The following is a 113,420-nucleotide window of genomic DNA, read 5'->3' as shown; positions in this document are numbered from 1 at the left end:
TATAGTAATAGAATGCTAAATATCTATTAGACCTACCAGAGGCAGCGAAAAATTGAGAGATTAATAAAATGAAAAGGCATCACTTTAGTATTATTTAGAGCAAATGCAGGTGGTGTTCTATAACATTTTCAGCTGTAGTACCTAGATACTTCCCATCTCTTAATTAGTACGTTTCCCTAGACATTAACACTGCATTGTTAATGCACTACTAAAAGAATTGCAAGTTTAAAAGCCAATTTCATTAATGTTTTATCTTTTTTTTATTTGAACCACTTATCACAGGTCACTACTCTTCAGGTGTTTCTTTTTTCATTGTCAATGTGCTACTGGCCAGTATTTACTGTGCAAGCTTGCACATCGAACGTTTTCATAAAATTTAAATTTCAAAATCGAATACAATTTATTTTTAATTACATAGTCATCATCATAATAGAATGTTAAAAATATTTTTATCAGTCACTTGCTTATTTAACGCCATATTTTGTTTTGACGATAAAATAAATGTCACCCACACAAACGTACTCGCACTTAAAACCAACGTGACACTGAGAGCTGAAAATAAATGCAGTAGTTTTAAATGTTTTAGCAAATGTTGTTCTACTGGTATGATTTACAAAAAAGTTTTTAACAAAAAGGGTGTGTGTGTACAAAGTGATGGTGATTTACTGATGGGACAAAAACATGATGTGCACTATGATTCAAGGGTGATCAAGAGTGTGAACATTAGCGAAGACTTCGAGCTGGTAATAGGAATAACATGCCGCCGGAGATATGCCTGGAGTGGGACGAAGAACAATTTTTATTTGCAGGAGGTTAGTTTGTTTTTATTTTTAATTAATTAATTTATTATAGAAAATAAACAGCAGCATCCATAAAATACATACCAAAACAAAATAATTAACACATTTGCCTTAAATTATTTCCACTGCTAGTTATTAACACAGGTTATGTCGATTTAGACAAATAATACAGACGATAGCATAACAAGGTAATCAATTTATAAGGTAATAATTTTTTTATCATCGGGCCATTTCGTCTCCACTACAAGAGCACGACCTCTTTAAATTTTATCAGAGACAAATGGAAGACAGTCTACACTCACCACGCGATAGCCAGATGAGACGGGGATTATTTAATCTTTACCCGATATGGGTAAAGATTGAAACATCAACATTTTCCTCAATAAAATATTCTAAACAAGACTCTCTTTCAGGGACCATTTTCTTATATCCCGGAGTCCATTTTCTCTGATGAAGATGTTTAATTTACGTACCTACTGGTTTTAAATAGAGTATCCTAGAAAAGTAGAGTTAATTGAACATCAACAGTTTTATTACATTTACCACTTACGAAAATAGAGCAGCTAATCTAACAGTTTGTTCGTTTTTATGTATTGTTGCTAAAATAGTTCAAATGCGGTGTTGAAAATAGCACTAGGGATCTTGATGGATCAATCGATCGGATGAACATTTCTAGTACATAATTCATCGGTTGAATATGAAGAAGTAAAAAATTATAACATGGCACCTTATGAAGTTGCAATAATAAATTGTATTCTAATTTGTCGACTTATTTAATGCACGTTATACTGAAATGTGTAGGTACTTACAAATACGTTTTTAAATAGGTAGCATAGTACCTATAGCCCAATCGTGGTTTTCAGTCAATCGAAATGTATTTCAAGTGCTTATGGATAGTAGGTATCCTTCCTTATACCTATATTCCTATACCTTCTTTTCATTTATTTTTATCTTTAAAAGCTTCGCGGGTCGATCATTGCTAATGCATATTTGATGGCGAGCACTTGATGAAAACAATGAATAAATTTGAACGTTCACACTCTTGACTTTCACAAAAAAATTTTTTTTTTCTCAAAATTTTGTATGTCATAAAAAAGAATAATTACCTGTTTTACTCAGGAATAATGCATCTTTTTACTGGTGAAATAATTTTCAAAATCAGTTCTGTGGTTCCAAAGATAGCTCTACCCCAAAGTTTCGAGTAATTTTTATTTTGCCTACTAGTATAAATTTGGTTTATGTTACATATAACAAACAATACAGAGTAAAAGGCAGGTTGATTAGATACTCTCTTTACTTTTCGTTAATTAGTAAGATTGAGCTACATTTTATTGCGGCTTTCAATTAAAGTGAGCCAAATAAATACACTCTACATACAGGCGCGGATCCACCGTTGTGGGCACTGTGGGCATGCCCACCACAACCCTAATTTGCTTGTTTTAATTATGATCTATTGATAAGATCGATAGGCATGTATGTATGTCCGGGCATGTAATGATCCAACTCTCACTTTGCTAATTTTTGGTGGCTGTGCCCACAACCTTTTTCGAGGGCTGGATCCGCGCCTGTCTACATAGTAATTAGGTAAATTTCGGCCAATATACTACTTAGGACATAGTCCCTTAGCAACAGTAATGTGGCATAATGTTGTCCTTGACTATTTTTTTTTTAATTCATAATTATGTACCTACCTAATTGACTAATAATTATGGTGTTATGTTGTTGAATAAAAACTACATATTATTATTACAATTGAAATAATATAGTGGAATATAGCGTAAACAATATTTTCAATATTTTTATGCAAATCAGTGATGATAATCAGCAATACTAGTCTCTTTCTAATTTTCATGTTTTCAGAAATATTTAAACTCTCGACGTAAATACGATTTTTTGGTAAAAAAGACCTAACGCACATCACTAACAAGTGTTAGATATCGAAGGCTAGGTGTGTAGCAGGATAACGTATGTGAACCAGCTAATTAAAATATAGTATCTGCCATGACACAATATTTTTCCGGAATCGAGTAGGCAGCCCTTTCAGACTATTCTAATTAAAACGGGTTCTAGACACATTTATTTAAAAAAAATATTCGTTAAGTTTATTGATGCAAAAACAACTGATAGATTAATGTGAAAAGTAAAAAAAAAGAAATATTGCTTAATGCTTTAAAAACTTCATAAAAATATTTAAAAGGGAGAGATAACAATTAATAGGCCTTCGTCATCAAAACGTAAATTAAGTATTTTATGTTATTACCTATATATACAGTGTGAGTCACGTTAAAGTGTACATATGAAAATAGATGAAACTAGACCTATTTTTATCGACAAAAAAGAGGTCAAATTTTTTTTGAGATTTTTTTTTATTTTTTTATAGAATTTTTTTTCTTCCAGTTACTTATTGTAAAGAAAACGTAATAACTTTTAAACTAAGCGGTATATCCTGATAAAATAAAAACAGTAATAATGTTAAATAACAGGCAATACTAAAAAAATACATAAAATACACAAAAAATGCCAACAAATAATAAAAAATTATACTTTTTGAAAAAAATCTGCTTAAAAATTCGTGTTTTTTTTGGTTATTTGATAAATTTCTCCAAAAAATGCCCCTATAACCGGTGGTTTTTATTACTTTGTATTATTCTCTATCGTATTATCTTTGTAAAACCAAAAATCGCATGTCTCTATCCCTATCACAACATTTGCTATGATCGTTTGAACAAAGGCCTGCCACAACATTATTCTCCGCTACAGGTAGAGACAATTTTAATTTTAACTAAAATGCTTATTTTACTTCGAAATCTTTTGTTTTTATTTGAAATCTAACTTGTCTTTATCAAAATTACAAATCTAGAGCCATTTTCAGTTTTGTTGTTAACGAAGCGTTGAATGGCGCGCCCGGAGAGGCTTAGTTCAAACGATCATTGCAAACGTTGTGATAGGGATAGAGATATGCGATTTTTGGTTTTACAAAGGTAATACGATAGAGAATGATACAAAGTAATAAAAATTACCAGTTATAGGGGCATTTTTTGGAGAAATTTATCAAATAACCAAAAAACACGAATTTTTAAGCGGATTTTTTTCAAAAAGTATCATTTTTTTATTATTTGTTGGCCTTTTTTGTCTATTTTATGTATTTTTTTAGTATTGCCTGTTATTTAGCATTATTACTGTTTTTATTTTATCAAGATATACCGCTTAGTTTAAAAGTTATTACGTTTTCTTTACAATAAGTAATTGGAAGAAAAAAAATTCTATAAAAAATTAAAAAAAAATCTCAAAAAATTTTTGACCTCTTTTTTGTCGATAAAAATAGGTCTAGTTTCATTTATTTTCATATGTACACTTTAACGTGACTCACACTGTATACTACCTATTATAATGAAATATGAGTGTTTTAACTAGTCTTAACATTTCTGAGAATAAAATATGACGTATTTAAGAAGAGCACATAGCTAGTTACCGGCAGGCAGGCAGGTATCAGGAAGTAGCTTGCGTATATGCAAAACTGGTTTAGAGTATAATGGTCTACAAAGACGTCAATACACTCTTAATAAAGAATAACCAACCTTCTAAACGCCAAGTCAAAAGTAGGACAATATTCTGGAGCAGTACTTCACACTTGCGTTGAGAGATTTATTTAATGACTTATCACATCAATAATGTAAAGTGGGTACCGCTTATTAAATTTTTTGAGAAGTTTCTTCTCTTTTATGAAAAACTGAAAAGCTTTACCCACTAATTTAAGGATCCCTAACAAGCTGTCACTAGGGACAACCGCTTTATTACGTCCGTAACAATATAAACAGAGCAGACTCGGTGTGTCCTGCACTCACGCCTGTCGCCGCGCTGTGTGATTTCAAAAACCAGTTGTTCGCGGTCGGCTCGCGCATAGCCCGCCTTTGCACGATATTGGCACTCGATCAAATTCTAAATTCAAAAATGATTATTTTTATTTTAATCGCGTTAACCGCGTTTGGTATTAACTGCCAGCCTTGTGAAGACAATATGAGCATCGACTTGACCGGCGGGAAAACTTTCAGAGACAAAACCATAGTCAAAGATGGAGTTACGTTCCCGCCGAAATACGTGTACGAGAAAACCGTTAGTGGTGAGATAAAAACTTTTGGATGTCCGTGTCAAATGAAGAAGTGTTTTAGGAAGTGTTGCGGCATGAATTCTGTTTTAAATGTGAGGAATAAGACCTGCGTGGAGATGCCTGAAGAAGACACCGTAGGGAATGGTTTGCTAAACTTGTCGTACGCTTATTCCTATCGGAGGAGACTTGATGTGAAATCTGGTGAATTCAACTTTGTTTACGGAAGACCATGCGTTGGTATGTTCGTGGAAGCCTACAAATGGCATGTACAAGAGGTAAGCTATGTTAATTTACTGACGATACTTTAGTTTAACTTTTGTCTGGTGTTATAGACAGTTTAAGAAAAGAAAACCAGAACAACGCTCTCAGAGAGCTGTTTATGATTCTGTTAGCTATTTTAGAACCAAAACACGAGACAGCGTGCATTTTTAAGAACGTTCAGGAAATATTAATGAAGCTACTCGTACGCCGCCAATTTCTTGGTATTGTTAGGGGAAAGCCAGGGTGACGCTCGGTAATAAGAACTGGATTACTTTAAAAACCTACAATAATACTACAAATTAATACGAGAAATAAGAATAAATACAGGCAGTTGTCTGTTTGTGTCATCATCTCGTTCAAACTTCTAAACACTTTGATTTATTTTAGCATAGAGATAGATTGGGTTCTTTTAAAGGCTGAAAGTTTCTTAATGATTTGATTTCATAAGCCTCTGATGAAAATATTTAAGTACAAATCTCCATCGTAAATAAGAATCTTACAGCTCTATTCTTCCTTCCATGACATACTACAGATACACACTACATCATGCATCATGTAAATAGAATTTAACTAAATTAATACATTAAAAGACGCCTAAGTACTACGGTATGGTATTTTTAACGTTGTAGTTGTAAACATAATAAAAGTCCAAATATATTATCCCAACTAATATTATAAATGCGAAAGTAACTCTGTCTGTCTGTCTGTCTGTCTGTCTGTTACGCTTTCCCGCTTAAACCTCGCAACCAATTTTGATGAAATTTGGCATAGAGATAGTTTGAGTCCCGGGAAAGAACATAGGATAGTTTTTATCCCGGTTTTTGAAACAGGGACGCGCGCGATAAAGTTTTTCTGTGACAGACAAAATTCCACGCGGGCGAAGCCGCGGGCGGAAAGCTAGTTAATCTATATGCGCTTGATCACGTACATGTTTACTGCTCATCCCACATTTTGAGCACTATATTGTTATGCACAATTTTATGTTTTCCTTATTTTCAATTGGTTATGCACGTCCTTAACTCAATTTAGTCATTTTTATGTAGGTACCTACAAGTTACTAAAGCAATGTAACATCATGATAAAAATATAATTTTATGCTGTTTTGCTGGGCTGAACATCGAAATGATTTCGGGAATTCCCGAGGTGGCCAAAACATAATTAATTAGGTACGAAAAATTGTATCGAGTTTGCCAATGACAAATTACCCTCGGTCTGAATCGATGGAAATAGTAGTACATTTGCTCTATTAATGACTACGCGTGTTGTCACGCCCTTTCATGTTCTTCATATTATTGAGATTACGTACTTACAGGATTCCCACCTGAAAAAAGTATAGAGTATAAGATTCTGTTTAAAAACTTACGAAAATGTTTTCAGTCGATCCGTTGTCGAATGGTGCTGAATCGTATGCGTACCAAAGGAATCCTATTGAGTATTATCAATATCATCATCACTTTTATCGCATATATATAGACTTTTATATCTTAGGTTGGTATTTGATTTTTACTTAAAGTAGATTAAAACAAAATTTCTCCCACTGTCTCTGCGCTTAGATCTTTTAAGCGAATTTAGTGCGGTTTGCAGCATAGACAGAAAGAAATTTCATGGATAGAGTGATCCAAGAATAGGGTTTAATCTATATAATAAATCTGTAGAGAGGTCAATTCTGTACATGAAATATATTTCCAAAATAACTATCAGGGGGTGATTAGTGATCGATACTGATGCCAAAAATGCAATCAGTAAAATTTTTGTCTGTCTGTCTGTCTGTCTGTTTGTTCCTTATAGAAACAAAAACTACTCGGCGGATTTTAACGAAACTTGGTACAATTATTCTTCATACTCCTGGTCAGGTTATAGGATACTTAGGAATTCCCACGGGAACGGGAATCAGCGGGAAAATCCTTTTGTATGAAAAATCTAAACCGCTTAAGTTAGACGCTTGAAATTTGGCATGCAGGTACCTTAGTAAACTTAAAGCTTAGTTACTACAGGATATTTCAAAATTCCCACGGGAACGGGAGTTAGCGGGAAAAAACATTTGTATGAAAAATCTAAACCGCTTAAGTTAGACGCTTGAAATTTGGCATGCAGGTACCTTAGTAAACTTAAAGCTTATTTACAACAGGATATTGCAAAATTCCCACGGGAACGGGAGTTAGCGGGAAAAAACATTTGTATGAAAAAATCTAAACCGCGTAAGATAGACGCTTGAAATTTGGCATGCAGGTACCTTAGTAAACTTAAAGCTTATATTTACAACAGGATATTGCAAAATTCCCACGGGAACGGGAGTTAGCGGGAAAAAACATTTGTATGAAAAAATCTGAACCGCGTAAGATAGATGAAGGGGGGGTAAAACGAGATCCACGCGTACGAAGTCGCGGGCGGCCGCTAGTGTAAAATAATAGCATTCTTGCCAAGCCGATCAACACATTCGATCATGATTCACATTATTGCTCTACAATTATTAATTTAGAATAAAATTTAATATAAATAGTTGTATTTCGAGTCAGGAAAACTCGTGAAATGTTTGGGGAAATAATAATGAGTTTAATAATAAACATTCTCGTCATAAGTAGGCCTTGTTAGTAATGCGAGCTAAAATGTTGCTAAAACAAAGTTTATATTATGTTCTTATGAGAGTGATTCACGCGAAATCTCAATGCCCATGACCTACTAATTCAACGCTTAAAGATGTATTCGCACAATGGGAAATTCAGTTTAATCCATAACTAATTTTATAAATGCCAAAATTATTTATCACATTTTTATGCTTAAAATCAATGAACCAATTTACTATGAGTTTTGATATTATTTTTATCTTGGATTTAGGTATTATCTGATTTAAGTTATAGGCATAGCTGGGCACCGTTAATCAAATAGTTAACTTCGTTAATCGTTAAACCGTTACTAAAAAAATTAACTTCGTTAAACGTTAAAACGTTACATTTCGGAAGATTTAACGCAAGTTAACGTTAATCGTTAATCCGTTAACACGTGATAATAAAACGAAAAAAAAATAAAATATTTAGCACCAAAGTGCTCGAAAAGACAAATCCAACAAACCCAAACTCGATAAGTTTCCACCGTTTCGTTTAGGAATTCCTATGGTCACCTCTTGACTCCATCATCAGCAGGACCCTGAACATCATCTAGTACAAAAGTGCATCAGATCAGCTCAATGGTACCATAACATTGCATTGTCATCGTACTTACATAAGTATACCTTTCAGCTCAATCGGTTGAGGAAAACTGGTCTTAAATTCAGTTGTAAATAAATAAAAAAAAATGGATTTTTTTATTTTGTTGCGTTGGTGATCTGGTTACAAAAACTATTGTTTTGGGTTCTGGAAGTTCTGGAAGCCTGAACGTACTGTAAACAGTAGGTACTGGATTAACGATTAACGGACTTAGGATAATTTAACGGAAGTTAACGAGTCCGTTAACATTTTTTTAAGTTAACTTAAAAGTTAATCCGTTAATAGAAATTTTAACTTCGTTAATTAACGATTAACGGATTAACGAGTTAATGCCCAGCTATGGTTATAGGCAGGTACTAATATGGCATCTCATATGTAGTGTTGTTGACAAAAACAAATCATATTACATAGTAGGTATAGTAACTTTTTAGCTATATTTGACTTCTAGCATTATTTTTAGTGAATTATCGCGAACAAAACGGAAATGATAAAGTTTAAAGGACATATTATTTCCTAAGCGTTTGACCCTTAGATAGTCAGAGTAATATTTTTTAATAAAAATATATAAAACGTAGGCACCTAAAACTTTTAAAGTTATTTATCATGGATACGATCATAATAATAATTATAATAATGAATCGCAAATGAATGCGCCTTGCTACTCACAATAGCAACAAAGATCGTGTGTGGGAATTTACTGCTATGAATGTAAAAGGCGCACTATCAAAAACATTTGATTTTATTTTTATCTCCTGTGTTATGCTAGAAGCCGTAGGTCTTCTGTTGATTGGGTAACTAGTTGCCAGAATTAAAAATATTTTAGCATTTTTAGACTGCAAAACCTTTTTCAATCTGAGTAAAATATAATGCGGCATATAATGTAGCTGGCGTCAGGTGGCTTTCAACCAAAACAAAACTATCATGAGTGACTACCTTTTATGTTCATATTAATTTCTGTAGGATAATTGAAACATTATAGTGATTAACACTCGATATGATTACACTAGTAATTGTTTGCCTTTGATAGAGCCTACGAATAGGTGCTTCTTAGGTACAGTCAACAGCACATCAGACATTTTTGTTGTAAAGTTACTCCTATTGCATCGTAATAAGTGTGATTGTATTTAGCTTGATGTGCTGTCATCCGTACCTAACTACCTACCAAGTACCTACTTAGACAACTGCTACCTGCTACTAGCAAAAAGGCATAATTTGAATGATTCACTGTATTTTCCTGCATGTTCTGCTTATTAATGTAGGTAATATTCTCTTAAAGGTAAATAAAATATGAATAATTATTTTACAAGTTAGTTAACACCTTGTGAACAAAAGTCGATGAGAATGTCTGCACTTTGCAACTATATGTGAAGTTTTTTAGTAAAATAGAGCAGTCTTAGCTTAAAAAATTTCAAATATAGGGACAACTTGGCTCACACCAAGTTTACACTTTTTAATTGCTCCGTGATCACTTTATACCTGTTGGTTGATGAGGAAAAAATAAAAGCAACAACAACAGTGAATATCTTTGTCGATCTTTCTTAGTTTTTGGTTTTTGGCTGACTCATATTACGAGGGCTGCACTAAAAGTATCGGGAATGGAATATTTCCACTGCTCCTATCATATTAAAATCTTTTTAATTGCAAACTCCTTGATTTTATAAATCAAATACCATTTATTTAATTAAAAAAAGATTCTCGGTCTTATCACAAGGTCTTGTGAAACTTGTTCAGTCGTTGAGAAAATGGAATTGACTCGAGAAAATTCAAGAGCGATGATTTATTATGACTTTCAGAGTGATTTAACACAAAAACAGTGTGTTGACCGGATGATTTCTGCATTTGGTAATGAAGCCCCATCCAAAACCACAATTTATCGCTGGTTTGCTGAATTTCAATGTGGACGTGTCAAGCTCAGTGATGATCCCCGTCAAGGTCGTCCAAAAACTGCAGTCACCCAAGAAAACGTTGATGCTGTGCGTAAGCTGATTGAAGAAGATCGACATGTGATATACCGCGAAATTCAGGCAACCTTAGACATTAGCATGAGTCAAATACAAATAATCTTGCATGAACAATTAGGTGTAAAAAAGTTGTTTTCCCGATGGATACCGCATTCGCTCTGTGAAGAGCAAAAAGCGGCTCGCGTTACTTGGTGCGTCAGAACTCTCGAAAGATTACATGCAGGATCCTCAAATGCTGTATACAACATCGTATCAGGTGACGAATCCTGGATATACGCGAACGAACCCGAAACAAAAAACCAGTCACGAGTTTGGGTGTTCGAAAATGAGTTAAAGGCAACAAAAATTGTTCGTTCACGGAGTGTTGCAAAAAATATGGTGGCCACGTTTGTCTCCAAAACCGGCCATATTGCGACTATTCCTCTTGGGGGACAAAGAACGGTTAATGCAGAATGGTATGCTAGCATTTGTTTGCCACAGGTCGTTTCTGAACTCCGTAAAGAGAACTGCAACCGCCACATCGTCCTCCATCACGACAATGCGAGTTCTAACACCGCGCACAGAACAAGAGTTTTTAGAGCAAGAAAACATAGAATTATTAGACCATCCGCCGTACAGACCCGACCTAAGCCCTAATGATTTCTATACTTTCCCTAAAATAAAGAATACATTGCGTGGTCAGAGATTTTTATCACCTGAAGAAGCTGTGGACGCCTACAAAACGGCCATTTTGAAAACCCAAACTTCCGAATGGAATGGTTGCTTCAATGATTGGTTTCGTGTATGGAAAAATGTGTCAAATTTCGCGGAGAATACTTTAAAAAGCAATAAATACATTTTTAAATAGTAATGTTGTTTCACTTCCTTGATTCCCGAAATTTTCAGTGCCGCCCTCGTATGTTAGATGGCACCGTGTAATGGGACTATTCCCACCTCTCGTTTCCACCACTGCAACTCCTGTGTAGCCAAGATCTACAGTTACACCGCCACAAAAACCCAACCAATGAAGGCCAAGTTTGTCCCGGGGGAAAGTTAAACTGTCATTGGACCCGCAACGAAATTAATCAGAAGAACATAGGAGTTCGAAATTAAGGTTCGACTTCCCTCCTTTGCAAAGTGGATGACAGGTGACAAACAAAGGTTTAAAACCTTTAAGAAAAGATTATGCACCACGGACAATAAATATCAATTAAGGGGCCTATCTTATGAGCAATTAGCAACTACCTGCCACTGTGTAAGTAAAAGTTCAAGAATGTATCCTACATGCAAATGAAATTAAATTCAAGCCAAGCTTTGCGTATAATTATGCCTAGAAGTAGCTCTACCAGACAGTAATATGCGTGTCATGTCAAACCTAGCATTTTTCTCGAGACATAATCTCGCCCGCTGGCGATGTCCAGACATAATCTCATGTCATCAGGAAACTGCTGTAATAAATTACTGTAATTATTTACCAACATCATGCTGATATTATTTTCCTTTTGAAAAACAAACCAGCGTAGCTATTTGAGTAAGGCCCGATTCGACAAAACTTTTATCCGAGAATAACTCCTGGTATAAATGGCATTTTGACAGTTTCATTATGGGAAATATGTGAAAATGTCGAATAACTGACGATTTATTCTGAGATTAATATTTACTCTTGTTTGTTCGAATCCACCCTAAAGTGTAGAGTTTTTACCCGACTGCGCCAGAAGGAGGCTTATGTTTTTGAAGTAAGAGATTGGCGTGGAAAAGTTAGCAGTTTAATTGGCTCTACATGAGACCTGATAACTTTTTGTCAGTGCGTGGCTTATGGTCTTGTCTTGGTAACAATTACATGACTTTCAGATTCTCAGTTAGTAAGGATGATATCGCAAACTACCTTGAAATAGGGTTAAGTAATTTTATTGTGTCCTAGCATACCTAATACATAGTAACGGTAGGAATATGTAGGATTATTTGCGTAAAAACAAAGTCGGATTGGGGGTCTAACTTTTTTTTTACAGATAACGTTGCTAGAAGTTACCTAACTTGGTTTAGAACTTCGAGTGCAAGTGTGGTTGTGTTATACAGTCAATGAAGCACATGATGTCGTGATGCATGCTCAAGCAACTGCATGCAGGAATACTTAGTGAATGCTACTGACAACGCCTCTCTTGAAGCAGAGTTTTGGGCTGACACTGTATAGGTTTGTTATCGACGCAACAAAAAGAAGAATTGTGCATTTTTTTTTAGATATTAACAAGCGGTTCTAAAATACAGGAAATAAGGTGTGTACCAGTCTAGAGAACTTATAAAACATTATATTGTTACCTTATAACAATGGAACGATACTTGATCATTTCAGCTCATTATTTTGAGAGCAAAAAACTTAACATGTTTTTAAGCTCAAGGTTTGTAATTTAATTTAGCTACCTATTAGTTGAGAATATTTAGTTCAAAGGTTCAATTCAACTTTCTGTGACATACATTACTTTACGAGAACACACTTTAATGCTTTGAATTTGAATTAAATTTAGTGCCATTTTAAATACGTATACTTATCCAAACATATGTATTAGCAGACTATGCAAATAGCAGATCCCCACCACACTTTGTCCGGGTGATTCCGAGGGGCCCTTGATTCATCATTCGGGAATCGTAGCAGTTAAGACAGCAACGTTTATAAACTGCATTTTGCGAGTGGCCAACCTTGCGGTGACGGATAGTCGAGTTGCTGGTGTTTAAACACCTGTCGGTCCTTTCATTGGATGGATAACCCACCACATAACTAAGGATAAGACAACGACATAATATTACGACATTTAAATATTGTTTTCGATTATTGCGTACTTTCCATCAATACATTGAACGAAAATACTAATGCAATCTATAGTTTTGTGTTCCATCTAGTTTATTGATATTGGTTTTGTAAACAATCATAACTACTTTACTGGACTGCACATAAAACTATAGTGTTAAAATTGTAAGGAATTCATACAAAAGCAATAGCAATTCTACAATCGCTGTACATAGGCATATCGTTCAGTATGTTTTGCTTTAAGTAACAATTAGCCATTCATCCGAAGCTAAAAGGTAACAAAAACAAAAAGGAACAGATGTAATTCAGAATACGTGTTAAAAAGAGCAACTGCTCATTACAAACTAAATAAGTCTCAAAATGATTCCAGTGTTACTCATTTTAAGTGTCCTAGGCGGTGTGATTGAAGCCGCACTGCGGATCTTTGGCGGCAGAGATGCAGACCCAATGGAATACCCATACGTTGTCAGACTAGGAATAAAATATTCTTTAAACCAACTTGACGCATATTTCGAACATTTCCAATTCCTTTGCACTGCATCAGTGCTAACTCCTGTTTGGACGCTCACAGCGGGACACTGCGTTGATGATGCTGTTTTAACCTTTTTGCAATCTTCATATCCCACAGCATCTTTGAAATACGTCATAATGTATGGATCAGCAACAGCACACCGTTCGACAACCGACAATTTCAGTGACATCGTTGCGACTGTTAAGCACCCGTCTTATAATTCAATGGCCTTACAGCTTGGTGCATCAGGATCTAACGACGTTGCACTAGCAAAGACTACATCGACAAAATTGACCAAGTACGCAAAGCTGAGTGCGGTTGAGTACCCTTCTCTGGTGGGGCAAGCGGCCATCGCAGTTGGATATGGGATCACATTTGAGGGAGACCAAGTGGACCACACTTTACAACTTGGTAAAACGTTGCAAGTATTGCACGTAATGATAGGGATATGTGCCAAAGATTTTCGCAAAAATTCTTTATCTCCCATCATATGCTTGAGCAGACTTTGCAGTCAACCCGCTACAATACTCTGTCGTGGTGACTCCGGGGGACCCCTGCTGCATGACTCAGGAGTTGTTGGAATCAATCATATGGTTGAATCGGACGAATGTACACTGCGATCAGCAAATTCAGGACTCGTGAAAAGTAGTACTGTTGGGATCAACGTACCGATCAGTCCCTATGTGGGATGGATATCTAATCAAATACGAGAAAAGGAAGAAGCCCACTAGATATGGTGGAGTAAAACCCTTCCACATACCTTCTGAGGATCGCGGCTTCATTCCTTACGACTGGGAGACTCCGTCAACATCTAGTGAATTCTATTGCGTTGAACTGAAAATCGTCGGGATCGAACACTACTGGACCGATTTTCATGGTTTTTGATTTGCTGTATTTATCCCCGTCCCGAATAGCAAAAATACGAAAACATAGGAAATTTAAAAAAAAAATTAACGGCTTTTATTGTGAAATCCTCACTTTTAGCAGACTGTGGATTCACAGTTACAGTAGCGAGACTGTCCTTGTGTCGTCACCGACGAGTGACCACTTAATCACTAATTAAGCCTACAGTTAAGTTTAACTTGGCTATTATTGTAGTGTATTCCTTAGAGTTAAGGCTTAAGTAATTTGTCGAAATGAAAATGCTGAATTGCAACTTAATGTATTATTAATATGTCCCTTTGAAATAAATTGAAAAGTAAATTATATTTAGTATGCTGCACCCTGATTATACAGGGTGTTTGGTAAATGGGTATATGAGCCGACACTAGCCCATGTTAACATAGGCATATAAATGGTATGGTGAAGTCAGAAATTTGATATCATGATTTTAATTTTTTTAATTTTCATACAAAATAAATTTTACAAAATCCGATTTGTATGAAAATTAAAATAGTTAAAATGAAGATATCAATTTTCTGACTTCACCATACCTTTTATATGACCATGTTAACATGGGCTAGTGTCGGCTCATATACCCATTTACCTAACACCCTGTATGCATGTAAAATTAAGGTTTGTAAACAAAGTCACAGGCAACAGTTAGCTATGTCTTTTATAAATATAAACTGAAAACAAACAAAATAAACAAAAAATATGTTATTATTAGAAATTAGTAAGTAAGTGTTGTTCTTGAATATTTGATAAACAATCTGATGTTTATTATGATCTAACATGTTATAAAATGCATGAAAACTGAATGTGTTTATGGACTTTTGAATGACAAGACACTGTTTGTAGATCCGACATCACTATTTTTTCTCAATTCCACGCAAGATGTGTAGATGGAGCGAGGTAATGTAAACAAACACTGGCAAACAAAAATATTGCAAAAAAAAAGATTTTCAAATTCAAAAAAGGAATCCTAAAAACCGGTTCGGTCATTTGACTCAGCTGTCTCAGGTCTTGACCAAAAGCACGTTCCGCGCCAGTCTACCAACCGGTCCGCCGATCGGCGCACGCGGGCTGCGATCTATGCACGGTCTTCGGTTACGTGAATTAAAAAAGTTTGTTCAACGAAATAATACTCCTTGCAGACTGCCAAAGAATCTCGTTCTTTGATGTTCATGTGTTTTTTCCTTTGTTGTTTGATGTTTTTGTCCGAATCTAAGTTGTTTATGTCGCGCTGTGAAGAATTTAGTGCTTTTAAAAAGATATGCAAACTTTTTGCGGCTGTCATTTTTGATAGTTTGTGTTTTCCTCCAAAAAAGCGTTAAATTTTAATTAAATTGGCCAAAAAATTCGTTTGGTACCTAACTAAAATTACCACTTTGTAGATAAGTTTTCTTGGTTTCCAATTGAGGAAGTTTGTGAAACTTTCTTGTTTTTTTTTGTAAAGAATGACGCATTCAAACTTAATTTTTGGTTCTTATGGGTACCTATTTAAAATTCCGTTTGAAGATGAAATTGATCAGTTCACCGAGCAAATGCACCCAAATATAACATACACCCGGCTAGAAAATAAAAAAGTTTGTTTATAGCCCACGGCTTATCAAGCTTAACACTATAGCATCCTATTAGTTATAGGTAATATTTTGCAAAAAAAAATTCAATATGATAAGAATTAAAATACTCAAGAGTACCTTTGTAATTATCGTGTTGAGATACATAATTTATTATTAATTATAGCAAAAACTAAGAAAACCACACGGAAATCACAATACCATACGTGGAACTGTTCTAGAATCTGCATACTGATGTTGGATCTCGCTGCAATACTGAATTGTTTAATATTAAGTAGGTATCCAAAGTTGGTCACAAAACAAACTGGCTTCAACCCACTGCTTTGATATTGGTCTCGATAATATTTTGATCTCGATCACAGGTGCGAGTACTTAAGTTACTAAAGAGTCAAATGCTAAAAAGAAAAAGGCTCACAAAAATAATGTTATGTACGAGTATGTAGTTGTACGTCATTTTTACCCGACTGCGCCAGAGGGAGGGTTATTGTAAAATATTCTGCATTACAACGAGATAAGACACCACTGTGTTTAGCTTGAGTTCGTCTGTGCATAGTGCTTTAGTTTAATCTACTAAATTTTAGTTTGGAATAAATTAAAAGCTCTGTATAGATAGAAAAAGAAAAGTACTTTAAAAGCAACCGTAAAATTTTCATTTCTTAGGCTGGATTACATTATGTTACTTTAACTTAAACAAATGTCAAAAGTCTGTCAAACTCCATACAAAAAACACCGGTTATCGTTGCAACGGGGCGTCTTAGCTAGCTCAGTCTGACACCCCGCTGTTTAGTACTAAGTCCCAGTTCGCCTTCTGCGATGAGGGATGTGTACCTATCCAGGATGCCTACAGGGATATTTGACCAAGGAAACGCACAATCAATAACACAATGGCACTTTATAATCTAGGTTCCACAATAGTTTACTTATTCTAGTTTCACTGACTCTAAATCGCTATCGTTTAATAATGAGCAAGTTTACAAGTACTTTACAAGTTATATCACAATTTACTAATTACAACAAGAGGAATAACGACGCGCCCGGTTCGCGTCCCGTTAGCTAGCTTTCGTATCCGCGAGAGGGGCGGCACCCTGTGCGAGGTTTATCGAGTGTTAGTCTGGATACTTATAACTAGGGGGGTAGGATGTGGTCCGATTAGCTCGAGCCAGAGACCGAAGCCTCAATAGTGAGCGCGACCACTGGGGAAAGGCGTTGGACCTACGGGGCGAGGGGGTGTGAAGTTCAGGAAGGGTGGCAGCAGGATTGCTACCGCAGGTTCGGGATGAGTATCTCATGCACTACTCGGTAAGGACGAGAACCGGTTGGCTATCAACGATAGAACGTCTCGACACGACGCTTTATGGCAAGCCGCGGATTAATGACGAGGTATCGGATCAAGCCAAAGTCGAACAATTAGGGTTAGTAAGGAACAATGTGGATAGCTATTCGCTAGGGACTCTTTTGCAATGCAGCCGAGGGAATGATAGACGCGCGCGCGAACGTCTGGCTGTTACAATGGCTCCCGAGCGAATGCTAGGCGCCCGCGGTCGCCGCCGTCTCTTATATTAGCTCGGTCCGTGCGGCGTGCGGCCGCGCAGCCGTAGGGTTGTCAAAATCTCCGTGCACGGTGCTAGGGCTGTCGATGCGTCGCGGGGCGCGTCACATCCTCCCTTGTTTTGGAGATTTTTACCTGGAAAAATCACAAGTCTGGTACATAAAGGTTCTACATGAACAACTATAATTCATGTTAATAATAAGTTATTTTTGGGTAACTTCATAACGAGTATAAATTAAAATGTAAAACATGACTGAACTTGTGCTTGATCATTAGCCCAATAATAACTCCTTATTTAAAACATGACAGTACATTTATTTACTTATAACCATATTAGCTAACTTGGTCTTGGAACAATGTTATTAAGATACCCTTAATTTTTTTTTGCTTACAATGAACTAATTAACCGCTGATTTTAGTTAACTTAGTTTTGAAACAATGTTATTAAAATACCTTCAATTTTTTTTGCTTACAATGAACTAATTAAACGCTAATTTTAGTTAACTTAGTTTTGAAACAATGTTATAAGATAATTGTTATTAAGACCTTTGACCTTTTGTTTACAATTTACCAATGAACTAATTAAACGAGTCTGTTGTTTACTTTGTTATTACGAGTATTCAATTATTACTTGAAATATTTATTTAATACAGTAATAGTATGCATGGTACTTGTTATTATTATTTCTAGTTTAAATTATTTAAATTAGTACGCTCAGAATAGGCATCTGATTAATGTTAATAATTTCTATAATAATTATTAAAAGTTATACAAGACAATGGCAGTTAAGGGGTTAAGTTTTAGTTACAATAAACAATATTTCCTAATGTAAATGGAATGCAGCCTGGCGCGGCGCGCAAACATTAGGCAGGTAAAATCTAGTTATGAATCATCTAGCGAGCGAGTTGTGGAGCGAGTGCCGGCCGTGGCGAATAGAAAAAATGCGTCTCACTGATAAATATGCAAATGAGTTCGCTCGGTGAATCGTTCTTACAATGTTTGTTTACTACGAGTATTTAAAAGTTATCGAGAAACTGGTAGTACTATTGACGCGTAGCAAACCGGTTTGTTATTTATGTGAGTTTAGGTTGTGAGTTACGAGTAATTAACAATGAGGTTTGCGTCAATAGTTATTTAACGAGATTAAATAGAACACTTTAACTATTTAAATTATACAGGGTTATTATCTAATGATAAATTAATACTTATAGGTTATTGATATGTGATATTTAGCGAGATTAAATTCAAGAACTGAATGATCTAGATTATACAGGGTTACTATGTAATGTTATTTAATACTTATGGGTTATTGATATGTGGTATTTAACGGGATTAAATTCAAGAACTGAATGATCTAGATTATACAGGGTTGCTATGTAATGTTAATTAATATTTTTACATTATTGACTTGTTTTTAATATTGATTAATTTACTTTAACGAGAACTGACTAGGCAATTACTAAGTACTTTGTACATCTATTAGAAACCTAACTTAGGTATAAAGTTAAGCTACGAGTAAATAACGTTACTGGCCTTGTTCAGCTGGTTCTGGATTTGGCCGCGCCTCTTCTTTCTCCCCGGCCGCCTCCTGGTCTGGTCCTCAGCTCGGGTCGGCTCCTCTCCAGGGCCGGACTCGCGCCAGTCCAGGTCTTGTGGGTGGTCGACGGTGTTGACATTGAGGATTTCGGTCCAGTCTGTGGACCGGTTTGATGATCTGGATAGTGGTCTATCCGGGTCTGTAGACACTGCGCTCCAGGGTTTGCGTGCGTTGTTAACTTGGCAGGTTTTGCAGTTCTTGACGTACGTTGACACATCTCTGTACATACCGGGCCAATAATATCTTTGTGATATTTTGTTCAGTGTTTTTGCTGTTCCTAGATGGCCTGCGGTTGGTGTATCGTGGTTTTCTTTCAGAATCTGGTTTTTTTCATTGTTGTTTATGCATAATTTCCAGTCTGATGATGTTTCTGTTCTTGGTCCGTATGCGTGATTTATTATTTTCGTGTATAATTTGCTGTTTGACATTTTATAGCCCTTGTTTCCGGTTTTTTGTATTTCCTGAATTTTCTTTTGGATCCAGTCTTCTTTTGTTTCTTGTTTTAAGCATGTTACGTGTTTATTTATTACTTCTTGACTTTTAGGGTTCCGTGAATAGTCTTTTTTCTTGATTGGTTTTTCGTGTGCGAGTTTGATCTTGTGTTTTTTCTTACTTGTCGGTGTTTCGGCCATTTCGTATGTAGGTACGATGTTGGCTTCTGTAGTTTTTCTTGACGTTGTTCCCACTTGTTCCACTTGCTTGGTGCTCTCTTTGGGCCATTCTATTTTGGCTCCTATTCTGTTCAATATGTCCATGCCGATCAGTATACTCGTGATTTGTGGATGATATAACACTTGGTGGTTAATTGTTTTTCCTTTTATATTTATTTGCAAGTCTAGTGCTTCTTTAATTCGAGTTGTGTGCCCATCTGTCATGCTAGCTGTTATGCTTACTGTTTTCGGTTTCAGGTTTCTTTTTACGATTTTCTTGTACACTTGGTCGTTGATGTATGATCTTGTGGCGCCGGTGTCTACGAGTGCTTGATATTTTTCGCCTAGTATCGATACATCTACGAAGGGACGGTTATCTTTAATTTGCGGACTTGTGTTCATTGTCATGGCCTGTGTGTACTCACTTGTTTTCTTACAACACTGTTTACTCATTTTGCCGATCTTGCCACAACCGTTACAAAATAGTATTTTCTTACTTCTGCAATCTTTCATCGAGTGTCCTTGTTTTCCACAGCTCCAGCAGCAAGTATTTGTGTTGTAATTGTGTATGTATGATGCCGTCTCCTTGTGTTCTTGATTTATGCTTGTTTCGTGGTGATCATTTCGTGGTATTCTTTCTGTGAAGCTAGTTTGACGTTCTGCTGTGACGTTCTCGTAGTCGTTTGCCAGTTGTATCAATTTGCTTACCGAGTCTGCTTCTGATTTCTTGATATAAAACTTGTATTTTGCGTTCATGTTTTCGTAGATTCTAGTTATTTCTTCCTCTTTTGACATTTTCGCGTATCTGCGCATGAGTGTTTGTATTTCAATGAGGTAGTCTGTGAATTTTTGGCGGTGATGTTGCCTATAATTCACTATTTTAGCTAACAGGTCACTGTCACGGCTCACAAATGTCAACGTGAAGAGTTCTATGAATTCGTTCCATGTAGTGAACGAGTTTTTGTTATTTCTATACCACAGTACGGCCTTTCCTTTCAGGAATCTGGGGAGCACTTTGAGCACTTTATCTGGCTTGACCTCGCCCGATGACATGAGTTCGTCCAGTTGCTCTAAAAACTCCACCGGGTCGTTGTATGTATCGAAACTTAGGTTCCATCTGGCCGTTATGCTTTCAGTCTGATCTACGGTGTACGACATGTTTGGTTCTTGCTGCATCTCTGTGTCTTCAAAATCGGTTTCTGACTCACTGTTAGACTGTTCTTCGGAGGATTTACTGGCGGACTGGACGGGTTGACGGGGCTGCTTGGTTCTGAGTACTTCTGTGAGGTTCTGTCTCAGTTCTTGTACGGTTCTGTTCTCCGTTTTTATGTTTCTTCTTTTGCACTCGTTCTCAAGTTCTGTCTTCTTCAGTTTGTATATCCAAGATATCGGTTCTGACATGTGTGATTATCAATTTGGTGCGAAGTTTTGCGTTCCTTGTGGTCTTTCGCTTCTCTAGCGATCTGGTGATCCCTGTAGGTTCCGTGGGTTATTTAGTTGGGCGCCATTGCAACGGGGCGTCTTAGCTAGCTCAGTCTGACACCCCGCTGTTTAGTACTAAGTCCCAGTTCGCCTTCTACGATGAGGGATGTGTACCTATCCAGGATGCCTACAGGGATATTTGACCAAGGAAACGCACAATCAATAACACAATGGCACTTTATAATCTAGGTTCCACAATAGTTTACTTATTCTAGTTTCACTGACTCTAAATCGCTATCGTTTAATAATGAGCAAGTTTACAAGTACTTTACAAGTTATATCACAATTTACTAATTACAACAAGAGGAATAACGACGCGCCCGGTTCGCGTCCCGTTAGCTAGCTTTCGTATCCGCGAGAGGGGCGGCACCCTGTGCGAGGTTTATCGAGTGTTAGTCTGGATACTTATAACTAGGGGGGTAGGATGTGGTCCGATTAGCTCGAGCCAGAGACCGAAGCCTCAATAGTGAGCGCGACCACTGGGGAAAGGCGTTGGACCTACGGGGCGAGGGGGTGTGAAGTTCAGGAAGGGTGGCAGCAGGATTGCTACCGCAGGTTCGGGATGAGTATCTCATGCACTACTCGGTAAGGACGAGAACCGGTTGGCTATCAACGATAGAACGTCTCGACACGACGCTTTATGGCAAGCCGCGGATTAATGACGAGGTATCGGATCAAGCCAAAGTCGAACAATTAGGGTTAGTAAGGAACAATGTGGATAGCTATTCGCTAGGGACTCTTTTGCAATGCAGCCGAGGGAATGATAGACGCGCGCGCGAACGTCTGGCTGTTACAATGGCTCCCGAGCGAATGCTAGGCGCCCGCGGTCGCCGCCGTCTCTTATATTAGCTCGGTCCGTGCGGCGTGCGGCCGCGCAGCCGTAGGGTTGTCAAAATCTCCGTGCACGGTGCTAGGGCTGTCGATGCGTCGCGGGGCGCGTCACATCGTTATAGTTACGGGTAAAGTTAGGCGGTACAACTCAGCCTTAAAGATTAAACTTCTTGTAGTTAATCTATAAGCTACACGAGTCAAAACGAGACATCGATAGACGTAAATACGTAATGAATAAAATAACAGTTAGATAACATCTGGCAAAACCATAGTGCACAAAAGAGCACTCAGATAGGTAGAGACCTGTCTTTTGTATGGTTATTGGTCAGCAATGTTCATTCTTCTGGTAAAGAAGAATGCCTTCCACTATACCTCTTGTATGTACTGTGGTAGTATACGAGCTTTTAATTCCAGCTTCTTTAGTAGATTTCGATAAAAAGCCTCCCGTGTGTGATAGGTAAGGATGTTGAAGATATCATTGAAAATTTTCATGAAAATACTACATAAAGCATAAGAAAAAACCCTTGGATAACTTATTAACTGTAAGCCATATACGCTTCTATTCAAAAGCGTACAGTGCATAAGTATGGGCAAATGACTTGTCAGCAAACGGTGTTTATTGATTGTAAAATTTACGAAATTAGTAAATGCAAAAATAAATTAAAGCCAACCTTATGACTTGTTGCACAAAATCCAAAGTACACAAGTAAACAAAGGAAAACGTTTTTGGGGTTAATACCGTGAAGTATAAACAAACACATGACTGACATTAAGCAGGTGCTAAAGTGCACTTCGAAAGCTCTCACCTAATTTTAGTCCAGTCGATTTCCGTCAATTGATTCCAGTAAGGAAGCAATAAATGGGTTATATTATAAGGGAAGAAATATAGAATCAATATTTGTGCCACATCTGAAGAAGCGAAATATTCCGGTCCCAAGACAGATGCTGCTAGCTAGAGCATTCCCGACAACCAAAACTCGGGGGTCTCTATTTAATAGCAATAACAGATGCATGTGAAAATGCTTTGGAAGAAAAAACTTGTAAATGTCACGCCTAACATTCGCTATGATTTCGATTTTTTATTTTTCGATCATTTATTTTTAGAATAAAACAGAACAGTCTGTATTCTCCATTACCTCTAGACAATTTAAAATCCTTTATCGAATTCGATTCGATAAATTGATTAGACCAGTGTGTTTACTATAATAACGTCTTATAAAGTTAATTATCTTCTAATATTAAAACGCCCAAAACAAGTTTCATTGATGTGGAACAAACGTCACAAAAAACCATATAAATAATGTGTGACGCGGTTTAAATCGTTTTGGTTTGATTTGGTTTGAATACGCGTTTAAAAGGTTTATCAAATGATGGACCTAAGGAAATGATGTTAAAGGAAAGACGTAATTTTGTGTTACGTCGACACGCCTCTCATAAATTCGTTAGAAGTTTGTAAAGTTATTTCTTAGATAAAAATAACAAATGATTTTTCAATGTTTATAATCACAGGTAAAATCTGTACCAATCTTGATGAATAAAAACCAAAAATGTAGAGGTGGTATTTTGAAAAAGAAAATATTAGACTACCCTTAGACACAAAATAAGTATACTATGTATTATGGAATAAAATGGAGAATAAAGGTTAGCTTACACAATAATGGGAACTCACCATTTTGCTAGATACCTGTAAACTTACCACTTTAAGGCTGGGTTGCACAATCTTACTTTAACTTTGACAATCGTCAAAAATCTGTCAAACTCCATACTAAAAACACCGGTTATCGTCATAGTTACGGTCAAAGATAGGTGGTGCAACTCAGCCTAAGTTTCTTGATGTTGTTTTGTGTCGCTGAATAAAACATTTCATTTTTATTTTTTATTTTCAACTTAAAAATTCCTTATTTTCTCGGAACGCTCTACATAGACACTAATAGACCGAATCGTATGCGAAGAAGATAAACAGGCTACTCCATGTTATTCTTATGCGTGGTGCAACAGGTTGTGAAGACCCGCATCAAACAGGATTCTTTGCACTGCGAGTAATTTAAATGTCAAAACACCTCGACAAGTATTGCTTACTAAGCCGTATAATTAATTTATTTAGCCTCTAGGATTCGATCCCGCAAACCATTCCAATCCCGAATGCGAACCACCTCGTGGCAGTCTTTAACAATAACAATAGTTCGCTTTAGCAAATTAAAAACAACATAATATCCAGCACACCAAATGCCACCTCTGGGATTATATTCGAGCCCAAAACTGCTAGTGTAAGGTCAACAGTCTTTGTAACACTGATGAGCTCAAACTATGCCAATTTCCACGTAATATGCCAATTTCCATTCTCATACATTAAAATTTCATACACTTTATTTAAACTATCGTACTATTATGTAGAGTCAATTACGTCACTTCTAATAAACAGAATACGTTATGTTTACGTTGAAGTCTGACCTATCCATCTTAGTGTCGTGCCATAGGGCAGTTAGTGTTACTACAAGTCTCAAAACTGACATTTAGCGTAGGAAGTTGATTCGTATCTGTAAAAATACTAGGTGGACACCGCCTGGCACAGTACTTAACTATGACTTTTGAAGACGTCAAAAGGCGACAAATCATGTCGGCAGGTCGGCAGCAAACTAGGGTTGCATATAAATATTCAATCGATAATATTGCTAAGCTATCTATATTATTAATTGACTTGTGAACAATGCCTTAATTGACAATGTCATTACCTGTTTGTATAACTACGAAATATCCTTAATAGATAAGATGGTAGGTACATAATAAATAACTAATAGAAGGTTCTAGAGATCAATTTTACTGCGTCTTCTGATACAGTAATTAAAAAATATAAAAAAGAGATAACCAGTTTCAAATCACACTGCAAAGTGTTCTCTGCGTATTAATACAAATGTTTGTTTTTGTCACTCCAATGACTTAAAAATACCATTCGATTACGAAACTGCCCTTGATTCTTCACAGCGTGGACATTTAATAATTCTATTAACATAGTTAATTCATTAACTACACAGAAAAATCTAAAAATTTATCAGACTTGTTTGAACATTTTATTATCATTCCTAACAATTGAACATCTAACATTATTAGTAACTTGAAAAAAAATGACCAGAAATAATTAGACCGTAAGTATTTTTTTAAATAAAGACTACGACAGAACTGAACGCCTAGCGTGTGTATGATTACACAACAGAGCGTGGAATTCCCTCATTGACTAATTAATAACCTATTAATTTGACTAGGTTTTGAGCCAGTCGGTCTGTGACACTCTGCGGCAGCAGTCAGTATCGCCGCGAATATAGAAATGAATTAAGAAACAACCAAAATGATCTACGGAGTACTTTTACTGGCGCTAACTGCACAAAGTTTTGGTCTAAAAGTGTGTGATAGACTTAACAGTGTAGACATAAGTGATGGTGATATGTCAAACGATAGTTTAACAGTTGTTAAAGCCGGGATTAAGTATGCCAGCAACGAGTACTTTTACGACGAAGAAAGCGGCAGTCTTAGAGGATGCGAGTGTAAAAGGCAGACTTGTATTAGAAAATGCTGTCCCATTGGGCTTGGTTATGATCCAAGGAAGAAAACCTGTGTTCCAGTGACGGAGGAGTTTGATCCTCCGGTCTGGAATAAATACAGGAGGCTGGAGGGAGTGAGGGCCGTGGATAGGTTCCGCTTCATCACTCAGAAGCACAACTGTACGGATCCTGAGGTCAGGGTGCGGACCGGGCAGGTGACCCAGAACTATCATATTGTGCAGGTAAGAAAAATATTCTTTAGGGTATTTTTAATCTCGTTCGTTTAAACTTTTTCGTTCTTGGTTTTTAGAACTTTACCACAATACTATTTAATATACAATTTTATTTCAATGACTGTGTTACCAGATGTATTAACAACCAGGGACTCTAGATAAAAGTACATACTGAGATGAAAAAATACAAACACTTATCCAAAAATTTCATGATAATAAAGTCGAAAATAAGAGCTTTCTGACATCATCCTTAAACAGTTTGAATATTTTCCCCATTGTCAGGCATGAAATTGCTATGACTCTGCATATTTCAGAATTAATATTTATGAAGCTATACACTCGTACATCCCTGTAAAAATATAGAAATACGCACTTCCTTCCATATGAATTAAGAGTGTTTAAGTTATGAAGTAGAAATATACCTAAATGTTGACCCAACGTATTGAGGAAGGGAAATCTCGAGGCATAAAGTCCCAACTATATTATTAATATTATAAATGCGAAAGTAACTCTGTCTGTCTGTCTGTCTGTCTGTCTGTTACGCTTTCCCGCTTAAACCTCGCAACCGATTTTGATGAAATTTGGCATAGAGATAGTTTGAGTCCCGGGAAAGAACATAGGATAGTTTTTATCCCGGTTTTTGAAACAGGGACGCGCGCGATAAAGTTTTTCTGTGACAGACAAAATTCCACGCGGGCGAAGCCGCGGGCGGAAAGCTAGTAGTATATATGTACCTAAAGAAACTTAAAGCTTTAATCAAATAATACCTGCCTATGATTGTATTTAACCACTTTACCTACCTACTTCTTGTGAATGATTTTTGCGACATGACATTCCGAATGTACATTTTCAAAGGGACTTTTTTTAAATACCTACTCAATACTCAATTATTTACTGCATCCATAATGTCATAGAGGTGGTATCTTATTTTTGCATAAAATACGGTTCTTTACTTATTGTTTAAGTTAGTTTACTTTGCAAAATAAGAAAGCTTTACATTCATTATGTGTACTTTCACATTACGAATGTATTACCAAACCTAGTTATTTAAAACTTTCATAATAGTAATAAGACTAAAGACGTAATCAGAAATGCGTTATCAATATCATTGTTATAATTAGTAATTTGGATTCACTTAGGCTGGATTGTTCCATCTTACTTTAACTATAATTAACGTCAAAAATCTGTCAAACTCCATAAAAAACACCGATTATTATCGATATACTAGTTACGATTACATTTAGGTGGTGCAACTTGACCGTATACAATTGGCCTCGAAATATTTACACACACAAATATAAATTGTGATTTAAACAAAATCCTCACTTATGTTGTTTAGTTCCTAAAAATACCTTCTTTGGCAGTCAGTAAAAAATGCCGTTAAGTAACTGTCATCTTGTGTTCTTACTTCAACTGCTTCAACTTATAAAACTAAAGCTAAAAACTCCAAAAAAGCGTTACTAATGTTAGTCTATGAGTAAGAGAGTAACTAAGCTTTTTTACATTCCTATTTAGAAGTACCTACTTAACTATGTGATAAAATATCACTTCATTCATGACGAATAACTAAAATGCGTAGGTTTAGATAATAAACTAAATTTGGTGTACAATAATACGAATATTTATTTGCCTACATCCATTAATTAACACAATATCTCATCCATTCATGATTCAATTAGCGTGACATAGGCTTCTAAACTTATTCATTAGGTATTCGATTATTTACTTGTAATAATAAGGATAAACTAAAACATTAAAGTGTACCTACTAAAAACACGTAAAATCTCTGCCTGATCCAAAATGAGGTGACTCTATTGACCGATCAGATGTTACAATTTATTTTATTTACTGTTGAGATGATTAACACAAGCATAAATATTTAGCTTAACACTAACGATAATAGTGATCTAACACGATTATTTCTAGAAACTATGTATACAAGATATCTATTACTGATCCCGAACGTTCTTCATGAGTTCTATCAAACGTTGTTAATAATAGGTCAATAAATAAAAAAATAATTGGTTACAGAATAAATTGGATTTGTCCGAAAATCCAATTTTTCCAGCTTCAACATACAGGGAATTTTGTAATGCCACCTGGAGGGAAAGTACTATTTCTTTTCAAAAATAAAGGAATGTTTTCTTTGAGAAAAAAATTCTATCTACAATATTAAGAGTACTTTCTCTCCAGGTGGCATTTCAAAATTCTACCCTGTATATGTATTAAAGCCATTCCATACGTTTGATACCGTTTGATAGAGCTCGTGATACACTTTCAGGTTCAGTAACCAGTTTTTCGATATTTTGTATAGTTTAGAAAGAATCGAGTGAGATCACTTATCGTTTCCACCCTGTATATTCTTAAAAAAGTTAAAAACTTAAACTGAAATATTAATAATTATGCTTCTTGGGTTTTTTACCCCACGACAGTGCAGTATCCATGCATAATAAATCATATCTCGGATATGCCTCTGTAATCATACTAATCATAGAGCAATTATTTTAATTTGTGTGCGTCATATATCACAGTAAAGTGTAATGCAACCATCTTAATTACAAGACAAAATTATGAATTTATTTATAAATGTCGGTACCTTTTTATAGAATACCATCGAAGACGAAGATAGCTCTGATTATTAATTTGCTGATACAGGATATAAATGACGCGTACAGTCAAATATGAAACTAATTAATTTCCAATTTAAACTAAAACTCATTTGAGTTCCTTAGATTAAGTAATTTTTTTTTTTCGATATAGTAAGTATGGTATATCTTATCTATGTAGATCTATGGATTCTTTTGTTAAAACAAATAAACGAATTTGTATTATCCAGTCCAACTTTAAACCCTTAGCTACGCTTGATTTGTAAATAGATACTTACTTATTTACATAAAATAAAACCTATACTATTCTGGAATTATTGCCTTTCAAATAATAAAGAGCTTTTAAGAACGTATACAGAGGTTCCGGAGATTACCCTGTAACATACGCACAAACATCACCTACTAGATGGTCGGCAGTCCACAACAGTACGTTTCTCTAGAAACTTCCTGCCCCGTACAACCAAACTGTGGAATGTACTGTCGTCTGCGGTGTTTCCGGACGGATACGACCTGCAAGCTTTCAAGAGGAGAGCGTATCTTCACCTTAAAGGCCGGCAACGCACCTGTAATGCCCCTGGGACTGCAGGTGTCTATGGGCGACGGTAATCACTTACCATCAGGTGATCCGCCTGCTCGTTTGCCTCCTGTCACATAAAAAAAACATGATCTCTCTCTTATTATCTTTTAAAGTATGTACAGACGACACGGCATCAAGTCAAATTACACGTTTTATTACAATATGCCGAATAAACCGAATGCTTAATTATTTTTATAATAACGTATGTACTTGTCCTTCTACTAAACAGTGAATGTAAAGCCATTTCAACTGGTGAAAGTTAAATCCCATTCCGCATCTTTATAAAGAGCTTTTTAAGTCTCAAGGCCTCGCGTAGGCAATTTATTGATTTTTTGCTTATTATATTGTGAGAGTTACGAAAGTCATTTGATATTCAATTGTAACATTTTATATTGAATAACAGTACGTTCCTTTAAAAACTTCAATCAATCTATGTATTATATTCTTTTTAAGTAAGTACTTACCTTAAAGTTTTTAAAAATCCGCGTAATTTTTCACAAAATACGGGTTAAATCGGGGTACGGGGTTTGAAATCTATGTTATGCGTGTGAAAAAATAAATTGTGAAACTTTTTTATAAAACAAACTTACGAGAGATAAAAAATAACATCAATAGCACTGTCGCGTCGTATGGTAGTACTTACTACTAATACTACATAGTTAGTGAATTTGCATCTAAAATAATATAGTGTGCTGTGGTCTGTACTTAACTATATTTTGTCTTTGAATGTACCAGACAAGGTTCTCTTTGACACATAAAAGCTCTTTTGGCCCCTTCATTATGTTATTTGGTCATCTGTTGACTACTTCAGTACAAATTATGATAAGAGTCTGTGACATTAGTTACCATAAAATTGGTTAACATAACTGCTGATACAAGTAGAAAGCTCAATCTAACAAGCTCTGATTGAGCAAGCTTTATTTATTTAGAAGGGCTATTTTAAACTACAACATTATGGCAAACATGTGCGTCTAGATATAGAGACTGCACCACATACACTTCCTAAAGCATATCTATTATCTATGTACTACAACTAAATAAGGTTTTACCGCTGTGTGTGTAATAAGTTACTTAAAAAATAGTAGATACAGGTGCCGCTCACCTGTACTATTTTTAAGTAACTTATTACACGAGGTAGCGAAGAAAACCAATCGCGATCTTCAATAAAAATCGATTTTATTTGTTCAAAGACTTTTAAGCCTTCTGTATCGACTTGCAATATAAAGTCGGCGCCACCATCGATGACGTCACTGTATCTCAATCTTCTCGTTAAAACATGCGATAAATTTATTATTTTAAACATGAACACTTTATTACAAAATTGTCACTCTCTGTTCCCAAGGATATTTTGTCTTTATTTAATTGTAGCTATCTTTACATGATTACTGATAAGAACACTATTAATTTAATGCTTAAATAAGTAGAATCTTAAAGCTTAATAGCTTGTCCAGCAACCTTGACCAGTTTTTTCCAGTTCTTGTTACAAAACCCTACCCGGCAAACAATGGGCCCTAAAGTCGTAATTGCATTGAGATTAATAGTTAATTATTGAATTCATCTGGTACAGTCAGAATCAAATACTTAGTTTGGTAACACCTAAAGTAACCAATAAGTTCGCAACACGCCTTTGTAACAATGAGGGCTATCGTTTTTATACTTAACAGTTGGCACCCCTGGCGATTGACAGGACCTTACTCTACAGTGGCGCCATCTTGATGAGTGCAAATACGATAGTCCTCCTACCACTTTAGCGCTCACAAGTTGGCGCCACTGTCTTCGCTACTAGCAAGTGACAGGACCTTACTCTACAGTGGCGCCAACTGGTGAGCGCTAAAACGATAGCCCTCATTGGAATAAGGTTGTGTTATCAACTTTTTGGTCATTTTGGGTGTTACGAACTATTTGACGCTGACTGTACAAGCAACTTATAAAATATCCGTGAACCTATACAAATGTGTAATAATAATTGAAATCTTGAAATCGAAATTCAATAACATCTTGATTATTGAATACATGGTGAGGGAATTACCCATCGCAAAGCCTTGAGAGACCTCGATTCCGGGACGTGATATTAAACTGTATTTAAGTATGAAAAGTACTTATACCTATAGATCCGGAATCGAACTCTCTTTTGTTGTCTGTTATGAACAATGGGATACACTCAGCGAGAATATCACATTTTCCATTTCAACAATAAGTACAGACAAATCCGAAAGCGCAAAAGCGAAAATTTTAAAGTAGTTGATAAAAATGTTAACGGCATCTTTCCTCTTTATAAATTTTTCATTAGTAACTTTGACCAAAAAATAAATACACCAACAAAACGTGCGGTTCAAAACTAGCTCTTCTTCTTGAGTAGGGTAAACAATAACCGACTAGACTAACCTTTAAGTATACAGAAATAATTTTTTTTTTCGTTTAGGTGAGATAAGACCTTAATGAGATCTTTTCTTCTACATTCACAAAGTACGGCGTCACTAAACCACTCGTATTAAAAAAACTGTTTAAAGTTACGTTTTAAATGTCTTAAGTTACTCACTGTCATACTGTTGATGATGCTTATCTAATTACGAATTACTCTAAAGTATTCACACATCAATCAGTAATGAGATGCGCTACCGAAGATTACCGGTGAGCAAATTGAGTTGATTACAACAAACATTACAATGATAAAGATCTTAACTCGTAATAGGTACTTTAGACGAAAACAATCCCAACGATCGCTTCTGTTTCCCATAATAGTGTGATGCGAATTAAAAACATCTAAAAGTTCATAGTTTGTTAGATCACACATCATCAGATCAGAATCGGAGGTGAGATCTTACAGATCGTAGATTTGAAGATACATGATGTATACAGGGTGTTAGGTAAATGGGTATATGAGCCGACACTAGCCCATGTTAACATGGGCATATAAATGGTATGGTGAAGTCAGAAATTCGATATCATCATTTTAATTTATTTAATTTTCATGCAAAATATTTTTTATGAAATCCGATTTGTATGAAAATTTAAATAATTAAAATGAAGATATCAATTTTCTGACGCTACCATACCATTTATATGACCGTGTTACCATGGGCTAGTGTCGGCTCATATACCCATTTACCTAACACCCTGTATAGAAGATGTGACTTTGTTCCAGACGTACCTACCTAATTATGAAGCATAATCTTCTGGTACAACTCGCTTTTGTGGTTTAGCTTTAGGTTGACTTGGTGGTAAGATGCCAAAACTTTGAATTTTGGAATAATGAATTATATACAAACAATGGAATGTAGAGAATGTCTTAGTACCCTCATAAGTACACTGGACTGCAAAGAAAAAGGGTCGGTTGGAAAATCTTAAAATTTTCAAAAGTTTCTTACCTAGTCCAAAAAGCCCTTCCAAAAGGCATTTTGTAAATGCCTTTTGGAATTAAGTTTCAAGCATGAGTCAGGTGTTTAAAACCAGTTTAGGGCAGGACCTACCTCAAGGGATCGGACGTGGAAAACACGTCACTCGAGTAGCAATAAACTAGTGTAGCCACTTTCTACGCGCGTCGACTACCTGAATACCTACTTATAAAATGCTACGAGATATTGGCGACGTTCTAGTACCTTATCGAATGGTACAGATAAACTGTTCTAACTGATATACCTACTTACTGTTAAAAATGAACTGGTTACTAGCATTGTATGTATATGATAAAGTTGCGCTCGTGGAAGTGATAACAACTTTTCTTCTGGGTACCCCAATTTCTTTGGCAGTGTATCAAATGGGAGATCGCAGTGGCCTAGTTATAGGAAAGTTAGTCACAATCACAACATCTATCCCACCATAGGGTTTGGTGCGAATACAATAAACAACTGAATGTTTTTAAGAAAACTTTAGGTGCTCGTGAAACCTATTCTATTATGTATCCTAGGGCTTAGACTGTCTCCCTACTAAAATCAATCTACAAATAGTATCAGCGTGAGAAAACAGACAAACAGAACTACCTATCTACATACTTTCGCATTTGTACTATGTAGTTTGACTAAATCAGCTCTTTTTTGTTGCAGGATGGCTCCCTCTACGTGGAGATGCCCAACGTAATCCCCCCATGGACGGTCCGTGGCCCAGACAAGTACTGCATCGACACCTTCGTCTTCGAAGACGAGTATGGAGGCAGAACCACTCGGTTGGACGCGCTGGTCTGCTTCGCTGAGAACCAGGAGGACCATCATTATGTGCTGAGCAGCACTTGTGAGTAATCATCATCATCATCATCATCATATCATTAAGGGCCTCTTTCACAACCAAGTAAACTTCTGAGTAGATACTCCCTGATTAACATTATTTGGCAAGTGAAAGTAAGAAGCATTTTGCGTCTATGTCTTGTCAGTGCCATGGTTTCGTGCTACTCCGTGACTTTTAAGCAACAGTAACCTTGTCACCAGTACTTGCTACTTTACTCAGAGATGGTGAACGAGCCTCTTAGTCTCCACAGCAGGAGAACGATCTCTCTAATTTACAAGAGGCAATACTGAGTGTATGTATATCCCCAACCTGGCATGTTGGGTTTGACATAGACCTGATTTTCTCATATTTCTCCCTTGGCTGGCAGTCACCTCATAAGATATCCACGAGGAGAGTTGGGTTGGTTCTATTCTACTCTGCTGAAACCACTCGGCTAAGTAAATCATACGTCAATCTTAAAAGCTTTCAGAATCGCCAGCTTTTATGGTTCCATGGATGGTGGCCGGAAGCCATTATTTTTATTTCGCACAATAATGGATAGTTTCAATAAAATTAATGAACCTCATAAATAAATTGTAGCCATATCGCATGGTATTTTGGAATACCTACAGTTGAGTTTTACAATATCTTATCCTCGATTAGTCATTGTACTCCTTCTACAGACTTGAAATAAATATAAAATAAAATACACCGTTAACAAAACTGTACAGACGATAGCTCACTAGACACTTTTGTTGCAATATCGCACCTATAACAACTGCATAAGATGTCACATTGTCCAGCTTGACGTGCTGTCGGTACAATACCCATCAATCCGCGCAAGACGTGCGTTACCTACAGATTACCACATGGTATATTTTTTATTTAACCACGCATCGCTGATGAGAAATGTACACAATAGACTTCTTTAAGTAGGTACTTGTATTTTTTAGAAAAGAACTTGAGGATAAAGTTTAAGACAAAAATATAATAATCACTGACTCAACCTATTAAAATTCCAATATTTTAATAGGTAGAGTCAGTGATGCACATGTTATATTTTTAATACAACAATAAAAAGTTATGAACTCGGATCGATTCGGCAACATCTGGATAATAAAATTAACACATCATTCTCACTCAACTGGGTCAGTATATTTCAGAACATCTTGCTCTGTTTGTATCAACAGAGAATTGATTATAACGAGGCTCGTGGTTCGTATACTTGATTACAATGCCAGCTGCGATGGGATCGAATCTTACAGGGAGCAAATTATGTCATTCATTCGTTTTAACCTGATGCAGTCCACTGCTGGACAAAGGCACGAATTTCCACAACAATCAGTCCTGCACTGCCCACTTCCAGTTGCTTCCCGCGACCTCCACCAGATCGTTGGTCCACCGGGAGGAGACTGCACCACGTTATTCAGTCCGGATCGCCACTCGTATACCTTTCTGCCCCAACTGCCAAGTTCTATGAGCTGGGCACATGTCCATTCGTTTGGCAATTCTGCGAGATACGTTTACTTTGACTCTCCTACGAATCTCCTCATATTGATCACTTCTTCCGATGACGATTCGATGATTTCTTTAATTCGATCTATTTGTTCCAGGTATGCTAATATCATGCGTGTTTATCCTGGCTACGTGCGCGGTATACGCATGGCTGCCCGAGCTTCGGAACCTCCACGGGCGAGTTCTGATGGCTTACCTCAGCTGCCTCTTCGTCGGTTTCTCCTTCCTGACAGCCATGCAGATCTTGTTGGTGGTTGACAACATCACGCCGTTGACGTGCGTCATTATGAGTGAGTAGATTTGGTTTATTTTCATCATCATCATCTTCATCATTTGTCCTTATACACAGTAAAAGCGATGGCAAATGATGGAGAGTTTGTACCATGTCAAGAGAGAGTTACAACTGGCTTAAGAAATATTCTTTAATCCTAACATTTAATTACCTAATGTTCAAAATGTGACTCATTTTATGCAGAAAACTTCTTATGCTCATTTTTTTTACCCATCTACGATATGTATGTACGAAGCTATCACGAAAGCGGAAATAGATAGATTCGTAACAATAACAGTACCTGCCTACATTGTCTGGGGCATTGGTTTTTCCAGTTACATACTGATACAACCAGCAACTTTTAACCAACAACCAAGTAACGGTATGAGTTCTGCTTCTCTATAAACTCATAATTAATAAAGCCTATCAAAAGGGAATCATCATCATCATCTCAGCCATAGAACGTCCACTGCTGAACATATGCCTCCTTGGGGGAGCTTTCCATGTTGCCCGGTCAAAAGGGACTACCTAAGCACAACAATAACAAAACCATTACAACCAATTTTAGTTTACAGCCATAAGTAAGGTGACAATGTGAAACTGTTCGTTTTCACATAATAAGCATGACAATCCATTACATTTTTCCCATGGCTACAAACAGTACTTATCTTCAACTGTTCTTCGTTTTAACGACAAAATTAACATGGAAGAATTCAAACTCATAAAGGTGTCTTTTATACTCAGGAAACCACTATATGAAAAACAAATTATAAAAATGGTGGCTTAAAATTTCCCCCGGATATACGAAGACTTAATGAAGTTTGATTGATTAAATGTCGGTATGAAAAAGTTTTGCTAGTTAGGTTTCACAAAAACTACTTGTTTTTACGTTTTTACTGACATGGGGTCACGGAATGTACTTTTCTGATTAATGTTGGATCATCGATGATTAAATTCCCCAAAACTTAATTAACATTTCAAGCATGTCCATCTATTTAATCCAAAAAAATGTGACTGTGGTGGTTACACCTTGAAGAAGACGAGTGACTTGGCAATATGTAGGTAGGCTTACTTGGCAATACCTTACTTCTACAAAAAAGGATATGCCATCAAACGAGTTGATAGTAGGCATATTTTTCGTTCCTTTTTTGCTTTAACAGTTATTTTGTTTTTGTTACCAGTTATACTTTGCTTTTTGTGATGTCTATCTTACATTAAAAACATCGATGTCCTCGATTCGCTTTACACGTCAAATGGTTGAATTAGTGGAGATTCCACTAGTGTCAATGTCATGTTTTGTGTAGATTTTGCGGTCTAACGCGTTAGCCCGTCAAGTGGATAATGATTGCTGTACAAAAAGTTTAAATTTATTTAATTAGAGAACTAACACAAACAGTTATAAATATCAGCTTAGAGTTATTTCCTATATCTGCTAGCTAGATTATATTTGCTTCTTTATTTTTCCTATGTAGGTATGTTATACAAGTTACCATGATCAATTTACGACACATACCTACCTAAACTAGCTCTTATTTCGCCTCATAAGGGCGTTGTAGAAATAGTTGTATATTTTAATAATTTCTCATATTTTTTATTTTCAACGAAACTTTAGACGTTTTATCCAACATTTTTTTATTATATATTATCTATGTGTACATTAACCTTAAACAATTAAAAGTAGATATACTATGTGTTTGTGTCCATATACAAATACATACACCCTTAATGTATTTGTTCATTTGGAAAAATTGTTGCTGTATCCGGTTTTGGTTGATAATTAACCGGGTCGGAATGGCTAAGGATTAATGTAGATGATGACAAACTATTGGATAACAACAAAAGAAGGAACGAAACTAGCTAGCAGAGTGGCCTACTTAGTTATAAATTTAGGAGCAGATTTTGATTATGCTTTTGACTTTTGTTTCTATTAGCCCAGTAGAATTAGATTTTAAATCGGAAATAATTCCTACAAAAGATTTTATTGCTTTAATAGCTTCATTGGTTGCCCATTAAGACTCTCCTAGGTTTTCGACTTCGACGGAGTTGTGCTTAAGTGATGGGAGTCGTTCAGGTGAGTGCCAAGAAGAGGTGCAGCAACCGCAGTTAAGGAACGGCTGGGATAAACAAGGATAGGCGCATCCAGCTCGTAAGCCTTGATAGGGTTACACTGGTTGAGGCGCTCCTTTTCAAGACTTGAAAGCCTGCGGGTAACGAGCCATTGGACGTGGAGAGGGTCATTAATTCTACACATATTTTATACTTTGCCGAACATTTGCACGAGAACGGTTTGTTCAAAACATATGAATTTGGTCTTATTTAATGCAGGATTAAATGCCCTTCAACCGTCAGGAAGACCACTTTTCGATAGGGTAAGTCCTTTACGCGGTATAACCGGAAAACCGAAAAAGCGCCCCTTTCGGGGGCCCCCACCACTTAAGCACAACTCCGTCGAAGTCGAAAACCTAGGAGAGTCTTTATGGGCAACTAATGAAGCCATTAAAGCACTAAAATCTTTAGTAGGAATTATTTCCAATTTAATCCATTTTTGTGTTTAATTCTACTGGCCTATATGGGCAGTTGCCACTAATACAATTCTGAATTTCTGAGGTAATAAAAGTAACATTTTTTTTTGTGTGTAAGTTACCTACTTATGATTTCACACACCTAAAATAGAACAATTGAAACCAATTTCCAAAATGAATGCCTTTAACTTAAATCCATAACTACAAAAACCTGCTTACCTTGCTGACCCCATGATAACCACACGAAGTCAACCCATCGTCTGCGGTTGTAGGTGGATAAAATAAGGTAAAAACACAAATAACCCGTTCTAGTCTAGTTGAGGATTTCCACATTTAGACTGAGTTGCACCACCTAACTTTAACCGTAACTATAACGATAACCGGCGTTTTTTGTATGGAGTTTGACAGATTTTTGACGTTTGTCAAAGTTAAAGTAAGATGGTGCAACCCAGCCTTAGTAATTAAAGCTTTGCAGCGCGTGATCAAGAATCCTGTAGAGATACGAGTATAAAAACAGAAGCAGATCAATTTAGAAATTGTTGGTTCTTAAGCAGTTGTAATAGAGATGAGTTTGCAACAAAAATGTATAAACTTTATGTGCTGTCAACTGTAGTTACTGCTTGTCACGATACGTTATCTGTGTAGGTAATTCTAAAGTATTCTAAACTAGCTTTTGCCCGCGGCTTCACCCGCGTGAAATTAATTTGAGCAAAATTATAGCCTATTATGTTATTCTGGGTCATAAACAATAATACTGTAAAGTTTCATCAAAATCCGTTCAGTAGTTTTTGCGTGAAAGAGTAACAAACATCCGGACATCCAGACATCCAAACTTTCGCATTTACTTATATTATTAGTAGGATAACATAGCATTTTCCTGCGTCTCTACATACCTGTAGATTGTTAAAGTATATTGAACTGCTTCTGCCCATGGCTTTGTATGCATTTAATTTAGTCTAAACATCCTTAGAAAGAAACATGATCAGAAAACACAGGTGGGAATTATCTGAATCAGGTATACTGTTTGAAACAGTTGATTTCACAGTACTTATAGGTAAATAAGGTACAGATGACTGAACCATTGGTCAAATCTATCTTAAAAATACTGTAACATGAACATTATTAGTGGATCTTCATTATCATTTCAACTTGCCACGGAAAATTGTTATATAGGAAAATTCTGTCATGAAGTGTCATGTGAAAATTTCCCTGCAAAAAGTTTATATTTCCTTATCAACGACATAATGAATATTACATAAGTGGCTACATTACCTGAAAAACAATTGATAACGTTAGGCTACTGAAAAAGACCACTTTGATAACATTGGCATATCAAACTATACACCGTAGCACCTTATTCCTTTGAAATAGGTGCGATTCTGCAACAAAAATACATAATATGATGTCCTATGTCATGATACCTAACATGATAATGTCAAACCACGATACTAACCACTTCGATAGGTACCTATAAAAATATTGTTTTAATATGACCTCCAAATATTCCATCATTTAAGTTTGTTGTCGCCACGAAATGGCCCTAAAATGGAAATTTTATCAGATATACTATCCTTGAACTGAGATTTCAATTGGTTTATAAAATGGCATTTGCGGCTTTTACATAATATGCCACATAATTTTACCTTATATATTACTATAGAAGGAAAAACCATTAGGTATAAGGCCTAATATGAGGCTATATTTTATATCACTGCAACGCGTAGAGTGCCTTTATGCTTAAAAAAAAATGGTATGTAAATTACAATGACAAAAATGACTAAAAGCTTTAATTTTAACACGATAAATATTATATTATCATCTAAGATTTTCAGAGTTGATCTATTCTCTACATTTTCATATAAAATGACTATCAACCGGAAAAGCTATAAGTTCTCCTAACTTCCCTCAGTAATTCGATTTATTTCATAAAAATCATACCAAGGCCTTTACAGTAGTTTTAAAAGTGCTCATGCGGCGCTTATAATTCCTCATAAAAACCGATACCTATGTAGGTAATGCAGTTCTATAATAATACTTAATAAAAATTCCGGCTATTTTTAAACTTATGTGGTTAAACAACGTCAGCAGCAAATTGTTTACGGTGCTTACCGATCTTAATGATGATCACCGTATTACCACATTATACAGGGTGTTAAATTTACAATTTAAACGATGTTCATGTTGAACATGAAAATAATTAAATATTCACTAGGCTACCAAATAAATATTCAAACGTTTATTACCCCGTAAGATAAACATATCCTGTATCAGATAGCCGATATCAGGATGTCTATTTTCATAAATACTTTGTAAGAAAGTAGTAGGTATGCAGTTACGCCACGGCATAAATACTTATCTATTGAATTGAGAATGTTTAGAGTAAAATTTTGAATAATGAAAAGAATATTATAGAATACAAGACGTAATTTTCATAAACGCATTATACCTAATTAGCCTTTTATACTAAAATGAATTATGATTATCCCTATTAGTATAGGTAATGGTATTAGTTAGATAATTTTCAAATTATCTAATATCATTATCAATAGCAGGAATGACTTCTGCAATGTCTCATTTGGAATTAAATCCATTAACAAATCTATTCTCATTCTTCATAGTTAAAACGATGTGCAATAATTTGCTCCAAAAACTATCGTTAATGCTTCTTTGTTTTAGTTTAGAACAATAGGTAGGTACTTACTGACTGTTGTTTAGTTAGTATGACCAGGCCTGGCTCACTCCGCGCGGTACATCCGATAATTACCTACAGCGAAGCGCCCCGCCGGCGGGTATTATATCAGTCGAGTGTCACGCGCGCGCCCGTCAGGACGCTGGCGTGCGTTGTAGTACCTAATTCTATGATCGAAGTATTATTACAAAATGGACATAAAGAGAAAGAAATATTATTGTGCGGCGTTCGGGTGTTTAAATTCGAAAAGAAATCTACCGGATTTATCTCTTTTTTCACTTCCCAAAGATGCTGAAAGGTATGTTGGCCATGTAGGTAATCAATAATTCTTAGGATAGTATAGGAATCTAACCTACCATGACTACTGCTCAGAATGCGTTCGTTCGTTTCAGCAAATTAATGACGTCCACTGCTGGACAAAGGCCTCTCCCAAGGTTTTCCATAATGAATGCGTACTTACCTACATACGTATCTCATTACAAATAAGTATTATTAATTCTTTTTTTACTAGACACTACTAGACAGCAACCCTAACAGCGTAAGAAGAGTTCAGAGGCACGCGATAGAAAGAGACAAAACTTGTAGGTGAATAAAATTGTAGGTACGTAGTGCTGTGCGAGCTGAATTCCACTGTATCGCGTCGTAGCAAGACTCGCATTTATTTAAATCGTCTTGCGGAGTAATCCTTCTGTACCTGTACTATTACTTATTCTGTGGTATGACTAAATTCTATTGAAAAGATTACGTACCTACCCCCCAGCTACCCACTCATCATTTTATTATTTCTAAGATTCTGTACCATAAAGGTGGTATAATTATTATTATGTGTACCACTATATACTCATACCTACATACATAGATCAACCAACATACATATTTCTTGAATGGTCACTTAATTAAAAATAAAATCACAAAAAAATGTAATATTTGGAGGAACATGGACGGTTTAGCAGATGGTAGTGTAGTGTAGTATTTAGAAAACAAAGCTGACGAAGCACTGGACGCAGGCCGCTACCAACCGGGCAGCATGGAAAGCATTGCGGGAGGCCTATGTTCAGCAGTGAACGTTCTATGGCTAAGATGATGATGATGATAGACTTATCGAAAAATACTTAGTGGAGATACTGGTAATATATAGAATGCTTAGGCTCAGTTGCACCACCTTATTTTAAACGTTAAAATAACAATAACCGGTGCTTTTTGTATGGAGTTTGACAGATTTTTGACGTTTGTCAAAGTTAAAATAAGATGGTGCAACTCAGCCTTAGTAAAGAGTGGTAAACGGAAGTGATAAGAAAACCAATACATATTAGTTTACGTTTTATATGAACCTCACACGAACGAAGTAGCAGGCGTCCGTTAGTGATATCATAGTTTATCAATAGAGTATTTCGGCTCCTATAAGATTTGACGAGACTCATAAAAATAATCTAAGTAGCTATTGTTATCAATGGCGCCTATTTATAAATGGGTCTCGTATGGGAGTGTCGGCCATAGATTGAAGGTTTCATTTATTATTTTGGCTTGTATCAACAATAAACACTTTTATAGACACTCAAAAAGCTTATAAATTATTTCTTTAAGGACTGAACTTTTTCAGTAGCTTTTTAGGTAAAGGAAACTTTCGAAGTCGCGAACTTACAGACGATAGCACAAAGTGAATTTTTAATATCGATTCTGGGTTCTATAACATCTTCTATAAATCCTTACGAATTGAACTTCGTATTCTATTAAGTTCTAATAAAGACAATGAATAAAGTTACAATAAAATTCTCAAATAGTAAATAAGTAACCGTAATAGCTAGTTTACTGCTGTGATATAATTTATTATTATGATCCCATATCACCGAAAAGCTTTTATACGTTGTCTACTACGTATAAAAAACCAATTGCATAATCACGAATATTTGGCTCTATTCCAACGAGTTTAGTTAAATTATTGACAAACACGCTCTTTTAAGACACTTAAAAACGACTCCCGACTTTCTATTGATATAATTGAGTTCAATGTCTTCTCAAAATAACAACTAGGCCACTAAGGTACTATATTTAAAAAAATGCAATTATTTTTAGGTCATCAAAACCCTTTACTTATTAGCACGCACGCAAATGCAACACGTAGGTACTGAAAATACCATGTTTGTTCAATAAAAAATTGGACCCGATTCGAATCTTATGATTAAATTTCCGATCGATTAAAAAAACGATATGCCCTATAGCTTCAGCTTCCTCTGCATACCATCGGAAAAACAAAGGTTTCGAAATACAAACGAAAAACTAACCTCTACCTACCCTCATGATTGATGTGACATACCCCGTGCATCCGCACCGATCCTATTTCAAAACAATCCAGTTGGTGTATTTTCCATTGATATGCCAAAACAGATGGCGCCCGTCTATTTTTACAAAACAAACGTGAAACGACTTCCGATAACACTCCGACAGAAAAAACAATGATATAATAACATCATAATAATATTATATCGAAAACAGATATAAACGAGATGAGTACAAAAAAGCCGATTTATCTGCACCTTATATGACAGTTAGCAGGCTGAATATTTCACGCAAACTGTGGAGTGTCAAAAGAACAACGAATTTGCTAATTGCTAGTTCGATAAACTGTCATTGGTTCAGAAAAATTGACTTTGTTACAACTCACCTCTGTCTGTTACATTACAAGTACAACTGCCATATGTTTGTCTCGAAGCGCTGGTAGGGCCCAAAAGATAAGGAGACATGTAAAGTGCCCCATAAGGGCTACCTTTTCATTTTTTTTACTACATTTTGACGTTCTTAAGTGCCACTTGTTTTTTTGTTTTTTTTTTTTTTATGCTAGACAAGGCAGGTATTTGACCGCAATCGCACCTGGTGTTAAGTGAGATTTAGACTTGTGGTCTAAACTGAATAAATATTTTTGGTTTTGATTTTGATTTTGATTTTGACTCTCCTCGGTCTCCCCTAACGCACACCACACAAAAAGTATAGAAGTCTTGCTAATTTATTTAATTTATTGTTTCAGCTATCATCATCTACTTCTCTCTGCTGGTGGCTTTCTTCTGGCTCAACGTGATGAGCTTCGACATTTGGTGGACTTTCAGGTAAGAAGAAATATCGACTACATTTTCTACATTTTTGGGCTGAATATCGATATAATATGTGTCATTTGTACCTATTTCTAGATCTCATAAATCATTTTCACCTAATCTAACACCAATAATGTAAGCATGAAAATATCTATCATCTCGATACACTTACAAATTGCCGTACTAATTGAGGTAAACAAAGTTATAAGCTATATTTTTCCTTATACATATTTCTTGTAATCGAAGATTGGTTGCTACGCAAACAGGTTAATAATAATTGTAGAGGTAATCCGACCGATTTTATCGAAAAGAAGCATTCATATTCTCGTATATTTTGCCGAAACCACACGACACTAGCTCTAGCTATGCTAGCTACAGCAAAGAAAGCCTCAGTATTATAAGACGCTATGTTGTATTGTATTCTTTGAACATTTTCAATGTCTGTTATTTATATGAAATACAGCTCGCAGACAGCGAAGGTTAACGAAACCTAAAACAAGCAAACAAAGTTACAGGCAAAAGTAAAGTTAATGAAAAAAGGATCAGCAAGTATGTGAAATTTATAGTTTTGGGTGTGAACTGCGTCAGCAATTAATCTTCAAGGCTTAGTCACCGTATTTCCACTGTAATTTAGCTTTAAACTTAATTAACACGCTTTGGTACTTTTCCAACAATTTGGGGCAATTTAATCAAGAATACACCAATTAGGAATATCGTGTGAGGTTACATTTGGTTAGTAGAAGACGTGCAGTACACACTAAACAATTTCCAAGTATAATAGAAAAAAAAATACTCGAAAACGACTACTTGAACAAGGCTGTCTATATCTCTATTGTGGAAAAAGCGTTAATAAAATCGCTTGATTTGAAGACTATCAAAACGTCCTGGGGCCTACCTAAACGCCTGCTCAGTATGGATGGAGTACTTATTGCATCGCAAACAAAAACTAGTAAAATACGAGGGTGAATGAATGTTTGGCCATTAATTAGCTATTTTAGGAGGGCATCGCAAAAAGTTGAACCTTTAATAGGGGTCGCAGTCTTTTGACATTTGACATTCAAACTTGTATACAACGAGTCAATGACATCAAACTATGAAAACTTATGTAGTTGGAATAGAAGCGGGTTTGCTTCTCAAATGTATACTTAGTCCGATGCTGTCGATTGTTAACGAAACTTCAATTTATGACTGTAGCTGAAACCCACTGTACCCACACCCATAAATGTCCTAATTGACTGTCAGTCCATCGGGTCATCGGCTGACGTAACTTCGCTCAAAAATAGCCTATAATGATCTCAACTGTCGTCTGGCAGATGCTATTATCAGAAGGAAATCCCCAAATAAATTACCATGTACAGTTGATTGAAACTAACACGCGTCGGTCTTTATTGCCTGGAACTAAAAGAACAGTTGACATAACTGTCTCGCTCTAATGACAGATGTACAGACAAGACAACACGAAAAAATACGTCATATCTATTGCAAAATCGCCTCTATTACAAAGTACAGATACCACAATATTTAGGTCAACAATAGTGACTTTTCTTGCACTGCTTCTTCTCAGCATTAGCCCATTTATTGTCCCGAAGCAGCGGTAGGGTTAATATTGAGACGTGTAAAAGTGCTTTTCAAAAGCCTACTTGCGAAAATACAGATACAAAATACAATAATTTTATTCAGTATCAGATTTGAAATTATCAAAGGGTTGCGATTGGGGTTTTCTTTTAAGTAACAATAGATACTATGTTAGAAATCCCCGCTCTCCATACAAAGATTTCGTTCGTTCGTTCGTTTCAGCCGAAAGACGTCCACTGCTGGACAAAGGCCTCCCCCAAGGATTTCCACAAAGACCGGTCCTGCGCCGCTTGCATCCAGGTACTTCCCGCGACCTTCACCAGATCGTCGGTCCACCTAGTGGGAGGCCTGCCCACGCTACGTCTTCCAGCTCGTGGTCGCCACTCAAGAACTTTCCTGCCCCAGCGGCCATCAGCTCTTCGAGCTCGATACAAAGATTTACATTTGCATTACATTTATTACATACAATTTTATGAATTTCTGTATGAGAATAAGGAAAAATATTGTTTTGCTTGTATTACACATCATTCAATACCTACCTGCGTCGTATTTAGGTCACACTATATTATACAGGGTGGAAACGATAAGTGATCTCACTCCATTATTTCTTAACTATACAAGATATCCAAAAACTGATTACTGATCCTGAAAGTGCTTTACGAGCTCTATCCAACGGTACCAATAATAGGTTACCAAATAAACTGGATCTATCCGAAAATTCAATGTTTCCGGCTTCCATACATTTAGTAAAACCACATAATATTAAAAACTATTCAAGATATCCAAAAAACTGGTTACTGATCCTGAAAGTGCTTCACGAGCTCTATCCAACGGTACCAATAATAGGTTACAAAATAAACTTGATCTATCCGAAAATTCAATGTTACCAGCTTCCATACATTTAGTACTGCCACAGTCATGGCACTCATGTCTTGATAATATTATAGTAAGTAAAGCCTAAAACCAATGTTTTCTAAATAAGAATGCAATTTGGAGTTCAATTTAAGTGTTTATTATTGAATAAAAAAAAATTAACACTTCTAATATTGTGTGGCTTGCATACATTTAGTATGAAGCCTGAAAACATTGAATTTTCGGATAGATCCAGTTAATTCTGTAACCTATTACTGATACCGTTTGAAAGAGCTCGTGAAGCACTTTCAGGATCAATAACCAGTTTTTCGATATCTTGTATAGATAGTTTAGAAATAATCAAGTGAGATCACTTTTCGTTTCCACCCTGTATAATGGGGCCGAGCACAGTTTTAACTAAAATCGGGACTATTCCCACCTCTCGTTCCCACCACTGCAACTCCTGTGTAGCCAGGATCTACGGCTTGACCGCCACAAAAACCCAACCAATGAAGGTCAAGTTTGTCCCGGGGGAAAGTTAAACTGTCATTGCACCCGCAACGAAATTATTCAGAAGAACATAGGAGGAGTTCGAAATTAAGGTTCGACTTCCCTCCATTGCAAAGCGGATGACAGGTGACAAATAAAGGTTTAAAACCTTTAAGAAAAGATTATGCACCACGGACAATAAATATCAATTAAGGGGGCTTATCTTATGAGCAATTAGCAACTACCTGCCAATAATATTTTTCACAAAATCGCTTAAAAGCACGGAAATTTTTCCTTGTCGCGACAAGATCGGTGTAATAAATTGCGGAAACAGATGTAGGTATGTTGTATTGAATTAAGCATTAAATTACGTTCATGTTTCCAAAGATCACACTCCCACAAGATAATATGATGGGCAGACTGCTCATGACTGACATCATTAGTGGAACACTCGCAAAAAGGAGACGGAACTAGTTTGAATTAGTGAAGTTTATGTTTAAAGTTGCCATGCCCCGTGAGGAACTGCGACGAGCAATGGTCGATTTCTAACCATCGCCTAGTTAGACGTTCGCGTACATTTGGGAAGAAATTATATAAGTGACGCCCTTTGACTGACGTATTCCATCTTTTTTGCCATTCATTAAGTAATTCCTCTTCAACGACTTCTCGGGAATCAAATAATCGGCTTATTTTAGAACGATCGCGGCTATTTAAGAAATCGGAGGTTAGGTATATTTTCCCTTGATGCGAAGTACATAGCCGCACGCTTCTGTACCTCTAAGTCGACCGGCAGTACACCAGCCAGGACTGGCAGAGCTTCCGTCCTAAACCTGGTCAAGTACTTACCAAAAAAGGAGATCGTCGATAACTGGGTGTCGGTAAGTGGCAGCTGTCGATGACTGGGTGTTGACTACTGGAGATTCGGTGTCGATGATTGGAGATTTATATGCTTTTTCATTTTTTGGGATTTTTTTCTAGTCCGTGTATAGTTAATAAAAATAATACATCCTAATCTTATCTCAAGAATATACCTTATCATGCTCAATCGTTACTTTTGGTTTAAAGATGACTAAATGACCTTTAATCTTAATAAGAAACCCAATATCTCCTTAAAGTGTCGATCATTGGTGCCACTACGCTATTATTGTTTATAACCCAGAATATATTTATGACCATCTGTAACAAATTACATTTCACGCGGTGAAACCGCGGGCAAAAGCTAGTTTAACTATTATAGACTCGACCTTGTGGTTCAGTGGTTATGATAGCGAACTACAACGCCTAGTGCGGTTGCGTGTTCGAGTCTGGCTGGGACAAATGACATTATGTTAACATAGCCTGAGCCTACACCATAAAAAAGTCAAGGTCGTAAAGTAGATACGAGTATAATAGATTTTTATGTAGTAGGCAGGCAATTGTTATGTATTTTAATTAAATTGTCATTTTTTTTATTTCAAAATGTACGATGCTTGAAAAAAACATGATCCATTCAGATCGCTAAGTTACATGAGATGCCGATAGTAGAAATCAGAAGCCGACCTTTCAGAAACTGGTTAACTCTCCACTCTTGAAGACTTACTTCTTATTTCGGACTTAAAGCTTGGATTGCAAGCATTCCAGCACCAACCAAGTGCCAAGGAAGTTCCTTCCGATAAAAATAGTGTGAATCTAAAAGTATTAAAGTATCTACCCTTTTCTATTTTCCAAAGGAAATCGCGGCTTGTCTTTTGACAAACTGTCTATTTACAGGCCTCCTTATTTCGTAAATAGACAGTTTCTCAAAAGACAAACTAATAAAATTGTTCTTCTATCTTGATTTCCAAGGCCCGATTTAAAAGTCCCATTGTTTCCACACTAGGTATTAGTTCCTTTTGAAGAAAGAGTAGTGTCATCTTTTGGAGAGTTTATGATCCTAAAATATTATTTTTCTATCTTCCAGCGGCAAACGCGGCTTGTCTCTTGAGAAGCTGTCAACTCGAGGGCGGTTCTATGCATACGCGCTGTATGCGTTCAGCATCCCTACCGCGCTGACCATCCTGATGACTGCGCTGGAGTTCTCCGGTCTGCCTCCGCACCCGTTACTGCCGATGCTGAGACACCAGGGCTGCTTCTTATTTGGTAAGTGCTTTGGAGACCAAGACGGGAGAACATTCCATGTTTCCATTGGCGTATCTAGGGTCCTTTTTCAGGGGGGACCAGCATCGTAGCTCATCAGTCTACTATCAACTATCATCTCCAAATCAGTAGCTCAATATCCTGTGGGTCGTCAGACCATTCTGGGCTATATACGCGCATCCAGGTTTCTTATCTGATTGTAAATGTTCAGTGCACCTCTATTACGCTCAAAACTCGATTCATTCTTTCTTTCATTCATAGATTCTGTGATTAGGCTATCGCAATAGCCGCATGGGTTCGCAACGCTCGACATCCTGCTCACTCAAGAACATGGTGAGCAGGATGACAAGCGTGGATTGCAACTGCCTCGCACTATGCTTGAGATAACATTGAATTTTGAGCGTCCGGACATAAGGTCCTTTTATGAAGTTCGAACCCAATAGAACTCTTGCTCTCCATAATAAACTAAAGTTACTGCTTTAAGAGTAGGCTTTCAATGAAATGTCCACAAGACTATTCAGTCCCAAACATACCACCTTTTGGTACCTCTAGCTCAAATTGCGATAGGTTTCTTTAACCACTATTAAATACATCTTTGCAGGCACAAGCAAACTCATATACCTGTACGGACCCATCACCATCCTCTGCGCGGCAAACATGATCTTCTTCGTTCTGACGGCGCTGAAGATAACCCAGATTAAGCAGCAGACGTCGGTGCTGAAGTCCAAAGAGAGTTCCACCCACGACCAGCACAGGAATGACAGGCAAAGGTCAGTCTAAAAGTTAATTAAAAGTCATTAAAGTTTTTATTTTTTGCATTAAGCCTTTGGCTTTATAAAAGAGTCGGTGTACTATAATAGTCATTCACGGACCCTCGCCCACGGCGACTATTTGTAGCGATGCAGTCGCGCTGCTGTAGCGCGTTGGCATCACTTCTATTGTACCTACGTTGCAGATGCGACTAACGCGAGTTAGTAGCGATGCTGTCGCTCGTTTACGAAACGCGCTACAAAAAGTCGCCCTGGCCTGGGCGAGGACCCTATAGTTCACCGCGCGGTCGCGGCTTCAAGAAGTCGGTCTCAACTGCTTGAAGCAGACCGTGTACAGCTGTCCTTTTATAAAGCGTGTTTGTATTTTGCATCCGTTTTAAACTCACAGCTTCAGGAAAATAACAATCAATGCTGTTAAACAGCAGCCAAATATTGTGCTAATATTATCAGCTGTGGCTGTTGTACAATTGGATTTAATTAATCAGGATAACCACTAAATAGTTATCCTTAAATAGTTGATATTGGATAGTCTACGATTAACTAGTTTTAATGACTCAATTTTAATATGAATTATTGTTTAATTTTAATCAATAAATAAATATTTGTTAATTGAATCATTAACAACGTATCTTTTTATCATAGTTTCCTATTGTTATTATAGTCCATTGCTGTACCAAATTTAATTAAATCGAGTTTTAATAGCTCAAAAATTACCCATTTAGTTTAAGCATACCATTCGATCTTTTGTTCTTCTTCTTCATTCAGTTCTGCACAATTATTACAAAAAATATCTCAAATATTCCAGGCTTCTACTCTACGTGAAGTTGTTCGCTGTTATGGGCATAAATTGGATCCTCGAGGTGATCAGCGCCATCTACCCGCAAGCCAACAACGTGTGGCGCATCACCGACGCGTACAACGTCCTCATCGGCGTCATCATCTTCATCATCTTCGTCTGCAAGAGGAAGATCTTCCATCTCATCAAGAAAAGGTTTGATGTTATATTGATTTGGTGGTGTTGTTCAACTGTGTTGTCGTTGAAATTGTTTTCGGTTTGCCAAAATTGTTAACGTTTAAAAAAACAAAATATTAAAAAACAGTGTGCGACAGATAGACCAAACAATATTTTAAGACTAATTTAGACCCTAATGGTATATTAGAGCAGTCTTCTATTAGTTGTTTTTTTTAACGATAAAATAATGTTGTAGTAACATTTTGGTAAAGAGATACGAAATCAACTTAAGTGTGGGTGAAGGTCCTTCCCTGAAGGAGTTTTGATGTCAAGGTGATGGGAGTTTACCAAGTATATAATTTTATATTGTATTGTGAAATAACATGAAAATAATTGTTCTGTGACCAGGATTAAAGAAAGATTCCATCAACGTGACAGTAGTTCTGGTGAAATTAGAAATCTAGAAAATATACACAGGAGAAGACTAGAACAACAAGGACCAAGAGACAGTGTTGACACTTTGAGGAGCACTATCTATGTTGATTCAGATGGAAACATGAAAATGGATAAAATATCAAAGTTATGATGACGACATAAAATAGCAATTAAAAATAAAATACTCATTAGGATAAGATTTAATAGATCTACCACCAAAGAAAGACAAAAGACCAGAATGTAAAGCAAAAAACAGTCGAAAACAATGATATTCAAAATTTGATTCATATTGATACAAAAAAGGAGATGAAGAAAATGATCACCAGCTACAAGAAAAGAAGGAGAAAACCGAAACATAAGGTATACCTACTACAGGTCATCTTGAAATACTGGCACAGGAGGACAATAAAACACTAAAACAACAATTGTATGGATACTAACAACCACTAACGGATATTTGGAGGTTTTTGGAATGCACTGTACATTTTCTTTGATTGGTTTGAGAAATTGCAATGCAGTGTGTGACGAGTGATGTGACAATTAGTAAAATGTAAAAAATACCGGACGCGTTACATCGAAAGCGGTACATACTGAATAATGCAATGGAACATAAATTATTTATTTGACCGAGTCTTAAAAATATAGCATCTAGTACCCAGAACAATAATTTTTATTCCTTACCAGAAACTTAAAAAGCCTAACATACAAATTCCATTTCTCTATCATGTGGGCAGTAATCCGCTATGATTCATATATTTTCTCCCTGTAACATATTTATAAATAAGTAAAAGAATAAATCAAACTAATATGACATGTCCGCTTTAGGCCTCAGCCTCGAACTTAGCGGGCAGCGGGGCGGCGGCGGCGGCGGCGCGGGAGCGGGGCGGGCAACGCAGACCCGTTCTCGAAACCAGCGGGCAGCTCGCGCGGCGCTTTAGCGGCGAAGTGTTGTGTTCGGGGTTGTGTTGTCGAGATATTTGTTTTTATTCGCAAACGAATTGTCTGAACAACGGCGACAATTTTATTTCGATTCAAATTTATTCCTAACGCTCGATTTATTGTGGGCAAAAGAAGGAGTGCGCTGCCCGCTCGTTACCCGCTCCTTCGCCGCTGCCCGCTCGTTGCCCGCTCCGGCGCCGCTGCCGCGCCGCTGTTTTCGAGAACCGGTCTATTTGATTTCACGCATAAGATCCTGCCGCTGCCGCGCCGCCGCCGCTCCCGCCCCTCTGCCCGCTAAGTTCGAGGCTGAGGCCTAACGCTCGATTTATTGTGGGCAAAAGAATGAGTGCGCTGCCCGCTCGTTGCCCGCTCAAGCGCCGCTGCCCGCTCGTTGCCCGCTCCCGCCCCGCTGCCGCGCCGCTGTTTTCGAGAACCGGTCTATTTGATTTTACGCATAAGATCCTGCCGCTCCCGCGCCGCCGCCGCTCCCGCCCCGCTGCCCGCTAAACTCGAGGCTGAGGCCTTAGGGATCTTTGCGTTTCATTTACTCAATTATCATTTCATCTACATCTTTTAGGGTGGGGTTGGCTGAAAATCAAACGAACGGTGCTAAAAGATTGTTACCGACTGAACAGGTGTGGTGAAATTCATTCTAAAACCATGCTAATTGCAAGAAATAATTTGTAGTTAACCAACTTTCTCCATTTTATACGTTGCTTATAATTCAAGTAATTTATGTTTTTTTTTTACTTTTTGCTTTGTGGAACGTGTGCTGGCCATTTTTTCGTAATTTTGTCGAACCCACTTAAGTAGTAAATAGTAGTAGGGTATTTATGTAATATAGTAAATAGTTCAATGGGTCTCCCCCTCGACTCAATCTAGCATTTCTGACGCTGAAAATGTGGCATATTTTTTCTGCTAATTGCTAGCGAAAATCAATCGTTATTCTTAGTAGTTTTAATGTTTTTAAGCGTTTCTTTTAGTTTTGTCTTGGAAATTGAACACTCTTTTAATAATGCATGGTGTTTAAAGTTTAGAATACATTAAACATAAAAGAGGTTTATATGACTTGCATGTGGGTTATTAATTCGGGTGTTGGAGTGAGGTCCATGCACATTATATTATTGCAAATAAAGTAGTAAAAAATCACTTTTAGCAGTAGTGCACTTCAGTAAATTAGAAAAATTAGAATAAATATTTTGCACAATGGTTTAGATTTAACTCGGGTTCAATTTAAGGTGCTTTTAAATAACTTCTCTTTATTTTTTGTGACTAATATTTTGTTTTAACTACCAAGCGAATAAATGATGCTTACCTTACCATTAAGTGTACTTGTGTTTTACAATGTTTTTATTTAATTTACAAAACTCATGTCATAACTATTATAAATGATCTAAATATTTTATAACTAAATATTTATGTGTTCCTGTAATAGATCAAATAAGAACGTAAACCTAAAGTCATTGTGCCTATAAATAATTTACATAAGTTTTTCAATTACCTATACATTTCAAAAAATCTTGGTACCGTTAGCTTCATTAATACACTCAGCGGCACGGAATTTGGCCCAAGCCTAAACACCCAGACATAAGGCCAAATAGGTGTTGTATACCTAAGTTTCGTGTGACATGTTATCAGAACATTTGTTTTTGTTAATTTAAGAGGCTAGATTCATAAAAAATGCGTCTGTTTAACTTTTTTGACTCTAGAAACGCATTTCGTTGTTGGAGCGTAAAGAGTACGGGTAAGTTTAAATTCGATACTAAATGTTGTAAGGGTTTGGCGTTTTGTTTTTTGTTTTTATACTAAATGTTGTAAGGGTTTGGCGTTTTGTTTATTGATCTCAGGGTTATTCTCGTTTACATAATTTGAGAATAATGCCCATTACTCCAGCTCAAGTTGCTCAAATAGTGTGGCTTAGAAGTCAAGGGCGTATGCAGCGGGAGATGGCTGAAACTTTCAATTTATGGCGTTCAAACTTAAGATACACGTTAAACAGGCATGACTAGACCGCTTTATACACAAAAAGACCAAGAAGTTGGGAATTAAGGTGTATATCAGCGAGCTATGACCCGATTATCGTGCTTGCAATATCAAGAAATCGGGTTCTCACTACGTTTGAGATACGCCAGCGTTTACAAACAGTAAGCCCAGTGAATGTCAGTGAGCACACAATAATAAGAAGGATGGAGGATCATAACCTGCATACTCGAAGACCAGCTGGAGGACCAGAACTTCTCCGATACCTTCGCGAAGTACGACTTACGTTTTCTAGAGAACATGCAAATTGGACGTTAGACTAATGGAGTAAACTCTTTATGAAAACTGTCTGTTTGCGTAGTAACTCTTCTCCGCACGTTCTCTATACACTTCCACGGCCGTCTGGAGCTCTTAAGGTGACTCTGCAATCATCGATCCATAGAACTTTACTCCATTAGCCTTGCGTCCAATTTGCATGTTCTCAAGAAATCGTAGGTCGCACTTCGCGAAGGTATCGGAGAAGTTCTGGTCCTCGAGCTGGTCTTCGAGTATGCAGGTTATGATCCTCCATCCTTTTTCTTATTGTGTGCTCACTGACATTCACTGGGGTTGCTGTTTGTAAACGCTGGCGTATCTAAAACGTAGTGAGAACCCGATTTCTTGATATTGCAAGCACGATAATCGGGTCATAGCTCGCTGATATACACCTTAATTCCCCATTTCTTGGTCTTCTTGTGTAAAAAGCGGTCTGGTCATGCCTTTTTAACGTGTATCTTAAGTTTGTACGCCATAAGTTGAAAGTTTCAGCCATCTCCCGCTGCATACGCCCTTAATTTCTAAGCAACACTATTTGAGCAACTTGAGCTGGAGTAATGGGCATTATTCTCAAATTATGGAAACGAGAATAACCCTAAGATTAATTTAAAAATAAAAAACAAAACGCCAAACCCTTACAACATTTAATATCGAATTTAAACTCACCCGTACTCTTTACGCTCCAACAACGAAATGCGTTTCTCGAGTCAAAAAAATTAAACAGCCGAATTTTTTATGAATCTAGCCTCTTAAATTAACAAAAACAAATGTTCTGATAACATGTCACACGAAATTTAGGTATACAACACCTATTTGGCCTCATATCTGGTTGTTTAGGCTTGGGCCAAATTCCGTGCCGCTGAGTGTAGTTAAGTTTCATGCACATATTTTGTACTGAAGGCTTGAAGACAATCAACTATTGTAAGCCTTTAGTTTATAGCTGACACAGCCTTTAGTTTAGGTATAGCGCCGGGTCAGCTATAAACTAAAGGCTGTGTCTAAACACCTACCTATTTGTGCATGATCTTAATAGGATGTACTATCGGCAACAGTGTTAACTGCCCATTGACAGTCATGTCATCTCCTTCTATCGCAAATAATCACCATTTGATTAGAGCGAGAGCAAAAACGGTAATGGATAGTTAACTGTGTGGCCGTGTGTACTGAATGAAAAAGTTACCGTTTTTTAACTAAATGCCTATTTGTGCAGATACAAGCAACTCCGAGGTGATCCCATGTCCAGGAACCAGACGACCGTGTCCTCCCGGACCTCCTCCCGCGACGAGAGCCGCCTCAACTCTATCAGGATGCACGAGAAATGATGACGTCAACTTACACCACGTTGTGACGTCAACTCACGTCACACGTCACGCTACCTCAAACGCAATTGAAATTAGACCAAGTTCTAATTTTTCTTTATGATTCTATCTAACAACAGGGTTTTTCCCGCTACGAATAAAGACCATACCTACTTCATGGGATCATTTATATGCATCAGCGGTGGCCAACTTGATTAGACATAAGATCAACTGTTTACTAACGAAACCCTGGGCGATCTATCACTTACATACTTATTGAAATCTTAAATGAAACAGCATAGTTTAGTACATAATAATGCAGTATTTTTTGCCTTGCCACGATCGACTGGACTAATAGTTCGTGATCAACCGGTTGGTCACCCCTGATATACATAGTAAGCTCTTGCTCTACATCTTTCCAGATGGAAAGTAATGATCAAGTCGACTTGATGGGTTGGGTGGGAACTAGCTTCACCTGGAATCCACATCCACAGAGGAACTGTGGTTAGCACGAAAAACTTTCGAGTTCGAATCGTTTGCGTATACTAATCACCATCAAAAGGTTTAGTACGAAAACTAGAACAGCGCCCTTGTGAACGTGTCGTAAAGTTAACTTAGTATTTGAAATGGTTGCACGAAACTTATTTTGAGAATCAAAATTGACTCGTTATCGTTTAATTCGAAGGTTGAGTATCGAATTTTGTCGAATACGCAAACTATTCGAAGTCGAAAGTTGTTCATGCTAGAGTCACCTACTGACTATTTTACCTTAATATACTGCTGAAACGCCTGAACGACTTTGTTGCATTCACCCAAAGTCTACCTTTAGTAAGTATAGCTCTACCTATCTCTAAAAAACTTATTTAATGCAATAAAACTCGAGACATAAGATCGCCTTCTATTTAGATGGTACAGTCAGCGTCAAATAGTTCGTGACACCCAAAGTGCCCAATAAGTTGACAACTCATAAAACTCATTTATGTAGGTAAGCAAGTAGGCTTTTAAAAATCACTTTTACACGTCCCAGTATTAACCCCACCACTGCTTCAGGACAATAAATGGGCCAGTGCTGAGAAGAAGCAGCGCAAGAAACCTTAATCCAATTCTAACAAAGACGTGTTGCGGACTTTTTGGCTACTTTGGGTGTCACGCACTATTTAACGTTGACTGCTACCTATTATATTAACATCATAAAACTATGACGCTTCAAACATAAGCAAATATTACCAAATTGGAAAGGAAAGCCAACAAAAATATTTCAAGGCGACAAACAAATCTTAGACTCGATTAAAAATAGTGACCCATACAATATTTTACTTATGCCTTTATCGATTAAACGACTGACCGATGGTTAATTTTTGTAAATTATAAATACTTCAATATTAGAATATTATGTGTTTTTTTAATCTTTCTTCGAGTCTGATGTGTTCGCTTGCTTCGTAAAATATTTACATAATATTAAGCTTAGGATAATGTTAAAAACTATATTGAGCACGATTCTTTGATTTAAAAACTCTATTTTATTTGTATTAAATAACTTTAGGTTAAGCACAAATTATATTCTAGTCCTTTAGGTATCTATTTTAAGGTTACACAATTAGTTTTTAAGCATTTTAGTAATATAGTTTTATTAAGAATCTGAAAAAGTTCCATAGTTTAATTTAAAAAAGTTTAATAATTTTTCAGTTGAGAAATACTCATTGTTATAATTATAATAAATACATATTTAATAAATATTAATTATGTTACATTTTTGGTTAGACTGACAAAATAGTGTAGGTACTTAGCTTTTATTTAAAAGATTTGAATTTTCAAATGAAAAGTATTTTTGTTTTGAAAATATGTTCATTGTTTCAATAGCCATTGGTCTAATTTATCGAATACGCAGACAAGTATTTATAAATATAGGTATTGGAATAAATTACATAATGTAGGCATGTTAGTGGATACTAGGTACTACGGCTGTAGTACCTAGTATCCACTAACACTAACATTCCAAATTTACCTTATACATTGCGACCAAAAAGATCAGTTTTAATTAAAGTAGCCTGACATTATGCTTTTCATAATATTAAGAAAGATCAATAAATAAAATTTTAATCGAAAAACAGATTTATTATGTAGGACGCTGATTTATAATAATCTACTTCTAGCAAGATAAAATTATGCATTTATTATAAACGTGTATGAATGTGTGTAATAAAAGAATGTTTAAATAAATTATAGATATTTTTTATTTCCCAATTGAAGCTAATCTTAGAACTGGAAAAATAGTTTCGTACTTTCATAGCACCATTTAAAAAGTTTCAGCTCTCGTCCATTTTGCATTTTCATATTTAGAGACCATTTTAACTCGTCTAAAAATAGGATCTACCTGAATAGACGTATCAAGTGCCTTCATTACAAAAACAGGTAAATCAATACCAATAAGCCAGTAACAAATATATAAATTAATTTTAACAATAAATTAATTTACCCTTAGTCTCGTAGTTACGTCTGTTCATGAATGAATGAATGAATGATAACAATATTTTATCAGCCCAAAAACACAGTATAACCCTAAAAAAGGAAAATCATTATTTTGCCGAAAATTATTAACTAGGTACAGACGAAAACAAAACATCAAGTTATACAGGGTGTTAGGTAAATGGGTATATTATTATGAGCCGACACTAGCCCATGTTAACATGGGCATATAAAATGGTGTGGTGAAGTCAGAAAGGACATCATCCACGTTTCATATATTTTTGGTCCAAAATCAAAAGCCGTTGGCCGGCACAACAAAAAAAAGTGCTGTATTCTGACAGAATACGTCTGCCTTAGCATTTGTTACTATGGCACCAAAGCCGTAGCTCCACTGTGCGTGGAGTATTTGAGATCTAAAAGTCATCGACTATTCATACATTTTTTGTTCAAAATCAAAAATGTCGGCCAATAAAAAAAAAGTACTGTATACTGACAGAATACGTCCGCCTTAGCATTTGTTACTATGACACCAAAGCTGTAGCACCACTGTGCGTCGTAGTATTTGAGATCAAAGTCAGTCGTTTCATATATTTTTAGAACTCAAATACTACGATGCACAGTGGTGCTACAGCTTTGGTGCCATAGTAATAAATGCTAAGGCGGACGTATTCTATCAGAATACAGCACTTTTATTTTTTGGCCGGCACTTTTGATTTTGGACCAAAATGGATGATGTCCTTTGATATCATCATTTTATTTTTTTAATTTTCATACAAAATAAATTTTATAAAATCCGATTTGTATGAAAATTAAAATTATTAAAATGAAGATATCAATTTTCTGACTTCACCATACCATTTATATGCCCATGTTAACATGGGCTAGTGTCGGCTCATATACCCATTTACCTAACATCCTGTATAGGTACCTACCACGCCATTTTACGTCATTATAATAGGTGCTATTTATAATAAAATGTACAGTAAATGATGTGCTGTCGACTGTACCTAACTCAATATTAATAAGCATTGAAAACACCAGCTACATAAAAATACAGACATCGGCTCATCAAGCTGAACTCGGTCTTAAAGTGCACCAAAATAGGTGCGATTTTGCAAAATCAATGTTGTGTCTGAAGCTTTATTCCAGTAACCACTATCAACAAGGAATACATTCATACAAATTCCATTAAACGAGCAACACGTTACTATGAGTCTCCTACGGTGTATTCTAATATTCTCCTCAGTTTTCGTGACTGGAATTGCAAGTTCTTTGGACTATCTGGATTGTGGGGCAAAAAACTGTATTTGGAAGTGCTGTCCGTTCGGTAAACATGTTATGCACAAGAGCAAAAAGTGCATTTCTTACAATGAGACGATCCCCCATAATATATCTATGCCTATATATAGAGAGGAAGAAAAAGAGCTCCAGTTAACAAACATGAGCTTCGTTGATCAGTTCCAGCTGCTACCCAATGCTTTCCAAAATGTGTCGTTTCGAAAGTATGTATATGAAGCGATTAGGATGAATTTCGTCGTCTACCTGGATGAGGTGAGTTTTTATTTTTAAAATTAAGAAAAAAAACCGGCCAAGTGCGAGTCGGGCTCGCACACCGAGGGTTCCGCCGTACAAACGTAGCGGTTTACAATTTATGACGTATTAAATCAAATTACTTACTTGATTCCGTTGCGAGTAGTGGCGAATTTCAAAATATGCGGTATGATTATTTTTTATTTATTTATTTTTCCTATATTTGCATTATAGGTAGGTACCTACCTCAGCGTTTTGAATTTTTGCGTTGATTTAGAATTTCTCACAGTTTAGAGGCAATTAGATTTAAGAAGTGTTTGATATGAATTTCAACTTTATTATCTCTACGCGTTCATGTGAAAAAGGGTAGGTAGTAAGTTTATAATTATTAAAAAAATATTTTATGTCATGTAAGCAAAAATAATATTTTAAATTTTATATAACTTCAAATTTATCATTTTCGCAATTTTTCCTTTATCTGTACTATATAACGTTGCTTCGTGCCGAATTTCAAGATTCTGAGTTCACAGGAAGTACCTTGTAGGTTTTGATTCCCTAGCGTGTGACGGAAATTCGTCTAAGGTGTCGGTATAAACTGCTGTATCTTTTGATCGCGTTAACTTAGAAGTTTGATTTTTTTATTTCTTAAAGGGACAATAGATCTAGGTATTTGGTATAAGTTTCAATTTGATACCTTTATTCGGTCGTGAGAAATAAGGTAGTAAGTTTCATTTTATTAAAATATTTTTATTATATTATATAACTAAAAAAATGTAATTTTCGCAATTTTTCCTATATTTGCATTATATGACAATGCTTTATGCCAAATTTCAAGATTCTGAGTTTACGGGAAGTATCCTGTAGGTTTTGATTCCTTTGCGAGTGTCGAAAATTTGTTGAAAATATCGACATAATCGGCTGTATCTTTTGATTGGCTTGGCTTAGAAGTTTGATATTTTCACAGCTTAAAGGGACAATAGACCTGAGTATTTCATGTGAATTTCAGCTTGATACGTTCACGCGTTCTTGAGATAAAGGGTCTTGACAGAAGGACGGACGGACAACAAAGTGATCCTATAAGGGTTCCGTTTTTTCCTTTTGAGGTACGGAACCCTAAAAATGAATAAAGAGATAATAATAAAAACTTTTATTGCCAGTAAAGAATACATAATGTCCTTCTTATATCTATCGGATACTGCACTAAGCAAAACTTGTGTCGCAGTAACCTTTATGTGAATGTTAAACAAAAAGATCTTCACTAAGGAATTTGGGGAGACTCAGATCAGACAATTATTAATTTTGCTAACCTTAGGTTTTAGAATGTAATTATTATAATTAAAATTGCCCGGTTTAATGTTATGGACACCTAGGTATTATGTATTACTATATTCTGTGCTATTACCAAATTAAAAGAAAGCCTACTTACTACATCAATCAAACAACACAAAACCTGAAAAAAATATAATAAAACGAAAACTATACTTTACATACATGACAGAAGAAGTTAAAAATTAACGGTTCAAATATTAAAATTAAGATTTAGCGACGTTTCAGAACCTACACAATAGGTAACTCATCGCAGCCACTCTTATCTATTATCTACCATATCATCAATCCCAACTAATATTATAAATGCGAAAGTAACTCTGTCTGTCTGTCTGTCTGTCTGTCTGTCTGTCTGTCTGTCTGTCTGTCTGTCTGTTACGCTTTCCCGCTTAAACCTCGCAACCGATTTTGATGAAATTTGGCATAGAGATAGTTTGAGTCCCGGGAAAGAACATAGGATAGTTTTTATCCCGGTTTTTGAAACAGGGACGCGCGCGATAAAGTTTTTCTGTGACAGACAAAATTCCACGCGGGCGAAGCCGCGGGCGGAAAGCTAGTTTCCTATATTTTCCAATATTAAATTGCTTAATTTTAATTAAGTTCTCTAACTTAATAATAACTTTGTTTTTGGACAACAATGTATTAAGTAATGTTTGATTTGGGGTTTCTACATTTTGTAATGTGGTTTTCCTGAAATACAAATAAACGTTTACCTATCTATCTAAATTGATTGGATTTGATTTGATAAATGTTACTTTGAGTAATATTTTTGACGCACTCATAGATTTTTTATGAAATTCGAAGCCTAATCGAATTCTAGGACATCACGTTTCATACGTTTTGTATTGAAAACGCTGTACAAATTCCTGAAACTACGCTGAAGTGATATGGCGCGCAGAGCTTTAAAGCGCTAGCTTGGCTTTACTAAGGCTGAGTCGCACCATCTTACTTTGACTTCGACAAACGTCAAAAATCTGTCAAACTCCATACAAAAAGCACCGGTTAATGTTCAAAGTCAAAGTCAAAATTTCTTTATTTGTTTAGACTAATAAATAGTTCTTACAAATCGTCATTTTGCTCTTAAGGAGCCTCTACATGTCTCATAATCTTTTTACCCTACCAGCGCTTCGAGACCAACATTTGGCAAGTGCTGAGAAGAAGCGCCGCAACAAACTCAGTCACCACTGTCTGCCGGTTAATATAAATAAATAGAAATAGCAGTAGTAGGTACATTCGATTCAGGAGCAGTTCACTGAATTTACCATGCATTCTTGTATAGTGTATAATGGGTATACAAAATTGCGTGGTATATTAAACAAAGTAGTGACGTGCTAATATCTAGACTTACAGATTACATACTTAAATACTAATAGAAATGACTCGCATACATAAATTGGAATAACTTGGATTGACCAGTCCCCGAAAGCAGCGCCTGTTCACAGACATGACGAGTGAACCAGCCATCGCTTCACTCAACCATATTAGAGGGAATGTAACGACCCGCCTCACTACTGTTACTGTTATTGTTACGGTTAAAATAAGGTGATGCAACTCAGCCAACCAGTGATGACCTATGGTTTGGAAACGTGGCCTCCCACTATAGGCTTTATACAGAAGCTCAAAGTTGCACAGCGTGCTATGGAGAGGGCTATGTTCAGTGTTTCTTTACGAGATCGAATCAGAAATGAGGAGATCCGTAAACGAACTAAAGTCGCTGACATAGCCCGACGGATTAGCACGCTGAAGTGGCAATGGGCAGGGCACATAGTACGCAGAACTGACGACCGTTGGGGCAGCAAGGTTCTGTAGTGGAGGCCACGTACCTACTGGAAAACGCAGCGAGGGACGTCCACCCACAAGGTGGACCGACGACATTATAAAGGTAGCAGGAAAGCGCAGGCCGCAGGCCGCTACCAGCCGGGCAACATGGAAAGCATTGGGGGAGGCCATGTTCAGCAGTGGACGTCCTGTGGCTGAGATGATGATGATGATGATGACTCAGCCTAAGTACGAGTATTTCGGGACAATATGCAATCGCGTTTGAATAAAAAGTACTTATATCAAACGATTGTGGTACATAATTTTCACTACCCAATTATTTCAAAATAACTACGTGAGTAAGTAGTACAGTCAGCGTCAATATTTTTCATAACACCCAAAGTAGCCAAAAAGTTCGCAATACGTCTTTGTTAAGCCTCCAATACACGTTGGCCGAGCTTAGGCCAACGCGAGCGTAGTCAAATTAATACAAGGCAAGTGGTACAGCCTCGACGTTTGGCAAGTTTGTCGAATGCCAAAGCAAACCGCGTAGACAAACATGTGAACACTATTGGCCGAGAGCGCGCGAGTGCCTTTGATTTGTGCTGAAAAACCGACAACGTTCCGAAGTTCGGCAAGTGGTCGCGAGTGATCGCAAGTTATAACAAGCTACGCCAAATGAGTTCTATACACGTTGGCGGTTGACTTACCTCGGCCAACTAGACGAGCGAGACCGAGCGACGGCAAGACAATGCAAATTTACTGCCTACACCTTGGTATTGGCCTCAGATCATAGAAAGAGAATAGATATGAAGTCGCGCGTAACTACAACGAGAACCAGTGTCCCCACATTTCCCCCACCACAGCTCCCACACACACATTCAACTGTGTAAAAACAAAGCGACTGAGAGTCTACGACAACATGTGCAACCGGCTTAAAAGTGCTGTGATTGGCCGGAAGGCGTGCCTTATGGCCAATCAATGGCCGCGTGACGTGACGCACACTTTGAAAAAAGCAATTAGAGAGAAGAAAGATAAAATAGAGTCGATAAGATATCGATACTTTAAATCCTGGGGGCAAGGCTCGAAATTGGTTTAAAAAATGCTTGTATGAAAACCTTTTTATTATTATACGTTATTATTATGTTCTTTAACGATTTTTGCATAAAGGAGTCAGTTCCATTTTGTATGGACGAAAAACTCAGAATCAATTATTGGGACTAAATGAAGTTACCTTATATTAATTTACCCCAACCAAAGCTCAATGTCGTTATCGATGGAGTATAGAAGTTATAGACTGACAAAGTTTGTATGAAAAGTCATGGGTTAAGTAGGTACTTGCGATTTTTACCAGTATTTACAATATTGGTAATATATTATTATTTACTTTAATAATAATAACAGGATCACTGTAATTATTATTAACTACTATCGCGCATTAACTTTTTAATTATAGCGAAATTCGTACCGCCTATGTTTATCAAAAATAATGCCTATATTAGGCTTTCAACTAGCTCTTATAGTAATTACATAGTTGACAGTTACTAATCCCTTCTACTATTGTTATTGTTTTTGTAAAAACTTAAAAATCGCAAGCAACTCATGATTTTTTCATTCAAAATTAGAAAATAATAATTTACTTCTATTTATCGATAATAGGAAACCGTATTAGAACACGAGCCCTGCACTATGTTACGACCGGCACATGCGGCCGTACTGTCTATTTTCACGCGTCAGTGGATATCGGAAGAAATAAAATACATTGCGCAGTAGTTACGCATGACATAAAGTGGTTGCTAACTAAATCGTCAATGTACAACGTGTTTGAATTTTTATCACCACTAATTTCGATATCGCAGTAAATGTCACGGCACTGAATTCGTTCGTAAAAATGTTTAGTTTTTTTTATTTATAAGCAAAATACCAATGGATTTGCAATACTTACATGTGGTAAATGACTTCATTGTTCCTGTAGTTCTTCGTTTCACTTATGTTATTGCACGTTACGACGCATTATCCAACAATATCGGAGAACATTTCCTCAGTACGACTGAATCGCGACTAACCTGGCGTCGCGGGCGATGTTCGTTTCTGGGCATATCGCGGAGACACGCGCCACGCCCCCGTTTCACATCTATTCCCTTCTATGATCTGAGGTATTGGCGTTCACTCGGCGACGCTCGGCCAACATGTATTGCAGGCTTTACAATTGGAATAAGGTTGTGTTGTCCACTATTTGGCACTTTGGGTGTCAGTGTCACGAACTATTTGACGCTGACTGTACCTATATGTATACGTAGTTAGTGTGATACGCATAATATGGAACTGTTGGTACTCATCCTGTTTTGCTGGTACTTTTCCTGTACCTTGCTTGGCCGATTACTGGAACTAATTACGTCTTAAAATAATAATAATATTAATTAACACACTTTAACACATTAATAGTAATACATTATTGTAACTTGTAAGTACACAATAATACAAAGTATTTCTGGTGGGTTTTTGTAGCGACAATAAAGTTGGAGCGGTTAAATAAGGAATGAAAAAATGGTGTACGTTAATGAAAAAGTAGTTATTAAGTAAAAGATTATATCTATTTCCCTGCTTAATAACTACATATAAATGCGAAAGTAACTCCGTATGTCTGTTATTCCCACCACTGCAACTCCTGTGTGGCCAGGATCTACAGCTTGACCGCCATAAAAACCCAACCAATGAAGGTCAAGTTTATCCCGGGGGAAATTTAAACTGTCATTGGACCCGCAACGAAATTAATCAGAAGAACATAAGAGTTCGAAATTAAGGTTCGACTTCCCTCCATTGCAAAGCGGATGACAGGTGAAAAACAAAGTTTTAATAACCTTTCACGCGTAAACCTCTGAACCGATTTTGATAAATGTAGAGATAGATTGAGCCCCGGGAAAGGGCATAGTTAGGATAGTTTTTATCCGGGTTTTTGTAACAGAGAGGTGCGCGATGAAGTTTTTCTGTGACAGACCGCAAGCAAAAGCTAGTTTCCTTATAAAAAAATAACCCTGTGTTGATTACGTTACCCTGTGTGAGTTATTCCGAAATCGCAAATAACGAACCTCAACTATAATAAATAAAATAATAATAAATAATCTTTGGACAATTTCACACAGCGCCAGCTAGCCCCAAAGTAAGCAACTTAATGCTTGTGTTATGGGTGCTAGCTTAACGGATATACTACTTATATACTTTTTTTTTAAATACATAAATATTATACATAGTCACACCCAGACCCGTCACAGAAATTAAAATTCATCATTTCAATTTCTGCCCGGCCGGGAATCGAACCCGGGACCTCTCGCCATAGTAGTCCGTTCTGAACCACTACACCAAACGGCCGACAACTTCATCATTCCCCAACCAACCAACCAACTTCATCCCTCTTCGATTTGGTGGAGACCGGGTCAAGTCTCCAGCGCGTGTTTTGCCCTACGTAATCAACAAAACATGTCAACATTCAACAAAATTGCCTACAAAAAATGTTGTATGTTGACATGTTTTTTTTTATTATGTAAGTTTGGCAAAAAAACACGCGCTGGACACCCGGCTTTATTTCCACATCATCCATCTCTCAGCTCACCTGCCATTCGGGAATCTCATTGTTTATTCAAAGATCTGTCATCTGTGTGCTTACCATGAGTTTACGTTAGGTGAGCTCGCTAGCGAATACGTCAAAAAAATCTATGAAGATTTTGTTTCTTGAAAGTAGCCGCTAGGGGCGCTGCACAATATGTCATACATTTAAATGTCATTTTTTTACGCAGTCGCTAGCGAGCACACCTAACGTAAACTCATGGTAATCACACTGTCCGCTTTGGTGGAAACTGGGCCTAAAATGTATGTGTAATACCTACCCACCAAAAACATTCTGTAAAAAATTAGCCAAGTCTCGATGGAGCTGCCTGTTTATCTCTAAAAAGTAATGAAATCTTAGACAAAGTCGTGCCAAGTCTATGGTTCCTTACTGCGATTTCTTTATTATTATATTTAATGTTGTGTGACTTGGCCGTTGAAGGGTACCAAACCAGATGCTCCATGACACCATTGTACCAATTTGTCGCCAAAATCGCTACCCATTGACGATGGAAAATAAATTGCACTTGGAAAACGTTGATTCAATAACCAGTCAATTGTAGGCTTAATAAAGCTGCGTATTTCAATAATACTTATGTATGATTATCTTAATAAAGATTGTTCAACGGCCAAGTCACACAACATTAAATATAATAATAAAGAAATCGCAGTAAGGAACCATAGACTTGGCACGACTTTGTCTAAGATTTCATTACTTTTTAGAGATAAACAGGCAGCTCCATCGAGACTTGGCTAATTTTTTACAGAATGTTTTTGGTGGGATTTCACTTCTTTTTGTAGAAAGTGGCATAATTATTTAACGTCGGCGTCTTTTCTTTTAATATCATCGACATTTTTTTTACGATATTAAACACAAATAAACTCAACGACCTTTAAAATGGACAACGAATCAGAAATTGTTTTAATAACAAGTGCCACGCCATCTAGCGATGAGCGGTACAGGCGAACACCACGGTGCCGGTGTGGCGCTAGTAGTATTGATTATGAATGTGGTGTTACTCCAGATCTTCGATTTTCCTAGTTTTTATAGTTTTCCCTTTATGTAGTCATTAAACCCTAACTCTGTACCAAATTTCAGCTCTCTGAGTTAATGGGAAGTACTAGTTCTATTTTGATGATCATCAGTGAGTGAGTGTCGTAAATGCGAAACTTTGCTTTCGCTTAACTTCGGAACTAAATGACCTACAAACTTGAAATTTTGGATTTTAAGTATGTGATTATAGCTTACTAGATGACAAAAATTTCTGCGTTCTGGTCTTACCCAGAGGTTCTCAAATAGAGGCCTGAAAATGCGGCGAAATGGTTCCAGTAAAGATGGTACGGCAGTGTTTGCTTCGCGCTCGACTTGGCGGGGGCACTGCCGTGCCCCCAGATTTATTACTTCTTACGTACGATTATTTGTGATTTTCATTCAATTTACCTCATCATATTTCTCAGTAAATTATATTCGTTGCCCATACCGCAAACCATAATAAAGCAACGTAGTGAATAATTGAATTCAGACTAATTTAACCTTATTATTACAAATATAAGTACATAATTGAAATCTTTGAACACTTGATTACGTGGCGACACGAATCAGTCTCCTGGCCACATTTTAACAATAATAGTTTTGGTTTTTAAGTACACATTATGTACACATGGGATACACAGTGTAAAAGACTTTTTAAACAATCTTCTTTCATTTCATTCTTACTCTTGTTCTTTGGTTATAACTTCTCAGGATGAACATGAACAGTTCAAAATGTCATTTCCGTAATAAAAGTCACCATAAAGCATGTGTTTCAAGCAGTACCTATCCTCTAGCAAAGGATTCAAACTCTTGCTTTTCTACCCAGGAAACATCCCTATTGCCACAGTATATCTATTGCCTTACTAAGTACCTAGGTAGGTACCTAATGTATTATGTAGGTAGGTATTTTAACAGTCATTGACTGTACATTTTATAGAATTAGGTACCTAGTATTCGAACAATAAATGGTATTGTTTGTTTGATATTAAGGCATACAACATTCTGTGGCGAACAGGAAAAGAAATCAGTTTTCAGGGATAAAATGTTTATTTATAAAACAAACTAGAAACAAAAAGATACAAAAGAGAATCTTAAACAATAAACAATAAAATTACAACAAAAAGAAAACCCTAAGTAACTGTTGATTCACGAAAATATAAATAAATTAAATTTTGAAACAAAAATAAATTATTCTATTGATATGCCTAAGTTTTGAAGTGGCAATAAGTTCATATTAAATCACTCAACACTCCATAAAAAAATAAAGTCACACTACTCGTACCAGCTACCCATTTCTGGTCATGTCGTCTCGTTCTATCGCAAAGAATCGCCATTTGATGAGAGCGAGAGAAAAACGGAAAAGATTAGCTGGAACTGTGGCCCACTGTACATACAATCCAGACGGTCTTATCGTTGAAAAGGTACTCGTATGTACTTAACATAAAATATATTTAAATAGTAAACAATATAATACTTCGATAAAGCTTAACATTGTTATAGCAAACTTAATAATATGACTAATTTTCGTGAATAATAATGTGGCGTTGATTCATCGTGGCAGTTCTTCTTATTGTTTGTCTTGTTTGACTGAAATGGCTTATTATAAACCTAAAAGGTCTCTTGTTTACCTAATATTGCTAAAATCTAAATTAATACAATCAATGGCAACTGTAAAACATTCATGTGGTTGATAGTTAACTAATCCTAGGCACAACTTAAGGGGGTGCAGCGCCGACGAAAAATTACGATTTGCTAGCCGAGATAGCGGTGGCGCAACGAACTAACACGATCGCACACAAACTACTTTACAGAGTAGAGACAAAAGAGAGTCAATACAGAGTAAAAACACGCATTTCACTAATTTTGCTAAGCAAAACGTGAGTTTATAATACTTTAATTAGGAAAAAGGAAGGATTTGATTTTTTGTTGGTATTGCTGCGAAAATTCTTACACAATAAAAATCCTAACTAATATTGATTCTTCTGATGAACAAAGGCGTTAAAAAAGTTTCGTAAAAGAGTATTTTTCCTAGACGTTCAATTCAAATAGGCTGTTAACGTAGCGTCTTTCCATTCTATACATGGCCAGAACGCAAGGGTGTGAAACTAATCGAGTATAGTTTGGAAATAACTTTTTTTTACTAAACTCTTCCAAACTATATGAGCAGTTACGCAAATACTGCGTACCTACTACTCTAAATAAAAATGATATCGATTTATTTATTTAATCCTACCTAATCAGTTTATTTTAAAAATCTAGTTTTATATTGATTCGATAAAATATATTTAACTAATAAGAAATAAAAATACTCTTAAATCTAATTCCATATTTTACTGAATAAGTATCAAACTAACTTTTTCACACTGTTGTCAAGTGTAAGTGGTGTAGTAGGTATAGTTTGAAACGGAGAAGCGAGCATCCACAATAAAAATTAAACACGACTGTATTCAGTACGCAAAATTCGTGTCTACTTTGTACTGTAGTCGCAGATTTACGACGAATATTACCCATGTATACAGGGTGTGGTTTTGTAAAACAACGCCCATCTCTGGAGTGATAGTACACATGAAAGTTTATTGCAAGAAAAATATAAATAAAATGTTAACTTATTACTTTATTACTAAAGAACCTCGTTCAAAAGTCTCTTTTCTTTTCTCACTTCGCTTATTGTTTTGCGTTACTCATTTAGCATACTTTCTTTATACAGTGTGTCAGTCACGATAAAGTACACATATGAAAATAGGTGAAACTAAACCTATTTTTATCGACAAAAAAGAGGTCAAAAATGTTTAGAGAGTTTTTTTTTATAGAATTTTTTTCCTTCCGATTGCTTATTGTAAAGAAAACGTAATAACTTTTACACTAAGAGGTATATCCTGATAAAATAAAAACAGTAATAATGCTAAATAACAGGCGATACTAAAAAAATACATAAAATACTCAGGAAAAGACAACAAAATAATAATAAAAAAATGATACTTTTTGAAAAAAATCTGCTTTTAAATTCATGTACTTTTGGTTATTTGATAAATTTCTCCAAAAAATGCCCCTATAACAGGTAGTTTTTATTACTTTATGTTATTTTCTATCGTATTACCTTTGTAAAACCAAAAATCGCATGTCTCTATCCCTATCACAACATTTGCTATGATCGTTTGAGGAGAAATGAGGAGATCCGTAGGAGAACCAAAGCGGGCGTGGCACATAGCTCGTACAGCTGATGGCCGCTGGCGCAGGAATGTTCTTGAGCGGCGACCACGAGCCGGAAGACGTAGCGTGGGCAGGCCTCTTACTAAGTGGACCGACGATCTGGTGAAGGTCGCGGGTGGTACCTGGATGCGAGCGGCGTGGTACCGGTCTTTGTGGAAATCCTTGGGGGAGGCCTTTGTCCAGCAGTGGACGTCTTTCGGCTGAAACGAACGAACGGCAAAGAAAGGTTGCAAGGGTTTTCTAGCCATATTAACTATAAAATAAGTTAAATATTTTTTCGTAACAATCGAAGTCATAACAAAAGAGATACTATTTGCATGCTCTGCGCTCTACACTACTCTGTAAAGGATTGACAAACACACATTTGACACTTGACAGCTACGATAAAGCAAAACGCCTGATGATTTCTTCACGGCAAAGTTTTTTTGGGAAAATCAAAAATTCTCAATATTAATGCATTAATACCAAAAACGAAAAAGGGGGCGACCTTCAAAATATTAATTTAAGCATTTCCATATAAAAATTATTGCTTCATACGTTAAATTAACAAAGTTCTCGAAGAAATAAATTTTCCATATGTCTGCATTTTAAATGTTGTTTATCAATTTTTTACGTATTTATTCAAAATTTCGAAAAGGCGGCGACCTAGATCAAGGATTGGGCTACCCTACACAAGTTACTTTGATGTATTTAAGTCACTAATCGCAGAGCACTCGTGATTTAAAAATATGACAATTTTAAGGATTCTGTGCAGGACCCCCTTAAAAATTTTGTGCAAAAGCCATGACTCAAGAAAATTACGTAGCTTAAATAGTTTTGCGTCCGATTACTGAATACTATGTAAAAAAATCTAATTTGGAAGCGTCAGAAAACGGTGTTTAGATCAGCGGTTCCCGAATGGTGGTCCGCGGAACCCTGGGGTTCCGTAAAAAATATTATCCCACGTTTCGTGACCGACGTTGTTCGCTCGCACCGACTTGTTTACGCACAAGGGAGGGGCAGGGCGTGCGGGCGGATTTGTACGGAGATTCCGCTAGGAAAAGTATAATCAATTAGGGTTCCTTGGCAAAAAAAAATTGGGAAATCCTGTTCTAGATACTATATTACAAAACAAGCCTAATGAAGAATAAAGGGAAACTTCTGGATAGTGCAGAGCGTACTTAGGGCTATGGGCGACAATAATCATTTCCTACTATAGTGATCCGACTGCTCGTTTGCCTCCTGTCCTATAAAAAATAGTAACCTGTATGTTTTTTCTTTTCAGAATGGCGTTATGCATATAGAGGCTCCGAACTCTTACAATAGATGGACTATAGATACTCCAGACATGTACTGCCTGGACTACCAGCAAAATCTGACTGATAATACGTTTGTGTTTGGAGTGTGGGCTACTTTCACTGGCAAGCCGCCACCTCAGCCCAGTAACTTCTACAGAGGAGGTAAACAATCAAAATCTTGATTCATTCATGTATAAATTGTAGAAATGCGCCTTTGCTTATACCTAGGAAGTAACATCAGATCGAGCTCAACGCGCCCCTTGAGAAAAAACCACGGGCCTCGGATGGTATAGTTACGCCACTGGCTATTGTCGCTTAAAAAGATCATTTCCATTGTTTACTTACTTATAGCTTCACGAGGTTGGCACATTTAGCCAGTTTACTTATTTAATTTATTGATAAAGGTACAACCAACAGCAAAACACAAGACATTCGCAGTACATTAACAGCGTTTTCAGTAAAGATGTGGCTTACTGAAACCTGACGCGGACTTCTTGAGTGAACTTGAAAATAAAATTGATGTTGCAGTGTTTTGTTTCATTGTCTACAATCCACTATTATTACCCATGAATAGTTGGCTAAACACAATTTGAAGACCACACGGGAAAAACAATGAATGTCACCTTTTTTGTGAAACTGACTTTTTAATGCCATCTGTTAGCTTTTTAGGGAAACATTCTATTTCAAAAATCAGAATTGGGAAAAATCATCGTAGTCAACTGTAATAGTTCAATTTGTGTTTGTTTACCATGGCAAGAAACGGTTATGTTACTTATGGACCATCACTTAAAACTTATTTAAACAAATTGAGTTTTAAAAGTACAGACAAAGCATAATTATGTTAACACAGTAATATTGTTTTTCAATATTTCACATAAAATAGTCTAAAATTAAAGAAATATAGATTTTAAACTGCGATCTCCAACCCGCCTGCCAAGCGTGGAGATTATGGCAAAACCCTCCACTATAGTGGAGGAGGCTCATAGTCCAGCAGTGGACTGTAAAGGGCTGTTGATGATGATGATGAGACTTTCAAATTACTTTAAAAACTGTTTTTCTCATAATTGTAGGTAGGTTTTTGACATTCTTTGTTTTTCCCGTGTGGTCTTCATTTTAGAAAATAAAACAAAGCTTCTAGACATGGCGCTTCACTCTTTTCCACGCGAGTTTTTGAATATAGACAAGCAAATCACTTTTGTGGCTTTCAGGTATGATGGCTTCATGCGTGTTCTTGATCCTCGTTCTCGTGGTATACCTGCTGCTGCCAGAGCTCCAGAACCTTGGCGGGAAGGTGCTGATGGCATACGTCTTCTGCCTGCTCTGCTCCTTCATCTGCTTGCTCATCGTCCAGAGCGGACACCTACCCGTCCTAGGCTGTGTGTGGACTAGTAAGTATCTTCACAATTTCAGCCATAGGACGTCCACTGCTGAACATAGGCCTCCCCCAATGATTTCCATAATGACCGGTTGATAGCGGCCTGCATCCAGAGCCTAATCTTGATGTCGTCGGTCCACCTTGTGGGTGGACGTCCTACGCTGCGCTTTCCAGTACTTACGTGGCCTCCATTCCAGAACCTTGCTTCCCCATCGGCCGTCAGTAACCTGTTCTGCGTACTATGTGCCCTGCCCACTGCCACTTCAGCTTTCTATTGATATGAGAAATTATTTACAAACTGTACCACCAATTATTTATAAACTGATATAAAAGAGGTCGTGGGTTCACGCAAAAACTTTGGATAAAACTCTACAGTATTAGGTACAGACAAAGACATTTATGAGGTTTGGAGCAAGTCGCAATAGCAATGTTTTGTTTCTCCATAGAAGGTTTTGCAACTCCACGAATGTTATAATTTATAAACGTGATGTTTTTGTTCATGTTTTCTCTTTTTTCTTTCAGCGTACTTTACATACTTCTTTTTCCTGTCGAGCTTTTGCTGGATGAACGTGATGTCTTGCGACATTTGGTGGACTTTCAGGTAAATATGAATTATTAAGGAAAAATCATTAGTTTGCTATATTCGATATTAATAGTTTGCTATATCATTAATTCGACTGTATTTTTCTTAATGTCTCAAAACTCAAAATGAAAGAAAAATTATGACAGAACTGGAAAGACATGATGCCGGATTGGTCCCATTATAATATTTTTTTCAACCACAGCAACTGGAAAAATCTCTGTGATTTCAGTGGCTTATGATCACCAACATAGTCCCAATGAACTGCGAACCTTCATGTTTCAATATAAGGTCTATTTAAAAAGCAAGAAATAATCATAAAAACCTTCTACAAAAAAAAAACTTATTTTCCAGAGGGTACGCCAAGGCTCGTCCCATCCACCGTCGCGGCGAGAATTTCAAGTTCTTAATGTATTGCCTATACGCGTTCGGGGTATCTTTGGCGATGACAGTCATGCTGGGCGTACTCAACTCCGTTAACATGAGGTGGTGGCCCGCGTTTGTTACCCCTGCCATTCCTGGAAAAGGCTGCTTCTTGGAAGGTTAGTAGCACCCCTGGCTTACCTGGAAGTCTTTAAATAGACTTCGGACGCAAGTCGGCCGTAGTAAGGACAATCTATTCAGGTGCGGATTCATGTATGGCTCAAACTTGGAGTGCAGGTGCGGTTTTGTTCCCCAGTCGATAAAGCACATCCCAAGTAACATTTTACTCCATTTAAGAGTTCAATAGTCGTTCACATGTACTCCACAAGCTGTGTATGTCAGCTGTATACGAGCTGTATAGCTTGCTATAATGCTTTTATAGAACCAGTTTGGGCACAAATTAGACAGCTTTAAGTTCACTATGGCTGTACATTAGCAGTATAATAGCATTATAATAGCAGTTTAAGTAGTAACATCGTACTTAAGGCTGACTTACGGCACTATATGGGACGCAGTGTGAACCATACAACGTACGTGAGGACAATAAAGAGTAACAAGTGGCTAAATGCACAGCTTTCAAAGTTATAAAGTCCGACAAAAGTACTCCAATGCTACCTAAAGTTCACGTGTGTCTTAAATTATTTCCACATTTTAATATTAGTTTGGTATTTGTACGTGAGTGCCAAGAGGGAAACAACTCGGGCGGATAATGATTTATGCAAATAATAACACGGGTTTTAAATACTTAATAATGTTAATGCCATTGGGAATGCAACTTTATCGTGAAATGTATACATATTTACAGCTAAAATATTTACGCGCCTCTGTAAAAACGCGATATTCATTTTAAAATATTTAAAACTGGCTGAGAGGAAATCTACAATTTTCAGTTTTTGATATTGGATTGACATTAAAATTATATTACGGTAATTAATTATAACATGAAACCAAAACTCAATCGCTCTATCTGCGAATTTTGTGATAAATCTGCATTAATTTTGGAGATTTATTTGGTAAATATTTTAGGTTATGTAGAACAAAATGGTGGAAATGAAATACGGCTATGTGAACTGTTATAACTCCAATTTAATGCGGTGAGCGTATATTAGGTTCACATGTGTTCTGTTAGAATGCTGTTATCTATATGAAGTTCCACATTTGTACCACTACAGCGCTAATGTCTATAAATTTATTCTAATGTGAACTTATGTACAGCTTTAAGATGTACCTAGTTCAGGTCAATTGTGTATCTTTAATTCTTTCAAATACTGAAATTTTAGAGATCCGCAATAAAAATTATTAATGTCCGTTAAATCACCTAGCCCAGGTACTAATAGTCAAGTATGAATACCTAAAGCATCAGACGGTAGTGTTCCCAGTTTAAATTCGTTTATTATGTTTGACAATTTATTCAAAGCGGAATGAGGAATACGATTTTCAATAGCCCATGTTCTTTTTTTTTTTTGCGAAAGGTTAAATAATTGTCCAAATCAAAATGGTATTCACTATCACAAGAACTGCAATCATCACACTCTGATATCTGGTATATTTTGAAGGGAAATTTCAGGTTCAGGCATAATATTTTCCTCTGCATCATGTACAGAACCACCATGAACAACTAAAAACAGGCTTGGGGAAATGTGTAATAGAATATCACATTTACATTCGTGTTCAGCTTAAAGCAAATAAGAGTAGTACTTGTGGACAAATAAACTGCTATTGATGTTAATGGACAACACATATAGTCCTTTTAACAGCTTACAGTGTACATGCGAACCATTGAAACACTTTTGTACAGATAGTAAAAAAAGGTTATTTTAATTATCACAAACAAGTCCTACTACAGCTACTAGCTGTATAACAGTCTAAAACAAGTAAACATAACAGCCTTTGGCTTTATAAATGACCACGTGTGTTCTATTAAAATGCTAGCTCTATAACATCACAGTATATATATGAGCTAAAGCAGTACGGAAACTTAGCCCTTTCGGCGAGTTAAATACCTACACTTCAACTGAGTGTTAGGGTTGGCACTCTTAACCTTTATAAAATTAATAAGGTTCTTACTTACTTATTTATTAAAACGTTTATTTAGGTTTTTTAATTATCAAATACCTAATGGAATAAATTAATTGACTAAGTAGTTAACAAAAAAATAAAACGTTAATTAGATTCTATAATGATCGAATACATAATCGAATAAATTGATTAAGTAGGTACTATTAGAGGCCGGTAGAAGATCTATTCTCATCAATAAAATACCGGATACTTACTTTCACATACCTACTTATTGCTTCATTTTAAATACAGTTCATCACTTAGTACAAAAGCGTGCGGAGCAAATTACTTTATCAAATAGAACACATAAATTGTTAAAAAGCGTAATTACGTAATTTAAAAAGAACTATTACAAAATCAGATGTAAGCACTTTATTTCAAAAGTAATATTTAATCATTTTTACAATTCAGAATTATTACGAAGTTTAAAAAATGAAAGTTCTGGTTTTGAAGATGCCGAGTTCAAGTAGCCGTATACTACGCAATTCACTCGTGGCATGTTTTTAAAAATACAGCGGACAGTGCATGCAATAAAATTATTATTAAAAACACAACGCGCGCGACACTCGCGACGGATGGACTGCGAGGTTCGCTTAGAGCTCGTGTAAAGCGTGCGTCTGTGTGCGTGAGTCTGATTTCGAGCGTTTGTATGAAGCTTCCGTACTGTTTGATTTATCTACTGTGATAACATCGTACAAGTAGGCCGTTAAACAGCGGTTGCCGTATCTCTACCCTCCTATAATGCTCTTAGTCAGATGGCTGACTAAAGGATAGTTGTTAGAGTATTATAACACCAACAATCGTATTAAAGTATAACTCTACACTAGTCTACACTCCTATAAGTCCCTTAGACAGGTATAGGTGTAATTAATTGCAATAATACAGCTTATACATCACGAGTGAACTGTACTAATGCTTTAAGTACACATTGGAACTAAATGTGAACTCTTAAATGGAGTAAAATGTTACTTGGGATGATGTCGTGCCCTGGGTGCCCGAGCACGCAGGAGGATTTAATTAATGCCGCTGACAATGCCACTTTTGGGCTGACACTATGTAGGTTTATTGCCGTCACGATAAGAAGAAGAAGTAGTCACTAACATTAGAATAATAAAATTATAAACGTGATTGCTATCATCTACATTATTTACGAAAAGGGTCACCTCACCCAGCTGACCAATGAGCGATTCCACCTCCGGCCGGATCATCACTTTTCATCAGGTGAGATTTAAGCCAAGAGCTGTATTGGCTTAAAAAAAAGGAAAAATGACGATTTTCAGGCCATAAAAATTTGTTGAAGATTTATTACAAAAATCCTCATTGATTTCCTCCATATTGCAGATGGAGAAAAGCTGTATTACCTGTACATGCCGTTGCTGATCATGATCATACTGAACTGGATGTTCTTCCTCATGACGGCCTTCAACATATGGCGCCTCGGCCGAGGAACTGCGGTGCTCGACTCCGCGGCTGCCGGCACACCAGCTGCTCATCGTCAGCAGAAGCAGAGGTTTGCAAGCAATTTTATCATCATCATCATTTCAGCCACAGGACGTCCACTAATGATTCCCATATTGTCCGGTTGGTATGCTTGTAAGTTAGTATACCTGCATCCAACGCCTTCCTGCTACCTTTATGAGGTCGTCGGAATTTTATCTTTTTTTAACGAGACTCGGTAAAAACACCAAACCCGCTGAGCCGTCAGCGCCTTCACACTCGTTCAAATAGGAAAATTTTATCTGGTAGAGTCGCTCGAGTCAACATAATTCTAATAATCAACAATTTAATTTTTATAAAACTACGCAAGCGAGCTATTAGTGATCTACATAATCTTGTTTTTATTTGCAGGTTATTGGTTTACCTGAAATTATCTATCCTGATGGGACTGAACTGGCTGCTAGAGGTGATCAGCTCTGTCACTCCGCGTCTTCTGGACAGCATCTGGGTCATTCCTGACACTTACAACCTTCTGATCGGCGTGGCCATCTTCGTCATCTTCTGTTGCAAGAAGAAGATATACGATAAACTCCGCTTGAGGTTCGTTGAACAGATTTTAATGCTCGTTCTAGTTTCGATGGGCGAGGCCTTTGCCCAGCAGTGGAGGACACTACATCCATTGTTGGACAATGGCCTCCCCCATGGATTTCTACAGCAGCTGGTCCAGCATTGCACGCATCCAGGTGATAACTGCGACCTTCACCAAACCTACGAATATGTATTAGTGTATTCCCACTGTTTGCAGTGTATCCGGTCAACAACAATGCCTTTACAGTCACATCATCTTCATCATCGTCACAATCATCAGGCCATTGGTCTCCATAGCAGGTGTAGATCTCCAATTTCACCATCATCATCATTTCAGTCACAGGACGTCCAATACTGACTAGGTCTCCCCATTGATTTCAATATTGACCGGTTGGTAGCCTGCATCCAGCGCCTTCCTGCTACCTTTATGAGGTCGTTGTTCCACTTTGTGATGGACGTCTCACGCTGCGCTTTCTGGAGCATGGCCTCCACTCTAATTTACCAAAGGCAAGAAAAGTCTGATGCATTGTTTCCCAGAGTGGGGGGCGCGGGCCATCTGTGTACTTAAATATAAAAAACCTGCGACCGCTGAAAGAATGCATTCCAGACTGCTCGATACGACCTATAACTAATCTTGACTATTTTTTGGATGCTCGAAGGGGGCGCGTCTCAAATAAGTTTGGGAACCAATGGTCTAATGGATTCTTTCGTTTCAGGCTGTTATGTCTGACATCGTTCGGCGAGCACTCCTGGACGGCTTCCATGAGGAGCAGGTCCAACAGCACCATGACAGAGACGTCGAACATCAGCCAGGACGGCGCTCTGCAGATCAGCATCAACCCCAAAGGCCTCACCGACCCGAAGGAACGGCATTTTGTAAACAACTAAACGGCGATAACGACCAATATCATTTGAAGTAACAAAGTATACGCTGATGTGTTCTAAAATACTCAAAATACTACTACTACTTAATAATGCTGCGTACCGAGGCGAGGAAAATGAAGCGATACTATTGTACAAACACATCCCTCGCTACGCATCCTCGCACATCTCTGGTGGAAACGCAGCCTTAGGCCTGCATTAGAGTTAGAGCTAAAGCACACGATGCGCATCATGTGCTTTGGCTCTTGCGATGTATAACGAATCTGAAGATTTATTCATAAATAGGTTAGGAATAGATTTAAGTCAATGATTCCAAAGATGCTTTTCATTGTCTACTAGCTTGCCGCGCGGCTTAGCTCGCGTCCGCGTGGAATTTCGTTTGTTAAATTTTCCTGAATTTTCTTTGCTATAAACCTCACGGAGCCCGAGACCTTTCCAACGAATGCAAAACCGTGGAAATCGGTTCGTGCGTTCTGGAGTTATAGCGTCAGGAAGGAAAACCCGACCTATTTTTATATAGTAGATAGATTACTTCGGTGGGGCTGTAGATACCTAGTATGTACCTAAATCTGCAAATCCAATGCAATTTGCTACAGGTATAAAATGTTAATTTGTGAAAACAAGCACAACACAACTAATGACATAATAATAACTTACCTGATTAACTAATTTGATCTCATCTCACATCATACTGCTCAATCACTTCAATAAAAAGATACTATTTCTTATTTTTTATTCGAATCACAATACCATTTAAATACTAACACAATTGAATTAAATAAGGAATATTATTAATAAATAAGTACAATTATTATTAAGTAGCCTATAAAATACACAAATTATACAGGGTGTTAGGTAAATGGGTATATGAGCCGACACTAGCCCATGTTAACATGAGCATATAAATGGTATGGTGAAGTCAGAAAATTGATATCTTCATTTTAATTATTTTAATTTTCATACAAATCGGATTTTATAAAATTTATTTTGTATGAAAATGTAAAAAAATAAAATGATGACATCAAATTTCTGACTTCACCATACCATTTATATGCCCATGTTAACATGGGCTAGTGTCGGCTCATATACCCATTTACCTAACACCCTGTATAGATCTGAATAGTATCATGACCTACCTATTTAGTTTTTTTTTTGTGATTTTTAATGGAGTCTATTATTTTCATAAACAGCAATGTCCATAAAAAGGTAAAAAATGATTTGGCTATGGTAAAAATTTTTTTTAGCTTTAAGCTTAGAGTTAAGAAAATAATAAAATAATTCAAAGTGTCTTTCGTGGGTGTCTATTTAATTAATTTGACCACTAATTACTAGACGATTTATTTACCAATCTACCTAATTGGCGATACGAAGGGGTGGCGACTTTATTGTCTTTTTGTTTTTTCGTTCGTACGTTCCAGCCAAATGACGTCCACTGCTGGACAAAGGCCTACCCAAGGATTTTTATAACGATCGGTTCTTCCAGCGACTTTCACCAGATCGTCGATCGTTGCCCACACTACGTCTTCCGGCCCGTGGTCGCCACTCAATAACTTTTTTTTTTTATTCACAAGAACGAAGTTTGTCCCATTGGTGCCAATCTGTGCCAATGCTATTTTCTAGATCCACACCGTTGGATGAGTAACGTTGGGCCCAACATTGGGGACAAACGTGTGGGCTTTATGCGAAACACATTGATATCATTAGAGGGCCTAGTTTAAAAAAAAATATAACAACGATCTTGCAACACTTGCAACTACAACAAAATGAGTGGACCTCAATCAAAACCTGTGCCCGTCAAAAACGAATTCGCTTCGATGCTAATTTGCCGTATAAGTTCGGCAAGGTGTTCGCTTCTAGACACATTCCTTCCACTGTTAAGTTAACCACGGCATCATTAACTGCATAGATAAAAAACGTAAATAAACATTGCTATCTGATAAAGAAGAAACACATACCTACCAGGAAATAACGTATGAGTCAAAATATTTTGTAAACTAAGTCAAATTCTAAATTCGTTGGGGAACCCCATCTATGTAGGTACAGATAAGAGACATATTAAGCGATTTCTGATACGAATGGAATCAGAATCAGCAAAGATAACAATGCATTTCTTTGTGAATCCCTGAAACACGTCCACTTGAGTCGATGAATAATTTTCAATTGAACGCCTATAACTATGATGTCATTGAAGTGTCGTAGACAAGTCGATTGCCGACTCGATAGTTTTTTAATTAATTTAAAAATTACTGATACCTACTTACTGGAGATCTTTCTTTTCTGCCGGTTGGCGCAGACGGCCTATAGTCGGCTTATAGTTGGACCCGATTTTAATTTGTATGAAAATCAAATCGGTGTAATGTGCGCACTTCCATACATGCCCATACTGATTAACTGCCCGACTAAACTATCGGCCGACGAAAAATCGGTGGTCTGCGCCTAGGTGAAAATCGTTAAGAAACTTAATAAAATAATTATGTTTTATTAACTTAAAAACTGATTAAAAAATAAGATAAGTATTTTGTTAACGAGCTACTTCCTTATTTACAGTATTATGTCGAACTGTCGACAGTTCGCATCCCTACCAGTCCTTATCAGTGATAAATTGGTCGTTGATAACAAACAGTAAGTGATCCAGACATTTGGAATACATTTAGTATGCCTTTAAATATTCGCTAGTCGTATAGCCTACCTAACTCCTAGTTGGTATGCGTACTTAATATTGGTAGAGACTCTAAGAGGACTTAATGATCTATAATGGTACATTGTTCTACCTTTGGACACGGATTATTAAACGTTCTGCTATTTAGAGCAACATGCTGTGTTTTAATAATAAGTCTACCTATAGTGTACCCTGAGAAGACAACTTACACGCTGACCGAAGAGAAAAAATCTTTTTTGCGGAAACAGTGAGAGTTGTCAATTAACAGTGCTATCGGAAGCAAGTGAAATAAAGTAAGTAAAGTGAATTTAATTATTAAATTAATGGTCTCCGAGCTAATTTTAATGTCTGGAATGGAGGTCACGGATGGTATGTCCAGTGTTTTTCAGACGGTTCCAGTTTATTTTGCAACCTGTTATTGGTATCACTTGAAAGAACTCGTGAAGCGCTTTCAGAATCAGTAACCAGTTTTTCGATATGTTGAGAGGGAAGACCTAGATCCGCACCTACGAAGTCCAATGGCTGAATAATTGATACGGGCTATTAAATCAGCAGTCTGAATGAGTTGAATCAATCAGCTAATGATCTTTAAAAATTTTATGTTTCTTTAGTGACATCACCTACATCCTTATACTGTATCAGACTATGATTATTATTATTGATTATTTATTTATAACCTACCTAACGGGTGTGGACAGGCGCATCTTTTTTTAAAGAATAATTTAGCTAAAAATAGTTAGCTTTGTAGAAATGACCAAAAAAAGCTCTGTGAAGCTCACCTTTCCAGAATCATCATAATAGTTGTAATGAGTGCAATCTTGCAACTAAATGTATCTTGCAACTAAATGTACCTATAGCCTGATGCAAAGTCTCTATCTCACAAAGTATAAAGCAATGCGAATATTGTTAAATTTTTAGCGTTAAGAGTTGCATCTCAAACTAATTGGAAAATTATAAATAACTTTAAAAATCGAACTACCTAAGGCGGGAATTGAACCCAGTTCAATTAGCTAGCTCAGTTGGAAGAGCAGTCGCCCGGCAAGCGGAAGGTCGTGGGTTCAATTCCCGCCTTAGGCAGTTCGATTTTTTTCAAGTTATTTATAATTTTCAAAATGCGAATATTGTATCCCAAATTCCCAATACTTGTTATCTAAAGATAGCGAGTTACTAAAATCGCTAAGGTCTTAGCATAGAGAAACATAGGTACAGTCAGTGGACAGTACTACGGACTACACATTTCTGTTGCAAAATCGACCCTATTGCAACTATCTATGGTACCTACCATCTTGTTTACCTTGACGATACAACAAAGATAGTGACTCCAAGGCACAAAGGAGTGGCTGTAGATCATTATGAATCTTTTAAATACCCAGGTGGGGTACCTTGCTTAAAACATAAAATAATAAAAACAAACGACTAATTAATTGAATAAGATGCCTAAGAAGTGCGTTACAAGTTTGATCTAGTGTTGAACCATCGGCAGTATCGATGTCGATATCACCGTAAAGTCGGCAAAAAAATCAAAGTACTTCTATAACGCAATCAAAAATTTCACTCAAATTCAAATTATTTATTTGCAAAATGTGGTACATTAGATGTTACATAATAAAATGGAGCAGGACACATTCGCCAGATATGAACCAGCATGCAAATGTTTTACACAAGTCAATTTATTACCTATATTTCTGAGCTTCGCAAGCTAAACAAACTCCCAAGGGTTCTTCATACCTAAGAATCTCGAAAGCAGCAGTCTTTATAGAATCGGAATGTGTGTAATTTTCCGATTTCATATTGTCTTTTTTTACCATTACAATCTTACATTTGTAAAGACCGAACTCGCAGCAAGTTAGGTAGGTACCGACAGACGAGCTCTGTGTGGATGTTTTAAACTATCGAGTTTTTGATCAGTTACTCACAACTGTAACGATGATACTATCGATAATGATAAAACAACAGCACTTATAATAATTTATTTTATAATATTAATTAGAAAATAAATTATTATAAGTATTCTTACGTATTAATACGAGTATTGATAAATACTAATAATAAATAATAAGGAAAATATATTTTCCTCTTTAGTAAATGACATGAACCACGTCGTCGGTATTATTAATAATTAAAATCCCCTAAGATTGATCAGGAAAATAGTAACTCATAAACCCCTTGCTAATCGTCATCGTAGTGCGCACTCGCTAAAATAATGTTTTGTATGCGTATATTTCTTAAAGTTGTAAATGCATATACTGAAACGTTTATTTTATTTGTATAGAGAACAATAGTGTCTGGACAAACCTCAAGAGGATTTAAGAAGACACTATATAAATACGGCTAAATATGTGTAATAATAAAAAAAAATAAAAAAAAATAAGCGCGTTAATTAACCACAAAAGTACAAAATTACCAATTCTTGTAAGAAAGTATTTAATACTAATATTATTAAGTACCATCATAGGTATAAATAAAATAAATAAATAAAAAAAAAATAAGGGTTTAATTCAGATAACTAGAGTGTTAAGTACCTAAGTATTTTATTTTTATATTCAAATAGAAAATATAAATCTCCACAAAAAATCTTCTCTTCAAATTAGCAGTGAAAAAAATTATAAATTGTTTTTTTTTAGATTTAGAAAATTGTATGTTTTATGTATTAATATTAGGCTGTTGTCTAATCATCTATCTATATTATAGGTGTTTTATTCGAACAAATCGAATAATTCGATCAAATAAACAAACCAATAAAATTACTAGTAATTTGTTTGTTTATTATAAATTATTAATAAAGTTTGCTTATTGTAAAAACAGGTATAATAATATTTATTATTACTTTACTTACATAATGGCGATTTTTTATTATATTATTAATTTAATTAGGTACTATTTATATTCAAAGATAAGTAAAATTATTTAATTTTAATATATTTTTCCCGAAATGTATTTACGGTGACAGGATAACCTTATCAGTATTTAATAATAGGTAAAATAACTTATAATAATACTTTCCAGTGGGTTTACCCTAATAAAGCTTCAAATCTACCAAATACATAATTATTATATCGCTATCTAATAAATATTTTGTTAACTGTTGACTAATAAGCTTTTTTTTTTGGTATTCTTCACTAAGAATACTTATTCGTCAGCAAACGTAAAGTAGAAAAAGCTCGCTCTCTTAAACTTTTACTCACGTGAAAAGTTGTATCTATTTAGTCATATTTTTTTGGCTTCAATATCAATGTTATTAATAATAATGATTTGTAGTAATAGGTAAATAACGTGATACGCGGTTGGGTAATTAAAGAAATAGAAAAAAGGAGACAGAAAAATAATGTTTAATATAATGAAAAAGAAAATAATTACCTATGCGTAATACAATTTTCCGTAACTACTACGTGCCGTGCAACATGTAGCTTGCAAGTTTAAAAACAGCATACCAAACTACCTAGGAAAAGCTGTATCTTTTAGGCCCAGAACAGACGATGAAACGCAAATGCAACGAAACTGCAACTTTGTGATGATTCTGATGAATGAAACTAAAAGTTTCAAACTGGTCGCGTCATGTGTGGTCTCTCAACGGACGGTATGGCAGAAACTTAGATGCAACTCAAAACTAACTAGCAGTTGCAGTTTCGTTGCAGTTGCGTTTCACCGTCTGTTCTGGGCCTTAATGTTAAGGTCTAGCCCTTAGCTGAGTCAAAGTCAAAATTTATTTATTTTGTTTAGACTAATAAATAGTTCTTACAAATCGTCATTTTTCTCTTAAGGAGCCTCTACATGTCTCATAATCTTTTTACCCTACCAGCGGTTCGAGACCAACATTTGGCAAAGGCTGAGAAGAAGCGCCGCAACAAACTCAGTCACCACTGTCTGCCGGTTAATATAAATAAAAAGAAAAAGCAGTATTAGGTACATTTGATTCAGGAGCAGTTCACTGAATTTACCACGCATTCTTGTATGGTGTATCTTATAAGAATGGGTATACAAAATTGCGTGGCATATTAAACAAGGTACTAACGTGCTAATATCTAGACTTACAGATTAAGATACTTAAATACTTAGAAATGACTCGCATTAATAAATTTGAATAACTTGGATTGACCAGTCCCCGAAAGCAGCGCCTGTTCACAGACATGACGAGTGAACCAGCCATCGCTTCACTCGACCATATTAGAGGGAATGTAACGACCCGCTTGTGGCACGGGAGGGTGACATTGACATATTGTGACGTGACAAAGCTTAATATACCTAATTCTGAAGGAGATCTGAAATCTCGCTGACGTTTTTAGGTCTCAGCCTCGAGTTTAGCGGGCAGCGGGGCGGGAGCGGCGGCGGCGCGGGAGCGGGGCGGACCCGTTCTCGAAACAAGTGGGCAGCTCGCGCGGCGCTTTAGCGGCGAAATGTTGTGTTCGGGGTTGTGTTGTCGAGATATTTGTTCTTATTCGCAAACCAAATGTTTGAACAACGGCAACAATTTTATTTCGATTCAAATTTATTCCTAACGCTCGATTTATTGTGGGCAAAAGAAGGAGTGTGCTGCCCGCTCGTTGCCTGCTCCCTCGCCGCTGCCCGCTCGTTGCCCGCTCCGGCGCCGCTGCCGCGCCGCTGTTTTCGAGAACCGGTCTATTTGATTTTACGCATAAGATCCTGCCGCTCCCGCGCCGCCGCCGCCGCCGCCCCGCTGCCCGCTAAGTTCGAGGCTGAGGCCTTAACGTCAAACGTTACCAAAAAAACGCTTCCGTGCCTCTCTCCCATACCTCAGGCACTGACTGAGGTAAGTGTAGGACCTGTAAGTAATAGGTGCTATTTTTAAACATTTATTCTGTCGGTTCATCGTCTCAGTCATTTCTCAGAGCTGTAACATTTCGTCCAATTTTTAAAACTAATGTGTTAAGTAACAGGCTAAGTCGTTTATCTTTTATGTTTCTTGACGATCAAGAAAACTGAGTCACTTAGTCTGTTGTGGTCTGAGTCACTCCTAGCTAGCAAAAGCACAGAAAGCTCACTCCGAGTGGAGGAATACTTGAGGTGGTCGAATATCCTTGGACATTTTACACTACGCCATCTAGTCCCAAACCAAGCAAAGTTTGTATCTACTAAGGGTACCAAAAAAAATTTAAAAAAAAAACCTACTCATATGTATTAATTTTTAATGGCATAACTGCCTTCCAGAATAAAACTACTTTTTCAAGTGTTTTTTCAACGTTATTGCAACACTAAGGCTAAGTTGCACCAACTTACTTTAACCGTAACTATGACAATGACCGGTGTTTGTATGAAGTTTGACAGATTTTTGACGTTAGTCAAAGTTAGAGTAAGATGGTGCAACCCAGCCTAAGTGTGTCGTGGGAAAGGGCCCCTTGTAACTAAAGTAAACTTGAATGCGAGCCTGCTGCACTTATTTCTATTATACCTAACTAGCTTTCCGCCCGCGGCTTCGCGCGCGTGGACTACATTATCTACATATTTTACGGAACCCTATTTTTTTACAAAATAAAATTTAGCCTATGTTACTCGTGGATAATGTAGCTTTCGAATGGTGAAAGAATTTTTAAAAACGGTCCAGTAGTTTTTGAGCCTATTCATTACACCGAACAAACAAACAAACAAACAAAGTTTTCCTCTTTATAATATTAGTGTAGTAGATAATTGAATGTTATTCCTTGTTCACAGGTCCAGCCCACAACTTTATGTGTCATACCTACTTCGTTTGTGTGTCCACATGAGTCGGTCGCCACTATGAGGCTAATAGTACTTTGTGTTGTTTTTATCACACAAAAAATACTTGCTAGTGACTTGTGCCATGGGAAAGTGTGCATTAAGAAATGTTGCCCAGACGATCATATCGTTAGAAGTGCTAAAAATTGTACACCATATACAGGAAAAGTGGATTTAAAAATAAGTGTGTACAACGAAGGATACAACGAAATAGGACTTTTTGAAGATCATTTTTATCCAGAAGCGGGGATATTTCTTGATGATGGTTTTAAGAAACGTGCCCTCAATTACACTATACTATACACGACGTACTTCTTGATGCAGGTAAGTGGTGCAAGAGGGGAAGAAAGTTTGTACGATAAGACTCATTTATGATTTTGGTTGTATTCAATAAAATGTTTTTAGATTTTTCTGGGACAAACAGAAATACACGCGAGCGAAGCGGTTTAAAATTAGTTTTTCCTAGCTTTTCCCGCTGTTTCTCCGAGTGATTCACAGAAAAACTTCGCGCGCACCCTGTCTGTCCTGTAAAATCCGGGATAAAATCTCCTATGTTCTTTCCCGGGACTAAAACTATACCAAAATTTATCAAAATCGGTTCAGTGGTTTAGGCGTCACACTGCGTCAAAGCGTATGTGGCGTAACTGGCAGAGTTACTTTCACATTAATAAAAATATTGTATGTTATGGAAGTAGGGATTAAACCATCAACTAGTAAACGCAGAGGGTTAACAACATGTTCCTTTCTTTTCAGAATGGCACCTTATTTTTAGAAAGAAAGAAATCAAAACAGATACACGCTTACGAAACTGACCGGTACTGCATCGACGCCGAGTTAGCTCCAAACAAGACGCTTATACCTGCTGTATATTTTACAAAAGACGCTGAAACTCCTCGTAACGACGATCCTTTAAAATGGGGTAAGTAAGACTAAAGATGCATAAGAGAAGCAGCAAATCGAACGCACAGCGTTGAATAGAGCTCTGTCCTCGGATCTCGAGTCGGCCAGTCCGACCCCTTCACCGTTTGTTTATCGTGGCTTCGTTCTTAGTTGAAATTTTTTATCGTCAAAATACTCAAATCCCCTTATTATTTGTTTAGTATCAATATCCGGAATCCATCATTGAGTTAGCACCTGTTTTTCTTACCTAAAGTCAGCGTTTTTCGGTTCCTTTCCGATAGTGGCGCCCTCTGTAGTGTCGGTTTGGTACTACTTACTGGGCGCGCGAGCACCAGGTTGAGACTCGTCATTATAGCGTTGTTTTTCGCGCCGTTCACAAGTCAGTTTAGTTTCACTTGCAAAAAACATTTTTCAAATTAGTTAAATTACCTACTATATTTTTGCAAATTATAAGTTCCTTTCCGAAAATATGGAGAACTCTTCTCCAACGGGAGTGAATGCCGATGAAGAAAGTACTCGATCGCGGAAACGTGATCGGTCGCCATCACGGAGTTCAGACAGCAGCGACTTATCCAGCGGCAGCAGCGAGTACCCGAGGAGAGCAAAGGCAAGGAAAGAAGACCAAACTGTGAGTTATGCACATTTTGAATTCTTATCACAACTTTTTTAACAAATATAATTTCTAAAAGTACCGACGTTTTGAATGCTAAAAAAGACGATCATCAATCGGCAGCTGTTGATTCAAATTTGGACCTTAACTTACGCCGACCTTGCGAGAGTGCATCCCAAAATACAAAACTTAACCTGTCTGAACCATGTACTATGGTTAAGGATCCGCTTTATGCACGTGCAAACGAAAAATACGTTAAAAAATTGAGGGATTTGCAACGATTCGCGAGTGATGATTGGTATGCAGTTCGATTCGCGGATACTCAGAAAAAATATCTGGCCACCCCCGGCTTTGTGGAGTTAAGCGTTAACGATTCTCTAAAACGGTTTGAGTCGGCTATGTTACGTGAAGATCCTCGTTCATATTTGTACGAACGCTCTTTTGCCGGGTTGACGCACGCGTTGCTTTTACAAAAAGAAGAATTGCATAAGACGTTACAAGCGGTAGTTGATTGGGCCAATGAGTGCAAGGAGACATTGACTCCTAATACATTGTTCGATAAAATAGAATCATCCTTTTCGAAAGACTCGTCGTACAGTAAAGTAACCGATGATATATTACAAATAGTATGCGGTAGGCGTGCAGATTTCATTACTTCGAGAAGAGATACATTGCTGCGTCAAATACCAGAGGATTATCATAGAGATGTTTTGTACAAGATTCCACCCAGTGAGGAAACATTATTTAATGATGAGTTAGTTCAAAACTACCTCCAAAAAATTGGAGGGGCGGATAAATTGTTTACTTCACTGCAACCGACAGCTCGAGTGCAATCAAAGGATAATTTCTATCAGAATCAGAAGCCATCAACAAGTAAACAAACAGATGACGCTACTTTTCGTCGAACTAATTCCTCGAAAAAACACGCACCTCGGCAACCAAATCGAAAACGCCAAGATAAGCAGGAAAACAATAGGCAGAAGGGCAAAAAGTCGCGATCTCACACTTCCTTTAAAAATAAACGTCGCGAATGACTATCGGGTATTTCAAGGCGGCTGTCTAAAACAATTTCAAACTGTCTGGAGCAACTTGGGTGCACCAGAGCAAATATGCAAATTACTAAATGGGGTACGAATTCCGTTCATTCTAAAACCACCACTAATATTTCCAAATTCCATTGCAATGCAGAAGTACAGAACCAAAACTTCGCACGATATGACTATCCAGATACAAAATATGTTAGAATCAGAAATTCTCGAACCGGCAGAACAAAGCCCCAGCTATCTTTCAACCTTTTTCCTGGTACCCAAGCCAGACGGCAGCCATCGCCCGATCTTCAACTTAAAACAGTTGAACAAATTCGTTGTAACGAAACCATTCCAATTATTCAGCCATTTTCGTGTACCAACTTTTTTACACCCCCAAGATTGGATGGCGAAAATAGACCTGAGCCAGGCGTACTTCCACATTCCCATTGCGCCACAACATCGGCCCTTCCTGAGACTAAATTATCATCACGATCTGAATCGCCACCAACTGCTTCAGATGACGTGTTTGCCGTTCGGACTAGCATCGGCCCCAAGAACGTTCGCTACCGTAACCAATTGGGTCGCCGAGCTACTGAGAAGTCGCGGCATCAGGTGTGTAGTGTACTTAGACGATTTTCTGTTGGCAAACCAATCGCAACAGAAATTACACGACAACATTGCAACAACGATACATATCATGCAATTGCTGGGCTGGAAAGTAAATTACGAAAAGTCTGTTCTGACTCCGACTCAATGCCTCGAGTTTCTCGGCATAACATGGGACACAAAACGCAACGCAAAGTCCCTGTCGGAGTCGAAGTGCCTATCGCTTCGCAAAGCACTTCACGAACAGCTCAAAACAGGCAAGTGGTCCCTAAAACAGTATCAAACGCTAATGGGGAGACTAAACTTTGCCACTTTCGTAACCAAAAGAGGGCGTCTTCACTGCAGAACGCTACAATGCTACAGTCGTCAGTTGTCAAAAGCTCATCCTCACCGACGAGTGAGCATTCCGCAGCCAGTTCAAGAAGAGATAGAGTGGTGGCACAATGCGATTGGAGCAACCATGCCGATACATATGAGCGCTGTGACCCATCTATTGACGACAGACGCGTCCGACATCGGTTGGGGTGCTCAGATCAACGACCACTTCATTACGGGTACATGGACAAAACCGCAAATGTCATGGCATGCAAACAGAAAAGAAATGTTCGCCGTATACGCAGCAATTCAGCACGAACAACATCACCTGCAAAACACGCAAATTCTTCTTCAGACAGACACCGAACAGTAATGTCGTACATCAACAAAGAAGGCGGCACGAAATCAAAGAAACTTCTCGAACAAATTCGCCAACTTCTAGCACTTTTGGACAAACTAAACGTGCATCTTCGTGCTCAGTACTTTCCCGGAAGATTCAACGTAGAGGTGGATGCTCTCTCACGCCAGAAAGCTTGTCCCGAGTGGCATCTCACTGCATCAGCGACGGAAAAAAAAAAAAAATATTTCAAATGTGGGGCGTACCAGAGATAGATCTGTTTGCGTCAAAGACGGCTCATGTGATACCGAGATACGTCTCGATGGATGTGCACGATCACCAAGCACAACATCACAACGCGTTCTGTCACCAGTGGCATTACAATCTCGCATGGCTCTTTCCGCCCCCGAATCTGATTCCGAGAGTTCTAAGTCATCTAAATCAAGCCAGCGGGAAGTACATTCTAATCGCACCGAAATGGAACAAAGTATTTTGGCAAGTCGATGTACACTCTCGAGCTCTACGGCCGGCTTATCGAATTCCAGACCTAGCTCGAGCCCTAATAGACACGCGAACAGGAATGCACCCGCCGAAGATTCAAGATCTACACTTAGAAGCATGGTTGATTTCGGGTGGAAAGACATGTTGACAGAGTGGACTGATCAAGAACAAAATCTACTGATGTCAGGCTGGCGGGCTTCTACGCTTAACACTTATAAACCAGCATGGGCAAGATGGAAGAAGTGGTGCAGTTCAAATTCCATAGATTTTAGATACCCTAATGCAGATCAAGTTGCTCGTTACCTTGCATATTTACATTGTGACGTAGGTCTAGCTTATAAAACTATATTAGTGCATAAATCTGTAATTGCGACTTTTACTCATTTAAATTCTAACGTAGATCTTTCTTCAAATTTCTTCATAAAACATATGTTGAAGGCAATATCAGTGGCTCGCACTAAACCTCAAAAGCCACCTATTTGGAATCCTAAATCGTTATTGCAGTATTTATGTACATATAACCCAGACGAAAACAATCTTTACCAAGTTTCTAAACACACTGCTACCTCATTATTACTAGCCTCTGGTCGAAGAGTTCACGACCTTACCTATTACGCATCGATAGCGACAGTTTAATTGATGAACAAAATAGTATTGATAAGTGGCCAGCTTTTGGGTCAAAAACTGACAATTCAAATCACCGTCAGTCAGGCTGGAGGCTCAGAAAACATCCTGATAAAAATCTAAATGTTATTTTTTGGATTAGAAAATTATTGGAGTTGTCTTTAAATCGTAGGCAAAATATAAATAACTTGTTTATAACAACCCGGGGTGAGACTAAGCCAGCTACTAGAACAATAATCGGTGGCTGGGTAAAATCTCTGTTAAAAGATGCAAATATTGAAGCTACTCCCGGTTCGGTACGTTCGGCAGTAGCCTCTTTAAATTGGTTAGAAAATTTTCCTATAGATAAAATCCTTGCTACGGGTAATTGGAAAACTGTACATACATTCCAAAATTATTATCAAAGAGAGTTAATTAATCAAAATCCAAGTGCTATCGAATCAGTATCTTTATCGAATTATTTTGAGGCAGTCAATGAGTAATATTTTTTTTTATGTTGTGTTCTATTATTGTTTTTTGATTTATGAAAATCAAAATAGTATAAAATAAAAGTTTATTAACTACAACTAATCTCATTCTATTCTTACACATTTATATTGGCAATAACTTTGTTATTGGCACCAGGTGATAACAAACACATCACTCAATGATGGATTCCGGATATTGATACTAAACAAATAATAGAGAGTTTTACCAAAAAATAAAACTTACCTATTATTTTTTATTCAATATCCGGAATCCAGGTAAGGTCTACCTGGTGCATCATGAGTGCCATAATGACGAGTCTCAACCTGGTGCTCGCGCGCCCAGTAAGTAGTACCAAACCGACACTACAGAGGGCGCCACTATCGGAAAGGAACCAAAAAACGCTGACTTTAGGTAAGAAAAACAGGTGCTAACTCAATGATGGATTCCGGATATTGAATAAAAAATAATAGGTAAGTTTTATTTTTTGGTAAAACTCTCTATCTGTCTTTAGTCTTTAAGATGTTGTTATTATGTTTATTGTTACTTAACTATTTAGTTATGTAATAAGGTATAAAACCTGTGTAATTAAATAAAATAAATAAATAAAATAAATAAAAATAAATTTCTAAGTTACACCATAGTTGAACCCTGTTTTAAAGTAGTGTATGGCTATATGGTGGCATGAGACCGCGGTAACATTGATTTCTATTGTCTCTATACTTACTACTTCCTACTTCATATTTACTACAGTAGTACCCAAATAACACAAAACACAATTATAAGAAGCGTACAACAGCATGAACCTACGTGCAGAGCAGTATATGAGCAGCATATGTAGCTCTATATCAGCCGTTTAAAAGTCTATAAGTGTCTTGTAAGCGCAATTTGGGCCCCAAATAATACGGCTTTGAGCATTATTAAATATTATTAGTGCTGCTAACCAGCGCTTATAATGTTATTGAAGACAGACATTAGTAAAGTTGTTAGACAGCATATTCTAATGTAAAAAGCATTTTATTAGATGTTAGTACAGCTTTGAAACAGCTTTCAGAATTACAATGCCAAAGTTACGTTTTATTCTAAGGCTGAACGTTTTATTTTGTTTGTTTGAAAGTATTCGAAAAAACTTATCGCATTTTATTGTCCGATTTGATTATTTTTCGTTTAGAGTATTGCAGTGCAATGGTGTTGTGAGGAGATGTTTTAATGTCTTTTTATTTAAAATAATTTATCATAAGGTAAGTATCATTTTTTTTTGTTTCAAGAATGAAAATGAGCTGGGAGTATTAGTCTTATGTGAAAATATATATATGTTTGTGGTTTATAATTCACGCGCCCTCACAGAAATCCTTTTTTTAATAAAATAGGGACAAATTTAGAATCGACATAATAATATGACACTTTTTGTGATTTTTTTAACGATTTGATTAATTTTAACTTATAAAATTGCTTCTATCGATACTCCGCTTGTAAGAAAAGGATAATAAGTAGTATTTCATGCATATGTGTATTATAATTTTATTTTCTATGTTAGAGAAAACAGAAAGCAAATGGCGTCAGATAATATTAATGTTTAAAACTTTCAACTAGTGTCTTTTAATGTTGTCAGTCTTATTATAGTAAAAACAAAATGGTTAAGTCATTCAACCTACATATAAAATATCTAAGTGATATCTTTAGCATTACTGTAACACTTTTTAGGTATGTTATAATGTCCATTAGGTTTAAACGTCATAAAAATGGATTGCTAATCAGGGTACCGAAACAATAATTTAGAATCCTTTAATCACGTCATGATCCCCTACTCCACGTCTTTCAATTTTATCTGTCTCCAATTAGGTAGGTACCTAGTTTGACAAGTGTTAAGTATAAAATCATTATCACTACAAATGTAATTTGTAATGAAACACGATATAGCTACCTATCTTATTTTTCGCTCATTGTAATAGCAGGCCTGGCTCACTCCGCGCGGTACATCCGATAATTACCTACAGCGAAGCGCCCCGCCGGCGGGTATTATATCAGTCGAGTGTCACGCGCGCGCTCGTCAGGACGCTGGCGTGCGTTGTGGTATGATTATAATTCTATGATCGAAGTATTATTTAAAAATGGACATAAAACGAAAGAAATATTGTGCGGCGTTCGGGTGTTTAAATTCGAAAAGTAATCTACCGGATTTATCTCTTTTTTTCGCTTCCTAAAGATGCTGAAAGGTATGTTGGCCATGTAGGTAATCAATAATTCTTAGGATAGTATAGGAACCTAACCTACTATGACTACTGCTCAGAATGCGTTCGTTCGTTTCAGCCAAATGACGTCCACTGCTGGACAAAGGCCTCTCCCAAGGTTTTCCATAATGAATGCATACTTACCTACATACGTACCTCATTACAAATAAGTAGATTAATTATTTTTTCACTAGACAGCAACCCTAACAGCGTAAGAAGAGTTCAGAGGCACGCGATAGAAAGAGACAAAACTTGTAGGTGAATAAAATTGTAGGTACGTAGTGCTGTGCGAGCTGAATTCCACTGTATCGCGTCGTAGCAAGACTCGCATTTATTTAAATCGTCTTGCGGAGTAATCCTTCTGTACCTGTACTATTACTTATTCTGTGGTAATAGTAATAATTTAAAGGAACTTTTTGTAACTAGTTAGTAGTGTTGCTGTAGTCGTTTTTTTAAGGGTATGCGTTATACGGGTAATTATTTAGTTTTCAGGTAACTACTTCTCTATTAAGTCATAAATAAGCTTATTTGTTTTTTTTCAGATGCCTTTTAAAATAGTGCAAATGACCGAAAGGGATGAAGGAATGTTCTACGGAACTTCTTGACTCACACAACAACCGATTGTACTGTATTTTGTGTATGAGGTGTATCATTTTTTGGAACACGTTTTGCATTTCTTAAACCAAATATAAAGTTGGAATATTCCGTCTTTATCTTTCTCTTTACTCCACCTGTTCTCTTAGGCTGAGTTGCACCACCTAACTTTGACCGTAACTATGACGATAACCGATGTTTTTTGTATGGGGTTTGACAGATTTTTGACGTTTGTTAAAGTAAGTTGGTGCAATCCGGCCTTAAGTCTTTTTCCACTGTTTATTCATGTCAATAACGTGACACGTTCGACATAAATTTTCTAATGAATATACAGGACCTACTAACGCACAAATGAATATAATCATACGGCTCGTGGTTTTATGGCCAAATTATGACCTAAAGTAATAAAATATTTTTTTTATTTATCTAAATAGTGCTAAAAGCTTTAAAGTAACAATAAAATAAGAAGATAACAGAGCTAAAACTTTAGTAAATGTTTGGCTAATGCTGAGCAGTAAATAAGCATAAGAAAAGATCATAAAAATGCGTTCAATCTGTAAAATGTGTTAATATATCTGAATGCACTATAGAATATTTCGACAACGTTTATTTAATGCATTAGGTTTTCTTATTTACTAATATACGGTTTTAACCTTTGTGTTAGTGTAAATGCTGTTAAAGGTGCTGTATATTAAAAGTAATTAATGTTTTAGTATGATTATAAGCCAATTAACTTAATTTTTTTAGACCATATAATAGCTTCATGCATTGTAAATTTTACCGCATTCTACTCAAAAGCATTTAAACTAAGTCAAAACTGATTTAAAGTGATAGTCTGACTTTAAAACGTAAATCAATCTTAACTTCAGTGAATATACAGATTGCGTGTTACTTGGGTAGTTACTGCCTCAGAGCATGACACATGACACGCTGAGCGGTGGCCATTTTTGATTCTAAATACCTTTTACTTATTAAACTGTTTTTTTTTTACGTTGGAACCAAAATAAATGTTTTTCTTTCTTTCTTTCTAACATCCTACCGTTACAGGATTCCTTGTGTCAAGTGTGTTCCTGCTGCTGCTGCTGGTGGTATACAGCCTGCTGCCGGAGCTGCGCAATTTAGGCGGACTTATCTTCATGGCATACGTCGCCAGTCTCATGATGGGCTTCATCTTCTACTTCTGCATAGCAATGGGCAAATTAACTTCATCGGTGTGTCTGGTTATAAGTAAGTAATTTATGGTTTTATAAGACTATAACGATAACCGGTGTTTTTTTATAGAGTTTGTCATTTTTTTACGTTCTATTAATCCTTAAAACCTCTATAGGGGGTCGCGAGAGGTCGTAAAAACTACCTGAGTAAAAAACAGTAAAGTTCTAAATTAATATAGATTTATCTGAAATCTAATTATGCAAATGCATAAATGTTGTATGTATTGGAAAATTCGGCCCCTACAACATCTTTAATACCTTAAAAAATGCATGAAAAAAAAGCGAACGGTGGCCCAAATGTTTGGGTTCGTGACCGAGTCCCCCAGTGTTCGACGCACCCGTGGTCGACGCCCCCGGTCAGTAAAATTTGATTTGAAGCAATTTTTAATTAAATGTACAGTCAGGCACAAAAATGTTTATAAACGAACTATAGTATTTTTCACCTAAGATGATTCGTATGACGTTTCGAGTTTGAAAGTTATAGAGATGTCACATAACTAAACCATAGCGATTTAACTATCGATTTTTTTCTAAGAGTTAGTAAAACCTGCTTTTAGATAAATATTTTGTATAGGTGTAATTTTAACAAAAAACATGTATTTTTAATTACAAATATTATTGTAACAATTTTTTATTGATAATATTCAAATTCCATGGACTTCGTGTTCAAAAAAACGATTCCTAAAAAGTTCTGATTCTATTTCTTTAAATTAAAAACTATTAATTTATTTTCAATGCGTTAAGTCAACAATCGAAAAATATAGTTGATTTTTGTGATGTTTTTAATAACTAAGTATTCACTGCAGATTCAGATTTTACTATACATATATTTCAAGACAAGTAGTAAATTTTTTTTTATTATATTGCTAATAAAATACAAATATTTTTTCAAAAATATTCTATCCGCGACGTCCCTGTCTATAAACCCACGCAGTTTGTCTACCCTTCTTCCGCCAAACACTCTGTATAATAACAATTAAATAACCAGTCTTGAAAATAACTCTACTCTCTCTACATTTAACTAACTACAAATAAAAGTTAAAATTATAAAAGTTTTATTAAGTATTTATAACCAAAAATTAAATACAACATTTTAATTTTTGTAATAATAACAAAATTATTATATTTTTCATTACTTTTCGTTGACTGTACTTAGTGCAAAAGCCGAAAAAAATATAATATTAAATTAATTTAAATCGAGGGCGTCCACCACGGGTGCGTCGAACACTGGAGGACTCGGCCACGGACCCAAATGTTTTTTCATACTAGGGGGGTCATAAAAAAGGTTGAAAAACACTGACTATAAAGGCACTTTAAATCTTTAGAGCACTCGATATTACACTGGATGAAGGAGCTCTAAGGGGCTTCATCCATCCAGTGTCTAAGTACAACATCAGATGGAAGAGCAGTCGCCCGGCAAGCGAAAGGTCGTGGATTCGATTCCCGCCGTAGGCAGATTTTTTCAAGTTATTTATTATAATTCACTAATTTCTTCTACATTGAGTTTAAATAACCTAACAAGGTGATACTTTGTGTTTCAGCTTGTCTAACATATTTCTTCATGCTGGCCAGTTTTGGTTGGTTGAACGTCATGTCCTACGACATATTCTGGACCTTCAGGTATGTTATCAAAATCGAAAATTGATTACAATCATACTAACATAAAATTTTCCGATCCGATCACCGTATCGGTAAACCAACCTCGCCTCCGTATCACGGACTCGTATCATTACCGCCTAATTTTGATACGCCATCGCGCCACTCGGATGCGCGCCACGATATAATCATATTGAGGCATTTTATCGAATTTAGACGATAAAATCGCATTTGTCGCTTAAAATCGAAGTTAATAATATTATATCGTGGCGCGCATAGACCGGCAGGACTCAGTTTTAAATGTATCAATATTTATTCAATTTGGCTCATTTGAAACGAGCTCATTTATCAGAGAATAAATACGGAGAAGAGAAGGTAGTATTATCAACGTTGCTAAGAGGTAATTCCCTATTATTCAATAAGGAAAAAGAGGTCAATAAATATAGCGTTTACGTACAATTCCGTTATATGTACTTAACTAACAGCATTTTACCTTTTGACGTCAAACTGAATCACATCGAAAATTCTACATAATTATTAATTGTCATTAATTAATAATTATGTAGAATTTTCGAAAAATACTTAGGAAGAACTCATTCCCAGTCCCGGATTCCTTTTACTTATTATGCGTTACAAATCCAAGGACCCTGGCAGTCATTATTCGCATTTTAATTTTATTGTTTGCAAAACTATATTTATCTCGTAAAAATGAAATTCAAATTTAAATTAAAAAAAAAGCAACAACCTATGACCTGTAGGTAAGCCTAGAATGCGGGCCATGGCAATATCGCGCTAACCCGTACATTTGACGTGTAAAATCATCGATTTTAAGATTCTATCACGGCACGCATCCTAGCCAGGCTGGCCTACTGGTTCACCAGAGATTCCAGGTTCGATCCCCACTCAATACAACAATAACATTAAAATATTAATTATACAAAATTCTGTTTTTGTCTATCTCATGTAGAGCTGGACAGTTTGACACATTGTGGTGGTAGGTAGTAATCTTGACCTATGGTCCCAAATTGGTGTTAGGGCAAGCTATACTCGTATTTGGGTACTTAAACATGTCCCAAATATAGCCATGTTCATTTAGCCACAAGACGTCCACTGCTGAAGATAGGCCTGCCCCAATGATATATCCATAATGACCGATTGAAACATCCAGAACCTTACTGCCTCATCGACTAATTCCTGTAGTAGGTACGGAATGGGCAGCAGCGTCTGCGTGCGAAACCTTAAAAAAATCTGTGCTCTCCAACCCGCCTGCCAAAACTCTAATTTCTAGAAAATAATAGCGCACCTATAGGTATTGTACATCATTTTGAGCGCCAAATTTTTGCCGACACGCCAGTACCATTTTGAGACCCCTACGATTTCATTTCGGGAATTTATTAAATTTTTTGTATTTTTAATTTAGACTTAGAAAATTTCCATACTAAATTTTATAACTTTGTCATTTTTGGTCCGATTTTCAAAATTTTTTCGCTTTAATAGACTCACCCCTTTCGGTTTAGCATCCCCCTGACGTCCGATTGACACCGCTCCATACTAAATTCTGCTTTTTTGGCGGTCTTTAGTGTTTTGGGTAACATCTGAGACGGTTTTTGGGCGTCATTTTCAAAATTTTATAGGGCCACCCCCGACGTTTATCGGCTATTCGTGTTCGTCTCGGCGAGCCCTATCCGTAGACACCCCGTTTGTAGGGATCCGACGTCAAAAACTTTAAAAATTTGTTCAAACGATCATTGCAAATGTTGTGATAGGGATAAAGACATGCGATTTTTGGTTTTACGAAGATAATACGATAGAAAATAATACAAAGTAGTAAAAACCACCGGTTATAGGGGCATTTTTTGGAGAAATTTATCAAATAACCAAAAAAACACGAATTTAAAAGCAGATTTTTTTCAAAAAGTGTCATTTTTTATTATTTGTTGGCCTTTTTTGTGTATTTTATGTATTTTTTTGTATCGCCTGTTATTTAGCATTATTACTGTTTTTCTTTTATCAGGATATACCGCTTAGTTTAAAAGTTATTACGTTTTCTTTACAATAAGTTCTTTCCAATTACTTATTGTAAAGAAAACGTAATAACTTTTAAACTAAGCAGTATATCCTGATAAAATGAAAACAGTAATAATTCTAAATAACAGGCGATACTAAAAAAATACATAAAATACACAAAAAATGCCAACAAATAATAAAAAATGATACTTTTTGAAAAAAATCTGCTTAAAAATTCGTGTTTTTTTGGTTATTTGATAAATTTCTCCGAAAAATGCCCCTATAATAGGTTGTTTTTATTGTTTTGTATTATTTTCTATTGTATTACCTTTGTAAAACCAAAAATTGCATGTCTCTATCCCTATCATAACATTTGCTATGATCGTTTGAACTAAGCCTCTCCGGGCGCGCCATTCAACGCTTCGTTAACAACGAAACTGAAAATGGCTCTAGATTTGTAATTTTGATAAAGACAAGTTAGATTTCAAGTAAAAACAAAAGATTTCGAAGTAAAATAAGCATTTTAGTTAAAATTAAAATTGTCCCTACCTGTAGAGGAGAATAATGTTGTGGTAGGCCTTTGTTCAAACTATCATAGCAAATGTTGTGATAGGGATAGAGACATGCAATTTTTGGTTTTACAAAGATAATACGATAGAGAATAATACACAACAATAAAAACTACCTGTTATAGGGGCATTTTTTGGAGAAATTTATCAAATAACCAAAAAAACACGAATTTTTAAGCAGATTTTTTTCAAAAAGTATCATTTTTTATTACTTGTTAGCATTTTTTGTGTATTGTATGTATTTTTTTAGTATCGCCTGTTATTTAGCATTATTACAGTTTTTATTTTATCAGGATATACCGCTTAGTTTAAAAGTTATTACGTTTTCTTTACACTAAGTAATTGGAAGAAAAAAAATTCTATAAAAAATTAAAAAAAATCTCAAAAATTTTTTGACCTCATTTTTGTCGATAATAATAGGTCTAGTTTCATCTATTTTCATATGTACACTTTAACGTGACTCACACTGTATAACTTATACAAACTTTTTTATTTTAACTTGCTTTCAAGCGGTCATACGGACCGTTGATTTTCTTCAATTTCAAGGCGTATACATAGAGACGCGTACCTCTGACCGACGACAAGATGGTTCTCGGTCTCAGGACCCCCGTCAAACGACGGGATCCTTCACCCCGGACTTCGCCGGTGCGTAGAAGGTCACCGATAGTGATCTCACCATCGATCACAACCACCAACGTCCGGCGAAGCATAGGGGAGTTCGAGATCGGCTTCGGCGACTCCTCCTCAATCGAACACAGACCGGTTGCCCCTCAGGCCGGGCCATCCAGGCCCAGGACTAAGCTGGCGCCCTCGCAGGGCACAAAGGCGGCAAAGAAGCCTTCCGTTCCCGCCGACAGCCCCGTTGCGGGCAAGCAGACCACCAGCTCGGACAGAGTTGCCCAGGCGAGGGCCGCCTTGGTAAAGGCTAAGACCAACCTGGGTGACGCGCGTAATCTCAGGACTGAGATTAAAGTCGAGGTCACCCGGTGTCTGGATAGACTTTACCAACTTATCAAGGACTCAGAGGCGGAGAGGAAAGAGGGGGGGAGTGGCGGGGATTCTGAGAGGGGAGCGGGGGAGACAGGAAGAGAGGAAGTGACGTGTGATAGGATTGAGTCTGATCGGATTATGGCAAAAATAGAGGAGAATAACAAGCTGCTTATAGAAAATAATAAGAAAATAGAGGAGATCCGAACAGAAATGGAGAGACAGACGGCTAAACTGGACACGGCGGCCACCTACGCGAGTGTTGCGGCGGCTGCGCCGCCCCAGCACTCGAGTGGGAGGTCACCAGTGACGAAGACACTTCACTCAGTCATAGTGTCCTCGGAGGACGTTTACGACACCGGGGACGCTGTGCTGAGCAAAGTGAGGAAAGCTGTAAATGCAAAAGAAGGATGGGTCAAGGTTGAGAGGATCCGAAAGGCGAAAGATCAAAGGATTATCATGAGCTGTGGATCCAAGGAGGAGAGAGCTAAAGTGAAGGCAAGGATAGAGAGTGCAGGCGATCGGCTTGTCGTCGAGGAGGTGAAGAACAAGGACCCGCTCCTGCTCCTTAAGGATGTTCTGTTGCTCAACAGCGACGAGGACATCCTTAAGGCAATCAGGAGCCAAAATAAGGACTTGTTTCGCGACCTCGGCGACGGGGAGGATCGTTTGCAGATCAAATTTAAAAAGCGCGCCAGGAATCCGCACACTAACCATGTTGTGGTCGCTACTTCACCCGCCGTTTGGCGGAGGGCTATTGATGGCGGTTCCCTGCATGTGGATTTGCAACAGGTCAGGGTCGAAGATCAGTCCCCGTTGGTCCAGTGCACGAGGTGCCTTGGCTACGGCCATGGAAAACGCTTCTGCACTGAGACAGTTGACCTGTGCAGCCACTGCGGGGGCCCGCATCTCAAGACCGAGTGTGCGGACTTTCTGGCTGGTGTCAATGCAACTTGTAAAAACTGCTCCTCGTCCAAATACGACAAAGTTGACCACAATGCATTCAGCAATGCGTGTCCAGTGCGCAGACGGTGGGACGCATTGGCCAGGTCGTCGGTTGCGTACTGCTAAGGTGGTCCTTGTGGGAAGCAACGACGATCTGGCTATGAATCCTCACGGACTCGACTCGTGCGCAACAGGTGAAGGTGTGGCCTTGGTCTCTGGTGACTGTGATGGGGTAGTGCTCTCGACTTATATCTTGGACTCGAAGAAGGAGGGGGTTTCCGAAGGCCAAGCGGACCTTGACGACGGCAACAAAATCTTAAATATAAAACTAGAAAACATTGTAAATAAAAGTAAAATTAAAACATTAAGAGAAAATCAGAGTAGGAAAACAATCTGGCATAGGTTTCATGGGAAACCGAAGCTAGAATTGGTACACAAAATTAAAAGTAACATGCAAACTGGTAAATACTTACTGTTGTCGTCGTCTGGTTCTGCGAGGCTGAAGAAACTGCTTGTCGTCGAGAAACCTGAAGTTCGGGACGCTGCCTCGGTCGGGATGCCGGAGATCACCAAGCTGCATCTGAAAAAGAAGATATATTTTAATGAAAATATACAAACACGGGTCGAGGTTCGAAGGGAACATTACGGGAGTGGGAGCGACGGGAATTCCCATATTGACAGTTGGTCACAGCGTCGGTTAAAACATGGTGTGAATCATCGGATAGGAGAAACAGGGAGGACCAATCTCAGTGAACAAGTTGAAACCTGCAATCTGGCATTCGCCCTCACAAATCTCGAAATGATGACACGGCTTCTGTACCATACGAGTGATAATATGGCTGATGAATGCGATGTCGCTAACCGCTCCCACGCGTTCTGCCTCTCGTGTCAAATAGCATCAATCTCGATACTACAAACTGAAAATATAATAACAGACGGTAAAACAATGCAGAATGGATATAATGACTATAACCACGAAAAGCATTGCGTAACAAAAATAAAAGATAAAACAAAAATAAATATTACCTGGCAAAATTCTAGAAAACTTCTTCTACGTTCGGAATCTGATACAAAAATAGGAATAACAATAAATAAACAAATACTAAAGAAAAATAAAGTAAACTTAGCAAAACCTACAAACGATTTTTATGTTGTACACTTTTTAGATATAAAACAAAACAGTACTTTAATTATGAAACAATCTTCCAAATTAACTCCTCAAACTTTAAAAACATCGTGTGAAATTGAAAATCCGTGATAACAAAGGCTCTGATTACCATGTCAGAGGTACCAGCTTAAAACTAAAAAAAAAAAAAAAAAAAAAAAAAAAAAAAAAAAAACCCGCCTGCCAAGCGTGGTTGACAATTTCCCGTCTCCTATTAGGCCAGTAGAATTAGATTTTAAATCGGAAATAATTCCTACAAAAGATTCTATTCGATCGTCATGAAGACCACTTTTCGATAGTGTAAGTCCTTTACGCGGTATAACCGGAATACCGAAAAAATGCCCCTTTCGGGGGCCCCCACCACTTAAGCACAACTCCGTCGAAGTCGAAAACCTAGGAGAGTCTTTATGGGCAACCAATGAAGACATTCAAGCAAAAAAATCTTTTGTAGGAATTATTTCCGATTTGATTCATTTTTGTGTTTTATTCTACTGGCCTATATGAAAAGGCGTACAAAGTATGTTACATACCTACAATAAAGAATTTGAATTGTTTTTCTTTTCAGAGGCTACGCGAAGGCGCGTCCCATCCACCGTCGAGGGGAGAACATAAAGTTCCTTATGTACTGCGCCTACGCATTCGGCGTCCCGCTCGGTCTCACCATAGCACTGGTGACTTTGAACGAGGTGAACAATCACCGACGGCTCGGTGGCATCGTCCCTGAAATACCTTTGAAAGGATGCTTTCTAGAAGGTAAAATTAATTTAGTAATTGAGTAACTTATGAAACTTTTTTATATTACTAGGGTCATGCTACCCATAGCAGTTAGATTTAACCATTCTAGGACATCCTGTACCTTGTTGTTTCCACGTGCATGAAAGATCATGAGATAATTAAATGTTTGTATTTAAATTTTTGTAACCCTTTTGAACCCATCACAAAACATGACCACATCTTGCGTGCTGTACGCTCATATGACTATCTAATCAATGCTCTTTTACCATAGATTAAAACAAAAACTTACATTGCAATAATCAAACTAGTTTTGAACAAAACCCTGCAAACCCTGCCTGCACTACATAGGTTTTATCCACAACGAGGAAGCTCTTGGCCTATATCTCACCTAATAGTAAGCACAGTAGATATATGAGCTAAAGCAGTACGGAAACTTAGCCCTTTCGGCGAGTTAAATACCTACACTTCAACTGAGTGTTAGGGTTGGCACTCTTAATCTTTATAAAATTAATAAGGTTCTGACTTCCTTATTTATTAAAACGTTTATTTAGGTTTTTTAATTATCAAATACCTAATGGAATAAATTAATTGACTAAGTAGTTAACAAAAAAATAAAACGTTAATTAGGTTATATAATGATCGAATACATAATCGAATAAATTGATTAAGTACTATTAGAGGCCGGTAGAAGATATTCTATTCTCATAAATAAAATACCGGATACTTACTTTCACATAGCTATTGCCTCATTTTAAATACAGTTCATCACTTAGTACAAAAGCGCGCGGAGCAAATTACTTTATCAAATAGAACACATAAATTGTTAAAAAGCGTAATTACGTAATTTAAAAAGAACTATTACAATCAGATGTAAGCACTTTATTTAAAAAGTAATATTTAATCATTTTTACAATTCAGAATTATTACGAAGTTTAAAAAATGAAAGTTCTGGTTTTGAAGATGCCGAGTTCAAGCAGCCGTATACTACGCAATACACTCGTGGCATGTTTTTTAAAAATACAGCGGACAGTGCATGCAATAAAATTATTATTAAAAACACAACGCGCGCGACACTCGCGACGGATGGACTGCGAGGTTCGCTTAGAGCTCGTGTAAAGCGTGCGTCTGTGTGCGTGAGTCTGATTTCGAGCGTTTGTATGAAGCTTCCGTACTGTTTGATTTATCTACTGTGTAGTAAGTGATGATCAGGCCAGAGGTGGAAGCGAGCTTCACCCGGAATCCTCACCCACGGAGGAACTGGCTATCTTACCTCTAACTGCCGGAACACAACACAACAATCCTGTTAACATTGTTGTTATGGGTTGATCCGGTAAGCAAGACAAAGCAAGAGCCCTAGCTTAGTGCAAGCGAGATAAACTACTATTACCTACTATACTATACTAAACTAAACTATATTAGTCAGAAAATGACAAATGAGTGTAATTGTGTGCGGGTCACTTGTTGCTAGTGCCGTATCTTCGCTTTTTAATCATAGTCTTTGGCCCAGGTCCTGCGAAGTACGTGTACCTGTACGCGCCGATGCTGCTGATGATCCTGGCCAACTGGGTGTTCTTCCTGCTGACAGCTTTCAACATCTGGAGGCTGACGCGAGGGGGCGATGTGCTGCGGGCTCAGGACTCTGCCGCCACCGGCTCCTCGACCGCGCGACAAGTTAACAAGCAAAGGTACTATTTTAACCGCCTCTGTGGTCTAGTGGTAAGACCACCTGATACAGACGCAGAGGTCCCGGGTTTGATTCCCAGTGGGGGCAAATTTTTCTGTTCGGTTTGGTTGGTGGTAAGGCTTGTTCTAAGTCCGCCTGGCTAGCTACCACCATCTTACTTAAGTCTGTCGCCATAACAACAATGTTAACAGCATTGTTGTGTTCCGGCAGTTAGAGGTAAGATAGCTAGTTCCTCCGTGGTTGAGGATTCCGGGTGAAGCTCGCTTCCACCTTCGGCCTGATCGTCACTTATCTACCATCAGGTGAGATACAGGCCAAGAGCTTCCTCGTTGTGGATAATAAAAAAATCCCACCGCTCTGCAACTTCTGGCTAACGGGCACCACCTGTAATTACACTCTGGAAAGGTGGTCTCCATACAAATGACAGCTATTTTTGTGTGCCAATTTGAAGCGCCACTACGATTGTCCCAAGAACTAATTTTGACGTACATTGGAGTAACCATAGGAGTAAGCAAGAAAGAAAATCACTAATAAAATAATTAGTTCCATGGACAATCGTATCTGCCTACAGTATGGCATATAGCGCCAAAATGGCGAAACTCAAAAACAATTCGATAAATCCATAATATCTTTATTTTTAAATGCAGTCTAATTAGTATTCTTGCTCCTATCGCTAAATCTAAATCAGGATACAATTCGTAAATAAGATTTGTTAACGTAATCGCTGCTAAAATATTCTTGAAGACATTCAAATCTTAGCTTAATAGCCATATTCGTCTTAAGAACCTATTTCAAACTTTGGTCACTGGGTATTCTGTATTGGTAAAACATTTTATTTAACGGGACTATTCCCACCTCTCGTTCCCACCACTGCAACTCCTGTGTAGCCAGGATCTACAGCTTGACCGCCACAAAAACCCAACCAATGAAGGTTAAGTTTGTCCCGAGGGAAAGTTATAACTGTCATTGGACCCGCAACGAAACTAATCAGAAGAACATAGGAGGAGTTCGAAATTAAGGTTTGACTTCCCTCCATTGCAAAGCGGATGACAGGTGACAAACAAAGGTTTAATAATCTTTTCTTAAAGGTTATATATAACATTTTATTTATGTATACAGGGTTTTAGGTAAATGGGTATATGAGCCGACACTAGCCCATGTTAACATGGGCATATAAATGGTATGGTGAAGTCAGAAAATTGATATCTTCATTTTAATTATTTTAATTTTCATACAAATCGGATTTTATAAAATTTATTTTGTATGAAAATTTAAAAAAATAAAATGATGATATCAAATTTCTGACTTCACCATACCATTTATATGCCCATGTTAACATGGGCTAGTGTCGGCTCATATAACTACCCATTTACCTAACACCCTGTATATTTACATTTTACAGGTTTCTAATGTACCTGAAATTATCTGTGCTGATGGGCCTGAGCTGGATCCTGGAGGTCGTCAGCTCGTACAACCCCGACTTCGAGGGCTGGTACATCACAGACCTGTATAACGTGTTCATGGGGGTGATCATCTTCGTCATCTTCGTCTGCAAGAGGAAAGTCTGGAACATGCTGAAGAAAAGGTGCTTACACAATGCCAACTACAAAAGCGGGATGGAGGTAGAGCTCAATGTACCAATCAAGTTCACTTCATTCATAAACAAACCAAAGTTTAAAACTGCAGTTTATTTCAATTAGTTAGACACCACGCGATACTAATAATTTTTCTGCCAATCAAAGACTTATACAGGGTGTTAGGTAAATGGGTATATGAGCCGACACTAGCCTATGTTAACATAGTAATATAAATGGTATGGTGAAGTCAGAAAATTGATATCTTCATTTTAATTATTTTATTTTTCATACAAATCGGATTTAATAAAATTTATTTTGTATGAAAATTAAAAAAAATTAAATGATGATATCAAATTTCTGACTTCACCATACCATTTCTATGCCCATGTTAACATGGGCTAGTGTCGGCCCATATACCCATTTACCTAACACCCTGTAGATTAAAAGATTAAAAATATTAAATGATCATTTATTCACCGAGACAAGGTAATACAACAAGGTAGATGTAAAAATAGTTACAGCTCAGCTTATCTCACCAGAAAAGCTAGTGTGTGATTATTACATTTTTTATTGACCCATGCATAGAAAAAATAATAAACTTGTAAAGAAACGTAAAGTACTTAATACCTATAAAGAATCCTTCTTTTATTTTCGTGAAAAACAAATAGGTACCTATTTAATATCAAGGTTGGGATCGTTATCCCTTCTTTGTTGAAGTTGCTACACCCTGCATCCTGCATCACATCATCAACTCCGCATTGCATGATGTACAATTGTACACGTAGTTTTCTTATACTTGGCTACACCTTATCTTCTATTATACATATAAAACTCAAAGGTAACTGACTGACTGACATAGTGATCTATCAACGCACACCCCAATCTATTGGACGGATCGGGCTGTAGCATGTAGGTAGATGTTATGACGTAGGCATCCGCTAAGAAAGGATTTTACGAAACTCCACCCCTAAGTAGGCGGTAAAACGGGATTCACGCGTATGAAGTCGCGGGCGGTCGCTAATTACACATAAACCTCCTATCTTATAATGAGGATTGACCGGCACAGTATGGGCTGCGTCTACATTGGTCACAGTATCAAATATTTTTAACAAATAGGATGGGATTCCGTGGAGGGTAATTGAACGGAAAGCATAGTCTCTATCATAGGCTTTAGTTAAATAAATCTGATGTTATTTTGCGTTCTAAAGTGCAGTGAAGTGATAAATTTATAAAAAAACATTGAATTGAAACCTTTTGAATTTGAGCACGCATCCAGTGTCAAGCAAGTTATCTCACACAAGTCAAGTCACAGTCGCTTTGGACCCGATGGCGTCTTGAAACGCTTACGAATACTTGTCTCCACTGAATCCAAAAATCAATAGAACTAAGTAAAACACCTATGTTCTAACACATCAATTTCCACGTGACATTGACACAAAATAAATCCCAGCCATATTATAAAGAAGAAGAGCAAATATGATAGCTTCTTCTTTTGATTTGCGATGAACTTGCGTTTTTTTGCCACTAAGGGCACACTGTTCAGTGTTCAGCTTCTTACATAATATATGCTATTTCTTACAGGTACACGAACTTCAAGCACCAACACAAGTTCTCCTTGCGGTCCAAGAGCCAAACCAGAAGCTCGCAGGATGAGTCGACCACGCAGAGCATACCTCTACAATCGCCCGTCTCTACCACTGCGTCGACAAATATGTTTGAACTGAATCCAAAAAAAGAAGTGGTTTAACACTAGCTAGTTACAAATAATTCCAATGCAAAGCATAATAATATCTAAAAGATATTTCAGGCCTAGAAGCCAATTTAGTTGAAAATCAACTATAATATTTGAATTTTAATTGCATTTAAAGTAAACAATTGACATTGCGACTATATGACGTCATAATTCCTAAGTACTCTACAGTGGGCCACAGATCCAGCTACCCATTTCCGATTTTTCTCTAGCTCTCATCAAATGGCGATTCTTTGCGATAGAACGAGACGACATGACCGGAAATGGGTACCTAGCTGGAAGTGTGACCTAGGGATGTTATGGATAGAAGTTTCGGTTATGGATACGGTTACGTATATTACAATAATATTATACCGGTTTCGGTTACGGTTACGAATATGAAATAATTTCGGATTATCCAATATATAATTTCGAAACCAAAAAAGCGATACCCAGTCAACTTGTGATGTTACATTCCATGTTATAGTTAGTAGTAAGTAGTTGTAATAGTTTAAAATGCAAGTTTGAACGCTTTTTAAATACTTACTTATTTTGGTATTTCATAGCATTTTAGGTAACAAATTAAGAAAAAATTTTATAAAAAAAAAAACCGACTCCAAAAAATCTACACTAAAAAGTAGAAAAATAATTACTAATTACCTACTTATTTATTAGGACGAATTATTAATATTTATGTAGGTATACCATGATTGATACTTCTGGAGTCGGTGCCAAGATTATGAAACATGTAAAGTTTGCCTGCACCGACTCCAAAAGTATCAATCATGGTATACCTAAATAAATATTAATAATTCGTCCTAATAAATAAGTAGGTAATTAGTAATTATTTTTCTACTTTTTAGTGTAGGTTTTTTGGAGTCGGTTTTTTTTTTTTTTTTATAAAATTTTACTTATTTCTTGCTTTTTAGTTAACTAATTATTACCTTGATGTTACCACTGAAGGTAGGCAGTACACTGAGACCATATTCTTCATGTCTAGTGTAAAATAATATTCCCTACAAAATACAGGTTACCATATAGGAAACCTAAAAAGACCTTAAACCGTCAGCCCACCTTAAAAACATGAAAGAATACAACTGTTGGTCTATTTGTACTTATAATATTTAAAGAATTATCCTCCAACTCCAAAGCATTAAGGAGTTGTACCTACCATGACCAGTTCATCGTGATGAGATGATGAATATCTGATGTAAACACCTGAATAACTTTAGAAACTATACTTATCTATGAAATTAAAAGAATTATCCTCCAACTCCTAAGCATTAAGGAGTTTTACCTTCTATCATCAGCTCATCAATATGAGATGATGATTTCCAGGAGCAAATACTTGAATAACTTAAGAAAAAGTTTGAAAAACGATATACGTGCCTATAAAATTTGAGGGTTGCCCTCGATTTCCCTAGGATCCCATCGTCAGATCCTGACTTGGTGACAATGGGACCACCTCAGAAGTGTACCCTATCGAACAAAAAAAGAATTTTGAAAATCGGTCCACAATTGACGGAGTAATCGGTGAACATACATAGAAAAAAAAAAACATACAGTCGAACATATAACCTCCTCCTTTTTTGAAGTCGGTCAATCATAAAACAACGGTTTTAAACCCTCAATATTGTTCCAATGCTGTACACGCAGACAAACAAAAGCTTAATAACTTCAGTCTCCCCCAGAATTAATAATGATATTATAGAATGTTGTAATAATAATTATTATATTTAACTAATAGTTACTTAGGTATTAATTTATTGTAATTTTACCTCCGATTAAAAATTAGTTACGTTTAATAGTTTTATCAGGATGATAATTATAGTTGGGTGGGCTAATATCCCATTTCAAAAGTAAAGTGTTATTAAAATGCAAGTTTTTGGTAATAATAATTTAGTGATATAAGTCGGCCGTTTGGTGTAGTGGTTCAGAACGGACTACTATGCCGAGAGGTCCCGGGTTCGATTCCCGGCCGGGCAGAAATTGAAATGATGAATTTTAATTTCTGTGACGGGTCTGGGTGTGACTATGTATAATATTTATGTATTTAAAAAAAAAGTATATAAGTACCTAGTATATCCGTTAAGCTAGCACCCATAACACAAGCATTAAGTTGCTTACTTTGGGGCTAGCTGGCGCTGTGTGAAATTGTCCAAAGATTTATTTATTTATTATTTATAAATAAAAATAATGTAAACCCACTCGGAAAAGGGTCAGGTGCATTAAGTTTTAAGATTTTTATTTTTATTTTTTGTCGATTTGTCACACTTCCGTAAATTGAAAATATATTCGTCATAAACATGGTAAAGTAACTTTCCTAAATACTTTGTTACGTTTATAGTAAAATATTAAGTGTGTGACGAATTTGCAAAAGCTTTTTTTCGTTTTTCGTGACTTTGGTGCAACTTTGTTGCAAATAGACTATAGTCTGGTTTTTTTAAAAACGACCATTTCGCTACAACTTTGGTACGTGACTATTTGCGACTATGCACAAGTCTTTAAAAGCTTTGAATAGGATAACTTAGTTTAAGTTAAATAAGTATTCGGTACAACTTTCAAACCAAAGATTTAGAGTAGGCGCACACCGTTGATTTTTCTTCGGCCGATAGTTTAGTCGGGCAGTTGATCAGTATGGGCATGTATGGGAGTGCGCACACTACGCCGATTCGATTTGGCCGATTCTTCATACAATTTAAAATCGGGCACAACTATCGGCCAACTAAAAATCAACGGTGTGCGCGCCTACTTAATCTATCTTCTTTATTATTATTATATTATAAATAAAAATGAATTGTTGTTCGTTAGTCTGATTAAAACTCGAGAACGGCTGGGCCGATTGAGCTGATTTTGGTTTTAAAATGTTTGTCGTAGTCCAGGGTAGGTCTAAACGATGAGCAAATACGCGCGCGATATTGTTTTCCTGTGACAGACAAAATTCCACGCGGGCGAAGCCGCGGGCGGAAAGCTAGTCTATGAATAAAATAAAAGACTGCCAATTAAAATTTTGTCTGTTTTATTAATCTCCTTGATACCTGTCATATCAAACAACTACAAATACCTATCTAAAATAAAAAAAGGGAAGATATGGCTAAAAGTGTCTTGACGCTCAAATGAAGTCCTAGGACATCATTTTTGACAGAGGTCATCGGTCTGACCAAGGAAATTAATTCTTCTATGGCATAGTAGGGTAATTGCGCCGGTTTTCCGTCCAGCTCCTGTTTTCGTCCATTTGACCGACTTGCCACAAACAAATACGGAAAATGAGAATACAAACCTAACTTTCCGTGCAAGTTTGGACTTGTTACAATCTATAATATCTAAGTAACAGTTCTGCTTGCATGAAAATGTAATTTGACAAGTAATAACTCCAAAAAAATCTGCGGAAGTTGCTGCTGCACACAGGTGAATGGAAAACGTCGTCAAGTTAGAAAAAAAAACGTGCCGGTAGGGAACTTTCATGGTATGTTTAATGAGGATCAGTACTGTTGTAGAAAATTCAATAAAACTAGTATCTACGTTAATCTCTAAGACATAAGAAAGATATATCTTTTTGAATTATCCAAATCGGACCATTACTTACGAAGATATTAAGTAATAAACATAGGCCGTTTTTGCCGCTAAAAGTCAACGTACGCAGGGCCGCGTGACGTCACTATATCCGAATCGAGCGCAGCCGGCGTACTATTGGGATGGAAAATATTTTTTTCCAGCTAAACTATCAGTTTTAGAAAAAAACTTATAATAACATTTATTCATCAAAATAAAATAACCTATCGACCAGTAATTTTTAAAAATAAAAATTGTGAAAAATAAGTATCGGTATGTCCAAAAACCACATTTTCATAGGATTCGATGCAATGCGGAGACGCGGTTGGGGTGAGTGTAACTTAATGATTGTTTGTATTGAACATAATAATATGATGCTAATA

At 36.8% G+C, this 113,420-nt stretch overlaps 4 protein-coding genes across 11 annotated transcripts; all 4 read left to right on the top strand.

The window, feature by feature from the left end:
• Positions 1 to 740: 740 nt before the first annotated feature.
• Positions 741 to 57,375, top strand: LOC135075294 (G-protein coupled receptor Mth2-like). Of its 7 annotated transcripts, XR_010257997.1 has the most exons (11): positions 15,605 to 15,632; positions 25,306 to 25,340; positions 25,458 to 25,975; positions 33,193 to 33,376; positions 34,963 to 35,154; positions 43,369 to 43,447; positions 48,288 to 48,466; positions 49,065 to 49,233; positions 50,039 to 50,224; positions 50,594 to 50,980; positions 55,065 to 55,154. XR_010257997.1 is itself a non-coding variant. In XM_063969687.1 (10 exons), exons 2-10 carry the CDS (start codon positions 25,541 to 25,543, stop codon positions 55,083 to 55,085), a joined length of 1,503 nt encoding a protein of 500 aa, XP_063825757.1. In that variant the 5' UTR covers positions 15,561 to 15,632; positions 25,458 to 25,540; the 3' UTR covers positions 55,086 to 55,181. The 7 variants fall into 7 exon arrangements, 2 of the variants coding, with proteins under 2 accessions (XP_063825757.1, XP_063825756.1); XR_010257996.1 differs by lacking the exon at positions 25,306 to 25,340 and having other exon boundaries at positions 15,561 to 15,632; XM_063969687.1 differs by lacking the exons at positions 25,306 to 25,340; positions 50,594 to 50,980 and adding an exon at positions 52,137 to 52,194 and having other exon boundaries at positions 15,561 to 15,632; positions 55,065 to 55,181.
• LOC135075297 (plasma kallikrein-like) lies at positions 13,272 to 14,782 on the top strand. The gene has a single exon (XM_063969690.1). It carries the CDS (start codon positions 13,476 to 13,478, stop codon positions 14,355 to 14,357), a length of 882 nt encoding a protein of 293 aa, XP_063825760.1. The 5' UTR covers positions 13,272 to 13,475; the 3' UTR covers positions 14,358 to 14,782.
• A 1,248-nt stretch (positions 57,376 to 58,623) lies between the features above and the next one.
• On the top strand, positions 58,624 to 79,539 carry LOC135075291 (G-protein coupled receptor Mth2-like). The gene is made up of 8 exons (XM_063969683.1): positions 58,624 to 59,169; positions 71,343 to 71,517; positions 72,564 to 72,743; positions 73,253 to 73,331; positions 73,665 to 73,852; positions 77,133 to 77,301; positions 77,640 to 77,828; positions 78,533 to 79,539. Exons 1-8 carry the CDS (start codon positions 58,828 to 58,830, stop codon positions 78,702 to 78,704), a joined length of 1,494 nt encoding a protein of 497 aa, XP_063825753.1. The 5' UTR covers positions 58,624 to 58,827; the 3' UTR covers positions 78,705 to 79,539.
• A 1,752-nt stretch (positions 79,540 to 81,291) lies between these two features.
• On the top strand, positions 81,292 to 112,495 carry LOC135075296 (G-protein coupled receptor Mth2-like). 2 transcript variants are annotated; one of them, XM_063969689.1, is made up of 9 exons: positions 81,292 to 81,650; positions 87,025 to 87,393; positions 87,823 to 87,988; positions 96,328 to 96,507; positions 98,033 to 98,111; positions 104,326 to 104,513; positions 106,003 to 106,180; positions 107,582 to 107,801; positions 109,338 to 109,504. In XM_063969689.1, the coding sequence occupies exons 2-9, from the start codon at positions 87,091 to 87,093 to the stop codon at positions 109,407 to 109,409; spliced, it is 1,386 nt and encodes a 461-aa protein (XP_063825759.1). In that variant the 5' UTR covers positions 81,292 to 81,650; positions 87,025 to 87,090; the 3' UTR covers positions 109,410 to 109,504. The 2 variants fall into 2 exon arrangements, with proteins under 2 accessions (XP_063825759.1, XP_063825758.1); XM_063969688.1 differs by having other exon boundaries at positions 81,296 to 81,650; positions 107,582 to 107,764; positions 109,338 to 112,495.
• The last annotated feature ends 925 nt before the right edge of the window (positions 112,496 to 113,420 follow it).

Source organism: Ostrinia nubilalis, chromosome 10 (assembly GCF_963855985.1).
Source record: "Ostrinia nubilalis chromosome 10, ilOstNubi1.1, whole genome shotgun sequence".
In the NCBI taxonomy this organism is placed as follows: domain Eukaryota; kingdom Metazoa; phylum Arthropoda; class Insecta; order Lepidoptera; family Crambidae; genus Ostrinia; species Ostrinia nubilalis.
Note: the sequence above shows the minus strand (reverse complement) of the source record. Positions and strands in the feature narration are given on the sequence as shown.

Bases quoted from the DNA above. Each gene is read 5' to 3' on its own strand.
- LOC135075294 (XM_063969686.1), top strand. From the start codon at position 25,541: ATGATCTACGGAGTACTTTTACTGGCGCTAACTGCACAAAGTTTTGGT. The intron at 33,377-34,962 runs GTGAGTAATCAT...TATTTGTTCCAG, and splicing joins TTATGTGCTGAGCAGCACTT to GTATGCTAATATCATGCGTG. The intron at 48,467-49,064 runs GTAAGTGCTTTG...ACATCTTTGCAG, and splicing joins CCAGGGCTGCTTCTTATTTG to GCACAAGCAAACTCATATAC.
- LOC135075297 (XM_063969690.1), top strand. From the start codon at position 13,476: ATGATTCCAGTGTTACTCATTTTAAGTGTCCTAGGCGGTGTGATTGAA.
- LOC135075291 (XM_063969683.1), top strand. From the start codon at position 58,828: ATGAGTCTCCTACGGTGTATTCTAATATTCTCCTCAGTTTTCGTGACT. The intron at 73,853-77,132 runs GTTAGTAGCACC...TCCATATTGCAG, and splicing joins AAAAGGCTGCTTCTTGGAAG to ATGGAGAAAAGCTGTATTAC. The intron at 77,829-78,532 runs GTTCGTTGAACA...CTTTCGTTTCAG, and splicing joins TACGATAAACTCCGCTTGAG to GCTGTTATGTCTGACATCGT.
- LOC135075296 (XM_063969688.1), top strand. From the start codon at position 87,091: ATGAGGCTAATAGTACTTTGTGTTGTTTTTATCACACAAAAAATACTT. The intron at 87,989-96,327 runs GTAAGTAAGACT...CTACCGTTACAG, and splicing joins CGACGATCCTTTAAAATGGG to GATTCCTTGTGTCAAGTGTG. The intron at 98,112-104,325 runs GTATGTTATCAA...TTTTCTTTTCAG, and splicing joins GACATATTCTGGACCTTCAG to AGGCTACGCGAAGGCGCGTC.